The sequence below is a fragment of the Coregonus clupeaformis genome, chromosome 31 (assembly GCF_020615455.1).
Source record: "Coregonus clupeaformis isolate EN_2021a chromosome 31, ASM2061545v1, whole genome shotgun sequence".
In the NCBI taxonomy this organism is placed as follows: domain Eukaryota; kingdom Metazoa; phylum Chordata; class Actinopteri; order Salmoniformes; family Salmonidae; genus Coregonus; species Coregonus clupeaformis.
This window is the reverse complement of record NC_059222.1, coordinates 22552105-22659362: the sequence shown is the minus strand read 5'-3', so window position 1 is coordinate 22659362 and position 107258 is coordinate 22552105. Positions and strand designations below refer to the sequence as shown.

Sequence of the window (107258 nt, the reverse complement as noted above, 5' to 3'; positions counted from 1 at the left end):
ACAATCTTTGTAGGTGCGGCTTCACATGTATATCAATGCAAGTTATAGTTGAGTTATATGGCTCATTCATTCCACATTCAATCACAGATTTAACAACAGAGACCACTGCCATATGGACACATTTTGTGTGTAGGTGTCAAGGCGTCAGTGTAATGTGGTAGGACGAAGTCAGGCGCAGGACACAGAGCTGATCGAAAAACGTACTTTACTCGTAGGTATCTCAATGAACATATCTCCACGCAGGGAGGAACAAACCCGCTCACATACGACAACAAAACATGGACAAACACGCACAGTGTGAGCCAGAGGGTTAAATAGAGAAGACATAATTACATGATGGGAAACAGGTGAGACCAATACAGACAAAACAAGTAGAACATAGATCGGTAGCAGCTAGTACTCTGGTGACGACGAACGCCGAAGCCTGCCTGAGCAAGGAAGAGGGGCAGCCTCGGCTGAATTCGTGACAGTACCCCCCCCCCTTAACGCGCCGACCCAGCCGTGCGCCGACCCCGGCCTCGGGGACAGCCAGGAGGACGCGGAGCAGGGCAAGTCGGATGACTACGGTGGAAATCCCTCAACATGGAGGGATCGAGGATGTCCCTCCTAGGGACCCAGCACCGTTCCTCCGGACCGTACCCCTCCCACTCCACGAGATACTGCAGGCCCCCCACCCGACGCCTCGAATCCAAGATGGAACGGACCGAGTACGCCGGTGCCCCCTCGATGTCCAGTGGGGGCGGAGGAACCTCCCGTACCTCAGACTCCTGGAGTGGACCAGCTACTACCGGCCTGAGGAGAGACACATGGAACGAGGGGTTAATACGGTAATTAGGAGGAAGCTGTAACCTATAACAAACCTTGTTCAATCTCCTCAGGACTTGAAATGGCCCCACAAACCGCCGACCCAGCTTCCAGCAGAGCAGGCGAAGGGGCAGGTTTCGGGTCGAGAGCCAGACCCGGTCCCCCGGTGCATACACCGGGGCCTCACTGCGGTGGCGGTCGGCGCTCGCCTTTTGTTGCCTGATGGCCCGCTGCAGGCGTACATGGGCAGCGTTCCAGGTCTCTTCCGAGCACCGAAACCACTCATCCTCCGCAGGAGCCTCGATCTGGCTCTGATGCCAAGGTGCCAGGACCGGCTGATAACCTAACAGACACTGAAAGGGAGAAAGGTTAGTGGATGAGTGGCGGAGTGAGTTTTGGGCCATCTCTGCCCAGGGGATAAAACCCGACCACTCCCCCGGCCGGTCCTAGCAATAGGACCGCAGAAACCTACCCACATCCTGGTTAACTCTCTCCACCTGCCCATTACTCTCGGGGTGAAAACCTGAGGTCAAGCTGATCGAGACCCCCAGACGTTCCATGAACGCCCTCCAGACCCTTGAGGTGAACTGGGGACCCCAATCCGATACAATATCCTCAGGCACCCCGTAGTGCCGGAAGACGTGTGTAAATAGGGCCTCAGCAGTTTGTAGGGCCGTAGGGAGACCTGGCATAGGAATTAGACGGCAGGACTTAGAAAACCGATCCACAACGACCAGGATCGTGGTGTTCCCTTGTGAGGGGGGAAGGTCCGTAACAAAATCCACCGATAGGTGGGACCACGGCCGTTGTGGAACGGGTAGGGGTTGTAATTTCCCTCTGGGCAGGTGTCTAGGTGACTTACACTGGGCGCACACTGAGCAGGAGGAAACATAAACCCTCACGTCCTTGGCTAAAGTGGGCCACCAGTACTTCCCACTACGACAGTGCACTGTCTGACCAATGCCAGGATGACCAGAGGAGGTTGACGTGTGAGCCCAATAGATTGCGAACCTCGAGTGGCACGTACATACGACCCTCTGGACATTGGGGGGGAGTGGGCTCGGTACGTAACGCCCGCTCGATGTCCGCGTCAACCTCCCACACCAGACACGACGCCGGAAGTATGGGAGTGGGCTCAATGGACCTCTCCTCTGTGTCATACAGTCGGGACAGGGCGTCTGCCTTAGCGTTCTGGGAACCTTGTCTGTAAGTAAGAGTAAACACAAAACGAGTGAAGAACATGGCCCACCTTGCCTGGTGAGGGTTCAATCTCCTCGCCGCCCGGATGTACTCCAGATTGCGATGGTCAGTCAAAATGAGAAAAGGGTGTTTAGCCCCCTCAAGCCAATGCCTCCACACTTTCAGAGCTTTAACCACAGCTCCCGGTCCCCCACATCATAGTTGCGCTCTGCCGGATTGAGCTTCTTAGAAAAGAAAGCACAGGGGCAGAGTTTTGGTGGCGTGCCCGAGCGCTGAGACAGTACAGCTCCAATCCCAGCCTCGGACGCGTCCACCTCTACCTGGAATGCTAAGGAGGGATCCGGATTAGCCAGCACTGGAGCCGAGGTAAACAGGTCCTTCAGATGACAAAAAGCCCTGTCCACCTCAGCTGACCACTGCAGTCGCACCGGTCCCCCCTTCAGCAAGGCGGTAATGGGAGCCGCTATCTGACCAAAGCCCCGGATAAACCTCCGGTAGTAGTTGGCAAAACCCAAGAATCGCTGCACCTCCTTCACCGTGGTTGGAGCCGGCCAATTACGCATGGCCGAAATGCGGTCAATCTCCATCTCCACACTTGACGCGGACAGGCGGTGCCCTAGGAAGGAGATGGACTCTTGGAAGAACAGACATTTCTCTGCCTTCACATACAGGTCATGCTCCAACAGTCGACCAAGCATCTGATGCACCAGAGAAACAGGCGCGGCCCATGTAGCGGAGTATATGAGGATGTCATCAATATACACCACAACACCCTGTCCGTGCAGGTCCCTGAAAATCTCATCAACAAAGGATTGGAAGACTGATGGAGCATTCATCAACCCGTATGGCATGACGAGGTACTCATAGTGCCCAGAGGTGGTACTGAATGCTGTCTTCCACTCACCCCCCTCCCGGATACGCACCAGGTTGTACGCGCTCCTGAGATCCAATTTAGTGAAGAAGCGCGCCCCGTGCAATGACTCCGTCATACTAGCAATCAGAGCTAGTGGATAGCTGTACTTCACAGTGATCTGATTAAGACCACGGTAGTCAATGCATGGGTGTAAGCCACCATCCTTCTTCTTCACAAAAAATAAACTCGAGGAGACTCGGGAAGGCCGAATGTATCCCTGCCGCAGAGATTCGGTGACATATGTTTCCATAGCCGCCGTCTCCTCCTATGACAGAGGATTGACGTGACTCCGGGGAAGTGCAGCACCTACCTGGAGGTTTATCGCACAATCCCCCTGTCGATGGGGTGGTAATTGAGTCGTCTTCTTTTTACAGAAGGCGAGAGCCAAATCGGCATATTCAGGCGGAATGTGCATGGTGGAAACCTGGTTTGGACTTTCCACCGTAGTTGCCCCTATGGAAACACCTACACACCTCCCCGAGCACTGACTTGACCATCCCTTGAGAGCCCTCTGTTGCCATGAAATAGTGGGATCATGAGAGGTTAACCGGGGAAGCCCCAACACCACTGGAAACGCAGGAGAATCAATCAGATAGAGACTAATTTTTTCCTCATGACCCTCCTGCGTCTTCATCCAGAGTGGAGCTGTGACCTCCCTAATCAGACCTGACCCTAAAGGGCGACTATCTAGGGCATGTATAGGGAAGGGCACATCAACTGGCACAATTGAATCCCTAAACTACGGGAAAACTGACAATCAATAAAGTTCCCAGCTGCGCCTGAATCTACTAGCGCCTTATGCTGGGAATGAGGAGAAAACTCTGGAAATACAACATCTATACACATATGCGCAACAGGGAGCTCTGGGTGAGTCGGGTGCCTACTCACCTGAAACGGTCCACCAGTGCTCTGCCTACTGCCTCAACTTCTTAAAGACCCTCCCCAGCACCGACCAGCAGTGTGTCCTCTGCTGCCACAGTTGGTGCAGGGGACGGCCCCTCTACCGGTCTCCCTAAGAGCAGCACCCCCAAGCTCCATAGGGGTAGGGTCGGAGGTCCTGGGGGATGGAATGGACGGTCCCTGATCCGGACGTCCGCGGGTGGCCAACAGGTTATCCAGCCTGATTGACATATCCACCAGTTGGTCCAGGTTAAGGTTGGTGTCCCTGTAGGCCAGTTCCCGACGAACGTCCTCCCTTAGGCTGCATCGGTAGTGGTCGATAAGGGCCCTCTCATTCCGTCCTGCGCTGGCAGCCAGAGTCCTAAAGTCCAGTGCAAAATCCTGTGCGCTCCTATTCCCCTGTCTGAGGTGGAATAGACGCTCACCCGCCGCTCTCCCCTCCGGTGGATGATCGAATACCGCCCAAAAGTGGCGGGTAAACTCCTCATAACGTACAGATGCTGCGTCTATTCCTCCCCACTCGGCGTTGGCCCACTCGAGTGCTTTTCCGGACAGACAGGAGATGAGGGCGGACACGCTCTCGTATCCCGAGGGAGCCGGGTGGATAGTTGCTAGGTATAGCTCTACCTGGAGCAGGACCGGCAGCTGTACCGTCGTCTGCCCTCGGGAGCGAGAGACGAATCCCACTGGACCCAGGTGGTGAAAAGGTGGACAGCGGTGTAGGTGGTGGTGTAGTTGGAGGAGGTATAGGAAGACCTCCTCTATCCCATCGCTCCATAGTATTCACCACGTGTTCCATTGCGGTGCCGAGAGCCTGGATCATGGTCGCTCGTTGTTGGACGCGTTCCTCCATCGATCCGGCTGGCATGGCTGTACCTGCTGACTCCATATTTGGTGCGTGTTTCTGTCAAGGCGTCAGTGTAATGCGGTAGGACGAAGTCAGGCGCAGGACACAGAGCTGATCGAAAAACGTACTTTACTCATGGGTATCTCAATGAACATACCTCCACGCAGGGAGGAACAAACCCGCTCACATACGACAACCAAAACATGGACAAACACACACAACACACAGTGTGAGCCAGAGGGTTAAATAGGGAAGACATAATTACATGATGTGAAACAGGTGAGACCAATACAGACAAAATAAGTGGAACATAGAAACATGGATCGGTAGCAGCTAGTACTCCGGTGACGACGAACGCCGAAGCCTGCCCGAGCAAGGAGGAGGGGCAGCCTCGGCTGAATTCGTGACAGTAGGTCTAAATGAAACATTTTGTTTGAATCCCTTTGGTTTCCACACTTGTTAATTGTGACAATGCTCTGTCTGTCGATATATAAAATCATACTTTCATAGGTTTTGTTACTCACGAGACCTCCACTTAATATATAATTTATAAACCAATTTCCACAAAGACAAAAAAAGTGTGCTTGAGTATAGGATGATGGACTTTTTTGAGTGATCATGATAGATGGTGCCACCAGATGGCAAGAGAGCACATTTAAAGCAGTCACAACATCCATTGTGTAATACAGTTTTTTTGAAAATGGATTAAAAGATGAATGAAGATTGGATTGATACATTCCCCACACTCAGGATGTGGACCAAATGTTGTTTAAGAGTCTTCTTTTTATCACAGTTATCAACTTCAATCTGGCCTGCAGACATTGCTCATGATGTGCCATTTAATCTATTTTTGGACAGCATCCATGCTCTTTGTATTTTGTGGCACATAAAATAGGCCATTGTAATACCCTATACTTATTTCCATTATAGTATTTTCTGTGAATTGAATGGTCTTTCAACTATCAATCCACCAGTATTTCATTGAATACATCTTATTTTCAAGAAAATCTGTTCATCAACTATCAGCGTGATAGCAAATAAACTCAAACTGTGACAAATGTCTGTAAGTGTTCCATTATTAAAGTGACCAGTAGATAGACATAGAATCACTGGTCACATTAATAATGGAAAACTGGTCACTTCAATAATGTTTACATACTGTTTTACTCATTTCATACGTATATACTGTATTCTACTGTATTCTAGTCAATACTTAGACATTGTTCGTCCTAATATTTATATATTTCTTAATTCCATTATTTTACTTTGAGAATTCAATTTTACATTTACATTTTAGTCATTTAGCAGACGCTCTTATCCAGAGCGACTTACAGTTAGTGAGTGCATACATTTTCTTTCATACTTGTGAGTATTGTTGTGAATTGTTAGATACTACTGCATTGTTTGAGCTAGGAACACAAGCATTTCGCTACACCCACATTAACATCTGCTAAATATGTGTATGTGACAAATACCATTTGATTTGATTTGATTTTTAAGCTAGTCCTTTCAAAGAAATCCCCTATTTCTACAACAGCACTTTACACAAGCGTATCCCATCTAGACAAAATTATTGCTTTGACTGATTAATGCAATGCATATATAGTACCAGTCAAAAGTTTGGACACACCTACTCATTCAAGGGTTTTTCTTATTTTTTAAAACTATTTTCTACATTGTAGAATAATAGTGAAGACATCAAAACTATGAAATAACACATATGGAATCATGTAGTAACCCAAAAAGTGTTAAACAAATCAAAATATATTTTATATTTGAGATTATTCAAATAGCCACCCTTTGCCTTGATGACAGCTTTGCACACTATTGGCATTCTCTCAATCAGCTTCACCTGGAATGCTTTTCCAACAGCCTTGAAGAAGTTCCCACATATGCTTAGCACTTGTTGGCTGCTTTTCCTTCACTCTGTCGTCCGACTCATCCCAAACCATCTCAATTGGGTTGACGTCGGGGGATTGTGGAGGCCAGGTCATCTGAAGCAGCACTCCATCACTCTCCTTCTTGGGTCATTGTCCTGTTGGAAAACAAATGATAGTCCCACTAAGACCAGATGGGATGGCATATCGCTGCAGAATGCTGTGGTAGCCATGCTGGTTAAGTGTGCCTTGAATTCTAAATAAATCACAGACACCAGCTGGTGTCACCAGCAAAGCACCCCCACACCATAACACCTCCTCCTCCATGCTTTACGGTGGGAACTACACATGCGGAGATCATCCGTTCACCCACACCGCGTCTCACAAAGACACGGTAGTTGGAACCAAAAATCTCAAATTTGGACTCCAGACCAAAGGCCAAATTTCCACCAGTCTAATGTCCATTGCTGATGTTTCTTGGCCCAAGCAGGTCTCTTCTTATTATTGGTGTCCTTTAGTAGTGGTTTCTTTGCAGCAATTCGACCATGAAGGCCTGATTCACACAGTCCCCTCTGAACAGTTAATGTTGATATTTATCTGTGACTTGAACTCTGTGAAGCATTTATTTGAGCTGCAATATCTGAGGCTGGTAACTCTAATGAACTTATCCTCTGCAGCAGAGGTAACTCAGGGTCTTCCATTCCTGTGGTGGTCCCCATGAGAGCCAGTTTCATCATAGCGCTTGATGGTTTTTGCAACTACACTTGAAGAAACTTTCAAAGTTCTTGAAATGTTCCATATTGACTGACCTTCATGTCTTAAAGTTATGATGGACTGTCGTTTCTCTTTTGTTATTTGAGCTGTTCTTGCCATAATATGGACTTGGTCTTTTACCAAATAGGGCTATCTTCTATATACCCCCCCTACCTTGTCACAACACAACTGATTGGCTCAAATGCATTAAGAAGGAAATAAATTCCACAAATTAACTTTTAAGAAGGCACACCTGTTAATTGAAATGCATTCCAGGTGACTACCTCACGAAGCTGGTTGAGAGAATGCCAAGAGTGTGCAAAGCTGTCATCAAGGCAAAGGGTGGCTAGAAGAATCTCAAATATAAAATATATTTTGATATTTTTAACACTTTTTTGGTCACTACATGATTCCACATGTGTTATTTCATAGTTTTGATGTCTTCACTATTATTCTACAATGTAGAAAATATAAAAAATATAGAAAAACTCTTGAATGAGTAGGTGTGTCCAAACTTTTGACTGGTACTGTAGGTATTCAGACCTTTTGCTATGAGACTCGAAATGGAGTTTCGGTGCATCCATTGATCATCCTTGAGATGTTTCTACAACCTGATTGGAGTCCACCTGTGGTAAATTCAATTGATTGGACATGATTTGGAAAGGCACATACATGTCTATATAAGGTCCCACAGTTGACAGTGCATGTCAGAGCAAAAACCAAGCCATGAAGTCGAAGGAATTGTCCATAGAGCTCCGAGACAGGATTGTGTCGAGGCACAGATCTGGGGAAGGGTACCAAAATATTTCTGCAGCATTGAAAGTCTCCAAGAACACAGTGGCCTCCATCATTCTTAAATAGAATAAGTTTGGAACCACCAAGACTCTTCCTAGAGCTGGCCGCCCGGAGTGAACCCGATGGTCACTCTGACAGAGCTCCAGAGTTCCTCTGAGGAGATGGGAGAACCTTCCAGAAGGACAACCATCTCTGCAGCACCCCACCAATCAGGCCTTTATGGTAGAGTGGCCAGACGGAAGCCACTCCTCAGTAAAAGGCACATGACAGCCCGCTTGGCGTTTGCCAAAAGGCACCTAAATGACTCTCAGACCATGAGAAACAAGATTCTTTGGTCTGATGAAACCAAGATGGACCAAGTGTCACATCTGGAGGAAACATGGCACAATCCCTACGGTGAAGCATGGTGGTGGCAGCATCATGCTGTGGGGATGTTTTTCAGCGGCAGGGACTGGGAGACTAGTCAGGATCGAGGGAAAGATGAACGGAGCAAAATACAGAGAGATCCTTGATGAAAACCTGCTCCAGAGCGCTCAGGACCTCAGACCGGGGCGAAGGTTAACCTTCCAACAGGACAACGACCCTAAACACACAGTCAAGACAACGCAGGAGTGGCTTCGCGACAAGTCTCTGAACATTCTTGAGTGGCCCAGCCAGAGGCCGGACTTGAACCCTATCGAACATCTCTGGAGAGACCTGAAAATAGCTGTGCAGCGATGCTCCCCATCCAACCTGACAGAGCTTGAGTGGATCTGCAGAGAAGATTGGGAGAAACTCCCCAAATACAGGTGTGCCAAGCTTGTGGGATAGCAGGAATAACCACAGAGGGGCTAAACTCCCTCCCAAACAACCCCATCTCTCTCGCCATGCCATTGCCTATCCACCCAAAGCTAGTATTCAGATTTCATTCATGTTCCCAGCACTCTAGGAGCACCTTTTTTGTAGGATGTGTAACCTTATGTCCTTGTAGATTGACCCAACATGTCATGGCTTGCTGTTGTCCTGCGTGCTCTACAACATATTCTTAGGGCTTGGGCCTGGATTACATCTAGCTTTTTTAAAGATATTTGAGCTGCTGGTCCATATGCTATACTTCCATAATCCAGTGATGACCTTAACAGTGCTATACAGTGAGGAAAAAAAGTATTTGATCACCTGCTGATTTTGTACGTTTGCCCACTGACAAAGAAATGATCAGTCTATAATTTTAATGGTAGGTTTATTTGAACAGTGAGAGACAGAATAACAACAAAAAAATCCAGAAAAACTAATGTCAAAAATGTTATAAATTGATTTGCATTTTAATGCTATCAACACTATCGGCCTATAGCTTGAAGGACTAGTATGGTCTTTCCCTGGTTTCCGTATCGGCACCACTACAGCCTGCTTCCAACTTCCAGGCAGTATCCCTTCCTGCCACATCTTATTGTAAAGGCCCAATACTTTCCCCATTGCAGTGTCACTGAGATGAGCCATCACGATGTAACACATCTCATCCTTCCCAGGAGATGTTACCCCAGCTTTAGCTGATGCGCTCTTCATCTCAGCCAAAGTAAAAGGGCCATTCAATGTATTCCCCACCATCTCTCTCTGATCCAGGACCACTGGATGTTCTCCTCTGACCCTTTCTCTCCCACGCTGCCCCTCTCCTGTCAGATTATTTGAGCTGTGCACCTTCACAAATGCCTGGGCTAACATCTCTGCCTTGTCCATATCTCTCACTGCAACAATCTCCCCATTTTTCAGCACAGGGAGATCACAATCTCTTCTGACCCCACTCATCCTCTTAATCATCCCCCATATCTCTCCCACAGGGGTGGTCCTGCCTATGTTTCCACAGAACCGGTGCCAATACTCCCTCTTAGCTGTCCTAATGATCCTCCTTACTACTGCTTGTGCTTGATTATACTGAATCAGGTGCTGGCAATTATGGGACCTTTTCAACAGTCTGAATGCCCTGTTCTTACACTTCACTGCTTCTCTACACTCTTCAGTCCACCAGGGAACTGCGTTACTCTTTCTCCCCCCTGTACCCATAGGAATCACCTGCCTTGCTCCTTCTCCCCCCTGTACCCATAGGAATCACCTGCCTTGCTCCTTCTCCCCCCTGTACCCATAGGAATCACCTGCCTTGCTCCTTCTACCCCCTGTACCCATAGGAATCACCTGCCTTGCTCCTTCTCCCCCCTGTACCCATAGGAATCACCTGCCTTGCTCCTTCTACCCCCTGTACCCATAGGAATCACCTGCCTTGCGGCCTCTATTATTGCTCCTCTTACTCCACCATTCACTGTTTCTATATCTGAACTGAGATCAACCTGAGACAGCTTCTGTTTAGTCAACTCCTGAAACTGACCCCGCTACACTTTCCCAAATATCCATCTCCTCAATCCATTTCCTGCTGATTCTTCCACCCTCAACCCTACAGTACACATGACAGGATAGTGATCACTACCCCCTGTAGATTCCTCCAAAACCTACCAACTACATCTGCCTGACATTGAACTTGAGATCTAAGTAAGGTCCAGAGCAGATTAGTTTCCAGTTACTGGGTCAATCCTGCTTCCCCAGCCGTCATTAAGACTCACAAGCCCTTTCTCGTCCTTTAGTTACTCCAACACTAGCTCATTTACATCAGTCCGTAACCCTCCCCAGAGCGTACTATGAGCATTAAAATCCCCACACCACATTACATTTACATTCCCAAGGGCCATCAACTCTAGTCTCTTACACGGGTTGTAAAAGTTCACTGTTACCATATTCCCCCCTCCCAACCACACCTCTACCACTACATACTCCTCTTCAACTCCCTCTCCCACACACCTATACGGGATCCCCCACTTTATAAAGGTAGCACACCCTCCCCCTCCCCCTGCCACCCTATCTCTACAGACTGCAACATTACCTTGTAATACAAAATCTACAGCAGGTTTAAGCCATGTCTCCTGGAGACATATCACTTCAGGTTTGGCTGGTAACTCCTCAAGAAACTGTTTGAACTCTTGCCCACTAGCAATCAAACTTCTGCCATTCCATCGAAGGATTAACACCATTATGACAATTATCCAATACATGATTCCTGGCTGGACAAATTCTCAATTTTATTGAGGTCATCCTGTACATTTTCCCACTTCAGTCCTGTAATCCCAAGATACCTCACTGCCTGCTCCACTATGATTTGTATCTTCTTAACCTTCGATTGTAATTTTTCTGTGCAATTGATTGCTGCTGTCACAAATGTAACAACCTTCCTCATGTCTACTACCATTATTGTGTTCTCCCCCATTCTGCTCCCTACATCATGCCCAACCTGCATCCCAATCTGCCCTGGAATACCTGCTCTTCTAGCTGCCAGTCAGTATCTGGTGTGATCCCCATTTGTCTCATGCAGCGCAACACATCTCCTTCGCATAGAGTTGATCAGGCTATTGATTGTAGCCTGTGGAATGTTGTTCCACTCCTCTTCAATGACTGTGCGAAGTTGCTGGATATTGGCGGAAACTGGAACACCCTGTCGTACATGCCTATCCAGAGTATCCCAAACATGCTAAATGGGTGACATGTCTGGTGAGTATACAGGCCATGGAAGAACTGGGACATTTTCAGCTTCCAGGAATTGTGAACAGATCCTTGCGACTTGGGGAAGTGCATTATCATGCTGAAACATAAGGTGATGGTGGCGGATGAATGGCACGACAATGGGCCTCAGGATCTCGTCATGGTATCTCTGTGCATTAAAATTGCTATCAATAAAATGCAAATGTGTTTGTTGTCTGTAGCTTATGCCTGTCCATACTGTAACCCCACCGCCACCATGGGGCACTCTGTTCACAACATTGACATCAGCAAACCGCTCACCCACACGACGCCATACACGTGGTCTGTGGTTGTGAGGCTGGTTGGATGTACTGCCAAATTCTCTAAAACAATGTTGGAGGCGGCTTATGGTAGAGAAATGAACATTCAATTATCTGGCAACAGCTCTGGTGGACATTCCTGCAGTCAGCATGCCAATTGCACACTCCCTCAAAACATGAGACATCTGTGGCATTGTGTTGTGTGACAAAACTACACATTTTAGAGTGGCCTTTTATTGTCCTAGCACAAGGTGCACCTGTTTAAGGATCATGCTGTTTAATCAGCTTCTTGATGTGCCACAACTGTCAGGTAGATGGATTATCTTGGCAAAGGAGAAATGCTCACTAACAGGGATGTAAACAATTTTGTGCACAACATTTGAGAGAAAAAAGCTTTTTGTGCATATGGAACATTTCTGGGATCTTTTATTTCAGCTCATGAAACATGGGACCAACACTTTACATGTTGTGTTTATATTTTTGTTCAGTGTAATTACAGAATACAGTTCACTGATACACTTCTTCACAATAATTATTAAAGCCTGAGTCACCTTAGAATCTTAGTACATGAAAACCGCACACAATAAGTGTACTGGACAATTTATTGGTGCCTCTGCATTAGCAATACACATGACAATATGTTCAGAATTGTATGTATTGATCAGACATTTATTTGATCATTTACAATAAGCCAGCATAGGCGAAATATTGATCAACATGAACACTCATGAGAAATAAAGGTTATAAAAAATAATGGGAAGACATAATTTGTCATAAAACATTTATTTGAGCCATAAGCCTAATATAGGCACCCAGCCGCAGGACCCATTGATTCGTACAATTTGTAACACTCATCTCCAGTCCGAATGCTTTAAAAAAACAATACACGGTAACAACATTTGATATTATAACACGTAAAAGTGAATTACTTAGGCTTTAGGAAATGCAAGCAACTGAAGAGATTGATGGGGAGGGGAGTGGGAGAGGAGGGGGACCCATGTACCCCACTTCAATCAAGTAGGCTTCAGTCACCCACTTGGCTTCAGTCATCTCCAAGATTGAAGCAGGAGACAAATCCAGCTGTGGCCTCCTCCTTGTCAGGCCTCTCACACTGGGCAGACAGGGTTCCTGGGATGGACAGCTCACACAGCTTCCCCACAGCTCCCGAGTGGCGCAGCGGTCTAAGGCACTGCATCTCAGTGCTTGAGGCGTCACTACAGACCCCCTGGTTCGATTCCAGGCTGTATCACAACCGGCTGTGATTGGGAGTCCCACAGGGCGGCGCACAATTGGGCCAGCGTCATCTGGGTTTGGCCGGTGTAGGCCGTCATTGTAAATAAGAATTTGTTCTTAACTGACTTGCCTAGTTAAATAAAGGTAAAATAAATAAATACATATGGTGCTGTATCAAGGGTGATCTCGTTGAAGAGGACATACAAAATTGAATGAACCCTTATTTCTTTTGAGTTTTATTCACTTTGTGACGTGAGATTATTCAAGATTCATCTTAAAGAAATGGCATTCAAAATAAGGATATTAATGTCAAATCACATTTGTGAAGGCAAATTATTACCACTTCTCAGAGTGTTGTTTTGTTTCAGTATATTATTCCAATGACACGGCATTAATCATGGGAAAACATGGCTTTGCCCAATAAGAATAAGGTCTGTTTCCATTCCATTCCACTTTGAAACAGATCCAGTTTTGAGGTAGGAGAGGGGTTGTAATAGTGAATTAATTTACCAACTGGAAAGCTGCACACCTCTCAAATGTACTGTGAGACAGTAACTTAACAGTACTATTGAAAGGAGTTGGGGATTCTGACGACAAGTCCCCATCAAATCACATGGTTGTTACATTTACTTGCTTGTATTGGGCTGTCTTTGTGTGTGTGTGTGTGTGTGTGTGTGTGTGTGTGTGTGTGTGTGTGTGTGTGTGTGTGTGTGTGTGTGTGTGTGTGTGTGTGTGTAGAGAGAGAGAGAGAGAGAGAGAGAGAGAGAGAGAGAGAGCACCTGAGTGTCAACATAAGGAGGACTGAGAAATTGAGTGAATGTGAAAAGAGAACAGGAAGAGAAAGAGAGAGAAAGAAAGTATACAAAATTAATACAGAACCTCTGAACAGCACTAAGATATGGCTGGACATTTGCACATCTGAAATCCACTCCCTGTCCAGGACACGGACCAATTCTCCATCAACAAGGTAAGCATTACATTAATGCACACAAGATACCTTTATTTCCCTTAGGAAAGTCCTTAAGAATAGTTTATAATTGGAATGTCAATGTGGTACTTGTGTTTTTTTTTGTAGGATGTGTTTTAGCCTTTAAGATTGTTACGTATTTTACGGTTGATTATTATGTGCCTTTTAATATATGTAATACATTTCAAAATTCCTGATGCATTTTCTTACATTTAACATTTCCATGACATCAAGTTGATAGTGTCTAAAATGTAACTTAAACAATTGTGTGAAACAAAAGTAACATTTTGATAATTGCACATGGAAATCAACTGGGTAGAAGCCGTGTGCAGAGGAGGCCAGCCCTTTAACCATAAAAGAAGAAAAAAATATTCAAACTGCTCAGAGCATCCTTTCCAACGTTACGGGTCAGCAGTGAACCTGACAGTTAGGCTGAAACCCAGGACTGTTGCAACACTCCAGCTCTGTGATCAGGGACGCTCAGGCATACAGCACAGTAGGTGCTCTTTCTGAAGCTCAAACATTGTATAATTCAAAGGCTTTGTACTCAGTTAGTGATTTCTTAGTGTTGAGTGCGAGCATGGTGTTCCTTCCCTGTGATCTTTGAGACTCTGCAGGGCTAGTCAGCCACACAAAACAGAACACATAGGAACTTATTCAACATAACCTACTGAGGACCTCAAATGAGTCATATGAGTTATCTTTGTAAAAGTAAAATCAAAGATGGCAGAGAGACTAGAGTAATGGTCAACGTTATCAATCTAACCTAATTTAATTATTTCAGGTAACACTTTACATTAAGGTACAATTTATTAAATGTTTATATACATTGACAATAAAGGGTTAATAATCTAATCTAATATTGACTATTTACAAACCCTTTAGATGACAGAAAAGACATACAAAGACAGAAAAGAGATAGACAATACAGAAAATGGCCTCTTTAAAAAAAAGATCACTAAAAAGATCAATCTAAATCACTTTGTCATAGTTAGTCAGGGAGGTGGCAGGGAACAGGAGTCCAACACTTTGAGCCAGGAGGGTAACTGCATACTTTTGGGAACAAAAAGCCATAAAAGCTCATCTAGGAGAGCAACCGTATCTGCTTCTTGGGTGTCGGTGCACAACCAGGTCACAATTAGGAAATGCCATTAACTTAAAGAGTAAAGCATAATGTAAGATAGTGGCTCGGTTACAGGGATTGCATCAAAGACATTACACAAATACCTCAGAGATATACCTTTCAACAGTGCCAAAGTGAAGTTACTATCTGCCCACCCAGATTGTTATTTCTTGCTTACATAGGCATGTGCCACGCACCAACGTCTGATTAACAAAGGTCATGTATATTTGCATGGGTGTGCTAACAAAACCACAGCAAGCTGTCACAACGGCTAACCTTCGTACCATGGGGTTGGGCAAACTGAGGGCAATACAAATTCAGCTGTTACATGTTGCATTTAATCTAGAATTTGTGGACTGCAGCCAAATAAGAACAGATAAGAGCATTTTAAGCAAATGTTATACACGGGGAGTTCCCACAGAACCAATCCAGCTATATATTGCTTTATTTTTCGACTATGATAGACATGTGACTGTAATAAGCACCTTTCTGTGGCATTCACTTGCTTGCTTGCCCAGCAACTTGGCAAAATACTATTCATGTTAGATAACGTGATACATCTATTAACCCCATCATTTATCACACTGTAGTATACCCAAAGTATTATACAAGTATCTCTGGCTTACCTGTACTCTTACATTATGCATTACTAGCATTTCAACAGGAAAGTATGTTGGCTAAAAGGTTGCCAGGTGACTGAGCTGGGGCACACCTCATACTGACAGTGGAGAACAAAGCATCACAATACCTCGGCTTAATATGTGTGCTCTTGTAATTGCTACTTGTGTGCATTTACAGTGAGGGAAAAAAGTATTTGATCCCCTGCTGATTTTGTACGTTTGCCCACTGACAAAGACATGATCAGTCTATAATTTTAATGGAAGGTTTATTTGAACAGTGAGAGACAAAAAAACAACAACAGAAATCCAGAAAAGCGTATGTCAAAAATTGTAAAATTGATTTGCATTTTAATGAGGGAAATAAGTATTTGACCCCTCTGCAAAACATGACTTAGTACTTGGTGGCAAAACCCTTGTTGGCAATCACAGAGGTCAGATGTTTCTTGTAGTTGGCCACCAGGTTTGCACACATCTCAGGAGGGATTTTGTTCCACTCCTCTTTGCAGATCTTCTCCAAGTCATTAAGGTTTCGAGGCTGACGTTTGGCAACTCAAACCTTTAGCTCCCTCCACAGATTTTCTATGGGATTAAGGTCTGGAGACTGGCTAGGCCACTCCAGAACCTTAATGTGCTTCTTCTTGAGCCACTCCTTTGTTGCCTTGGCCGATTGTTTTGGGTCATTGTCATGCTGGAATACCCATCCACGACCCATTTTCAATGCCCTGGCTGAGGGAAGGAGGTTCTCACCCAAGATTTGACGGTACATGGCCCAGTCCATCGTCCCTTTGATGCGGTGAAGTTGTCCTGTCCCCTTAGCAGAAAAACACCCCCAAAGCATAATGTTTAACCTCCATGTTTGACGGTGGGGATGGTGTTCCTGGGGTCATAGGCAGCATTCCTCCTCCTCCAAACACGGCGAGTTGAGTTGATGCCAAAGAGCTCGATTTTGGTCTCATCTGACCACAACACTTTCACCCAGTTCTCCTCTGAATCATTCAGATGTTCATTGGCAAACTTCAGACGGCCCTGTATATGTGCTTTCTTGAGCAGGGGAACCTTGCGGGCGCTGCAGGATTTCAGTCCTTCACAGTGTAGTGTGTTACCAATTGTTTTCTTGGTGACTATGGTCCCAGCTGCCTTGAGATCATTGACAAGATCCTCCCGTGTAGTTCTGGGCTGATTCCGCACCGTTCTCATGATCATTGCAACTCCACGAGGTGAGATCTTGCATGGAGCCCCAGGCCGAGGGAGTTTGACAGTTATTTTGTGTTTCTTCCATTTGCGAATAATCGCACCAACTCTTGTCACCTTCTCACCAAGCTGCTTGGCGATGGTCTTGTAGCCCATTCCAGCCTTGTGTAGGTCTACAATCTTGTCCCTGACATCCTCGGAGAGCTCTTTGGTCTTGGCCATGGTGGAGAGTTTGGAATCTGATTGATTGATTGCTTCTGTGGACAGGTGTCTTTTATACAGGTAACAAACTGAGATTAGGAGCACTCCCTTTAAGAGTGTGCTCCTAATCTCAGCTCGTTACCTGTATAAAAGACACCTGGGAGCCAGAAATCTTTCTGATTGAGAGGGGGTCAAATACTTATTTCCCTCATTAAATTTATAACATTTTTGATATGCGTTATTCTGGATTTTGTTGTTGTTATTCTGTCTCTCACTGTTCAAATAAACCTACCATTAAAATTATAGACTGATCATTTCTTTGTCGGTGGGCAAACGTACAAAATCAGCAGGGGATCAAATACTTTTTTCCCTCACTGTATGTGTCCATTGGTTTGCGTCACGCAAATAGAAAATTAAAAAGCATGCTGTTTTTATTGTGGTGGTATTGGCAATGGTCCAATTTTGCTAATCTTTTATTATAACAAGTTACACTTGCATGGTATCTAGGGTGAATACAGGAAACAGGTAGAGTTGAAGTCAGAAGTTTAGATACACTTAGGCTGGAGTCATTAAAACTTGTTTTTCAACCACTCCACAAATTTCTTTTTAACAAACTATAGTTTTGGCAAGTCGGTTAGGACATCTACTCTGTGCATGACACAAGTATTCTTTCCAACAATTGTTTACAGACAGATTATTTCACTTATAATTCACTGTATCACAATTCCAGTGGGTCAGAAGTTTACATACACTAAATTGACTGTGCCTTTAAACAGCTTGGAAAATTCCAGAACATGATGTCATGGCTTTAGAAGCTTCTGATAGGCTAATTGAAATAATTTGAGTCAATTGGAGGTGTACCTGTGGATGTATTTCAAGGCCTACCTTCAAACTCAGTGCCTCTTTGCTTGACATCATGGGAAAATAAAAAGAAATCGGCCAAGACCTCAGAAAAAAGAACAAGATCCCCCCAGGGCAGAGAAATAACATACACAACGCATGTGCACGCGCACACACACAGGCAAGTGTATATCAATACCTATGAACAACAAACAGCCAAACCATTCACGAAAACGCAGCCATCTTATTCGCACAAAACAAATATACACTCCCAAGGTGGACACTATACTCAAGTACACCGATGATACTGTAACCAGCTAAATTCTCACTCACACCCATAATCACAATAATGTTCAAGGTTAATTGATGCACAAACATATTAGAATGTGTGGTATCTTTGTGTGGATAGCAAAGTACCTTCAACAGTTCATTCCTGTGAGCATTGCACTTTTCAAGATTTTCAAGAATATGGCAACAAATATGTTGCCTGTGTCTGAACAAGGGATCATGAGTGAATATATCTGGAGTGAATATATGTGAAACACTACCAGTCAAAGGTTTGGACACACCTACTCATTTGAGGGATTTTCTATATTTTTGATATTTTTTACATTGTAGAATAATAGTGAAGACATCAAAACTATGAAATAACACATATGGAATCATGTAGTAACCAAAAAAGTGTTAAACAAATAAAAATATATTTTTCAAATAACCACCCATTGCCTTGATGACATCTTTGCACACTCTTGGCATTCTCTCAACCAGCTTCATTAGGTAGTCACCTGGAATGCATTTCAATTAACAGGTGTGCCTTTGTAGTGTCGAGTCAATGTTGCTAATTATTGCTGTTAAACAGAGGAGTCCGCTTATACTGAACTTTGATCGTAAGTTTTATTCATGTCACAAGATTTCAGCATAAGTTTACAGATGTCATGAATCACCCGGAGAGCAGTGTTTCCCAAATTGCAATGGCCGCTCCAACGTTCTTTGTCTCTAGCCTATACTTATAAGATATACAAAAATATGGGTGGCTCCCTCTACTGTCCAATCCCCTGTCTTCTATGGGGCGTCACCCTAAAACAATTCCCTCTGACACCAAATAAACATCCTCTCAGGTTCCACTTGAAAACATTAGCAAACTCATAATTCTTCATATACTACACCTTCTTAAAAGTTAATTTGTGGAATTTCTTTCCTTCTTAATGCGTTTGAGCCAATCATTTGTGTTGTGACAAGGTAGTGGGTGGGGGGGTGGGGGGGGTATACATCATTACTTTAAGACTAGAAGGTCAGTCAATACGGAACATTTCAAGAACTTTGAACATTTCTTCAAGTGCAGTCGCAAAAACCATCAAGCGCTATGATAAAACTGGCTGTCATGAGGACTGCCACAGGAATGGAAGACCCAGAGTTACCTCTGCTGCAGAGGATAAGTTCATTAGAGATACCAGCCTCAAAAATTGCAGCCCAAATAAATGCTTCACAGAGTTCAACAGACACATCTCAACATCAACTGTTCAGAGGAGACTGTGTGAATCAGGCCTACATGGCCAAATTGCTGCAAATAAACATGGAGGAGGTGTGATGGTGCATTGCTGGTGACACTGTCTGTGATTTATTTAGAATTCAAGGCACACTTAACCATCATGGCTACCTCAGCATTGCAGCAATATGCCATCCCGTCTGGTTTGGGCTTAGTGGGACTATAATTTGTTTTTCAACAGGACAATGACCCAACACACCTCCACGCTGTGTAAGGGCTATTTTACCAAGGAGAGTGATGGAGTGCTGCATCAGATGACCTGGCCTCCACAATCCCCCAACCTCAACCCAGTTGAGATGGTTTGGGATGAGTTGGACCGCAGAGTGAAGGAAAACAGAAAGCAAGTGCTCCGCATATACGGGAACTCCTTAAAGTATGTTGGAAAAGCATTCCAGGTGAAGCTGGTTGAGAGAATGCCAAGAGTGTGCAAAGCTGTCATCAAGGCAAAGGGTGGCTATTTGACAAATCTCAAATATAAAATATATTTTGATTTGTTTAACCATTTTTTTGTTAATACATGATTCCATATGTGATATTTCATAGTTTTGATGTCTTCACTATTATTCTACAATGTACAAAATAGTCAAAATAAAGAAATACCCTGTAATGAGTACTAGGTGAGTCCAAACTTTTGACTGTTATAGATGTTTGCTATACATATTGTTTTGTATATTTAATGACATGAAGAAGTCTAGTTATTACATAAGACGTGGTGACATAAGAATGTGTAAACTGGGCCCTCTATCAGTGACTTATCGTCCTGTTTGTCACCTAATCTGAGTGTGACAGTTGGCAAGGCTGGGGAAAAAGGAGTCAGACATAGGAGATGTGAGGAGGGATAAAGGGCATTGAAGCAATCACAGAAAAGGGCATGTCTACTCATAAGAACAAGTCAAAGAGTATAATGTGATCCAGTGATTATTTTCAATTTATACAGTTCTGTGTTTCATCTAACATGCTAGAAAAGGTCTATATAAAATAAAGTTGATAAAACAAAAGTCTGTCAAGGTGTGGCAATATGCTTAATGGTAGGTAAGATGTGACATCTTCTGCCAGAAAAAGCACTGAGTATTCAGTTACAAATTACACTTATCTTTTTTATCCATTCAGTCCATTACAATTCAGATATGCCATCACAAATGCACATTTCTCAAAATCACATAAACGACCAAGCTCATTCTCAGACAACTTTATACACAGAATTACCTTGGCACAACTGAACTCACATCAGCTATTTTAATCTTAATATACCTATATTTAAAAGGCAGTTGGATCCACAGACATGGATTTAAGACTGACAATCAATCATTAATAAATTCAACACAGGGACTTCAGCCTAATAGGCTATCGTTTTTACATTATGACAGAGAAACTGCTGTGGATTTTGGCCTTTAGAAGACATATTAGCAGCTAGACAGAACATGTGGGCTATCCCTGCTCCAATAGAATGGAACTCATTTACACAAGTTAAATAACAGACAGACAGTACTGGAGATTGTTTCTAGAGGTTGTTGAGGTCTGCGGAAACACATTGTTGATTTTCTGTCATTCATTAACATACAGTGGGGAAAAAAAGTATTTAGTCAGCCACCAATTGTGCAAGTTCTCCCACTTAAAAAGATGAGAGAGGCCTGTAATTTTCATCATAGGTACACGTCAACTATGACAGACAAAATGAGATTTTTTTTCCCAGAAAATCACATTGTAGGATTTTTTATGAATTTATTTGCAAATTATGGTGGAAAATAAGTATTTGGTCAATAACAAAAGTTTCTCAATACTTTGTTATATACCCTTTGTTGGCAATGACACAGGTCAAACGTTTTCTGTAAGTCTTCACAAGGTTTTCACACACTGTTGCTGGTATTTTGGCCCATTCCTCCATGCAGATCTCCTCTAGAGCAGTGATGTTTTGGGGCTGTCGCTGGGCAACACTGACTTTCAACTCCCTCCAAAGATTTTCTATGGGGTTGAGATCTGGAGACTGGCTAGGCCACTCCAGGACCTTGAAATGCTTCTTACGAAGCCACTCCTTCGTTGCCCGGGCGGTGTGTTTGGGATCATTGTCATGCTGAAAGACCCAGCCACGTTTCATCTTCAATGCCCTTGCTGATGGAAGGAGGTTTTCACTCAAAATCTCACGATACATGGCCCCATTCATTCTTTCCTTTACACGGATCAGTCGTCCTGGTCCCTTTGCAGAAAAACAGCCCCAAAGCATGATGTTTCCACCCCCATGCTTCACAGTAGGTATGGTGTTCTTTGGATGCAACTCAGCATTCTTTGTCCTCCAAACACGACGAGTTGACCATATGACATTCTCCCAATCCTCTTCTGGATCATCCAAATGCACTCTAGCAAACTTCAGACGGGCCTGGACATGTACTGGCTTAAGCAGGGGGACACGTCTTGCACTGCAGGATTTGAGTCCCTGACGGCGTAGTCTGTTACTGATGGTAGGCTTTGTTACTTTGGTCCCAGCTCTCTGCAGGTCATTCACTAGGTCCCCCGTGTGGTTCTGGGATTTTTGCTCACCGTTCTTGTGATCATTTTGACCCCACGGGGTGAGATCTTGCGTGGAGCCCCAGATCGAGGGAGATTATCAGTGGTCTTGTATGTCTTCCATTTCCTAATAATTGCTGCCACAGTTGATTTCTTCAAACCAAGCTGCTTACCTATTGCAGATTCAGTCTTCCCAACCTGGTGCAGGTCTACAATTTTGTTTCTGGTGTCCTTTGACAGCTCTTTGGTCTTGGCCATAGTGGAGTTTGGAGTGTGACTGTTTGAGGTTGTGGACAGGTGTCTTTTATACTGATAACAAGTTCAAACAGGTGCCATTAATACAGGTAACGAGTGGAGGACAGAGGAGCCTCTTAAAAAGAAGTTACAGGTCTGTGAGAGCCAGAAATCTTGCTTGTTTGTAGGTGACCAAATACTTATTTTCCACCATAATTTGCAAATAAATTCATTAAAAATCCTACAATGTGATTTTCTGGATTTTCTTTTCTCAATTTGTCTGTCATAGTTGACGTGTACCTATGATGAAAATTACAGGCCTCTCTCATCTTTTTAAGTGGGAGAACTTGCACAATTGGTGGCTGACTAAATACTTTTTTCCCCCACTGTACCTTGACTACTCTACTAGACAGACTTTGCACTTCATGAGTCAGAAAATGTAAAGCATGCCATATAGCATATTCAGATTAGTATAACCTTGCATCACAGGTTATGTGCCAGACTGTATAGTTCATAGTTGCATCACATTAATTATTTTCCATTGTTGCCCTGGAGACAATAGGCAATCAGGCTTCCTAACCAACCAGAAACTCTCCTTTATTTGGTATAAAACAAGACCAATGGAACAGAACAGCAAATTATGGCTTAATAAGACACATCATATAGCACCTAGTTATTCAACATCAAAATGTATTCCATTCAACATCAACATGAGAGGTTCCTAATGTATTGAAATGATGGTGGTTTGATTGATGATGTTGACATCATGAGTGAGTTGTACGCTAGGCCCAATCTCCAGCCTGCTCTTTACTCAATTTCCCCTATCCGTCATTGTCAAGGGGATAGCCTCTGGTACACCCAGCCCGCCTCAGCATGATGTTGATACTCTTCTAGAACACTCGCTCCATTTTTCGGCCGTGTGAAGACGATGCGGTCATGTAGCCTGTTGGTCTGACCCTGCCAGAACTCTATCATGTAAGGCTTGACGATATAGCCTCCCCTGTTGGAAGATAGAGGGAAGACGGGCAAAAACAAGAACAGGCTTGCATGATAAGACAACTTACTGCATAGGTTTGGCATGGCAAAGTCATGCAGAGTTCTTGGTGATTTGATAGTGATACTAACCAATAGTCAGGCATTGGGACATCGGTGTCCTTGTACTTTTCCTCCAGCTCTGCATTTTTCTGTCTCAGGTACTGCAGAATGAAACAAAACCTTCAGATGGGCGATTCCACGCCAGGACAGCCCGACAGATTCTGGCAATTCTCACAGAGAAACTTCATTGGGAGGAAGGATGTTTGACATTTGTATCACAGACAAAAAAAAGTATCCTCTTCAAACACATAAAATCTCAAGAGTGGGCTCTCTGGTACCTTTGAAGATATGACACATTTTATACATAGACATTTATATTATAGGTCATTACTAATCACAGCCCTCCTTTAGGATTGCACATTCAGAAAATCACTAGTTTCTTGCTGTGCGGGTGATGCTTAGAAAATAATAACTTAAAAATTAGCAAGACAGCCCACTCTGGAAATTGTATGTACTTGTAGAGTATATTGTTCAAAACAATATATCTTAAAATGAACAAAATCAAAAAGGGTGCTTTTGAAAAAAATAATTTCGCACATGACTGTAAGTCGCTTTGGATAAAAGCGTCTGCTAAATGGCATATTATTATTATTATTATGTTGAATAAATTAATGTGATTTTTTTTTCCTCCAGAATCTAGAGATACTCCATTATGTTAGAGCACACTATAAGGAGTATAATGACACCAAGATGTTGTCTGTATCATGTACAGTTCACAGCTCATAGGGTCTAGTCCCGTGTAGCTCAGTTGGTAGAGCATGGAGCTTGCAACGCCAGTGTTGTGGGTTCGATTCCCACGGGGGACCAGTATGAAAATGTATGCACTCACTAACTGTAAGTCGCTCTGGATAAGAGCATCTGCTAAATAACTAAAATGTAAATGTCTTACAGGAGGCATGTATAGGTCTAAAAAGCGGCTAAAATAGCCAATTTCATCATGATTAAAAAAAAGAATTTTTGTCATACATGTCAAGCATCCTTCCTCCCAATGACGTTTCTATGTGAAAATTGGCAGAACAATCTGCGAAAGCCCCAAAACATTTTTGGGTATCCTGGCCTGGAATCGCCCAGATTTAACATATTTCATTAATTTCCCTCATTTTGGCAATGTCCAATGGTGGATCGCAATAATACAGTGGAGTAGTATGGGCTGGTCCTCACATTTCTGTCAGGGACGGCAGTGCTTTGTCTGCTCACAATGGCCCCGATCTGGCTACTCTTGGGCCGGGAGTGGAAGTAGTCACAGGAGCTCTGGTAAGGGATTCTCTCCACATTGCCCTCAATACGGATCTGCACACACACATTCTCAAGGGTAGTGCCAACTACTGTACAGAAAATTCAGTGTCATCCTGCATTAGTTAACTCATTCAAAAACCACATCACAACAGCTTCACACATGTACAGTGGCTTGCGAAAGTATTCACCCCCCTTGGCATTTTTCCTATTTTGTTGCCTTACAACCTGGAATTAAAATGGATTTTTTGGGGGTTTGTATCATTTGATTACACAACATGCCTACCACTTTGAAGATGCAAAATATTTTTGGGGGTGAAACAAACAAGAAATAAGACAAAAAAACAGAAAACTTGAGCGTGCATAACTATTCACCCCTCCAAAGTCAATACTTTTTAGAGCCACCTTTTGCAGCAATTACAGCTGCAAGTCCCCTGTAGCTCAGTTGGTAGAGCATGGCGCTTGCAACACCAGGGTTGTGGGTTCGATTCCCACAGGGGGCCAGTATGAAAAATGTATGCACTCACTAACTGTAATTCGATCTGTATAAGAGCGTCTGCTAAATGATTAAAATGTAAGTCTCTTGGGGTATGTCTCTATAAGCGTGGCACATCTAGCCACTGGGATTTTTGCCCATTCTTCAAGGCAAAACTGCTCCAGCTCCTTCAAGTTGGATGGGTTCCGCTGGTGTATAGCAATCTTTAAGTCATACCAGTTTCTCAATTGGATTGAGGTCTGGGCTTTGACTAGGCCATTCCAAGACATTTAAATGTTTCCCCTTAAACCACTCGAGTGTTGCTTTAGCAGTATGCATAGGGTCATTGTCCTGCTGGAAGGTGAACCTCCGTCCCAGTCTCAAATCTCTGGAAGACTGAAACAGGTTTCCCTCAAGAATTTCCCTGTATTTAGCGCCATCCATCATTCCTTCAATTCTGACCAGTTTCCCAGTTCCTGCCAATGAAAAACATCCCCACAGCATGATGCTGCCACCACCATGCTTCACTGTGGGGATGGTGTCCTCAGGGTGATGAGAGGTGTTGGGTTTGTGCCAGCCATAGCGTTTTCCTTGATGTCCAGAAAAGCTCAATTTTAATCTCATCTGACCAGAGTACCTTCTTCCATATGTTTGGGGAGTCTCCCACATGCCTTTTGGCGAACACCAAACATGTTTGCTTATTTTTTTTCTTGAAGCAATGGCTTTTTTCTGGCCACTCTTCCGTAAAGCCCAGCTCTGTGGAGTGTACGGCTTAAAGTGGTCCTATGGACAGATACTCCAATCTCCGCTGTGGAGCTTTGCAGCTCCTTTAGGGTTATCTTCGGTGTCTTTGTTGCCTCTCTGATTAATGCCCTCCTTGCCTGGTCCGTGGGTTTTGGTGGGCGGCCCTTCTCTTGGCAGGTTTGTTGTGGTGCCATATTCTTTCCATTTTTTAATAATGGATTTAATGGTGCTCTGTGGGATGTTCAAAGTTTCTGATATTTTTTTATAACCCAACCCTGACACTTAGATTGCACACAGGTGGACATTATTTAACTAATTATGTTACTTCTGAGGGTAATTGGTTGCACCAGATCTTATTTAGGGGATTCACAGCACCACTTTTCCATTATTTATTTAGTCGAATTTTTTGAAACAAGTAATTTTTTTCATTACACTTTACCAATTTGGACTATTTTGTGTATGTCCATTACATGAAATCCAAATAAAAATCCATTTAAATTACAGGTTGTTATGCAACAAAGGAATAGGAAAAACGCCAAGGGGGATGAATAGTTTTGCAAGGCACTGTATACCTAACCTATTCACCATTTAAAATCAAAGATATGTGAAGATATTAAAACAATGGGTTGACAAGTAGGCTACATTTTAAGAGGTAAAATGAAGCACATACCTGCCTGTTGATGGGCTCCCAGTAAAAGCACAGACATGCGTAAGGGTTGCTCTCCTACCGGAAGGGAAATGAAAGAATCTGATGTAAAGTCTGCAAACAGAAGTAGTAGGGCTGGGCGATATGGCCAAAATATCATATCACAGTATTTAAAAAAAAGTTTTGATGGTATTTGACGGTATTTAATTTTTTTGAATAATAAAATATCTAAATTACCTTTACGAGAAGTGTGTGACCCAACGGTGGCAACACATGCATTCTACGTGATTTTAATGGGTCTTTCTCTATTCTGATTGTTTTATATACTGATCAATTTAACTTCAACCTAAAATAATTTCCTGCATTTCCATCAATTTCTGCATTTCCTGCACTCATTTTAGATAATTTCCACACTGCCAGCTAACTAGCGATTAGCATTAGCAGCTAACAGGATTTAGCTCAAACTTGCTAAGAAAAGACAAAGTAGCTGTTTGCAGATGTAACACAAACTAATAGTGTAATTATAGAATGCTTGTGGATTTATATTAAGAAGCCAAGTGGAAACAATATTGTTGTCTCGTGGTCAAGCAACAACAAATGTGCTCCTTGAGTGACAGGGGACGGGGCTAGATCTGTGTGGAAAGCGGCATAGAGAGAGAGAGCGGAGAGGGATGACTCAAGTAGCGGAGTAAACTATAAAAATGGACGTTACACACGGCATATCACATTTAACAAACCAAACATTCAAATACCGTTATAGAAGGTAAAGTAAAAACCTAAACCGGTCCGTGCATCAATACAGGTATATTGTAAAATACGGTGTACCGCCCAGCCCTAAGAATAGTATGGCATAGTCTAGTAGTGCATACATTTGAGAGGACAGGAAGATGCCTGCCTCGTGACAGTAGCTGACACTAACCAGCTCTCCACCTTTCCGGCTCTCGTAGTTGGTAAAGAAGCGGAAGCCTTCATCGCTGTAGCCTTTTAACAAGACCATACGAGCAGATGGACGTCCTTCTCTTAATGGAGAAATAGACAGATTGGTAGAAAATGGGTTACAATTTTGGCTTAAGAAGCAAGCATTGTGTTTGAGGGAGTACGTACTCACTTAGTGGATGTGGCGATGCACATTGCATTGGGCTCTCCAATTTCAGGACACTTTGCGGCTTGATCAAACCAATCTCCAAACTGCTTGATAGGGTCCAGAGACACGAGCTGATTCTCTTCAAAGCACTACGGCATGTTAGCATAATGAGACTTTTACATCAAAATGCACATTACGTTGAAGATATAAGCAGACATTGGCATTTAAGGAAATACATTTTGACCCATGTCTATTATGCCATCTTCAATACATTTCTGATATCACTCCAATTACTGGGGTGTATGCAGTGAGGTGAACCTTCATAACGTTGCAGATGATAATGATGTTATGACTAGAGGTGACACAATTCTCTATTCTGCATTACCATTTGTTCTACAACATGCTCTGTAATGTCACAATCACCTGATTGGGACCCTGATACATTACATGACCAAAAGTATATGGACACCTGAACATCTCATTCCAAAATCATGGGCATTAATATGGAGTTGGTCCCCCCTTTGCTGCTATAACAGCCTCCAGTCTTCTGGGAAGGCTTTCCACTAGATGTTGGAACATTGCTGAGGGGACTTGCTTCCATTCATCCACAAGAGCATTAGTGAGGTCGGGCACTGATGTTGGGCGATTACGCTTGCAGTCGGCATTCCAATTCATCCCAAATGAGCTCGATGGGGTTGAGGTCAGGGCTCTGTGCAGGCCAGTCAAATTCTTCCACACCGATCTCGACAAACCATTTCTGTATGGACCTTGCTTTGTGCACAGGGGCATTGTCATGCTGAAACAGGAAAGGGCCTTCCCCAAATTGTTGCCACAAAGTTGGAAGCACAGAATCCTCTAGAACATGGATCATCAACTAGATTCAGCCGCGGGCCGTTTTTTTCTTGAGTGGACGGTTGGGGGTGCCGGAACATAATTACAAATAATTTGTAGATGGCAAATTGACCTCAAGAAGCCCAAACAGATACAGTATAATGTTTGACAAAAACATAATAATTTCAAACCTTGCTTACATTTATATATATGATCACGTTTCTCTCTATTATGAGTGGGAATACTTGGGAACAGATTTCTTAAATTAAAATCACTTGGAGCTGATTTCCTGGTGTTTTTAGTCTATTATGTCCAACAATAAAACATTTATTTATTTATTTTCTCAGAAAACTTGGGGGGACAAATAAAACCACCCACGGGCCAAATTCGGACAGTGGCTGCCAGTTGGGGAACCCTGGTCTAGAATATCATTATATGCGGTATTGTTAAGATTTCCCTTCACTGGAACTAAAGGGCCTAGCCCGAACCTTGAAAAACAGCCCCAGACCATTATTCCTCCTCCACCAAACTTTACAGTTGGCACTATGCATTGGGGCAGGTAGCGTTCTCCTGGCATTCGCCAAACCCAGATTCCTCCGTCAGACTGCCAGATGGTGAAGTGTGATTCATCATTCCAGAGAACGCGTTTCCACTGCTCCAGAGTCCAATGGCGCCAAACTTTACACCACTCCAGCCAACGCTTGGCATTGCGCATGGTGATCTTAGGCTTCTGTGCGGCTGTTCGGCCATGGAAACCTATTTCATGAAGCTCCCGAGGAACAGTTCTTGTGCTGACGTTGCTTCTAGAAGCAGTTTGGAACTCGATAGTGAGTGTTGCAACCGAGGACAGACGATTTTTACGCGCTTCAACACTCTGCGGTCCCGTTCTGTGAGCTGGTGTGGCCTACCACTTCGCAGCTGAGACATTTCCACTTCACAATATCACCACTTACAGTTGACCGAGGCAGCTCTAGCAGGGCACAAATTTGACAAACTGACTTGTGTGAAAGGTGGCATCCTATGATGGTGCCACGTTGAAAGTCACTGAGCTCTTCAGTAAGCCAATTATACTGCCATTGTTTGTCTATGGAGATTGCATGGCTGTGTGCTCGATTGTATACACCTGTCAGCAACGGGTGTGGATGAAATCCCGGAATCCACTAATTTGAAGGGGTGTCCACATACCTTTGTATATATAGTGTATATTATAGGGGACGTTATGCTCCCTTCGCCATTGCTGGAGCTGTTGGGAGAAGCCCCTTCATTACATCACAAGACTTTGCACGTAAACGAAGTCAGCTTGGTAAGCAGATTTTACATTTGAGTAAAGTACATTCAATTGACATATCATACTTGCAATGCGATGAAAATGCTGGGGTCATCAAGGTCATTTACACTAAAAAACAGTGCTAAATAATACACCACTGAAACAATGTGAGCAAACTGTAGGCATTGTCGTGCCGCTGGAATATGCAAGTATCTGCAATTGCCATTGACATCTTTATGGTCATTCAACCCAAATTAGAAAGGTAAGTGAGGTAGCTTGTGCCATAACAAGAAGGTAAGAAATAAAAACTCTTGTTTATTCTCACCTCTTCGTCTCCTTTGTATTTTTTCCGCATGCCACTGAGATCCATGGCTGTAGAATCACTCGTAGATTTCGTGCAAAGGGACTGAGAAAATAAGGCTCGAAGGCAAGCTGTCAAAGAGGCATGGGAATGAAGGTATTTACCTATTTTACTGATATTATTTAATGTACTGCAACTGAGTATGCGCCTCATGCTTGTACAACGATCACGCAAAGCCTGACTGACGTAAACACGTTCGCTGTCTCACGTAAAAAGATTACGCAAACATTAGCTGACTTTTGTGACCAAAGACAGTACTGTATGAAGATAGGCAGAAACTGCTTCTCCAGTAGAAATCAATAACCTACTAAGCTCATGCGCAGAAACACGTCATCGGGTTTAACGGTTGTCTCTATTCGAACTGCGCATATGCAGGCCGTCAAATCAAAGGCATTTTTTTGACGAAAATGAAAACGTGTCAGTTTGTAAGTTTCACGAGGTTGGAGTAATAACATGTCAACTAGTTAAGACATTTGCTCGAATATAGGTTGTGCATTTAGATTTCGAGAAAATGATATGATTAAATGAATACATATACATGTCGAGTCAAGCCATGTTGTTGTTGGTGCAGGAGTCCCATGTCCTCGGTTGTACACAGTGTAGGGACACCTTATTTCGATTATGAATGAGGCAAGCACAGTCACTTCATAGCTAGCCGTCATTAGTTAGTTACACCAGCTAGCTACATAACAAGCTAGTTACATTGTAGCAAGTACCTGGCTAGCAAGTGCGTGGCTACATTGTAACAAGCAGAGCATTGCAACAACAGCCTTTAAAAAATACACCTGGAGAAAAAACAAATTGCAACTTCATGCTTTACTCTTGGGTGGAAGGTTATTACAGAGAGCTTGATGTGCATGATGCTCTGTACACTACCACCATATACATCCTTTCTTTGATGTCAAGACCATCACTGTACAAAAATAATCACATTAACAGAAAGATGGATTGTATTGTATCACTCACACCATATACTGTATTATTGGAATGTATGCACATGCACATGCACACACAAGTGAACACTTTTATTCCATGCAATGCAGTTATCAGGTTTTATTGCCTGCATAGAAACATGTCAGTCTGTCTAACCTCTATTATTTGTAATAAATCCTCCTTTATAAACCCACAATAAACCCCTTGTTAATGTAACATGTGTGTCTACAGAATGGCTGCCCCTGATGCAGAGTGTCCGGCATAGCTCTAAGGCAGTCACACGTCACAGGAAGTACATGCACATCCTCAAACAGAAGCTGATGACTGTCACTGAATACATTCCACCCAAACCTACGGCTCCCCCAGGGGCTCTGACCCCCCACGTCAAACCAGTTCAGGAGGTCAGTGAAGTCCAGCGCATGTGTTTATAACTCAAAAACAAGCACAAGCAATCCACCAACATCTATATTTGTGTAGTGCTGAAAGGAGAGCTCCTCCATCCGGTCAGTTAGGAATAGTAGTGATGTGAGCTAGTATCGAGATGTGGGCTGATTTATGAGTCCTGCTTTATTCACAGGAATGTGGCCTGGTGTTGCTCTTGAAGAAGGAATTGCAGACCATGTTCCAGGACTGTAAGATGATCGCTGTGATCCAATACAACGCCACCAATTCAGAGGACATGCTGCTTCTCAAGCACAGGCTCTACTAGCTTGCCATCAAAATCAAGTTCATCCCCAACCAGGTAATATTGTGCCTTTGAGGCAAATTGTATAGCCGTTTGCATTTGGAACGATTGTAATACGATGTTTTTGATCTTGTTTAACCATAGGTGATGAGGTCCTACCTGTCAGACAGCCCTTACATTAACATTGGGCCTCTATTCATTGGCCAGGCTGTTATATTTGTTAGTAAAGAGCCAAAGGTGAAAGAGATGCTTCTGAGTTTGAGGACCAGCCCCCAGATGGTATTATTGGGTAAGTACAATCTGATGGTCCTACTCTCAGTATAGCAAAACTGTATTACATGACTTCAGTGAAGATACTATAATACAAGCAATTGTATAATATCTTACTTTTCCTCCCACTGTTTTAGGGGCCTGTATTGAGAAGACACTGCTGAGTCGGCAGAGGGTGTTGAACGATGCCAAGCTGTCGTCAGTGACTCTGGTCCTGGGAGAGCTGGTGAGCGGCCTCACCATGCTGACCTCTTAGACAGCCTCCATGCTGCAGTGCGACCCTGCCCACCTCTCATTGCTGCTCCAGCAGTATCTCAAACAGCAGGGGACCCCAGGGGAGAGCACACCCAAGGCAGAGGAGACTGCTTTGGTCCAGGAGATTCACCCCTATGGGGGAGGGGAATGATGTTGGCAGCACTATGGCTTCTGGTAGTAAAGAAGGGGTTTCATGTCTGCAGATTTGAGGTCTGCCTCTGTGACCTGGAGGTCATATAATGTACAGTACTACATGAACTGCTACAACACCTTTTCAGAGCAACTCTTAGTTTCTGTTCCTTTTGTGCATTATTTTGATTACTGCTCATGTTTTGTTCTATTTAAGGGCCTTTATGGCCATATTAAAAATAAATGATGTCAATGTTTAAAATATTGTATTAGCAAATGGCAAGTTTTTTGTTATTGATTTGAAATTATTTAATTGGTCCAAAAAACTCAAAGTAAATTCACCAACCTACTTGGTTAAAGAGGTTAAGAGGTAATCCTCTGGGGTGAGCCTGTTTGAATATATCAAAATCAGAGTAGACATTTGCAAAAGTCATTACCAAGAGTCATGCATGTTGCAATAGTAATAAGAATCAGTCTAGCCAAAATAAACACAAGTGGTCTCGGAGATCCTGATAAATGCTAATCTGGGGATTACAGAATGTTAATCTGGGTCAGTTAGTCTATTACCGGTTACCGCTGCTATTCTGGGTTTCTGGGAGAGAACCTACCATATTCATCTCAATTCAATATCAGTCTGTCACAGGGCAAGCCCTACTAACCCACAGGGTTGTGTATGAATAGAATGAGTGTGCCATATCACATGAAATATCCTGTTCAAATAGCCCTCTTGAATTTTTGTCTTATTTAACTATAGAAAATAGCTTTTCACATAATGTCAAAACATTGGATCATGTGTATTCTATGCTGCAGAACAACATTGAAGAGACTTGATTTAAATGTCTTGTAAACATGCAGTTATCCAATGGAGAGAGAGGGACAGACAAGCCTAGGTGCACCATCAGTTGTCGGGTCTAAATGTCTAGCAACACCCCATAAGCACATGTAATTCCTTAGGCTAATGCGGATAATGCCCTGGGCACATTGTGCAGTGGCACAGCTCTCCATGGATTTGGGGGATGCACATTTTACTCATTGCGTGAGGACAGGGAAGCCGTCGTTGGCAGTTTCACTTATTTCTTGTTTTTCCGCATATTTGTTGAGAAAGCCATTGTTCAACGATATGGTAAGGCTCTGTGATTTGACAAACAAATGGGAAATCACAAAGTTTGTTGGACATTTGAAGAAAAAATAATTACCACGATGAGAGTTGTCACACATGAACTTCAGGTAAGCACACAGACTGAATATTTGCATTTATTGAATGTGTAGTTGACGAGATGACTTTTCAGGAAAGTTATTGGAATTGCAATTTCAACATGTTCACTTTAGCCAACTAAACAAACAACAACATAACCAAAACAAGCTACAGTATTTATTGGGTTTACCGGTTTCAAAATGTTGCGATTAGACATAAATATTGCAATAATATCAGATAATTATAGATTAGGCTATTATAGAATGCATTTGTTTTAACACTTTATTAAGCACATCATTAATCAGACTAGGATCTTATGGCTATGAATGAGATGTTTATTCAATAGATGATGGTTGAAAATAAATCCCACATTTTAAACTTGTGCCATGCTTAAAATGGCTTTGTTTAGTTCAGAACATGAGTCAAGTTGTGTGGGACAGTAATTCATAATGGGCTTTAGATAAGAGCCTCCTTGCCCCTATTTAACCCTTGTGATGGGGCCCCAGGTTATGCCTTTTTGCATTGTGCTTTCTTGAGAATAACAGGCAGTTTGTATTATTTAAGCACATAGCAAGTTTACTCACTTGTTTGATCACCAACTTCAACCTGTCTGTGGTACACTGACGCTATTGTCAGACAGTGGCAAAGCAGACTCGACAGACCAGACCGAGGTTTGGCAAGTCAATGTAAGAAGTGAAACATTTGTTTAATTCAATTTTCTCTAATTCAAAAGGTAAAACCTGCGTTCGGAAAGTATTCAGACCCTTTGTGTCACGGTTTACTAAGCCATAACCCAGAAGCAGACCAGGACAAGGTAAGTGGTGTCAAAGGTGAGTGTTTATTTAACTGATCCACGAGTGCTGCTGAATAATCCAGGGAACAGAGCGGGCGGCGTGGATGAGTTGTTGAGGGTGCAGTAGTTGGTCCAATGATGGCTCGGCAGCCGCCGACCATCAGGCAGAGGTTGGGTGATGGTTCCGGACGAGTGACTGCAGGGAGAACAAAACGGAGGTAAGCATACAACAAGCAAACAAGGTGCAAAACAACAAAACTAATGCTCTAAGCTCTAAGACTGATCCGCTGATAAACATACTGTTCATGGCTAACGATCCGGCAGGGAATGGATGTTAGGCCAGAGCCTAAGAAGGGTGATGATCAGGACCAGGTGTGCAGATTGCTGATGGGATGCAGGTGCGGAAATCAAGAGAGCTCCCGCCTAGCAACGCGTTGCCCGGCAACCAGGCAGGGAGCGTTCCAGAACCCTCGGGAAACTGGAGATCACGAGCAGAAAAACTAGTACACAGACAGGACCCGACTCAGACTGCCGGGATCGTTACAGTACCCCCCTCCGACGAACGCCACCGGGCGGACTCCCCGGAGCGCCAGGATGGAGGCGGTAGAAGTCACGAATGAGGTCAGCATCTAGGATCTGTCGCCGCGGAATCCAACTCCTCTCTTCAGGACCATACCCCTCCCAGTCCACGAGATACTGGAAACCCCGGCCCCGCCGTCTGGAATCCATGATGCGTCGCACCGTGTAGGCAGGACCACCTCCGATCATCCGAGGAGGAGGAGGAGGAGGCGGAGGAGGCAACAGAGGACTGAGGAAAACAGGCTTGAGGCAGGAGACATGAAAGGTGGGATGGACTCTGAGCGTCCTCGGTAGTTTGAGTCGAACTGCCACCGGATTGATCACCTTCTCCACCACAAACGGACCAATGAACTTCGGTAACAACTTCCTAGACTCAGTCCGTAAAGGAAGATCCCGTGTGGCCAACCAGACCCTATCTCCGATGGTATAGGTGGGAGCGGGGATCCGGCGACGATTCGCCTGGAGCTGATTCCGGTCCGAAACTCTAAGGAGTGCCTTTCTGGCCCGATGCCAGGTCCGGTGGCAACGACGAATATGGGCCTGAACAGAAGGCACTGAGAGCTCCTTCTCCTGAGAAGGGAACAAGGGAGGTTGGTAGCCATACAGGCACTGGAAGGGAGACATCCCAGTGGCAGACGTAGGGAGAGTATTGTGGGCATACTCAACCCAAGGCAACTGAGAGACCCAGGAGGTGGGGTTGGAAGAGACCAGGCAGCGTAGCGTGGATTCCATCTTCTGGTTGGCTCTCTCCGCCTGACCATTAGATTGGGGGTGAAAACCAGATGTGAGACTGACTGTAGCTCCAATGGCCAAACAGAAGGACTTCCAGACAGCAGAGGTAAACTGAGGGCCACGGTCGGAAACGATATCACTGGGCAAACCGTGGACCCTGAAAACCTCCCTAACCAGGATCTCGGACGTCTCCGAGGCAGAGGGAAGCTTGGCAATTGGCACAAAGTGGGCGAACTTGCTGAATCTGTCCACGATAGTCAGAACGACCGTGTTTCCCTCAGACGCGGGCAACCCAGTGACAAAGTCCAGGGCCAGATGCGACCATGGTCGCCGGGGAATAGGAAGGGGGTGAAGTAGTCCAGAGCTGGGCCGATTGGTACTCTTATTCTGCGCACACACTGGACAGGCAGCAACATAACCCCGAGTATCCTCGGCCATGGCAGGCCACCAAAAAGCGTCTGCGAAGAAACGCCATCGTCCGAGCCACGCCAGGGTGACAAGTCATCTTGCTGGCGTGGGACCATTTGAGGACAGCAGGACGAACCGACTCAGGCACAAACAACCGACCGGGTGGACCGTTACGGGACCGGGCTGCGTCCGAAGGGCCGCCATCACCTCCTCCTCAATCTTCCACCTAACAGCTCCCACGACGCAGTTCCGGGGGAGAATTGTCTCGGTCTTGGACCCACTCTCCTCCGTCTTGGAGAACATCCGGGACAAGGCGTCCGCCTTGCCGTTCTTAGATCCAGGTCGGAACGTCAGGGGAAAAATTGAATCGTCCGAAAAACAACGCCCACCTGGCCTGACGGGAGTTGAGACGTCTAGCCGATTGCACGTAAGCAAGATTCTTGTGGTCAGTCCAGACAATAAACGGTTGCTCCGCCCCCCTCCAACCAGTGGCGCCACTCCTCCAAGGCAAGTTTCACCGCGAGAAGCTCCCGGTTACCCACATCGTAATTCCTCTCCGCAGGCGAAAGGCGACGAGAGTAGTAGGCGCAGGGATGGAGTTTACTGTCCGTGGAGCATCGCTGCGACAGGATGGCGCCAACTCCCACATCAGACGCGTCCACTTCAACGACGAACTGACGGGCCGTGTCCGGTTGAGAGAGAATCGGTGCGTTGGTGAATCGCCTCTTCAAATCCAGAAACGCTCGATCCGCCTCCGGATTCCACTTGAAGGTCCTGATACTGGAAGTCAAGGCAGTTAACGGAGCGGCCACACGGCTGTAATCCCGGATGAATCTGCGGTAGAAATTCGCAAACCCCAAAAATCTCTGGAGCTGCAATCTCGTACCGGGCTGGGCCCATTCCAGAACCGCTCTAACCTTCTCCTGGTCCATCCTAATCTCTCCCCTGGAGATGATGTACCCGAGAAAGGATGTCGTGTGGGCGTGAAACTCGCACTTCTCGGCCTTCACGAACAGGCGATTCTCCAACAATCGCTGCAGAACCTGCCGGACATGCTGGACGTGGTCGGAAGGTTCCTTCGAGAAGATCAGAATGTCATCCAGGTAAACAAACACAAAGAGACCGATCATATCTCTCAGGACGTCGTTCACCATACTCTGGAATACCGCTGGAGCATTGGTCAGTCCAAACGGCATCACCTGATACCGAAGTGACCCATCGGTGTATTGAAACCCGTCAACCACTCGTCCCCCTCTCTGATCCGGACCATGTGATACGCATTGCGTAGGTCTAGCTTGGTGAACACCGTAGCACCCTGTAAGGAGTCGAAGGCAGAACTCATCAAGGGCAGGGGATACTTGTTCTTGACCGTGATGTCATTCAACCCCCGATAATCAATACACGGTCGAAGAGAGCCATCCTTCTTACCCACAAAGAAGAATCCTGCCCCCAGGGGGTGATGACGAGGGACGAACGAGACCAGCAGCTAGGGACTCCTTGATGTAGGTCTCCAAAGCCTCACGTTCAGGTCGGGAGATACTGTATAACCTTCCCTTGGGGTAGACAGCTCCAGGGAACAGGTTGATGGCACAATCATATGGTCGGTGGGGAGGGAGTGACAGAGCCTTCTGCTTACTGAACACTTCCCCCAAATCGTGATATGTCTCGGGAACCAGGGACAAATCTGGGGGTTTAGCCTCAATCACCTGACTGGGAACCGAATGGGGACAGGCAGTCTTGAGACAGTTAGCATGACAATCAAGGCTCCAACTCGTTACCTTGCCCGTCACCCAATCGAACGTGGGATTGTGTTCCTTCAGCCAGGGGTATCCAAGGACCAGAGGAACATGGGAAGACGGCAGAATGAAGAATGAAATCATCTCAGAATGATTCCCCGACAACAGCATCTTAACCGGTTCAGTCCTCATCGTGATACGTGCCAGACTACTGCCGTCCAGAGTGGTAGCTTCAATGGCTTCCGGCAATTGCTCCTTGGAAAGCCCCAGCTGTTCCACCAACTCGGCATCAAGAAAGCTTCCATCGGCACCTGAATCGATAAAAGCGTTAATCGCTAAGCTCTGATTCCTGTTCATAAGGGTAGCCGGGAAACGGGGTCTGACAGAGGTATTGAGAGGTCGAAACTGGCTCGCTAAAAGTCCTCCCAACTTTAGCGAGCCGCGCAGTTTGACGACCGCCGGGAACCAGTGGCGAGGTAATGTCCCGAACCACCACAGTAGAGGCAACAGTTAGTCCTACGTCTGTGTTGGCGCTCCTCCTTGGTTAACCCGTGCCGCCCCCACTTGCATGGGTTCAGAATCGGGAGACAGGACCTCTCCACTAATCCTGTGTGGTGGACGATGATCGACGTATTCTGGTCCAATCCCGACCCGACTGGAACCTGAGAAGCTGATCGGTTGGGACGGGACCCATTGCTTCTCCCTCCTTCGCTCTCGGACTCGATTATCCACCCGAATAGACAAGGCTACCAAGCTGTCCAGGTCACTAGGCTCCGGATAGGAGATCAACTCATCCTTGAGCTGCTCCGACAGACCCTGGTAAAAGGCCGCTTGCAGAGACTCCTCATTCCACCCACTCTCCACAGCCAACGTCTTGAACTCGATCACGAAGTCGGCCACGCTGCGAGTTCCTTGGCGAAGCGAAAACAGGCGCCTAGCTGCGTCCCTCCCTCGGACGGAATGGTCGAAGAGCTTCCTCATCTCGGCCGTGAACCCCTGGTATGAAGCCATGCAGGGATCCTGTCGTTCCCAAACGGCTGAAGCCCACTCCAGCGCTCGACCACGCAGCAACTCAATCACAAAGGCTATCCTAGCTTTGTCTGTGGCATAAGAGTAGGGCTGTAGATCGAACACTAATCCACACTGCATAAGGAAGGAACGGCATCTTCCCAGCTCCCCCTCATATTTATCCGGCGTCGGAACCTTGGGCTCACGGAAGGACACAGCTCCAGAAGCGGCAGGCGAGATGGGTGAAACCGGTAGTGGATCCTCCACCGGAAACTTGCGCTGGTTCTGGACCTCCGTCAGACCGGTAGAAAGGTTCCGAACTGACAACGCGATCTCCTGTAGTACCGTGCTATGATGGCCCAACATCTTCTCCTGATGGGTAATGGCATGGCGAACAGAGTCCAGGTCCGCTGGGTTCATTACTGGCCGGATCGTTCTGTCACGGTTTACTAAGCCAGAACCCAGAAGCAGACCAGGACAAGGTAAGTGGTGTCAAAGGTGAGTGTTTATTTAACTGATCCACGAGTGCTGCTGAATAATCCAGGGAACAGAGCGGGCGGCGTGGATGAGTTGTTGAGGGTGCAGTAGTTGGTCCAATGATGGCTCGGCAGCCGCCGACCATCAGGCAGAGGTTGGGTGATGGTTCCGGACGAGTGACTGCAGGGAGAACAAAACGGAGGTAAGCATACAACAAGCAAACAAGGTGCAAAACAACAAAACTAATGCTCTAAGCTCTAAGACTGATCCGCTGATAAACATACTGTTCATGGCTAACGATCCGGCAGGGAATGGATGTTAGGCCAGAGCCTAAGAAGGGTGATGATCAGGACCAGGTGTGCAGATTGCTGATGGGATGCAGGTGCGGAAATCAAGAGAGCTCCCGCCTAGCAACGTTGCCCGGCAACCAGGCAGGGAGCGTTCCAGAACCCTCGGGAAACTGGAGATCACGAGCAGAAAAACTAGTACACAGACAGGACCCGACTCAGACTGCCGGGATCGTTACACTTTGACTTGTTCCAAATTTTGTTACGTTACAGCCTTATTCCAAAATGGATTAAATCGTTTTTTCCCTCATCAATCGATACACAATACCCCATAATGACAATGCAAAAGCAGGTTTTTAGACATTTTAGCCAATAAAAAAAATATATAGAAAACGGAAATATCACATTTACGGAAGTATTCAGACCCTTTACTCAGTACTTTGTTGAAGCACCTTTAGCAGCAATTACAGCCTTGGGTATTCTTGGATATGATGCTACAAGCTTGGTGCACATGTATTTGGGGAGTTTCTCCCATTCTTCTCTGCAGATCCTCTCAAGCTCTGTTAGGTTGGATGGGGAGCGTCGCTGCACAGCTATTTTCAGGTCTCTCCAAAGATGTTCGATCTGGTTCAAGTCCGGGCTCTGGCTGGGCCACTCAAGGACATTCAGAGACTTGTCCCGAAGCCACTCTTGCGTTGTCTTGGCTGTGTGCTTAGGGTCGTTGTCCTGTTGGAAGGTGAACCTTCACCCCAGTCTGAGGTCCTGAGAATTCCGGAGCAGGTTTTCATCAAGGATCTCTCTGGACTTGGCTCCGTTCATCTTTCCCTCGATCCTGACTAGTCTCCCAGTCCCTGCCGCTGAAAAACATCCCCACACCATGATGCTGCGACCACCATGCTTCACCATAGGGATGGTGCCAGGTAAACTTCAAGCTGGCTGTCATGTGTATTTTACTGAGGAGTCGCTTCCGTCTGGCCACTCTACCATAAAGGCCTGATTGGTGGAGTGCTGCAGAGATGGTTGTCCTTCTGGAAGGTTCTCATATCTCCACAGAGGAACTCTGGAGCTCTGTTTATGTGACCATCGGGTTCTTGGTCACCTCCCTGACCAAGGCCCTTCTCCCCTGATTGCTCAGTTTGGCCGGACCTTCAATGGTACCCTTCCCCAGATCTGTGCCTCGACACAATCCTGTCTCAGAGCTCTATGGACAGTTCCCTCATAGCTTGGTTTTTGCTCTGACATGCACTGTCAACTGTGGGACCTTATATAGACAGGTGTGTGCCTTTCCAAATCATGTCCAATCAATTGAATTTACCACAGGTGGACTCCAATCAAGTTGTAGAAACATCTCAAGGGTGATCAATGGAAACACGATGCACCTGAGCTCAATTTTGAGTCTCATAGCAAAGTGACTGTATACTTATGTAAATAAGGTATTTCTGTTTTTTATTTGTAATACATTTGCAAAAAATTCTAAAGACCTGTTTTCGCTTTGACATTATGGGGTATTGTGTGTAGATTGATGAGGGGAAAAAATAATTTAATCCAATTTAGAATAAGGCTGTAACGTAACAAAATGTGGAAAAAGTCAAGGGGTCTGAATACTTTCCGAATGCACTGTTTATCTTTGGTAAAAGAAATATCACAAACCTAGCGCACTGGGCCTTTACTAGTCCTGTATTAGCGACTGATATAGCCATCTGTAGCTAGGGCTTTTTTTGCAGTTGAGATTACATTAATAGTAGGCCTACATGGTGCAAGGTTCTAACAGCAGACCTATTTGCTTGCTGCCAGCTCTTAGCAAACTGTTGGAAAAAATTGTGTTTGATCAAATACAATGCTATGTCTTTGCAAACAAATTAACAACAGACTTTCAGCATGCTTATAGAGAAGGGCACTCAACATGTACTGCACAGCTATTTTCAGGTTTCTCCAGAATGTTTATTTATTTAATCAATTTTAGAACAAGGCTGTAACGTAACAAAATGTGCAAAAAGTTAATGGGTCTGAATACTTTCTGAATTCACTGTATACCACGGCTGTCGCCAATCAGCATTCAGGGCTGAACCAGTTTATAATTAAGCAATAAGGCCCGAGGGTGTGTGGTATATGACCAATATACCACGGCTAAGGGCTGTTCTTATTGCTATTATAAACTGTTTACCAACGGAATTAGAGCAGTAAAAATAACTGTTTTGTCATACACATGGTATATGGTCTGATATCAGCATTCTGGGTTCGAGCCCTGAATGCTGATTGGCTGACAGCCGTAGTATATTAGACCGTATACCACGGGTATGACAAAATATTTATTTTTACTACTCTAATTACATTGGTAATCAGTTTATAATATCAATAAGGCACCTCGGGGGTTTGTGGTATATGGCCAATATACCATGGCTAAGGTCTGTATCCAGGCTCTCCGCGTTGCGTCGTACTTAACCATAAGAACAGCCCTTAGCCATGGTATATTGGCCATCTTCCACAACCCCTCGGGCCTTATTGCTTAAATAACGCACATAGTATATCAGCATGGTAGAATTCAATGGCTATAGTTCATTCTTACATGTTCTATGTTTGAGCTGCTTTTGAAAGTAAAAGTTGAATTGAAAACATTATTGGCATTGTTGAATTCGATTTTCATAATAGCAAGCTAGGACTGATGGTTTGGTTAGCTAACTTGCAAGTCTGTTTGTTTGGTTACCAAGGCAACTACTGTAGCTATCTAGTAAACTTCCTAGCTACTTCAGTGGATGTTGAACACATTTCTAGGGGAAAATGTGTTAAATTATAGCCATGGTATAAAAGGGATAACCAACTCGGGGCTCTATGCGTTCTCTGGAAAATAATGCAACTCCATGGAAGGTTAGTTCCACTCCTCTAGTGCGTCGTGGAACACACCTTCCATGGAGTTGCATTATTTTCCATAGAACGTATAGCCTTTGGTTGATTTTCCGGCCTTACATATCATTACATGATAAATCAACCAGAACTTGAAACCCTAAACCTATGTATTGCCTATTTTTAGCTGAATCCTGGGTTGAATTGAAACAATAGCTGTTGATGAATTTGCAAATGTTATATAGACCTAAATAGCATAATTGATGATATATGAATGATAAAGAATGGTCACATTTTATTTGCTCTGTTAAACCTACCCTTTGGAATGACTTCGATAGCAACAGTAAATCTGTTTCGTTTTTAAGTGGAGATCGCTCAACAATCATTCTCACGATAGCACATTGGTAATAGTCAGTGACAAATAGCATGTCTGGGCTTGGTTAAAACCCTGGATGAGAGACCAAAGAGTAGCTGTAGATAAATCAATTGTTTTTTTTCTGTTCTGATAGTCGATATAACTTTGAAGATCTGACGTTGTTTTAAAGGTACAATGTATTTTCCACGTAGGTTCCAGGTCACAATACATTGACAAATGACGTTGAAACAATGTTGATTCCAACCAGTTTGTGCCCAGTGGGAAGTTTGTTCGAACTGTTTTATATACAAGCGGCAGCAGAGTCACCAAAGATATTTATAACCAACCCAAGATAGTTCATCTGTGTCGTTTTCAATGGGAGTAAATTAAGCATAGTGGGCAGAACACTCCATACTCTCCCACTACCGGCCACTGGGCTTCCTCTCCTCATCATATTTGGTGGGGAGTGGAAATTCCAACCTGTTGCTTCAGATTTATACATCTGGTGAAACAACTGGCTCCTTGTTCTATCTGTGAAGTCACAGAGTGACAGCACTGAGAAGCAGCTGAAATGAGATAGACTAGTGGATCCCGCATGTGCAGAAATCTCCGTACTTTTGGCAACAGCAAGTCGGGTTCCTGAAAATCCGGAACCGCAGCCACTCCGTTATGGGTCGTAGCCTATAGTATTTGTATTTTTAGGGATGTCACTTCTTGCCACTGTGGGGCAGTAATGCTTAAGGTGATGGGTCAGGTCATAGGTTAGGTTAGGTTAGTTATAAAGGATGACGAAGATGCACAAAGTAAATCGTAATAGTGGGTACATTTCCGTAACAACAAAGAGCATTAAAAGGCTTAAAAGATACGTTAGATTTTTTACAACCAAATCTCTATTTTTGATGTAAATGCCATGTTATAGAAGGGTCCAGACACCTTTTTTGTGATTTCACTTGTTTTTGAGAAACTTACCCCAAACAGTGAATCATCCTTTTAGAGACGGCAAGGCTCTCAGTATAGTGATGCAGCTGTTTAGATGTTGTACACATGAAATTGTCATTCCGAACTTTATTCGCAATGTTATATTTCATTTTGTGTGACTCAAGCAGTTTTCCCCTACACAGCTGTGCAGGCCGGTGTGTCCATATAGTATACATACATTATTCATGATTTTAACTTTATTTTAGTTCGTTTTTGGAGTCAAAGATAATAGTTTCAGTATAGTTTTAGTTTTTCAAACGGGTTTGTTAATTACTTTATTTCAGTTTACTAAATTGTTTTTTCATGATTCGTTTTCGGTTTCATTTTTCGTTTACTATAATAAGGTTACTATGGGTGTGAAATGTATCAGGAGATGTGTATATTTAGCATTTGTACAATTATTTTGATGTTATATGAAAGTAGAGGGCATATGTTTCTAGAACCGTATCACAATTGTGAATCGATTCACGCTTAGATCGAGTAGGCCTATTTGGCTGTTTTGACTGACAAATCCTTCATCCTTCATTGACTCCCTGTCAAAATAAAGGTGAAATAAATTGATTCAGTTAGTTGGAAGTGGTCCCTTGAACGTATAGATGGCTGGTGTGATCAAATGTAAACCATTCACATCACCTAGCATTCAGCATCTCCACATAGTATTCATAATTCAATGGATAAATTGCCCGCTTAAAAATACCATGCAAGGCAATACACAGAGCATGAGCATGCACGGTAATTGCAGACACCAAAGTATTCTGTATTTTTCTGCGTTGAGTAAGCAAGCTTGAAGCTTGGCTAGTAGCAAATCCCATTATCCTGTTTCTGCCACATGCTTTCCTGACTGAGATCAGAGAGGCACCCCTCCCTACCTCTGTCCTCAACCATCACATGCAACACCAAGCCAAGCCTGCATGGATGCACATGGACACACAGCCTCACTTGTCTTGGAACCTAGAATGTACTAAAGTAACCCTAATACACATGATCTATTGTGTTTTTGATGGCTGACTTTTGCATAGGCCTAGCACTCCCATACATAGGCCTCAAACTTTGTTTTGTTGTCACTGCCAGAGCTTCAGTGTTCCCTGCCTTGTGATCTCATTACTGCATGTACAGGGGGGGGTGTTGCTAAAAAAGACTTGGTTAAGCCAATTAGAAGGAAGGTTACTAATCCTGTTCTCAGCTTCCCAGCCTGTTGGGAGGAAGTGAGCACAACCCTTACCAGCCTACAGGCAATGGCCTCTGATATCATGGCTCTTCCTTTACTGTACATTGAAATGGAAATAGTTATTACACTAAATGGGAAATCTGACATGGATCTTAAATAGCTCAGTAGCACAAATACCTGTTGTGCAAAGCTGAGCGGGATCTCAGGTTCTGTCACAAGCCCCCATGGAAACCATTGCCAAGAGCTAGATGTGCTTTTAGCATTTTTATAAATAACACCTGCCCACAAGTTATGAATACAGGCCTCATATCTTCATGCAATGACCTCAGACAAGAGATTTGTGAATCAAACATTGTCAAGAGTCTCTTCAGCCCCTTTTTCACATAATTGCAGCAAACAATTGTCCAGTTAACGATTCAGAATATGCAACTGGTTCAAAAGAAGCTACAAAACCTTTCACATTCAACAGCAGAGGAAACATGTTTGCAAGGAGAAGCCATCTATATGTGTGCAAAATTATAACATGAGGAAATGTAGCCAGTAAATTCCATCAATGTACATGCATACAGACAAACAGTTATAGGAGTGGCATGCATATACTGTCCCTGCACCTGAGTACAGCTATGTAGCCTACATGATCATGCCAGTGCTGACTGTCCATTTCCACACCCATTTGGTCTACCCCAGAAGTTGATGTGAGGCTGGCTACTATTGCAGAATTATAGCACTGCCTAGATTTCTCTTTAGTGAGAGAGTATTTGTTTCCTGACAGAATTCAGTCTTTCTGACGTGAACAAGGTAGATCCAGTATGTGTTCAAGTGAAGCATCTCTCTGGGAACGAGATTAGAGGGAGTCCCCTCAAGTCCTCTGAAGTTTAGTTTGTTTCACGGATTTGAGGCAAATAACCTGTGTCAGTGTTCGGTGTGTTGGACACCTCTGGGGGAGGGGTGTATAGGGTTGAGTTTTCTTTTTCTTTTTCCGGACAAGAATGCTGCTCTGTTGAGATGCCATTGAGATCGTCTTGAATAACAACTATTTCAAAACCTTCCAAGTACAGTGTCTGTGTTGTCCTCATAAGTAAAACATTTTTTCTGTAAAGGTTGTTTGATTATTGCTCACATTTCATGTGTTTACTTTCTTTCTCAGACCCATAACCTGAGATGACAGGGAGTTTGTAGCAGGACAGTCTCACTGAAAAATCTACCAATAACACAAGGGAGGGAAGCCTGAGATTATCATTTAAAAATGGAATCATTTCAAAATCCTTACGGGTCCACGCTCAACCGCAGCCAATCGCTGATGAGTGGCCTGGAGAAGACCCCTCCCACGTGCAACAAGCCCACCCACTCTCGGAGCAGTAGCACTGCCTCCTCCCGTCACTCCCGGGTGAGTATGTTTCTTCCACCAAGAGAGAGTCACAATGACAAAGAATCAACATCAACACATTCAATAAACAATCAACACATTCACAGTCACTGAACAAATTAAATTCTATATGTAGGCCCATTCTGCACTTGTTTAAATATCAGATATCCAAACAAAACATCAAACTGGATGTTAACATCTCACAAATAACAAGACTGTCTCTAGATGGTTGTTGATGTGTCTGTTATGGTGTTGTCTCACCGTCAGAACATTAAAGATTGGGAGGTGATGGATGACCTTCAGGTGGACATGACGTCAGGTGACAACCCCCAGGACCTGACCACCCCAGGCATCTGTGAAGGATACCTCCTCAAGAGGAGAAAATGGCCCCTGAAAGGCTGGCACAAGGTCAGGAAACTGTCCATTCATCCAATCCATCACTGTGTTGTTTGGTCACTATTTTGGAAATTAGTTAATTTTTGCCTTAAGTCATGTGTTTTTTATTCTACTTTCAGAGGTACTTTGTGTTGGAAACAGGGATCTTGCGATATTCCAAAACCCAACAAGATGTAGGTGCACATTCCCTTTACTATGTATTTTAGTTAAATTATGAAAACCTCACCATTAATAATGGAAAGCACTTATTTTTTATTTTAAAGATCACAAGGGGAAAGCTCCATGGTTCATTAGATGTCAGCCTTGCGGTCATGTCAATCAACAAGAAATCCAATCGTATCGATTTGGATGCAGGAGACATTCTATATCACATGAAGGTATGCCCCGTCCCTTTCACTTTATTTTAGCTTGTTGACTACGCTACATACATTATGATTAAATAACTTAATAAACTAAATTGAGTATTGTTCAGGGTTGAATTGAAGAACAGTTGAGTTGGATTATCTTTCTGGGATTACTTTTCGAAGCCTGTAGTAATTCAAATGAACTTGGTGCCACTCTTCCTGTTCTTTCGTCTCCTAGGCCAAGAGTCATGACCTGTTCTACATCTGGGTGACCAAGCTGAGTGCCCACCGCATGTTCAAGAAGAGCGAGGCTGCTCAAGTGCACAATGGCTTCCTCCAGGCCTTGTCCCAGGGCACCAGTGTGGCTGGACTAGCACAGAGGAACGGCATGCAGGACGTGGTAAATTCTCTTTGTAGAGGTCCAGTCTCTATTGGTAATGATGGTGGTTCATAGTCTTGTATTGACTCTCTCTCTTCTCTGTCTGTCTGTGTCTGTTTCTCTGTCCGTCTGTCCGTCTGTGTCTCTTTCTCTCTCTCTCTCTCTCTCTCTCTCTCTCTCTCTCTCTCTCTCTCTCTCTCTCTCTCTCTCTCTCTCTCTCTCTCTCTCTCTCTCTCTCTCTCTCTCGTCCGTATACCAGTCTTCCTACCAACACTACCAAAGCACTACAGGCTCTTACATTGGTGAGATAGCTGCACCAACACAGTCAGAGTTTCCCTCGGTCAATCCTGGGGTAAATGGGAAGGTGTCAGCCTGGTTACAACAGACTCATGACCCAGACAGCTGTGCTCAAGGTACTGCACTCTTATCTTGTATACAAAGTACACCCAATATGTTATAGTTTGTTAGAGCTGCCAAACTTAGAAATATATGATTTTTTTGTACTCATGCAAACAGTATCTCTAGCTCCTAATTCTCATGAATGGTACTTCATGGACGACCATGGTTAGGAAATTTACAAGTGTTTTTCTCTAGGTCTTAACTCCCCAGTAGAACTGTTCTGGGACCTGCCCTAACAGTCTCTGAATTGTTTTTGCAGAGCTGAACCGTTGTCAGTTGGACCTGTCTGAGCTGAACCGGCTGGTCCAGAGGCTGCAGTCACTGGAGGGGGGGCAGCTGGCCTTCCCCAACGGAGAGCTGCAGCGCATCATCAGCATGCAGGTGAGATGGAGCAACACTACGGCCCAGTTCCAAACCAACCCTTCCTAGGATAGGTTTAGCAATGTGGTAATGGTTCCACCCCAGCCATCTCATAGGCTAGGATCAAATATCAACACTTATCCAGTTGTTTCATGACTACACATTTTCCCAGGGGCTAGGGGTGACTTTGGAACTGGGCATACCAGTGAGTTGCAGGACAAGGGTGTGAGACATGCTTGAATTTAGTAATGTAATGAGACAACTGGCTCATCCCACTGGGCAAAAACTGGTTGAATCAACGTTATTTCCACGCCAGTTCAAACAAAACTTTCAATGTGATGACGTTGAATCAATGTAGAAAACGTAAGGGAATTTCATATTTCTTTCCCACCCAACTTTACTAAATCCAATGACAGGGTGACATTTTGGGTTGATTTCACATTTAATTCACATCTGTGCCCAGTGTGATGTCGGTTCAGTGATTTAAGAGTCTTTTTTTAATTCCACCAAGAATCTCTCACTTGAGAAACCCAAGAAGTCCAGGTCTGGCAAGATATGGGGTCACTCACGCACAATGTCAAGAGTGGAGGCCCTCGGAATGGTAAGACAGGTTTGTAACATATAAATCATTTGGTTTTAGCTGTGGTTCTTAGATCAAATGTGGAGGTGATTTAGGAAAACTTTAGACTGACCTTTTAGTTTTGACTTATGGATATTGTTCCAGTGAATTTTCCAATGGATTTGGTACTAATGTTCAGATATTTTTAAATCCCCAAAATCCTGAAAATCCTAAAGGTGATTGTGTACCACTAAACAACCTGTTATGAATACAATGTGTTGGGTTTGTGTATTAGCCAACCCAATCCCCTGATAACTTTTAGGCTTCTTTTTAATCCAAAGCCTTTTCGTGGGATTACTAAATCGGTGAGTCAAGACTAGGACACTAGGCAGACTGCCAAAGCATGGAACTACTAGTCCTAATTTAGCTCTTCCATGTTGTCCAGACAGTCATATATAGACAAAGGGGTACATTTGTTTACAATGGAAAGTAACATCAAATCAGATGTAACTTCAGGGACAGAGTAAAGCAACCATTTACAGTAAAAACTGAAGTTGTAGCAGTGATAAAAGTTTGAGAAATAAGACATATTTGTTTTGGTTAAAACCTTGTAGGACATACATGCTCCTAGAACTTGACGCTAGCTTTTAGCATTCCATAGTAGCTACATTGCATGGCTTGTACATAGCTTTCCTTAATTGTCCTTCTACATTAAAACATATTTGACATCTCACTAATGTTGGGAATCAGTGACTAACAAATACTGTAGAAAATGGTTGTTCTGTTTGTTCTACTTTTTCATTCTCCATCATTCCTCCATTTTGTAGCTGTCCTCTAGTCACCTGAACAGCTCTTCCCACCTGGGTGCGTCTGTACCCTCCCTCCCAGACTATGTACCCTCCATCCCAGACTACGTCTGCTCCCAGCTGTCCCCTCCCACCAATACCTCCCCTGAAGGCAAGAAGATCCAGCAGGACATCTGTATCATGTCCCAAAGAGGTCAGAGCCAAACACACACACACACACTTTGCCTTCCGGTGTTGTTGTAACTACTGATGCTAAATGTGAATTTCTTGATTTTCTTGTCCCTGTCAGTGCACATGTCCCTCAAGTCTGTGCATGAGGCCTTGGCCCAGGAGCGTCAGAGACTGCAGGACACTTACCACCAATCAACCACACTGGCTGAGGTGAGAGTATACACCTTCATGGAGACAGGCTTGGTTTACAATAGACCTATGAGTGCTTTTCCTCACTGATTCTGTCTGTTTTGCGGTCTTTCTCATGGTGTGTATTGTTCGTCACTCTTCCCCTCTCTTTAGACTGCATCTGGGAACCAGTCCCACCGCACGCCCTCAGTGACAGACTCTGCAGCAGAGTATTTTGATGCGAGTGACGACGTCCTGAATGGGAGCTCCTCTGAGTCTGACGAGTCTGGTCTGAGCGACAGGACCTCCAGCAACTCTGAACCTGAGGAGGGCCATGGTGAGCGTGAACACAATTGGCCCAGTGTCGTCCGAGTTAGGGGAGGGTTTGGCCGGGGGGGCATGACTTGGGTCATCGCGCTCTAGCGACTCCTTGTGGTGGGCCGGGCGCCTACAGGCTGACTTGGTCGTCAGTTGAACAGTGTTTCCTCTGACACATGGGTGCAGCTGGCTTCAGGGTTAAGCGAGCGGGTGTTAAGAAGCGCGGCTTGGCGGGTCATGTTTCGGAGGACGCGTGACTCGACCTTTGCCTCTCCTGAGCCCGTTGGGGAGTTGCAGCGATGAGACAAGATCGTAATCACAAAATTGGGGAGAAAAAGGGGGTAATAATTAAAAAACATCTTGTTTTTCAATGTATTGAAACCTTTAAATCTCTTCCCCCCAGCTTCGGCCACTCGTGAGTACCGTGCCAGCATCTCTAAGGCTCCCAACAGCGTTGTGCCTAAGAACACCGGCCGCCGTACCACGCTGCCTGCCCACTGCCCAGAGAACGCCCACGTGGGCCTGATGCAGATCCTCTACAACAATATAGGCAAGGACCTGTCCCGTGTCTCCATGCCTGCTGCTCTCAACGAGCCCATCAACCTGATACAAAGACTGTGCGAGGAGCTGGAGTACTCCGAGCTGCTGGACACTGCCAACAACACACAGGACCCCTACCAGAGGATGGTAAGGATTTTTAAAGATACATGAATGTATATGTCTTCAATATTTGGTAAAGCAAAGGATGTACTGCTTTTAGATAGACCTTAAAGACGCTGAATGGGAAAGTGCTCAAAGTAGCAGCATTTGGTCACATCAATAAACTATGATAAAGATTTTCCATTCTGTCAAAGGTATATGCTAGAATACAGTATACATTGAGCCTCAGGATTTAAACAGAACCATGACATCTACTGTATGTTAGTGATTTACAGTAGGTTCGATTAGAAGACTGAAGGTGTTTCTCTGTTCTTGTGCAGGTCTACATTGGTGCCTTTGCTATCTCTGGTTATGCTACAGCTCACTACCGCAACCGCTACAAGCCCTTTAATCCACTCCTGGGGGAGACCTATGAATGTCTGAGAGAGGACAAGGGCTTCCGCTACATCAGTGAGCAGGTAGGAGGACTGAACCTTCTCTGACATCCCTCAGCAGAACTGAAGAGTGACCAGGTCAGACTAGTTCTATCAGATTCAGATTAAACCATTCTTGTCTTTCATCAGGTTTGCCACCATCCCCCCATCTCTGCATGTCACGCAGACTCAGATAACTTCTCCTTGTGGCAGGGTGAGCTTTTCTGATTATAAATTAGCAAAACCTTGATTCTAGTCAGCTAGCGATAAGCAAGTGTCTTAACATTTGTTTTGAACCATTTTTGTAACTATACTATCTGACATTTTTATCAATAATGTTTCTCATTGAACACAACATATTTATGTCACCTGAACAGACCAGCGGTGGAAGAATAAGTTCTGGGGAAAGTCACTGGAGATCATGCCAACAGGGATCGTGAACGTCACTCTCCCAAGGTAAGTGCTGGTCCTGGTGGCCATTTCTTTACTATCTGCTCTCTCAAGCTGTTAGAAATGAAAATGTAAAACGCTCTACCTTCAATCATTCTTTCAGGTTTGGGGACCACTATGAGTGGAACAAAGTGGTGACTTGTGTCCATAATGTCCTGAGCCAGCAGCGCTACCTGGAGCACTATGGGGAGGTTATCATCCGTAACCTCAACAGCAACGCATGCACTTGTAAGATCACCTTCGTCAAGTCCCGCTATTGGGGGTCAGACACCAACAAGAATGAGGTGCAGGGCATTGTGCTGGACCAGACTGGGAGTGTTATCCACCGGTTTGGGGGGTTGTGGCATGAGGGCATCTTCTGTGACACTTTTCCCACTCCGCAGTGTATCTGGAAGCCAAGTGAGTATCCCACCCACACAAGGAAAACACTCAATGAGAGTTTAAAACAGAATTCTTGTATCAGTAGCCTTCAAACCCTAAGGGCTCTATTTCTCCTGTAAAGAACATTGGACTCATTATGTGCGATGCCCATTGAATAACACATGTTAGTATGTAGGAAGCCTATTTAGAAAGACCAAATGTACAGTTTTGTCACACAACACAATGCCACAGATGTCTCAAGTTTTGAGGGTGTGTGTAAATGTTATGCTGACTGCAGGAATGTCCACCAGAGCTGTTATAAGCCGCCTCCAACATCGTTTTAGAGAATTTGGCAGTACGTCCAACCAGCCTCACAACCACAGACCACGTGTAACCATGCCAGCCCAGGACCTCCACATCCGGCTTCTTCACCTGCGGGATGGTCTGAGACGAGCCACCCAGACAGCTGATGAAACTGTGGGTTTGCACAACTGAAGAAACTGTCTCAGGGAAGCTCATCTGCGTGCTCGCCGTCCTCACCAGGGTCTTGACCTGACTGCATTTTGGCGTCGTAACCGACCTCAGTGGGAAAACGCTCACCTTCGATGGCCACTGGCATGCTGGAGAAGTGTGCTCTTCACGAATGAATCCCGGGTTTCAACTGTACCGGGAAGATGACAGACAGCGTGTGTGGCATCATGTGGGCGAGCGGTGGGGTTATGGTATGGGCAGGCATAACCTACGGACAACGAACACAATTGCATTTTATCAATGGCAATTTGAATGCACAGAGATACCGTGACGTGATCCTGAGGCCCATTGTCATGCCATTCATCCACCGCCATCACCTCATGTTTCAGCATGATAATGCACAGCCCCATATATCACAAGGATCTGTACATAATTCCTGGAAGCTAAAAATGTCCCAGTTCTTCCATGGCCTGCATACTCACCAGACATGTCAACCATTGAGCATGTTTGGGATGCTCTTGATCGCGTGTACGACAACGTGTTCCAATTCCCGCCAATATCCAGCAACTTCACACAGCCATTGAAGAGGAGTAGCACAACATTCCACAATCAACAGCCTGATCAACTCTATGTGAAGGAGATGTATCGCGCTACATTAGGCAAATGGTGGTCATACCAGATACTGACTGGTTTTCTGATCCCACCTTTTTTTTAAGGTATCTGTGACCAACAGATGGATATCTGTATTCCCTGTCATGTGAAATCCATAGATTAGGGCCTAATGAATTCATTTCAATTGACTGATTTCCTTATATGAACTGTAACTCAGTAAAATCTTTGAAATTGTTGCATGATGCATTTATATTTTTGTTCAGTGTACATCTAGCTACATGATGTTGAACTTCCATCCTCTCAGGCCAGGGGCACAATGTATGAATTTATGGTTAGATCAGAATCTACGTTATAATCATTGGCCAGTACGGAGAATTAAGTAAAACCACAAGTCCAAATCCCTATGTCCATCCATGGCTAATTTAAGACATTTCAGAATTTAGCTAGCTAGCTAGCCACCGAAGGACAACGAGATGCAACAATTGAAGTTTTTTTCTGTTAATGACGTTTGGCTTTTGATGTGATTGGTCTTAAGCCAAATCCAAACTGGCTTCCCTTGACACTTTTTTTGGGTGCGCCAGGACCATTCACAGCTGAGCTCACTCAGTTTAGCTCAACACTGATTGGCTATTATTATTATTTATTTTTATATCAAAGTAGGCCAAATGCTTGCTGGCTTCCCTTGCATTCATTGCTATGGGCGGCAACAATGTCATACTCTTTTTGACCAGACATCATCAGATAGATACGCTACACATACTGAGACAGAGGGGCGCTGTTTCATTCGCTCTGATGCTATCTCCGGTGAGAGACATTCAGCCTCTTGCATATTGAAGGAAATGAATGAAACACAGAGAGAAGAAAGATACATTATTTTGTGTGTTTTTTTCTTGGTAAATGTTTTGGGCAAGCCTGGCTCCCCTTGGCATCCATGAATACACACCACTAGTTAAGGTGGAGCCCTAAAGGTTTTTTAGGACAGTTTCTCATGGTTAGTGGTATGCTAACTAAAGACATTATGGTTTGAGGCTGTGGTTACATTACCTCATTACTGTAGCTCATCGCAGTGGCTTCTTTCACCGTGCAGATCCCCAGCCCAACGACCACTACCTGTACTACGGCTTTTCCAACTTCGCACTGGAGCTGAATGAGCTTACCCCAGGCTTGAAGCCTCTTCTGCCCCCCACAGACTCACGCCTTCGCCCTGACCAGAGGTGAGTGGTGCCTCAATGGGCCGTGGAGGGCTTGATTAGGACCGGAAAACCACCATTGTACAAATCACGTTTTTATATTGATAGGATGTTCAATTTTTGAACCAGGAAAAGCTCAGGGCCTTACTCGTACATATGATGTGATGGGTTTGATGAATTGGAGCGTTTTTTATGAGGTTTTTCTCTTCCTCAGGATGCTGGAGGATGGGAGGGTGGATGATTGTGATACGTTTAAAGAAGAAGTGGAGGACAAGCAGAGGGAGCGGAGGAAACAACTGGCTAAGAAAGGACAGGAGCACAAGCCACGCTTCTTCAAGTAAGTGCCTGCCCTTTTTAGTATTCAGTGATACTGAAGCAATACAAATCAGTGTGTCGTCTTATATCTAGGATAATACTTTAACAAAAAATACAGTTTGTAGCCCTAACTTCAAGGTATGCTTTCAGTAATTTACATTTTCTGTTAATTTTCCATATTCAGGAAAGCAATGGATTCCTCTGGGAGGGAAGTGTGGCTGACCAACGGAACCTATTGGAAATTCAGAGAGAACCCGGGGTTTGCTAACACAAACAACCTGGAACTATGGTGAATAAACGCAAAGACTGGGGCCATTTGGTGGCCCGAGAGAATCGAATGACAAGAATGGCCCAAGTCTGTATTGAAACCCAGAGGATACGTGGTGGGAATTGATGAAGGCATGGATGAACTGTCCTGAGAAGCCCACCTTCTATCATCACCATCTGATTATACACTCCTAGGACACAGAAAACTTCCAGGAAAGTCTGGAAACTACTTGGATCCAATGAACAGTCAACAGTGAACAGTCAAGTTGAAAATAGTTCCCAGAATTCCCTGAATGTGTGGCACAGGACTGCCCAACCCTGTTCCTGGAGAGCTACCGTCATGTAGGTTTTTGCTCCAACCCTAATCTAGCACACCTGATTCTAATAATTAGCAGGTTGATAAGCTGAATCAGGTTAGTAACAGCTGGGGTTGGAGTGAAAACCTACAGGAGGGTTGCTCTCCAGGAACAGGGTTGGGCAACCCTTGTGTAGCATCACCTGTTCCATCACGTGAGAAGGATAAAGACAGACCTTTGTCATTTTTCTAATTAATTTCTACCAGTACTTGTATTTAGTCCATTGCAATGTAGTTATGATCATTCTCCATTGTTTGTGTACATTTATGTTCTTCTATCAAGATGCATTTGCTTTCCAGAGCAGTGTTTCCAAACTCCAGTCCTCGAATACCCCAACAATACACATTTCTGTTGTAGCCCTGGACAAGCACACCTGACTCAATTTGTCAACTAATCATCAAGCCCTCAATGAGTTGAATCAGGTGAGTTAGTCTGGGGCAACAACAAAAATGTGTGCTGTTGGGGGTACTGGAGGACTCAAGTTGAGAAACACTGTCTAGGGGTGGAAGTGTGAGGTTAATTTGCTCAGCTCAAGAAAACATTTACTGTGGACTAATCTTCAGAGATTGTATATTTTGAAAAATTTGTATTTTATACTGTCTGGGCTAAATCCTAACTCGATCTTTGTGCTTCATCGCTCAACATTTTCACACAAATCTCCCAAAGAAATCTATGCATGATTCTTAGTTACGTGAGTGGATCTTAAGTTAAGGTTCGGCCCTTTATGAATTATTGTTGAATCATATTTATTTAAGTGGCACTAGTGTATTAAATACCCCTCTTTTACATTTTAGTAAGTCAAACAATTTGACATGGGAATATAACCTATAACCTGTCTCTCTATGTCATCTAGCTTGCACATAAATTACTTTTTATAATGTACGTGTTGTATTTTTGATTTGTGATTTTAGTTAACACTAATAATGCTATTACTTGTGATGATTAAATACATTGCTCATGAAAGGGGTTACCAAGGCAAAACTGTGGAAACTGAATGTACTATATTCATCAGCATAATTAATCTGCTTTAAGGTACCTTTTATAATGATGAATTATGAGTATAATCAAACTAGACTTAATATCAACATGTGTAATTTACAGTACAATAGATATATGGGTATTATTCTATTAATAACCTTGAGGTCAATAGTTTTTATTTACATTAAATGTCAAACCAAACAGTTGTGAATTAAGATGATTAAACTTTAATTCATGAATAAAAAACAACAGTACAATACACACGTAAGCCACCTTAAATAAATAACATTTTTTCCCTCTGTTTTCTGCCATTCAAGTCTTTATTACATTAGAATAAATCAAATACAATATTTCAAATGCTTCATTTAGTACAGTTGCATTTCTCTACTCCATTCCTGAATCATCTGAGTCTGTACCCCTTTCCAGCCTCCTCGGACCGATTTAGTTAATGATTTATACACCTTTTATAAAACATAAGGATAATTCATTTCACAGAATGGAAGGCAAGGTGCCCTACTCCAAGACAAACAGTGCACATTAAACACAAATGAACATGCTTCACTATCCAATGTTGGATGGAGAATTTGACCTTTCAAGTCTACCCCTTCTTCTCTGTCTTTTAAAGTCATCATGACTTCTGTACACTATAGCATCCCAGGGGACTACATTTCCCATCACACGTTTATTCTAATATAGGGGACATGAATGTTAAAGGATGGCAAAGAATCATGGGTTATGGAGTGTTTATGGAAGATTTATATTGTCAGGAGTTGGGTTTGTTTTGCTCATTGTAAGGAGTGAGATATCCACTAGGTGGCAGTCCTGAGGAGTCCATACCACACACACAGACAGACTTCTCTATTTCCCCCAACAGTGACACTCACTAGCAGTCATGTTAGTGCAGGTTCAGTGCCAGTGTAACATACAAAATCATGTAATGCAAGATACAGAGTAAAATGTCAGCACATTTTCATAGCATTTGATCAAACCAACGTTTTTCAATTGCTCTTGCCATATTGAAGACCTTATAAATAAAAAATCTATTCACATATCAATTAATTGCACTTAAATTACGCAAATAACTCTCCACCTCTTAACAAATAACTGTAATTATGAAGTTAAGATATATTAAGAAACCTTGTCCCTTTTTCGTTCATTTAAACTGCTTAAGGGTAAAACAAAAATGTTCAGGAAGCAATATAATATTTTTGTACAGTGTCCAGCATAAGATTCTACATAAGAAAACATCTAGCTTGACTTTTCAAGTTCCAGTTTATTCCCTTTCCCAATGTCATGTAACAGACATTTACTGTGCTTCAGCATTATTGCATTATGATGGTGTCACAGCAGTCAAGATTATGCTAAGTTCCGTTTAGGGAAGGATGTCTTTCTGTTTACAAACAGATTTAATATAGAGAGTTCTGCAATTCCACAGACCTGATTGTCTTTTCCATCCTATTGCTCTAGTTTTTGTCAGATTATCACTGATTTCTTCCACCTTCAATTGGGAAAAGGCAGTTTAGCCTGAAACAAATGGCAGAATTTCCTTTTGAAAGTTGGCACCTATACAAGTCATGAATGAAAAATATAAAAACACTTTGATGAGGTCAACAAAATTAACATCTAGTATACTGTATATGTATGTTTTTTTTAATACAATTCTATCTTATCATATTTTCATGGTTGGCCTGTCACTCAGCAAGTGCTAATTATACCATGTCTGTCCTCTGACTGTACTCTGTGCATCATATACTGTAATCATATACTTTAGCAATAGAAGTGTGATAAATAATGAGGTCTTGCCTTGATTACATTCCTGTCTCATTTCTGATAGCCTTGCAATTGGAGCACACAAACCCAGCAATACGTGGTTTAAGACCACCAGTATCCCAGGGTCCTCTGAGTGAGTGGCTGCCTGTCACCCAATAGTTGTCTGTGGTCATTAGCACCTTGTGAAGGCCAGGGCTCTGACCAGCTCAGACTGGAGGCTCTCTCTCTCTCTTTCTCTCTATAGATCTCTGTCACTTTGCCAGGAAGCTACTCCTTTGTCACGACATGATGAACCTAACGTCTGGAGGTGGACATGGTCTGTCAGGTCACCCTAACCAAGCCTGGGAGAGACAATACATAGGCTACATGTACCCTGTCTGTTTGGCTCTCTCTTAGCCCTAGGATACATATTTGCCTGGTATCGGGGTGGGTTGAAATGGAGAAGCACTATGTTGGGCAACAGAGGTCATCAAATCCAAGAAATAAATACAAATATTACCCTATATTACCATTACCCTGTGTAGACCATATAATGGGCTTTTGTCATTATGATTGTGTGTGTGTGTTTGTGTGTGTCATTACCAACCCTCTGTTGGTAAAGATTTCCAGTGTGTGTTGTCTGAGTGGACCCCGTTTTAATGCAGTTATTGATTGTGGTCTTTATTTGTGTGGTGACGGGGGCACTTTCAGATTGATTTCATCACACAGAGGGCGACCTCTGTTACAGTGAAACCGTCAAAAACTTTTACCCTGTAATACCGAACGCAGTTCCCTGAAATGGTCTGGGATGGAAGCCTGAGAGGAAATTCACCCAACGATTTAGGTGCCCTTTCTGCGTTTACAAATTCTAATGAATCGCTATTGTAGTTGCCTCAGCGTGTCTGTGAGATATGTTGAATTCCATTGTGTTGTGTGTCTTTGGAGTTTGGACTCCTATTGGATGCTAAAGCTGTGTTGTTCTAAATGACAGACCTGATGTAGGCTACATTAGACCAGAGGAAGACTGGCCCATCAAGCCAGAGGCTGATTAGCGTTGACACTTCAGACCAAGATCGCTAAGCTACCCTCACATCTAACAACTGACACTGGCCTCTGCTCTCACCTGCATGCTCGCCCTCAGCTTGCAGTTTTTCACTGTTGTCACAAGGGGGAGATGCAATCTCCTCAGACAGTAGAGGATAAGCCAGAAATTATTCTATTATGTTATTAACATGCAACCAGTCTTGTCTGCATCTTTGTAGCTCAGTTGGTAGAGCATGGCGCTTCGTTTCCCACGGGGGGCCAGTATGAAAATGTATGCACTCACTAACTGTAAGTGGCTCTGGATAAAAGCGTCTGCTCTGGATAAAAGCGTCTGCTAAATGACTCAAATGTAAATTGGGGCACGTGATTGTGATCATATACTAACAGAGTTGGAGAATAGAGAAATGTCTGTGTGTGAGAGAGAGAGAGAGTGTGTCAGCGATTGTGTGTGTGTATGACGGGGGAAGACCGGACAGGCCCTGCAGGGGTCTGTCAGCAGGTGTGCAGACGTCTTATTTTTTAATCCCCAAACGTTAGAAAGACTTAAGTCACAGGTCTGCGTGTCGGTGTGTCTACGTGTCTCTAGGGCAGTGTCAGTGGACCCAGTCAAATCGCCTTGGCTCTTTGGCCCTCACACACTTTGACAGTCACCTTCAACGTGTTAGTGTCTGTCCTCAAAGGGTCCTTGTTCTCAAACGTAACCAACACACAAAGAGAGGGCCTTACGAGTAGAGTAGCCTCCCTTTTGTAGAGAGGTCCAGTCTATTTGTAAAGTATATATATACACTACCAGTCAAAGGTTTGGACACACCTACTCATTCCAGGATTTTTCTTTATTTTTACTATTTTCTATATTGTAGAATAATTGTGAAGACATCAGAACTATGGAACAACACATATGGAATCATGTAGTAACCCAAAAAGTGTTAAACAAATCAAAATGTTTTTATATTTGAGGTTCTTCAAATAGCCACCCTTTGCCTTGATGACAGCTTTGCACACTCTTGGCATTCTCTCAACCAGCTTCATGAGGTAGTCACCTGGAATGCATTTCAATTAACAGGTGTGTCTTCTTAAAAGTTAATTTGTGGAATTTATTTCCTTCTTAATGCGTTTGAGCCAATCAGTTGTGCTGTGACAAGGTAGTGGGGGTATACAGAAGATAGCCCTATTTGGTAAAAGACCAAGTCCATATTATGGCAAGAACAGCTCAAATAAGCAAAGAGAAATTACAGTCCATCATAACTTTAAGACATGAAGGTCAGTCAATATGGAACATTTCAAGAACTTTGAAAGTTTCTTCATGTGCAGTCGCAAAAAACCATCAAGCGCTATGATGAAACTGGCTCTCATGAGGACCACCACAGGAAAGGAAGACCCAGAGTTACCTCTGCTGCAGAGGATAAGTTCATTAGAGATACCAGCCTCAGAAATTGCAGCCCAAATAAATGCTTCACAGAGTTCAAGTAACAGACACATCTCAACATCAACTGTTCAGAGGGGACTGTGTGAAACAGGCCTTCATGGTCGAATTGCTGCAAAGAAACCACTACTAAAGGACACCAATAATAAGAAGAGACCTGCTTGAGCCAAGAAACACGAGCAATGGACATTAGACGGGTGGAAATATGTCCTTTGGTCTGGAGTCCAAATTTGAGATTTTTGGTTCCAACCGCCGAGTCTTTGTGAGACGCGGTGTGGATGAACGGATGATCTCCACATCAAATCAAATTTTATTTGTCACATACACGTGTTTAGCAGATGTTATTGCGGGTGTAGCAAAATGCTTGTGCTTCTAGCTCCGACAGTGCAGCAATATCTAACAAGTAATATCTAACAATTTCACAACCTTTACCCAATACACACAAATCTAGTAAGGAATGTAATTTAAGAATATATATATACAAGCAATGACATGTGTATTTCCCACCGTAAAGAATGGAGGAGGAGGTGTTATGGTGTGGGGGTGCTTTGCTGGTGACACTGTCTGTGATGTATTTAGAATTCAAGGCACACTTAACCAGCATGGCTACCACTGCATTCTACAGTGATACGCCATCCCATCTGGTTTGGGCTTAGTGGGACTATCATTTGATTTTCAACAGGACAATGACCCAACACACCTCCAGGCTGTGTAAGGGCTATTTTACCAAGAAGGCGAGTGATGGAGTGCTTCATCAGATGACCTGGCCTCCACAATCCCCTGACCTCAACCCAATTGAGATGTTTTGGAATGAGTTGGACAGCAGAGTGAAGGAAAAGCAGCCAACAAGTGCTCAGCATATGTGGGAACTCCTTCAAGACTGTTGGAAAAGCATTCCAGGTGAAGCTGGTTGAGAGAATGCCAAGAGTGTGCAAAGCTGTCATCAAGGCAAAGGGTGGCTATTTGAAGAACCTCAAATATAAAATACATTTTGATTTGTTTAACACTTTTTTGGGTTACTACATGATTCCATATGTGTTATTCCATAGTTTTGATGTCGTCACAATTATTCTACAATATAGAAAATAGTAAAAATAAAGAAAAACCCTGGAATGAGAAGGTGTGTCCAAACTTTTGACTGGTACTGTATATAGAGTGCTATGAAAAAGTATTTGCCCCCTTTCTAATTTTCTCTACTTTTGCATATTTGTGATACTGAATGTCATCAGATCTTCAACCAAAACCTAATATTAGATAAAGGGAACATAAGTGAACAAATAACACAACAATTACATATTTATTTCATAAACAAAGTTATGCAACACCCAATTCCCCTGTTTGAAAAAGTAATTGCCACCTTACACTCAATAACTGGTTGTGCCACCTTTAGCTGCAATGACTCCAACCAAATGCTTCCTGTAGTTGTTGATCAGTCTCTCACGTCGCTGTGGAGGAATTTTGGCCCACTCTTCCATGCAGAACTGCTTTAACTCAGTGCCATGTGGGTTTTCAAGCATGAACTGCTCGTTTCAAGTCCTGCCACAACATCTCAATTAGGATTAGGTCTGGACTTTGACTAGGCCATTCCAAAACTTCCAATTTGTTGCTTTTTAGCAATTTTCATGTAGACTTGATTGTGTGTTTTGGATCATTGTCTTGCTGCATGACCCAGCTGCGCATCAGCTTCAGCTCACAGACCACCACCATGCTTGACCTTTGGTATGATGTTCTTACTGTGGCATGCAGTGTTTGGTTTTCGCCAGGCATAATGGGACCCATCTCGTCCAAAAAGTTGACTCAAGTTTGCCAAAAAGCACCTGGATGATCATCAAGACTCTTGGAAGAACGTTCTATGGACAGATGATTCAAAAGTATACCTTTTTGGACGACATGGTTCCAGTAATGCCTGGCGAAAACCAAACTCTGCATTCCACAGTAAGAACATCATACCAAAGGTCAAGCATGGTGGTGGTGGTGTGATGGTTTGGGGATGCTTTGCTGCCTCAGGACGTGAACGACTTGCCTTAATAGAAGGAACCATGAATTCTGCTCTGTATCAGAGAATTCTACAGGAGAATGTCAGACCATCCGTCTGTGAGCTGAAGCTGAAGCGCAACTGGGTCATGCAGCAAGACAATGATCCAAAACACACAATCAAGTCTACATGAAAATTGCTAAAAAGCAACAAATTGGAAGTTTTGGAATGGCCTAGTCAAAGTCCAGACCTAATCCCAATATAGATGTTGTGGCAGGACATGAAACGAGCAGTTCATGATTGAAAACCCACACGGCACTGAGTTAAAGCAGTTCTGCATGGAAGAGTGGGCCAAAATTCCTCCACAGTGACGTGAGAGACTGATCAACAACTACAGGAAGCATTTGGTTGGAGTCATTGCAGCTAAAGGTGGCACAACCAGTTATTGAGTGTAAGGGGGCAATTACTTTTTCACACAGGGGAATTGGGTGTTGCATAACTTTGTTTATAAAATAAATGAAATAAATATGTAATTGTTGTGTTATTTGTTCACGTATGCTCCCTTTATCTAATATTAGCTTTTGGTTGAAGATCTGATAACATTCAGTATCACAAATATGCAAAAGTAGAGAAAATTAGAAAGGGGGCAAATACTTTTTCATAGCACTGTATGTGTGAAAACAGCTGAGGTACAAGATATCTGTCTTGTCTTCACCCTTTTGTTATGTTGGACTTCCGTAGCCAATTGAGCTTCAGTCCAGCGCCTTTACATGACTTCATTGGACAGGCAGAGACACACGGCCATGTGGGAGATACCAAAGCACAAAGAGGATGGGGTAGGATACTAGGAGAGCGTATTTACGTGGTGGGTGTAAAAACCGTAGTAGCCGGCATCACTACAGCTGTCCTTTTCACAGACCTCTGCACTGCGGGTGGATGGCGAGTTCTCCGTGCTAGAGGCGTAGGGCGACACTCGCCGCTTCTTGCTCTCCGCCCCGCTCTCGAACAGGCCGGAGTCGGCCGAGTCCACCGATTTGACTGAGGGGGGTTCCAGCCACAGGTCCTCTCCCCCCGCCTCTTTGGGCTTGTCCTGTAGCGGGGGTGGGGGGCGGAGCGGCTCCAGCAGGGATGGGGGGTGGAGCCTGTGGTGACCTGAAGAGGAAGAGGAGGAGTTGGTAGAGGACATGGGCCTGAACCAGCCTAGACTGGGGCCGGCTTTACCAGGGTGGGGGTGGTTGAGGTACTGAGGGGAGGGCCGGCCGGCGCTCCAGGCCGCCGAGGAGGCTCCCGAGACGGATACGCTGGCAGAGGCGAAGGGGCTGTCCTCGTAGTAGCCCAGTGCGTGTTGGGCCGACGTCTGCAGGGGGAAGGGCTTGTAGAAGCTGTTGCTGGAGAAGTCGCCCTCGTACGTGTTGAAGTCCAGCCGGTTGGAGGTGACACTCTGCTGGGGGGAGAGGTACCAGCGGCTGTGGGGGCTGGCTGAGGGGTCTTTGGACTGCTGGCCCATGGCTGCCATGTGCTCCCGGCTGTAGAATCGGCTCTGAGGCAGGGGGTTCATGTACTGGTCCCTCAGGTACCCCTGGGTGTAGCAGGACCCCACCAAGAGCTGCTGGCCCTCGGTGGGGGAAGGGGTGAGGCGGTCTGTGTCAGGCGGTGCATACAGCCTAGGCAGAGGAACAGGGGAGGAGGCATATAACAAGAAGAGGTGTTACTTCCTGGCAAAGCCAAAAATATCTCTCAGCAGGGTTCTCACGCCTCCTCATATCAACACATCTTTGTGAGATAGAAATACATAAACCTACTAGCGTTAGCAATTTTACATTAAATATTAGTTGGAGATATCTAGTGTTGATACGGTAGGACTGAGTGTGTGTGAGCACTGTGCCTCAGCGCCTGCTTGTATAGACATAGAACAGGTTTAAAAGTTCAAACGTTCTCATTCAAGACCAGAGCCCCCTCTGGAGAGCAGGGTTTTGCTTTCTCTTTATTAATTCAGTTATTTTCTAGCATACTCACGTGTCATAACTGTCCCGGAAACCTTTAGCAAAGGGGTTATGGTCTATTTTCAGCTGAGTGATCTGTGTAAGAAATAGCAGGAGACAGGATGGGAGAGGGGGCAAGGATAGGACAGACAGATCGTTGGAGAGAGAGAGAGTGAGAGCGCAGACGCATAGGAAAAAGAGAGAGAGAGAGGGAGGGAGAGAGCGAGAGATCACTGACTGCATGAAATAATTAATGAGGGTTACACACAGTTTATTTTCTTATCGTCAGAAAGACTTCTTCTTTGGCACCCTAGTGTGAGTATACTTCTATTCCTAATGAAGTTATAATTGTCTATGATAATGCTATGGAAAAGGGCATGCCCAATGAGCTGTTGAGGTCAGGTGAGGTGACTCACGTCTGCATTTTGATAGGCTGTGACAGCGATGAATTGGTTCTCCGGGAAGACGAAGGTCTGGGCCTTGGTGGTGAGGAAGGGGTCCTCAGAATCATCGTCCTTCACCTCTACGATGTGCAGCCGTGGCTGGTACTTATGGAGCGACTGCAGCACGATCATCTAGGAGGGAACAGCACTGGAGAGTTAGTTATAGAAGGGCATTACGATCATCGTGGCCTCAGGAAGTAGTTTGGGGGTGGGGGAGCTGCGATATTCTTTGCCGACGGGGGAGGTGCTGAGAATTTTGGGTCAAAGTGGGGAGCGGGCTGGCTCCCCACTTTGTGTTGCCCACGCTACAAACGGCTATTTCGGTCCGCTAATAGAGGACTAGTAAAGGCCCAGTGCAGTACATTTGTGAGAATATATATATATATACAGAGTACCAGCCAAAAGTTTGGACACACCTACTGATTCAAGGGTTTTTCTTTATTTTTACTATTTTCTACATTGTAGAATAATAGTGAAGACATCAAAACTATGAAATAATACATATGGAATCATGTAGTAACCAAAAAAAGTCTTAAACAAATCAAAATATATTTTATATAGCCATTTATATTTGCCTTGATGACAGCTTTGCACACTCTTGGCATTCTCTCAACCAGCTTCACCTGGAATGCTTTTCCAACAGTCTTGAAGGAGTTCCCACATATGCTGAGCACTTGTTGGCTGCTTTTCCTTCACTCTGCGGTCCGACTCATCCCAAACCATCTCAATTTGTCGGGTGATAGTGGAGGCCAGGTCATCTGATGCAGCACTCCATCACTCTCCTTCTCGGTAAAATAGCCCTTACACAGCCTGGAGGTGTGTTTTGGGTCATTGTCCTGTTGAAAATTAAATGATAGTCCCACTAAGCCCAAACCAGATGGGATGGCGTATCACTGTAGAATGCAGTGGTAGCCATGCTGGTTAAGTGTGCCTTGAATTCTAAATAAATCACAGACAGTGTCACCAGCAAAGCACCCCCACACCATAACACCTCCTCCTTCATGCTTTACAGTGGGAAATACACATCCGGAGATCATCCGTTCACCCACACCGCATCTCACAAAGACACGGCGGTTGGAACCAAAAATCTCAAATTTGGACTCCAGACCAAAGGACAAATTTCCACTGGTCTAATGTCCATTGCTCGTGTTTCTTGGCCCATGCAAGTCTCTTCTTATTATTGGTGTCCTTTAGTAGTGGTTTCTTTGCAGCAATTCGACCATGAAGGCCTGATTCACACAGTCTCCTCTGAACAGTTGATGTTGAGATGTGTCTGTTACTTGAACTCTGTGAAGCATTTATTTGGGCTGCAATTTCTGAGGCTGGTAACTCTAATGAACTTATCCTCTGCAGCAGAGGTACCTCTGGGTCTTCCATTCCTGTGGCGGTCCTCATGACAGCCAGTTTCATCAAAGCACTTGAAGGTTTTTGCGACTGCACTTCAAGAAACGTTCAATGTTCTTGACATTTTCCGTATTGACTGACCTTCATGTCTTAAAGTAATGATGGACTGTAATTTCTCTTTGCTTATTTGAGCTGTTCTTGCCATAATACGGACTTGGTCTTTTACCAAATAGGGAAATCTTCTGTATACCCCCCTACCTTGTCACAACACAACTGCTTGGCTCAAACGCATTAAGAAGGAAATAAATAAAGAAAAACCCTTGAATGAGTAGGTGTTCTAAAACTTTTTACCGGTAGTGTATATATATATTTTTGGGGGGGGTGGGGGGGGCTGTAGCACCCTCAGCACCCCTACTATGACGACCATGAAATACGATCAAAAGCACCATCAATGGAAAATCTCATTTGGTTAAAATCTTGGTAAATATTCTAACTACTGAACAAACGTACAAACAGCAAAAAAGCAACAACATAAAACATGAGGATTTGATGACATATTTAAATGAGTTTCTGAGCATACTGTATCTGTTACCTGTGCAACATTGTTGGAGCTGCCCTTGTTGTTGGTGAGCTTGAGCTTGCCAAATGACACCTCCTGCCTCATCCAGTGAGCCCCTGTGTTGGGAGAGTCTGGGTGCATATACATCCTGTTCCCTATGGGAAAGAGTTAGTAACAACGTTAATGAAGCCTTCATGAGCCCTTTATAAGTCTACATAAGCCTACATAAATGCTTCACAAATCATTTACAAGCAAATGCCATACTACACAATCACAGCTCCAGTTAACATCAGCACAACGCCCTACTAACCCGCTACTACATAATCATAGCTACCATGGCAATGTTACCACAACTACCACTACACTGTAATAAGTCAGGTGCCTCACAGCCACAATACCTGCTATGACACAGGTGGACCTATTTCAATGACTGCAGCGCTGTATGGGAGTTCAAATTGATGCTCTAACTCTCAAGGCTACTCTGGAGATGTTCTGTATGGACCTTATTGGGATTCATTCATTCTACCACTGTATGTCATTGATTGGAGCTGTATGGATGACAGAGAGTGTGGTGTGGCAATATTATAAACTGGGTGGATCGAGTTCTGAATGCTGATTGGCTGAAAGCCGTGGTATATCAGGCCGTATACCACGAGTGTGACAAAACATTACTCTTTACTGTTCTAATTAAGTTGGTAACCCGTTTATCATTGCAATAAGGCACCTCGGGAGTTTGTGGTATATGGCCAATATACCACGGCTAAGGGCTGTGTTCAGGCACTTCACGTTGCGTCGTGCATAAGAACAGCCCTTAGCCATGGTATATTGGCCATATTCCACACCCCCTCTGGCCTTATTGCTTAATTATAATACAATCATACCTGGCATGTTGCCCTCTGCTTTGCCACACTGGACCCACTTGCCTCCCTGGTACCTCCAGTGGTGCTGGTCAGCCAGGACCACGTCCACATACACATTGTAGTGGGCCGACGGGTCCAGAACGCTGATGTTGAAACTCAGGAAGGGGAACATCCTCCTAGAGTAGAAGAGAGGAGAAATACGTCATTGCCAGATGAGAAAAGAGGGAGATCTATTTGGTTAAAATACAATAAAAGAGATGTACTGTAGTACATTCTTATAGGGCATGATTTAATTTAAAGGAAAATACCACTCAAAATATATTTTTCGGTATTTGTTTTATTAGTCCACTGTTGATACAGTCAAAAAGGTTTTGGGACAGTTGACTAATGAAACAAATACCAAAATATAGTTTGAGTGGAATTTTCCTTTAAGTAACACAAACATGATACTGTATTGCTCTTTGCTCTTTGTAATAACCTTATAATGTGTGGTGTTATCGTTGTACTACTTTTAATCCAATGTGGGTATATACAGTGCAAACAATTGGAATACAAATAGATTAACATTTCTTGACAGCTTTACAACACTACCATCAAAATGACTCAATCTACTTCTAGCTACAAATTGTACTACAATCGGAAGCAATCCCAAGGCATCTTTGTCAGAAACAACAGCGAGCAAGATAGAGAGGGGATTTTTTAAAGCTCTGTGCGTGTTTCTTCTCTGTGCGGTTAGAGGGCTGAGAGGCAAAGTGGGGGGATAGGAGAGGGTGCAGGGTGGTGTAGTGGAGGTGAATATTTAATATGGCTGTTAATAAAAGATGGGCCAGAAGCAGCGTCTGATTGCTGGAGCTTTACTTGGTGAACTGATTTTGATCACCAGGGCAGTCACTGAGGAGGTAACGGGGAGGTCAGCCTGCCCCAAGGCAATACAGTGGGGGAATACAGGGTATAGTTCGTCCAAAAACAGGAAAAACACACTCACACATACATATTGTACAGTACACACACACACACCAATACATAAATGTACGGGGGCAGCATGGCACAACACAACCACAGGATTACTTTCTATTGGAGTGGATTTCCCTGTTTCTAACCATGTGTACATTTAAAAAAAAACTTGCCCTTCAATGCCCTGGCATATATACTATAGATATCAGTTTACACTAGGCTGTATCTGCCTTCATTATGATACTGCAGGTTCTGCTGTTTGAGATAAACACAGGGTAATTGGTGTTGCTAAATCTTTGCGTACAAACTGTACTCTGCTGAGACAAAACAGAGTTAACTTCTCCTCTTCAATGACAGACATTAGGGAACCCAAAGGATCTGTGCCAGAACACTATATTATACATTAAAATGTATTCAGAAAACAAACCACCTTAGGTTGTGACATTGTTATAAAATCTGTTTTTTGTTTGTGCTTGTTCTGCATGCTTTTATGTGACAAGATGGAAGAAGCTGTCATTTCTGTACTAGGCAATGTGTTAACTAATGATTTCATTGACAAAACCCACATGAGACCTTACACACATCATACACTTGGTAAGACAAAATCCAATTGGGTGATGATATTTTTTCCTTCTACAGTAAACCTCCACACTGTTGGATAGCAGTATCGCTACTTGAATCATGGACAGCCCAGTGCAACAATCAATCACAATTCTCAGTGAAACCCAAGTATTGTGGCAGCTCCTTAGCCTCTAGGACATAACAGGTGATAGGTTTCTCCTTCCATGTCTGTGTTTAATATAAGTGAAAACAGAAACTGGCAGCAGGCTGTTTGAGTCATGAGTGGAACCCCACTACCCCATGAGAGAAAATAGAAAACAAGAACCCTGAAAGCTGACCTTTTCCTTCACTGATATTGTCAGACTTATTTAAACGGAGGCCTTTTATAGGAAATCAGAACTTGTCGAGGGGAAACCAAAGGGCGAGCCACAGAGATGTGGGGGAGGTTCAGGGGTTTTCATTATTGAGAATGCAGGATGATATCTGGAAACGTCTCTGGCTGAGGCTGAAAGGCAGAGAGCCTGACTGAGATAGGGCAGCCACAGACTGGTCTAGCCATGCCATGATTCCATGTGTAGTGACTCCTACACTACTGTCTAGGACTGTAGCCAAAACCTGTCTGGTAGGACAAGGACTGTGGTGGCACAGGTAGTACACGTTCTAACTAAATCATCGTATTTACGTCAAATGTAGTCATTGTTGTACTGGAAGTACTTGCCAGACTGCCAATCATTCAACATGTGGGTGGAAAACAAAGCTCAATGACAAACATTGGCTTGTCGTTGAAATGGGATAGAGAGAAAGAGAGATAAAAAGGGGGGTTGTCCTGGGGATGTGAAGCAGAAGCTGGAGAGTGACTGCATATTCACAGGGGGAGAATACTTTTCTGCTTGAGTGCACCCACTGATTCAGCAGGACAGGAGTTCAGGACCAGTTTATGTCACCACACACGTACACTTGATCATCGGTGATGAGAACATGCCAGTCTACAGCTGCTGCTGGACACAAGGAGAGTATCACACTATTTATAGGCACCTATTCTCCATCCACTGGATCAAGGTACAGTATAGAGAACCTTTGTGTAGATAGAAAACAAAACAGCAGCTCAGGAATATCTAGTCAGATGTTATTTGATAAGATATGATTGATAATATACTGTTTGCATTGGATGAATCAGTAAAGCAGTAGACTTTAGATATTGGCTGCACAGTAATTAAAATACACAGAATATATTCCAACAACATATTATTGCTGAAAGCATGAACTTCAAATCAAAGGTTTCTATGAGTGGATACCACCATACAGTTGAAGTCGGAAGTTTACATACACTTAGGTTGGAGTCATTAAAACTAGTTTTCAACCACTCCACAAATTTCTTGTTAACAAATTATAGTTTTGGCAAGTCGGTTAGGACATCTACTTTGTGCATGACACAAGTAATTTTTCCAACAATTGTTTACAGACAGATTATTTCACTTATAATTCACTATCACAATTCCAGTGGGTCAGAAGTTTACATACACTAAGTTGACTGTGCCTTTAAACAGCTTGGAAAATTCCAGAAAATGATGTCATGGCTTTAGAAGCTTCTGATAGGCTAATTTACATCATTTGAGTCAATTGGAGGTGTACTTGTGGATGTATTTCAAGGCCTACCTTCAAACTCAGTGCCTCTTTGCTTGACATCATGGGAAAATCAAAAGAAATCAGCCTTGGGAGCAATTTCCAAACGCCTGAAGCTACCACGTTCATCTGTACAAACAATGGTACGCAAGTATAAACACCATGGGACCACGTAGCCATCATACCGCTCAGGAAGGAGACGCATTCCGTCTCCTAGAGATGAACGTGCTTTGGTGCGAAAAGTGCAAATCAATCCCAGAACAACAGCAAAGGACCTTGTGAAGATGCTTGAGGAAACAGGTACAAAAGTATCTACAGTGAGGTAAAAAAGTATTTGATCCCCTGCTGATTTTGTAAGTTTGCCCACTGACAAAGAAATTATCAGTCTATAATTTTTATGGTAGGTTTATTTGAACAGTGGGAGACAGAATAACAACAAGAATATCCAGAAAAACGCAAGTCAAAAATGTTATAAATTGATTTGCATTTTAAGGAGGGAAATAAGTATTTGACCCCCTCTCAATCAGAAAGATTTCTGGCTCCCAGGTGTCTTTTATACAGGTAACGAGCTGAGATTAGGAGCACACTCTTAAAGGGAGTGCTCCTAATCTCAGCTTGTTACCTGTATAAAAGACACCTGTCCACAGAAGCAATCAATCAATCAGATTCCAAACTCTCCACCATGGCCAAGACCAAAGAGCTCTCCAAGGATGTCAGGGACAAGATTGTAGACCTACATAAGGCTGGAATGGGCTACAAGACCATCGGCAAGCAGCTTGGTGAGAAGGTGACAACAGTTGGTGCGATTATTCGCAAATGGAAGAAACACAAAAGTACTGTCAATCTCCATCGGCCTGGGGATCCATGAAAGATCTCACCTCGTGGAGTTGCAATGATCATGAGAACGGTGAGGAATCAGCCCAGAACTACACGGGAGGATCTTGTCAATGATCTCAAGGCAGCTGGGACCATAGTCACCAAAAAAACAATTGGTAACACACTACACCGTGAAGGACTGAAATCCTGTAGCGCCCACAAGGTCCCCCTGCTCAAGAAAGCACATATACAGGCCCGTCTGAAGTTTGCCAATGAACATCTGAATGATTCAGAGGAGAACTGGGTGAAAGTGTTGTGGTCAGATGAGACCAAAATCGAGCTCTTTGGCATCAACTCAACTCGCCGTGTTTGGAGGAGGAAGAATGCTGCCTATGACCCCAAGAACACCATCCCCACCGTCAAACATGGAGGTGGAAACATTATGCTTTGGGGGTGTTTTTCTGCTAAGGGGACAGGACAACTTCACCGCATCAAAGGGACGATGGACGGGGCCATGCCGGTCAAATCTTGGTGAGAACCTCCTTCCCTCAGCCAGGGCATTGAAAATGGGTCATGGATGGGTATTCCAGCATGACAATGACCCAAAACACACGGCCAAGGCAACAAAGGAGTGGCTCAAGAAGAAGCACATTAAGGTCCTGGAGTGGCCTAGCCAGTCTCCAGACCTTAATCCCATAGAAAATCTGTGGAGGGAGCTGAAGGTTCGAGTTGCCAAACGTGAGGCTCGAAACCTTAATGACTTGGAGAAGATCTGCAAAGAGGAGTGGGACAAAATCCCTCCTGAGATGTGTGCAAACCTGGTGGCCAACTACAAGAAACGTCTGACCTCTGTGATTGCCAACAAGGGTTTTGCCACCAAGTACTAAGTCATGTTTTGCAGAGGGGTCAAATACTTATTTCCCTCATTAAAATACAAATCAATTTATAACATTTTTGACATGCGTTTTTCTGGATCTATTTGTTGTTATTCTGTCTCTCACTGTTCAAATAAACCTACCATTAAAAATATAGACTGATCATGTCTTTGTCAGTGGGCAAACGTACAAAATCAGCAGGGGATCAAATACTTTTTTCCCTCACTGTATATCCACAGTAAAACGAGTCCTATATTGACATAACCTGAAAGGCCGCTCAGCAAGGAAGAAGCCACTGCTCCAAAACCGCCATAAAAAAGCCAGACTACGGTTTGCAACTGCACATGGGGACAAAGATCGTACTTTTTGGAGAAATGTCCTCTGGTCCTCTGGCCATAATGACCATTGTTATGTTTGGAGGAAAAAGGGGGTGCTTGCAAGCCGAAGAACACCATCCCAACCGTGAAGCACGGGGGTGGCATCATCATGCTGTGGGGGTGCATTGCTGCAGGAGGGACTGGTGCATTTCACAAAATAGATGGCATCATGAGGAAGGAAAATGATGTGGATATATTGAAGCAACATCTCAAGACATCAGTCAGGAATTTAAAGCTTGGTCGCAAATGGGTCTTCCAAATGGACAATGACCCAAAGCATACTTCCAAAGTTGTGGCAAAATGGCTTAAGGACAACAAAGTCAAGGTATTGGAGTGGCCATCACAAAGCCCTGACCTCAATCCTATAGAAAATGTGTGGGCAGAATTGAAAAAGCGTGTGCGAGCAAGGAGGCCTACAAACCTGACTCAGTTACACCAGCTCTGTCAGGAGGAATGGGCCAAAATTCACCCAACTTATTGTGGGAAGCTTGTGGAAGGCTACCCGAAACGTTTGACCCAAGTTAAACAATTTAAAGGCAATGCTACCAAATACTAATTGAGTGTATGTAAACTTCTGACCCACTTGGGAATGTGATGAAAGAAATAAAAGCTGAAATAAGTCATTCTCTCAATTATTATTCTGACAACTCACAACCTTAAAATAAAGTGGTGATCCTAACTGACCTAAGACAGGGAATTTTTACTAGGATTAAATGTCAGGAATTGTGAAAAACTGAGTTTAAATGTATTTGGCTAAGGTGTATGTAAACTTCCGACTTCAACTGTACATGCAGGGCTCTACGGCTACGCAGTCTTTTTTTTTTTTTACAAGGAGCACGTGTGCGCCTAAGTTTAAAAAATGGAGGCGCGCACAAAGAAATTTAGGAGCACAAGGAAAAATATTTGAGATATAAAAAATGTCTTAAATTATTTTAAACCGTGTGAGTAAAATGGTCGCACTGTAGAGCCCTGACATGCTCCCTACTCTCTATATCCGTCAAGAGGTGATGACAATCTAAACATCAGAGCGTATAGGAAGTACTTGGGTTAGTTCCTTCTGAAGAGTTGGTTTTAGAGGTTTCTGCAAGACACTGCATTGTCTATCTATGCACACACGAACATCTGTACAGGATGTGACAAGTTGTTTAAAAAGCCTAACACACCAAAACCTAGACATAGTCCTACTTCTGCTTCACTGGAGAGAGAGAGAGGTGGAGCATATATGCATTACCCAGACAGAGACTAGGTTGCACTTGATGTTGACAGTCACTGATTGCTATACCTCTACAAACGCTTATGTGCATTTTCATTTAATGCCAGTTTTCAGAAACACCTCGACAGCTGCAGTAAATAAAACTAAAAGCCTAAAACGTCCAACACTTTCTGCTACAGTGTCAACGGCCAGCATAGTATTATTCCATGAACTGGAACGGTAAAAAATATAATACAAATATTGGATTTATATAGTACATTTATAGGACCAAAGACACTTAAAACTAATCAACAAAAACTCTACTTTATCCCTCACTGTCATACTCTACTTCAGGCATGTTCATTATTAGTTTATTTATAAATGGGTTATAAACAGTTAAAACAATGGTTTAATTACATTGTGATTGATTGATCCTAGTTACAATGTTTTATGTTGACATGTTTTTTGGAACATATTAAGTGAGAAATATATACTTGATTTGTTTCTCACAACATTACCAAGATTAATTGAACCAGAGAGACAGATGTATTTTCTCTCTGAGCAGGTTACCATGATTCCTGTGAGTCTCTTCCTCTGAAAGGGGCTGTCTACACTGTAAAAACGTACTCAATCATATCTCCTTCCAAGAACACATCCTGCTATAGATCAATAATAGTTAGAAACATAATCAAATTAGAGAGTATTCAAGATTTGAATACTACCACAATCCAAAAGGCACACAACATAATGCTTATGTCTTCTTTTACAAGAGATGTTTCTGAAACCTAACAATGGCTGAATGCAACTGTTGCTAAAAATGCATGTCTTGGTTAAATTCTAATCATGTAGAACCAGCACCTAACATCATCTCCTCAGTTATGTTTCTATCAGCAATCTTAGTACACGGTAGACCACTATCACAATCAATAGAAACCTCTCATCAACAGATAAGGTCTCATTGAGGTTACCATTGCCACGAGTCAAAACAGAGTCAGTGGTGGTGGAGATGGCTGTGCCAAGCCAATGTGAAATGAATTGGTCTTGTCTTACAGGAAAACTTGAAAAGAGCAGGAGAACCCTTTCCCCTGCTGCATGCCTAGGGATTGCTGCACATTTCAAAAGGCCAGACTTGTTCTTCTGAGGGAATGGGATCCTCACTCGCTATACTCTTAACTGTACCAGAGAAGAGGTGTGAGTGAAGAAAGAGGAAAAAACACATTGCCTTCCTGGACTTCAAAGGGGCCTAGCACCACTGCTCTGTGTATGGCCATCTGAAGCCTTGCTGGTGCCTGCTCTGCCCTTTACCCCCCACCCCTCTCTCTCTCTCACTCTTTCTTGCGTGCACTTGCGCTCACGCTCTATGTCTCTCTCTCTCTATGTCTCTCTCTCTCTCTGTCTCTCTATCTCTCCATGTCTCTCTCTCTATGTCTCTCTCTCTCTCTCTCTCTCTTTCTATGAGTCTCTATGTCTCTCTCTCTCACCCTTTCACTTGGCTCCATTTAAGTTCCATTGGAAGTGAGTAGCATTCCAGAACCCAATGGCTCCAATACTTTTCTTTCCCTATCAGTGGAGAATTCCATAATGAGAGTAGCTATTTTGTGGTAAAACATTTTTTTTATTTTTATAAACCTGTTTACACACACAGTATTTCAATTCAATGTGCATCTAATCATTACTATCATGATTGTGTAGGCGTATGTTGCCTGTGCCTCTGTGTTTGTGCGTGTGTGAAGGGGGGGTGGGGGGGGCAGGGCATTATGGGTATTTTAAGATATGCATTAATTACTTTAATTATATGAGCCGAGATGACCATGACCAGACTGTCATTTTCCACAGGGTTATCTGCCAGGAGAGGTTATATCAAAAACGGACAAACACAGAGGCAAGCACCAACATAGGCCTACACAATCATGATAGTAATGATTAGATGAGTAGAGAGATGAATGCGATTGAAAGAACCTGAACCAACTGTCACTGATTTAAACCATGACAGAGAAGTGGGGGGTGCTCTTTTAATTTGGAATAAGCTTTTATTTGAATATTTACCATTGTAGCAGTACAAAATTGCATTTTAAACAAATAGGAAAATTGTTAAATTAGAGACCGTCGCTTATGCCAGCGTGGTGATACACTCTGCATGCACTTCAGGGGGTCAAGCTGAAGTGTCATAATGTATTCCAGCAACAATATTTCCATGATATTGTGGCTAGTATTTATGCTCGTCATCATCGGACATTGGACTCAAACCGAAGCATGAGAACTTGGATTGCTTTGCCTATTATTTTCATGATAAGTTGCACAAGTTATATCAATTATGATATAAAAAAAATTAAAATATGCTGGAGTTAGTTTATTTTAAATTTATCTTAAATATCATGCAGATTTCATTATGGGCAAATAGCAAAACCATTCTTGCCAGCGAGTTTAACATGTAAATGTTTATGTTTTGTGCATGAATATCTCATAAATAGGCCTACATATTTTGGAGCACTTTGTTAGTCTGTAGCGGGTCAATATCCTCATGTCCTGTCTGGATTAATTCTTATAGGCCCAATTCATTTTCGTGTGACAGACTCGGCTTTGGCAGTTTGGCACACATTGATAAGGCCAACATTATGTAGCCTACACATACATTGTTTAGGAATGACTTTGAGGAAAACAAGAGCAATGCACTAAGGAACAACTTTCCCTGAACTTCTCACCAATGATTAGCCCACAGGTGCTCATGCCTTGTCACCTGTCAAAACCTTTCAGCGCTCACTGACCTAGGCCTACATATGGAACCAACACATTGTGCTCATTTCCCACTGGGCAAAAACTGGTTGAATTAATGTTGTTTCCACGTCCTTTCAACCCCAAAAAATACATGTGATGATGTTGAATAAACATGGAAAACTGATTGGATTTGCAAAAAGTCATCAGTGATTTCTTTTATTTTTTACCAACTTTTAACTTCAATCCAATGTCATGGCGACATTTTTTTTGTTGATTTCACGTTGAATTCACGTTAGTTGAAAACACAACCAAAAAATACATTTTGAACTTACGTCTGTGCCCAGTGTCTTGTCATTTGGTGTCTAAATAAGATGTTATAGGCTTATAATAAACAGGCAATGTAGTCCCCTGTAGCTCAGTTGGTAGAGCATGGCGCTTGCAACGCCAGGGTTGTGGGTTCGTTTCCCACGGGGGGCCAGTATGAAAATGTATGCACTCACTAACTGTAAGTCGCTCTGGATAAGAGTGTCTGCTAAATGACTAAAATGTAAACATCTAAATACGTTTCCCTATGAGGGAATTGGCAATTTTACTCACCGTCCCTGTTTCGTTATGATCATTTCCGTTTGGTATTTGTGGAATTTAGCCCACAGAGGATAGTTGTTGAGGAGAGCCTGCGTCTTCCCGCACACCTGTAGCCCAGGTAATGGGTAGAGTGGCGTGCGATGGTACCCGTGTTGAAAGGGCGCGGAATAACTCTCCAGAGAGGCAGGGTAAACGTCTTTGCTTGCTGTCGAAAAACCTTCGCCTCCCGTCGGTAAATAAGTCTGTCCCATCCCGTTTCTAGTCGGCGACCTGACACTGCTGAAGTGGCAGCTATTGAGGGGAGTTGGTGAGTAAAACATCCCGGGTTGTGCTCCGAATCCGGCCACAGTTTGGTCTGAGTGGTACGGCAGTGCCAACCCGTCTTGTCCATTTTGAATTGAGTCTGGGTAATATAACCTGGTGTCCTGAATTCCCATTTTCAACTCCCCTAAATCCTTGCTGCGTTGAAGGTGATTGTTGATATCGGTGTCTTTTCCGAAAGTTTGCGTATCAGTCCCATTCAACATACTGAGGTAAAGATTGGCACCTATGCCGCCCATGTGCAGCCCCAGTCTCAGTGTATGTGCAATGTTTCACGTCCGAGTGGAATGAAAGCGCGTTTAACGATTTTGAGATAAATGCACAAAATTCAACATTTCGTCCACCTACCGTTTTTTTTCACCCAATAGCTAAATAACATTTTCTGAACTTCCTAGAACAATGTCTTTTTTTATTTTTATGGAAAACGCACCCTCAATTTCAATATACCAACAAATAGGCAATATTTTTTGTAAAAGACACGGGGTAATGATTTTATCTTTGACCTTCGAAAATAATAATATAGTCTTTTTTTTTAATTCTTTTTTTACAAGAGTCCCTACCAGTGTCTCAAACGCATACCCTGCTTCCTAACCTATGATATATACATTTTGCGATTGGTAATTGGTTGGAGGTGGGTCTGATGCCGAAGCTGGACGTGATAGGCTTGAATTTCACAAAGACCCTCCCCATTTCCAGAGGACTTGCTCGTGCGCTCATATATTCTAACGAAGCAGACAACACGATAAACAATTGTTAAACTATCTGAAATGGTTGAGAGTGCAACATTTTCTCACTTTAGGCTACTTAAGGTCATGAACACATTTTAGGAAATATAAATAATACGATGCGTCAGTCCATTGTTTACTGGAATTGCAAGTGATCAAAATAAACAATATATTTTATTGTAGTGGCAGATGCAGGTAGGCAATGATAATACTATAATGAAAATGATAATATGAATAATAACAACATCAACAATATAGTAGTAGCCTACTATAATGCTACTGTACTAGGCCTAATAGCCTAATGATAAAGTAGCCCATTTTGAATACAGCACACAGAGAAATTAAACAGATAATTAACATATATAGGCATATTGTTAATCATATGTAAATTATTCCTATAGCTTGATAAGATAGTCATACCCTAACTTTTGTGAGCCTATTCTTCGATAACCTATTCTTCTCTGATTTTAGCCCACAATCTTTTGCCATTTTGTTTTAAAAACGAACAAACAAATACACAAACAAAAACAAGTTAATGGTTAGTCATTCGTTTATTCATAACCTTTAGATTTGACCAAATGCACATTTCTGGTCTTCATGTTGTCATAATTCAAATGTTGTAATATCAACCATTTACAACGCATTGGTTAACTGACACAGCTTTCACTGGCGCGCGCAACACGTTCTGGATCACACTGACACCAGACTGTGATCAATATATTCTCAACTCTGTCTCGGACTTTAAACCAACGTAGCTTACATGCAACATTTGAATTAAACGCTATTTATTTTCAATGTTTTAGTCATCATCAGAGGGAGGGTTGATAAAAGAATCCGCACACCCACAAGGTTTTGATTTCATTTAGAAAAATAGCCTAATCGGGTAACAAAACGTGTCCTATTCAACTTAACAAAAGTTTCAGAGTTTTGTCATGTTTAATAAAATGACAATTCTAAAATGTTTTTGTTTTGTAAAATAATGCATATCACCTATATTTACTATATTTACTCAATCATGTTTTAGAAAATTTAACAAATAGGGCTTGTAGAGGAATAGATTTGCAGTAATCTAATACCAGTCATTGTCACCTTGATGCATTTTAATTAGCCTGCACATGATCAGTTATTGATTGCTTGAAAAGGAATGAGTAAAATTTGAATCCATAATATTCCAGAGGTTCTTCTAACTCTGACTTTAAAATGTTTAACAGTTTCGTTTTTGGACTTAAATTGGTCAAATCTTAATATTTGCTGTCAAATGAACCACATAAACACATTGATTTCACAAGGAATCAAGTAAATATAATAATTTAGTTGGTTCCACAAAAATGTGAGTTATTTATAATAATTCAGTGAAAATAATGTGATCTCTCCGCTACAATACATGTATTAGCTCAGTAGCAGAGTGAAGAATACTAGAGAATAGTGTACAATATGAAATAGAAACTGAGGTAACTGAAATATTGCCTATGACTGACTCCAGCAACAGACTCAGGATTTAAGAACTGTCCCTGTGTGTTCCAAGAACACAGACATGACTTCTGTTAAATCTGCTCAGAGAGAAGATCTTTATGTTAAACACAGATAAAACAGATAACTCACGGTGTATTGACACACACACACACACACACACACACACACACACACACACACTAATACACAGAAATCCCCCAAGTGCAGGTATGACACAGTCCTCCCCCTCCACACTGTCATTGCTCTAATCTCAACTTCCTGTATCTCTCCTAGCAAGGTGAGCTCACAAGGGCACGCCGCTGAAGTCATCGGTGTTGACACGAATGGCGAGAGGGCCACAGTCTGAGCGACACAGCGGCCAGGCCAGCCAGGCGTACCCATGAGCCTCCGGGGCAGAGCCACCATTTCTCCCGCATTGCTCTCATGCCATCCTACTGCAGGTTAGTGGCCCCAGGACATTAACTTGGTGTGCACAATCAGCTTTCATTTTATCCTCTAACAATTACAAACAGGCCACGTGCTAGTTCTCAACATATCCATCCAAACAGACCAACAGAATAATAAGGCACTAACCTCAAATTGTATGTGTGGACAAATTATTTCAGATATTTTTTTCTTCTTCTATTTCCTACAAATGGACTTACTATAAAAATGCAGTTAAAAGCTGTCTTTGACCTGGCAATCGAAGAAGCTAGAATGGACCTTTAGCCTTTTAAAGAAGTCTGTGAGCTGACAGATTTAACATTAGAAGTGCTATACTTCTGAATGAGTTGTGCTCCAGTGTGGAATCAGTTAGTTAACCAAGGTCTTTATCAAGATTGTCATCTAGCGCCTTGGCTAAACAGTGACACATTTTTTGTGAAAAGTGTTACATATCTCACATCGGACATTAGCGAGTGGCCTCTGAAGATATCTACCCAGAGGGTTACATGATCGTAAAAGTTACTGATAGATTAGTCCACACCTCAAATGATCAATGAACACTACGCTTGGTTGTTACCCATAACATTTATAGTAGTGTAAGCCTACAGTGTTACTTAAGACTGAATTAGAACTAGTTTACAAGACACAACAATTACATTTACAAACTGTTGACAATAGTACGGTCCTTATGCCTTCAGGCGGATACCATTAATTCGGTCTGTAGCATGTCCCAATTGGCTCAGTGCGGAGAGGAAGGGAACAAGTGCCCCCAACCCCCCACTGAACCTGATTGGGCAGTATGGTGCCTAGACAGAGGACTACAACACGGTACGCTATGTCAAACTGTACTCCATCATTCACGCTTCTCAGTTGACAACAGGTGTTTCCAATCTAGTTTATGTGCATTAAACAGAAACTTGCTTAGACCGCTGCTTTCCAAAATTCTGTCAAACTCTATAATATAATTGTTATCCACGTGTTCGGTGTCAGCTTTTTCCACTGAGTGCATAACCTCTAGTCATAAATACTAGTGCCTTGACATTTAACCAATGTGGGTGGGCCTCCCAAGTTTTACCCACATGGATCTCAAATCAATGAATCAACTGTAGCCTGTATGAATCATAATGTTGACTTGTGGCGTACCACACTTAAAGTTGGTTTCATAGCTCCTGCACAACTCTTGAATGGAGTAAATTACACCTGGCACACCATCACTACGAAGCATGACAAATTATAATCTTTGTTCAACATGAAATGGATAATAATTACAGGGTTATGTCAATTGGCATAAGTCTTACGAATGTTGTTATAATCTGTCATTACCTTACGACAGGTGTCACATATTCGTATGACTATGTTATAACCAATACATTGGCACGTGTTTCATGGCAGCTGTGAGAATGTGATGAAGTCTCGGTTTTGTGTTTGGGCGTGTTGATTCTGCTGAGGCAGTGTGGTGCAGGTGTGAAAGCAGAAGCGGGAAGCTCCTCGTAATCGCTCTGCAAATGGTTCTGATTAGAAGGACTTAGCGGCAGCACATGCTTCTCAGCCGGATCCTGGAGAACCAGCTTCCATTCTGGGTGCGCTGTGGCAACGGGGCCCTAATTAGCTCAACATATGTTTATTTAAATCTCCATTGGGAGTGTGAAATGAGGCACCGCCTACAGAGGCTGTGAAAACAGAGGGTGCCAAATGAAGTGGTGAAGGTAGTAGAAGGAAAGGGAGAAAGAACGAGAGACTGTGAGAAGAAGTGAGAGAGGAGAAAATAGCACTTAGTACTTGGCGCCATTCACACCCGATATCACATGAACTCTTGGAGAAGTGAAAATGTATTCCACTGCAACCCTAGAAACAAAGAAGTTGCCACTTCCTTAGTTTATAATTAGATTGTAATCAATGCTGGGTTGGTTTCTCCCTCAGTAATAGAGCTCCAGCCATGGGCGGCAATGCCGGCCCTGCAGTTGCAAACAGACAACTGTGACAGAAGATCCAGATGATTCTTGGACATGAAATAAGAGACGGTTTCCATGCATTCTTGGCACAGTATTTGAAATAAAAGTTGTCTTTATGGCACGACTTAACAAGTATTTACAAGCATACTTTATGGATTGGCCTTGAAAAAACAATTTTGGAAAGACCTAATTCAAGAATTCACACATGGCTAGTAGGCCTAGGAAATAAGTTCAATTAAAGAAAGCTGGAGGCCATGTTTGCTTCACCAGTGATTTCACAGAGAAAAGTGGCCATTGACATGGTCTCTGAAAGCATTGTTATGGAGCGGCCCTGTGACATTTGCCACCAGAGAGAGCTTGCGTAAGATGAGGGCAGTGTTGTGATGGCTAGTGGGAGAGTGCTCATTCTCTGGTCAGCCCATGAACCCTGACTCACCCCCTATAAACGCCCTGAGTGTTTTTAAGCCACAGACATCTGCCTGCACCTTCTCAAGCACGCAGAGCTGCCCTCACACACCCAGACTCCAGACGTGACCTTTCAGCCTGGAAATGTTAACAGTGGAGCAAACTGTTCAGAGATCAGTCACAAAGACCTCTGTGGTCGCGGTGAACGCTCAGCAGACCCAGCTGTAGGACCAGTCAACCTAAATCAGACCTAAGATAAAATACACAGTCTGTGATTAGATGGCTTAATCCAATTTATAGTTGCTAAAGCGTCAAGGCATGATTAGCATCTCATCATACATTTTTGTTCAAATGAGGTTCCAATGTTCGGAAAGAGTGCATCGAAAAAGAAGTGGGGGCCACATTAAATCAGGTGGTGGGCCAAAAATGGCTCCCGGGGTGCATGTTTAAGACCCCTGATGTAGACAGACAGTACGTGATGCCTCTTTCTCAGACAGTGCATCTCACTCAATGTCCTGGAGGTTGCTCAAGTGTCAGTATTTTCTCCTCTCTCGAGGACTTGATTGCAAGCCTGACTGGTACACCATGATATATAGAGCCTCATTACTCCCTACAAATGCCATACACCTGCAGGACCTTTACGCAGGATCAGAGACTTTATGCTGTAAGATGAGCAAGCCTAGTTTCTAAATGCCAAGGAATTGTATCCCATCTTGAGGGGCTTGAGTGTTTTACACCGGGAAGTGCTCTTATATGGAACTGTGCATGATGCATCCCAGGCCCTAAACTCCATCCATGGAAGGTCCTGAACATGGACATGGCACACAGCCATCTTTATGCTCCTCAGACAGCACTGTGCATGTGGTTTGATGGGACGGGGCAGCTGTGCACTCCATCGCATTCCTCTGGCTTGCTCCGGGGGCACAGAGCGAGCCCCATTCCAAAACACTACCAGTAAGTCTCAGTCTTCCCTTACAGGGACCATGCGTCTCACATCCCCTGCACCCCCCAAATGCACAGACAGATGGACCCCCCACTACAGCCCAGTCCACTCAGCAGGGCCCACTGACTGCATTAAGAAATCATCGCCCCTGTCGTCCACGCTGACCCCTAAGTACAGGCCTGGGGTCAGCCGGGCCATGGTGAACACTCACAATACCATGTCACTGATCTAAGGTAAACCAGAGAACACTAAATCTGGAATGATAGCAAACCAAGTATAGATGCTTAAGTTGCCCCCAAAATATATAATGTACGATGGAAATCATGAAGGAAGTGTAGCTGTGGAAGCGTAGCGGTTGGCCGCTAGCTCTGAAAATATTATCTTGTCATGTCAAGCCACAGCTTTGTTAGTGTGCTGAGACCCAGTTTATCTACACGTTTGAGCAGAAGTCAAACAAAGCTAGATGAAGAGGATATGGCGGTCTAAATCTGACAGGCCAAGAAGCAGAGAGATGGTAGAAGAGATACGCGTTGTTAAATTAAGACATGAGAGTGTCCAAAGGAGTGATGTGGAAGCAGAAGGGCCGTACTATACTTGATGGAGGAGACACACTGAAAAGAAGATTGTTAATTGAGTCATTCACTGGTAGAGGTTTAAATGTTTCAGATATGTGTCCAGAACACAGTACTGCCCCTACCCTATTGCCTGCATAATGGCTTTTAGCACACCCACTGTATTTGGAGGAGGAAGAGCTGAATGAACCACACAACTCCTGTGCTCCCTTACGCTAAGTTCAGGCAGTGTATCTCTCCCAGAGTCCTCCAGCAGCCTCCAGTGTTGGGTTGGCTCTGCCCTCTCCGCTCCCTTCCATTCACCCAGGGCAACAAGAGTCTGCAAAGAAAAGCAGGGCGCATTAGTCACTTAGCTTGATTCTGCATGTTTCAGTAAGTTCACACCGAGTTCAAGACAGCTTCGATTAAAGAGCAAAGAGTAAACAATAGGGTTAACAGATTTCTGAAGCCCTGAAACAAGCAGAGTCGACTAGATAAGCCACTAATTCACAGCATCCTCATCACTGGAGTGGTGGTGCGGACGAAGCTGACTTAATGAAATTACATTCATACATACAGAGTAAAACAGTATGTTTACCTAAGGCAGGCAGATGCTAGTGCCAAGCTAGAAGTTTGACTTTATTTTTAATGCTATGGGATGTACACTACAGCTGCCATTTTGAATAGATCTAATGCCTAATTATCATGTCATAAATCCCAGTGGACAAGGTGTTAGATGCTGTCAGTTCAGATGAAAAATGTGGAGGGCTCCATTTCCCCCCTCCCCTTCCAGACAAAGGCTGTCTGTCTGTTCACACAATAATTCATCCTTTCTCCTTCAGCCATCATGTTCAACAAGGAAATGTATGCAGTCTACCAAAGTAATTTGAATGAAATCTCAGAACATAACATGTGACATGATTAGGCATAAAATACTAATCTGAGGCTAAGATGGTTCAAATGTTTAAAAATAAAAATGTTGTTCTCATTGAGCAAAACTTGGATCGAAAACTATGATCAACATCAACATCAGCCATTTCAACCTGCATATACAACACTGATTCCAGACTGTCCTCCCTCCCCCTCCCCCCCTCCCTTCTCCCTCTATCCTTATCCATCCATTCATGGTGACACACATGGCACAGGGTCTTGACCCTGCCACCCTCTCTCTTCCCTTCAATCCAGTTCAGACGGCCCTGCCACAAGCCTGCCAGTGCCTGGTATATTTAGTCCCGGGCCATGAAGGATCACTGTTGGAAAGCAGCCTTGGAGAGCCATGCTCTGAGGGGCCCAGGAAGGATCACTGTGGGAAAACAGCCTGGGAGAGACATGCTCTGAGGGGCAGGAAGGATCACTGTGGGAAAACAGCCTGGGAGAGCCATGTTCTGAGGGGCCCAGGAAGGATCACTATGGGAAAACAGCCAGGGAGAGCCATGCTCTGAGGGGCAGGAAAGATCACTGTGGGAAAACAGCCTGGGAGAGCCATGCTCTGAGGGGCAGGAAAGATCACTGTGGGAAAACAGCCTGGGAGAGCCATGCTCTGAGGGGCCCAGGATGGGTTACTGTGGGAAAACAGCCTGGGAGAGCCATGCTCTGAGGGGCCCAGGATGGGTTACTGTGGGAAAACAGCCTGGGAGAGCCATGCTCTGAGGGGCCCAGGAAGGATCACTGTAGGAAAACAGCCTGGGAGAGCCATGCTCTGAGGGGCCCAGGATGGGTTACTGTGGGAAAACAGCCTGGGAGAGCCATGCTCTGAGGGGCCCAGGAAGGGGGGACCTGATACTAGATCCTGTAATGATACTGCATCTTAATACGCTCCTGCTTTGCTATTTTCCTCTCTTGTGGTGCTGGTGGGTAGAGAGGGTGGGAGTCCCGGGTGGGTCACACAGGGCTGACCCTGCTGGCAGCAGACCCAGTGGCCCTGGCTGGCAGACTGGGGAGTCATGGGTGACTGAGGGCACGAGAGGAGAGGATCTCAGGGTATTCTTAAAAGCCCTATAGGAAATGAGGGTGTGCAGTGTCATTTCCATAAAGGGTTTGGATTGTGTATCCATTCTTTAAAACAAAAACAACGAAACAAACCCTAACAAAAAAAAGACATTTTGTCTAATGTCATACATGAGATTTATTTTTCAAAAAGCTTTTTGGTGTCCAATAATGGTTAAAACATCGTTCTCTGAAAATTGTCCAAAGCAGTTATTCTAGGCATTTATTTTGACTGTCATATTTGGCTCATTGAAAACAATCCCATAAATCGTACAATTAGCTACTTTTGAAGGAAATTAGTTCTGAACATACTGTAAAAAATAAGCTGCCCACTTCTCCGTAACCTGCTACTAGCCTGTGCTGGGGGGCCTGATTTTACAATCACTGAAATAATGTTATGATTGATTGTATGATTGACAGTTGCAGACAGGCGTAATGAATGACTTGAGCTGGGGAACGGGTGCACAAATACAATGATGGACATGATGGCTCTGGCTGTGAAGCCATGGAAAGTGCAGCAGGGTTAGGACACAAGGGCCCAGGACACAGTGTGTGTCTGTGTGTGTCTGCCTCAGGTCTGGCGGGCCCTGCTCATTCCACTTGCTCCTGGGTTGCGGCTGGGGCAGGCGTTGGGGTATTTGTGTGGTCTGTGAGTGGCAGGAAACAGAGGGGGGCTGTGCTTGGGGGTGGTCAAACACAACCGGTGCATAGGGGGAGGGAGGGGATATTGGGACGATGATCTGGATGTGGTGGTGGCTTTAAGCGGCGTTCCAACTGACAACAGCTTGCCAACCAGTGGTCTTGCCCAGCCCACCTCGCAATCCATCTGTCTTTATCAGTCTGCCGCTATCTGTATCAATCATTTGCAGCATTTATTTTTAGTGGGATGTGGCCCCTCGCCCTTGCCGCCCTTGTCGCCCCCCTCGTCCCCTGCCCACCCCGCTGCCCTCCTCATGCCCCCCACAGGCCCCTTGCTTAGAGGCCCTCACTAATGAGTGTCAATCTGGGGGCTGTGGCACTTTGACTGCAGAGCAGACACCTTCTCTGACAAACGCAGGGCTGCAGTCAACACGCATCATGTGCAACAAGAACAAACTGACATCACGCTGCCTCGGACGCTTCCCTTCCAGTCCCAAGAATCCTCAGTTTGCTGGTGGAAAACCCTTGTTCATTTGTTTTGATAACTCCTATATGAACGAAGAGTTGAGAATCTGTGTTAAGCGGATCTTCCTATAGATGCCATCTGGCGAAAAGCAACAGATCCATCTTGGACAGTATCTCTCGTGCCATAGTGTCTTTAGTAGCAAGGTGAGCTGCCATTGTACATTACGTACTGTATCAATCCGCTCAATGGAGTTGGAGGTCATGCCCCGGTTACCAGGTCCCCCCCCCCCCCATCATATTACTCTGTTTAAATACAACTCAACACTTCTATGAACTGATGGCTGCACATTGTTTAATCAGCAATGCATGAACTTTGCCAACTGTTTCTGTTTATCAAGTCACAATAACAACTTTGGAGAGAGAGTGTGTGTGTGTGTGTGCGCACTTCTGTCTACTGTCTACGTGGGTATGTCATGTATCTGTGTCTGTGAGTGCCACTGTACCCCCTCAGTGTTAGATAGGGATACATCTGAGCCAAGGATGTTGACTTGTGTATCCTTGCTCCCGAGGTTCCTGGGACGGGATGGTTTTCTAGTAACCAAGGCGGACGTCACAGGGCTATTCTGGCCGCCCGGTGTGACAGCCGGACAGCAACAGTATGCTGGGTGCAGGAATGTAGTCTCGTTCGGAGGCCGAGCCGAGCGCTGATCCTGTCGGAGGAAGCGGAGAGTGGTGCTCTCCCGTTTCATGGGCTATGGAAAGGGAGGAGGGGCAGTTGTGGGAATTGGGCCCACTCCATATCCCCCAGGATAGATGAGAGACAGGATGAGGGGTGGGCACAGGTATTTGGATTTGGTGCCGGTCAAGCCAGGACTCTGGCATGCAGCATTCCCGGAGATCAACACCACGGTGTTTCCTTTCAACCCCCCCCCTCACCCCACACCCACCCTCACCACCACCAACAATCCACTCCAAACCCCACCACACCATCAGGGTCAATGCCAGCAGCTCTGCCTCTCTCCTCCCCAGCCTTGATTTACCTCCGTCTTTAACTTCATCCTGATTTCCAGATGGGGATTATCAATACCCGAGACACTCTTACAATCAGGCTTATTTGGACTTTTATTACGTTTATAGTAATACAGCTGTTCTTTACAGGAAGAAAATCTATCACCTTGTTGATGTGAGTGTAAGCGGAGACTCTTTACTAGGATAAAGGCATCTCAGAGCACTTAGGTTTTGGTATGGTGATATCAAAGGTATATTAAAACACAAGATAAGAATAGCACATCCCCCCCCCCTTCTAAGGACCAACGTGCACTGACCCCCAGAGACCACCGGATACCAGACTCTGTCTTACAGCAAATATATTGAGGATTGGATTTACACATTATGGATCATGGACGCCCATTGATCTACTGTGACATTTGCCTTGACATTTTCAACTTCAGGGAGCAGTCACTGTCCTCAGAAAAAAGAGAAGAGAATCAAGGGGAATGCTCATCAATCTATCAAATAGAGTTTGCCGAGAAGCCCTGTTCATAAATAGGAGTTGACAATTCATCGTCATTGGCAAGTCATCCATTGACATGCAATCTTTATGCCTCTCGTGCAGAATGGGCAAGATATTGACCTTTAAGAATCCAGCTTTTAGAATCGGTGTAAGTTTTTCTCCATTTGACACAAACATGCATCAAGTAGCCTAAATGTCAGAGACACAGGACAAAAAGCAGTGGATAGTTTCATATATAACATATTATCCATGTTTTTTTACAATTTGAGTTACTTTCAGACTGTGAACACAGGACAGTGCAATGCACAAGATGAACATGCTGGGTGTTAGGGAGTAAGTATCACATTTACAGTACACTGACTGTATAGACCTTTATTCTATTTGTGCCTGGTCATTAAGGGCATTCCAAAAACTTCTGCCTTTTTCTTTGCAACTCTGCCTAGAAGGTCAGCATCCCGGAGTCGCCTCTTCACTGTTGACGTTGAGACTGGTGTTTTGCGGGTACTATTTAATGAAGTCTCAAGAAGGCCAGTTTTATTGCTTCTTTAATCAGCACAACAGTTTTCAGCTGTGCTAACATAATTGCAAAAGGGTTTTCTAATGATCAATTAGCCTTTTAAAAAGATCAACTTGGATTACACAACATGCCATTGGAACACAGGACTGTGACATGATTTTAATGATTTTTTTGTTGTTGTTTGTTTTGAAAACAATGACATTTCTAAGTGACCCCAAACTTTCGAACGGTAGTGTATTTGTGTGAGTTTTGTATGAGTGTGCGTTTGTAGAGTCCCCGTCTGTGTGGTATGATTGTATGTTTGTGTATGTGTACATTATGTGGGTTTATGAGACTTTGTATGTATGCGTATGCATGTGTGCATTTTCATGATTCTGTGTGTGTGTGTGAGTGTGTGTGTGTTTGTTTGCACTCTGTGTTAATGCTTGTGTGGCTGTGCTTGTCTGTCGGCTCAGGTTATCCTGACGCTGAGTAGCCACACCTTGCGGCTGCACAGACCTCCGGGGTAGGCTCCCTCTCATCAGCAGCATTAGGCCCCAGTGCATGATGGGTGCTGACCCCTGGCCGTGCTTGGCCATGGCGGTGGCGGCCGGTGTGGGTGACAACGTACAACAGGGCCCAGGATCACTTCCTGCCAGGAGCACAAACACCCTGGAACGCCCTGGCACCAGTCACTCTGCTGTCGAGCCACGCGGGCCAGGGCAAAGACAACACGTCAACTCATTTGCGCCTGGCCTCAGACAAAGGGCCCTCCCATTATAAACCGCCCTGTCTCTCCGAGTCAGAGGCCATAGAGGAGATGGTTGACTGAGAGATCGGAGAAACAAGTTGAAGGAAGCAAAACTTTTTCCGCTTTGTTGAATACTCTGAATACTTACATACAAACACAAAACGGTTTTATTTATTGTTTGTGTATAGAGGAGTATGGATCCCCACTGAGTGCAGTTGTGCCTTTCAGCCCCAAAAACAGGGGACGAGGGGAGGTGAGGGCAGTTCCAATAGGAGAATGACCCCTGTATATAAAAACAACAATGAAGAGCTGCTGCTTTTGGAACCTTGAAAATATGAAGTGACAAAGGCAGCCCTTTGTGTGGGAATTGACGTGGCGCAAGGCAGACACCGTGCACCCTCTAGGGGTTAACCTTCCAGTCAGGATCAAATGCTAAAACTAGGTCAGGGGGAAGAGAGGGAGAAAGGGAGGGATGGAGAGAGGGAACAGGGTGCACGACGAGGGGGGACTCGGTGAAGGGGGGGGATGTGGAGCTGTGACAAACCAACAGCATCCATGCAAAGAGTGAGATGGAAGGAGAGAAAGAAGGAGAGGGAGAGACAGGTAGAGGAGAGTAGCTTGAGAGTAGACATGGGTGATACAGACTGTCAGATGGACTGAACACTGAAACGCCTTATGCCTCTTCTCATGCCCTCTAGCATTTCCACCCAGATCCTCATCCTAAATCAAGAGGAAGTAGTAGACAACCATGGAACCATGCTGTTGCCCTTACATGGACATCCCTGTCCTGTCTGGCTCCATTGTGCCTAGCCAGGCACCAGCGGTTGCCACAGCCGGTATCCCCCACACATGTAACAAAGGGCAACTTGGCCTGACAACTACACAATAAGGGTTCTGGTAGTTGTGATTCTCATTGCTCTCATAATACTTCACAAATCCACTGTGCACCTGCCATCAGATTCAATGCGTTGGTGAACTTTGAGAAGGGACAAGGGGACGTAAGGTCTCCAGCACCAGTCTGCTCCCGCCTCTAGATTAGAGCAGGGGCAGCTTTGACCACCATCAACCTCCACCACCTCCCTCTGTCCTTTGTTTGTCGCTGTAGCTGACCCTTCCCTTCCATTTAATTAATTAAAATTAGCATCCGTCCCCGTAGCATTGACTTGTTACGTCAGATAGAATCAACTTTTGTATCAGCGGGCCCTGGGGTTGCCGGCCCTAATGAGGCCCAAGATCCTAATTAGACGGTGTGGAGGGATAAGGGATGGGGAATGGGTGGGGGTCTGGGGGGGGCAGAGAGGGCCCTGCTGTACCGAGCGGGCCCCTGAGGGGACTGGGGATATTTATGTTTATACATCCTTCCTCCACCCTGCACCTACACATAGAGGGAGACGAGAAAAGAGCGGCCACTGGTCTCAGACGGTGCCTGCTCCTCCTCTCTCTCTCTTTCTCCCATCACAACCACTCACAGGCCAGGGAGCTGGGCGATCCGCCATCTGGTCAAGGATCAGACAAGCCTACACTGCAATGGACACAGCGTGGCATTTAGCACCAGTTAACTCGGTACACAAAAAAAACGACAATTGGGACTAACAGAGAATGTATTGCAAAATAATGAAAACGTGTATTTAAATGTGGTTATTTTATACATACGGTGTGTTTTAAATGTGTTCAAATCAAATCAAATCACATTTTATTTGTCACATACATATGTAAACATTATTAAAGTGACTAGTGTTCAATTTCTTCTAGTGGCCAGTGATTTCAATAGGCAGCAGCAGCCGCTAATGTGCTAGTGATGGCTATTTAACAGTCTGATGGCCTTGAGATAGAAGCTGTTTTTCATTCTCTCGGTCCCAGCTTTGATGCACCTGTACTGACCTCGCCTTCTGGATGATAGCGGGGTGAACAGTCAGTGGCTCGGATGGTTGATGTCCTTGATGATCTTTTTGGCCTTCCTGTGACATCGGGTGCTGTAGGTGTCTTGGAGGGCGGGTAGTTTGCCCCCGGTAATGCGCTCGGCAGATCGCACCACCCTCTGGAGAGCCCTGCGGTTGCGGGCGGTGCAGTTGCCGTACCAGGTGGTGATACAGCCCGACAGGAAGCTCTCAATTGTGCATATGTAAAAGTTTGTGAGGGTTTTAGGTGCCAAGCCAAATTTCTTCAGCCTCCTGAGGTTGAACAGGCTCTGTTGCGCCTTCTTCACCACACTGTCTGCGTGGGTGGACCATTTCAGTTTGTCAGTAATGTGTACGCCAAGGAACTTGAAGCTTTCCACCTTCTTCACTGCGGTCCCGTCGATGTGGATAGGGGGGTGCACCCTCTGCTGTTTCCTGAAGTCCACGATCATCTCCTTTGTTTTGTTGACGTTGAGTGAGAGGTTATTTTCCTGGCATCACACTCACAGAGCCCTCACAGGCTGTCTCGTCATTGTTGCTAATCAAGCCTACTACTGTTGTGTCATCTGCAAACTTGATGATTGAGTTGGAGGCGTGCTTGGCCACGCAGTCATGGGTGAACAGGGAGTACAGGAGGGGGCTGAGCACACACCCTTGTGGGGCCCCAGTGTTGAGGATCAGCGAAGTGGAGATGTTGTTTCCTACCTTCACCACCTGGGGCGGTCCAGGACCCAGTTGCACAGGGCGGGGTTCAGACCCAGGGCCTCGAGCTTAATGATGAGCTTGGAGGGTACTATGGTGTTGAATGCTGAGCTATAGTCAATGAACAGCATTCTTAAATATGGGATAGGGCAGATTTCCAGATGGGATAGGGCAGTGTGCAGTGTGATGGCGATTGCATCGTCTGTGGATCTATTGCGGCGGTAAGCAAATTGAAGTGGGTCTAGTGTGACAGGTAAGGTAGAGGTGATATGATCCTTGACTAGTCTCTCAAAGCACTTCATGATGACAGAGGTGAGTGCTACAGGGCGATAGTCATTTAGTTCAGTTACCTTTGCTTTCTTGGGTACAGGAACAATGGTGGCCATCTTGAAGCATGTGGGAACAGCAGACTGGGAAAGGGAGAGATTGAATATGTCCGTAAACACACCAGCCAGCTGGTCTGCGCATGCTCTGAGGACGCGGCTAGGGATGCCGTCTGGGCCGGCAGCCTTGCGGGGGTTAACATGCTTAAATGTCTTACTCACGTCGGCCACGGAGAAGGAGAGGCCACAGTCCTTAGTAGAGGGCCTCATCGGTGGCACTGTGTTATCCTCAAAGCGGATGACGTAGGTGTTTAGCTTGTCTGGAAGTGAGATGTCGGCGACGAGGCTGGTTTTCCTTTTGTAGTCCGTGATTGTCTGTAGACCCTGCCACATACGTCTCATGTCTGAGCCGTTGAATTGCGACTCCACTTTGTCTCTATACTGATGTTTTGCCAGTTTAATTGCCTTGCAGAGTGAGTAGCTACACTGTTTGTATTCTGCCATATTCCCAGCCACCTTGCCATGGTTAAATGCGGTGGTTCGCGCTTTCAGTTCTGCGCAATGCTGCCATCTATCCACGGTTTCTGGTTAGGGTAGGTTTTAATAGTCACAGTGGGCACAACATCACCTATTCAGTGAGAGGAAAAAATATTTGATCCGTACAAAGTACAAAATCAGCAGGGGATCAAATACTTTTTTCCCTCACTGTACACTTCCTGATAAACTCAGTCACCGTTTCAGTGTATTCGTCAAAATTATTTTTTACAAGCTACCCGGAACATATCCCAGTCCACGCGATCAAAACAATCTTGAAGCGTGGATTCCGATTGGTCAGACCAGCGTTGAATAGTCTTTAGCAGGCGTATTTCCTGTTTGAGTTTCTGCCTATAGGAAGGGAGGAGCAAAATGGAGTCGTGGTCAGATTTGCCGAAAGGAGGGCGGGGGAGGGCCTTATAACCATCCCGGAAGTTCGAATAGCAATGGTCGAGGATTTTAGCAGTGCGAGTACAACAGTTGATATGTTGATAGAACTTCGGCAGCCTAGTCCTCAGATTTGCTTTGTTAAAATCCTTGGCTACAATAAATGCAGCCTCAGGATATGTGGTTTCCAGTTTGCATAAAGTCCAGTGAAGTTTTTTGAGGGCCGTCGTGGTATCGGCATGAGGGGGGATATACACGGCCGTGACTATAACCAAAGGAAATTATCTTGGGAGATAATAAGGTCTGCATTTGATTGTGAGGTATTCTAAGTCGGGTGAACAAAAGGACTTGAGTTCCTGTATGTTACTACAATTACACCATGAGTCGTTAATCATGGTGAGATATTTATTCCTGTCTGTGCGATGAACTGAGAACCCATCTGGCTGGACCGATTTCGACAGAATATCCCCAGAGAGCCATGTTTCCGTGAAACAAAGTATGTTACAGGCCTTGATGTCTCTCTGGAAAGAAATCCTTGCCCGGAGCTCGTCGACCTTGTTAACCAGAGACTGAACATTAGCGAGTAGTATACTTGGAAGCGGTGGGTGGTGTGCGCGCTTCCTAAGTCAAACCAGCAGGCCGCTCCGAGTGCCTCTCCTCCACCGGCGATGTTTTGGGTCAGCCGCTGGAATCAGTTCAATTGCCCTGGGGAGAGCAAACAAATAATCTGCTTCGGGAAAGCCGTATTCCTGGTCAAAATGCTGGTGAGTTACCGCCGCTCTGATATCCAATAGTTTTTCCTGGCTGTATGTAATGATACAAAACACTTTCTGAGCTAATAATGTAAAAAATAATACATAAAAAACATAATACCGTTTCCTAAGAAATGTATACGTTTCCAAAGAGCTAGTCGTGAGGCCGCCATCTTCGTCGGCGCCAGGATGACATCTAGACATACATGGGTTTCCAGTTCTCTTTCAAATACTAATTTCGATGTATCACATATGGGAAGTCGCCTAGCTGATTCACTACAGGAAGTAACCAATCACACAGCATCTAGACAGACAAGGCGCCACTCGCCCACCCACTGGTCATTTCTCACTCTCTTCCTTGCGAAGAGACAATACGCTCCTGAAGCTTTCCTCAGCGCGACTTGATGCCTGTATTCCTGCTTAAGTGTTCTAAGGCGAACCGACAGGTTAATGCTGGCGAACATAGGATCTCAGCTCTAGTCTCTTTGTATTGAACAACTGACTGAAAGGAATGTGTAGAAATAGCTATTTTGCTTTTTCTACTCACTACGTCTCCACGGCTAGCTACTGAGACTTTAAGAGTGTGCTCCTAATCTCAGCTCGTTACCTGTATAAAAGACACCTGTCCACAGAAGCACTCAATCAATCAGATTCCAAACTCTCCACCATCGCCAAGACCAAAGAGCTCTCCAAGGATGTCAGGGACAAGATTGTAGACCTACACAAGGCTGGAATGGCTTACAAGACCATCGCCAAGCAGCTTAGTGAAAAGGTGAGAACAGTTGGTGCGATTATTCGCAAATGGAAGAAACACAAAATAACTGTAAATCTCCCTCGGCCTGGGGATCCATGCAAGGTCTCACCTCGTGGAGTTGCAATGATCATGAGAACGGTGAGGAATCAGCCCAGAACTACACGGGAGGATCTTGTCAATGATCTCAAGGCAGCTGGGACCATAGTCACCAAGAAAACAATTGGTAACACACTACGCCGTGAAGGACTGAAATCCTGCAGTGCCCGCAAGGTCCCCCTGCTCAAGAAAGCACATATACAGGCCCGTCTGAAGCACAATTGGCCCAGCGTCGTCCAGGGTAGGGGAGGGAATGGCCGGCAGGGATGTAGCTCAGTTGATAGAGCATGGCGTTTGCAACGCCAGGGTTGTGGGTTCGATTCCCATGGGGGGCCAGTATAAAAAAAATATATAAAAAAATATATATATAAAATGAAAAAAAAAAAAATTATTCACTAACTGTAAGTCGCTCTGGATAAGAGCGTCTGCTAAATGACAAAAAATAAATAAAAATAAATAACAAAAAAAATGATTCAGAGGAGAACTGGGTGAAAGTGTTGTGGTCAGATGAGACCAAAATCGAGCTCTTTGGCATCAACTCAACTCGCCGTGTTTGGAGGAGGAGGAATGCTGCCTATGACCCCAAGAACACCATCCCCACCGTCAAACATGGAGGTGGAAACATTATGCTTTGGAGGTGTTTTTCTGCTAAGGCGACAGGACAACTTCACCGCATCAAAGGGACGATGGACGGGGCCATGTACCATCAAATCTTGGGTGAGAACCTCCTTCCCTCAGCCAGGGCATTGAAAATGGGTCATGGATGGGTATTCCAGCATGACAATGACCCAAAACACACGGCCAAAGCAACAAAGGAGTGGGTCAAGAAGAAGCACATTAAGGTCCTGGAGTGTCCTAGCCAGTCTCCAGACCTTAAAGCTGAAGGTTCGAGATGCCAAACGTCAGCCTCGAAACCTTAATGACTTGGAGAAGATCTGCAAAGAGGAGTGGGACAAAATCCCTCCTGAGATGTGTGCAAACCTGGTGGCCAACTACAAGAAACGTCTGACCTCTGTGATTGCCAACAAGGGTTTTGCCACCAAGTACTAAGTCTTGTTTTGCAGAGGGGTCAAATACTTATTTCCCTAATTAAAATGCAAATCAATGTATAACATTTTTGACATGCGTTTTTCTGGATTTTTTTGTTGTTATTCTGTCTCCATTAAAATTATAGACTGATCATGTCTTTGTCAGTGGGCAAACGTACAAAATCAGCAGGGGATCAAATACTTTTTTCCCTCACTGTATCTCTATAAGCTTGGCACATCTAGCCACTGGAATTTTTGTCGGTTCTTCAAGGCAAAACTGCTCCAGCTCCTTCAAGTTGGATGGGTTCCGCTGGTGTACAGCAATCTTTAAGTCATACCACAGATTCTCAATTGGATTGAGGTCTGGGCTTTGACTAGGCCATTCCAAGACATTTAAATGTTTCCCCTTAAACCACTCAAGTGTTGCTTTAGCAGTATGCTTAGGGTCATTGTCCTGCTGGAAGGTGAACCTCCGTCCCAGTCTCAAATCTCTGGAAGACTGAAACAGGTTTCCCTCAAGAATTTCCCTGTATTTAGCGCCATCCATCATTCCTTCAATTCTGACAAGATTCCCAGTCCCTGCCGATAAAAAACATCCCCACAGCATGGTGGTGGCAGCAGGGTGTTCTTGGGGTGATGAGAGGTGTTGGGTTTGCGCCAGACATAGCGTTTTCCTTGATGGCCAAAAAGCATATTTTTTTTATTTCACCTTTATTTAACCAGGTAGGCCAGTTGAGAACAAGTTCTCATTTACAACTGCGACCTGGCCAAGATAAAGCAAAGCAGTGCGATAAAAACAACAACACAGAGTTACACATGGGATAAACAAAACATACAGTCAATAATACAATAGAAAATCTATATACAGTGTGTGCAAATGTAGTAAGTTATGGAGGTAAGGCAATAAATAGGCCATAGTGCAAAATAATTACAATTTAGTATTAACACTGGAGTGATAGATGTGCAGAAGATGATGTGCAAATAGAGATACTGGGGTGCAAATGAGCAAAATAAATAACAATATGGGGATGAGGTAGTTGGGTGGGCTAATTACAGATGGGCTGTGTACAGGTGGAGTGATCGGTAAGCTGCTCTGACAACTGATGCTTAAAGTTAGTGAGGGAGATAAGAGTCTCCAGCTTCAGAGATTTTTGCAGTTCATTCCAGTCATTAGCAGCAGAGAACTGGAAGGAATGGCGGCCAAAGGAGGTGTTGGCTTTGGGGATGACCAGTGAGATATACCTGCTGGAGCGCATACTACGGGTGGGTGTTGCTATGGTGACCAATGAGCTAAGATAAGGCGGGGATTTGCCTAGTAGAGATTTATAGACAACCAGCCGTAGCAAAATGCTTATTGAAATTCTCGATTATCGTAGATTTATCGGTGGTGACAGGTTTCCTAGCCTCAGTGCAGTGGGCAGCTGGGAGGAGGTGCTCTTATTCTCCATGGAATTTACAGTGTCCCAAAACCTTTTGGAGTTGGTGCTACAGGATGCAAATTTCTGTTTGAAAAATCTAGCCTTTGCTTTCCTAACTGATTGTGTATATTGGTTCCTGACTTCCCTGAAAAGTTGCATATCGCGGGGTCTGTTCGATGCTAATGCAGTACACCACAGGATGTTTTTGTGCTGGTCAAGGGCAGTCAAGTCTGGGGTGAACCAGGGGCTATATCTGTTCTTAGTTCTGAATTTTTTGAATGGGGCATGCTTATTTAAGATGGAAAGGAAAGCACTTTTAAAGAACAACCAGGTATCCTCTACTGACGGAATGAGGTCAATATCCCATCCAGGATACCCGGGCCAGGTCAATTAGAAAGGCCTGCTCGCTGAAGTGTTTTAGGGAGCGTTTGATAGTGATGAGGGGTGGTCGACCAGAGTACCTTCTTCCATATGTTTGGGGAGTCTCCCACTTTTGGCGAACACCAAACGTGTTTGCTTATTTCTTTCTTTAAGCAATGGCTTTTTTCTGGCCACTCTTCCATAAAGCCCAGCTCTGTGGAGTGTACGGCTTAAAGTGGTCCTATGGACAGATACTCCAATCTCCGCTGTGGAGCTTTGAAGCTCCTTCAGGGTTATCTTTGCTGTCTTTGTTGCCTCTCTGATTAATGCCCTCCTTGCCTGGTCCGTGAGTTTTGGTGGGCGGCCCTCTCTTGGCAGGTTTGTTGTGGTGCCATATTCTTTCCATTTTATTTATAATGGATTTAATGGTGCTCTGTGGGATGTACAAAGTTTCGGATATTTCTTTATAACCCAACCCTGATCTGTACTTCTCCACAACTTTGTCCCTGATCTGTTTGGAGAGCTCCTTGGTCTTCATGGTGCCGCTTGCTTGGTGGTGCCGCTTGCTTAGTGGTGTTGCAGACTCTGGGGCCTTTCAGAACAGGTGTGTATATATACTGAGATCATGTGACAGATCATGTGACACTTAGATTGCACACAGGTGGACTTTATTTAACTAATGATGTGATTCTGAAGGTAATTGGTTGCACCAGATCTTATTTAGGGGATTCATAGCAAAGGGGGTGAATACATATGCACGTACCACTTTTCCGTTATTTATTTTTTCTAATTTTTTGAAAAACATTATTTTTTCATTTCACTTTGGACTATTTTGTGTATGTCCATTAAATGAAATCCAAATAAAAATCCATTTAAATTATAGGTTGTAATGCAACAAAATAGGAAAAATGCCAAGGGGGATGAATACTTTTGCAAGGCACTGTATGTGGAATGGTGCTACTTGACTTCCAGAAGGCTTTTGATACAGTTAATCATAGCATCCTACTTGCCAAGCTAGAGGCTCTGGAGTTGGGCAGTATCACTCTGGAATGGGTTAAGTCCTACTTGTTTTGGAGGGAACAAATAGTTGAGGTAAATGGTTTGCCCTCCGAGGCTAAACCCATAAGCTGTGGCATGCCACTAGGGAGCATGCTAGGGCCTCAGTTATTCCTGCTGTATTTTAATGATATGAAGGTTGCTTGCTCATGTCACATGTGTCTTTATGCAGATGACTCTGCGCTCCTGGTGTCTCACAAAAACCATACCACACTGAAGAGTATACTGAGTGCAGAGCTCACTAACATCAATGTATTGCTCATAGACAACAAGCTTTCTCTGCAACTCGGCAAAATTCTGTTTGGATCCAAAATGAATCTAAGCAAGTCCTCAGACATCAGGGTACAGCTAACAGGAGAGGTACTCACAGACAAAACGTTAATTACTTAGTATGTACACTAGATGGCAACCTGCGAGGTGGGAATATGGCCACTAAGGTACTAGGTAAGGTCACTACCAGGACCAAGTTCTTGGCTAGGAAGTCTAAGCTGTTGGACAAAGATTCAAAGAAAATGCTAGCTAATGCGCTCATCAAATGTCATTTTGATGCTAGCACCTCCTGGTTCGAAGGCGTAACTAAGCTACTAAAAAGCAAGCTTCAGATTAGTTGATTTCACATTGAATTAACATTAGTTGACAACTCAACCCAATTTAAATCAAAACTAGATTTTGAAATGACATCTGTGCCCAGTGGGAAGGGTCACACAGACCAGGCTTAGTCTGGTACATAGGATCATCCATGGGGCAGCTCCTAGGTATTTGTCTGACTGCTTTCCCCATGTTAGAGATTCACACAACCATAACACTAGAGCTAGGATAGCTAACGTGTGTGTGTATAGATTCAGAAGCCTGACAGGGAAAGGTACTTTTTTATATTCAGGAGCCTCTGTTAAAACTATTCCCACTCTGGGCCTCCCGAGTGGCGCAGCAGTCTAAGGCACTGCATTGCAGTGCTTGTAGGCTTCACTACAGACCTGGGTTCGATCCCAGGCTGTGTCGTGACCGGGAGTCCCATAGGGCAGTGCACAATTTGCCCTGCGTCGTCTGGGTTTGGCCGGTGGGGCTTTACTTGGCTCATCGCACTCTAGCGACTCCTTTGGGGGGGCTGGGTGCCTGCATGCTGACTTCGGTCGTCAGTTGAAAAGTGTTTCCTCCGACACATTGGTGTGGCTGGCGGGCGGGTGTTAAGAAGCGCGGTTTGGCGGGTCATGTTTTGGATGACGCATGACTTGACCTTCGTCTCTCCCGAGCCCGTTGTAGCGATGAGACAAGATCGCAAGATCGCAATTGGATATTAACATTTTAGTAATTTAGCAGACACTCTTATCCAGAGCGATTTACAGTTAGTGCATACATTCTTTTCATACTGGTCCCCCTTGGGAATCTAACCCACAACCCTGGCGTTGCAAGCGCCATGCTCTACCAACTGAGCTACACGGGACTACGAAATTGGGGAGAAAAGGAAGGTGAAATCCTGGTTAATGGATAGTGTGCCTCTGTGAACAATCCCTCCTAGCCCATTGATGATGGCCAATTAGCGTTCCTTTTTGTATAGTATGTATATGTTGTGTTTTATATCACTAAATAACCAAATTCACCTGCCATTTTAGCTTCCATTTTTTTATGCTGCCACATATGCAAACTTGCCAAATGCTATCATGAAAGAGGACCACAATGGAAATAAGTCATAGACTTTTTTGTGTTTATCCTCGATGATTCTTAATCAAGTGCATCATTTTGTATGTGTACCTTATTTTAAATGATCAAATAAACTAAAATACCTCAGTTAGCACACCGCTAGCAAAGATTTTTATAACTAACCCAAAATAGACCACAGCCTGTCGTTTCCAATGGGAGCAAATTAATCATAGTGGGCCTATTGGCGCATTCTAGCATGTGTTTACATATTTACGTTAGGGAACGCCTACTCTGTGAAGTGCGCATGTGCAATAACTCAATTCGCCCTTGCACTCCTTCTAAACAACGCAATTTTTTAAAACTTTGTCAGAGGGTAAACTCTACAAAACTTTGTCCACTCTGTTCGTAAGAGATTTTCATTTTGGAAACAGAAAACTGTATTGAGATCAAATGTTTTCAAAGTATTGACTTTGGGGGGGTGAATAGTTATGTACGCTCAAGTTTTTTGTTTGTTTCATGATAAAAAATATTTTGCATCTTCAAAGTGGTAGGCGTGTTGTGTAAATCAAATGATACAAACCCCCAAAGAATCAATTTTAATTCCAGGTTGTAAGGCAACAAAATAGGAAAAATGCCAAGGGGGATGAATACATTCGCAAGCCAGTGTAATATCTGTCTCATTGTTCTATCTGTGCCGCTAGCTTAGCTCTCTTGTATAGTTCACATAACATTCAGTTGTTTTTGTGCTTAACCGTCCCCACCTACTAGACAAAAAAAACAGGTCAGCTACTACGTAAAGGCTAGCCTTGCCACCACTTACCCCGCAGACCTGGCTACCATGGCAACCCGGTCTCCCCTCTGAGGGCAGTTCGCTAAAGCCAGTGCTAACTGAGTGACCAGTGATGCAACAGACTGCAAACCCACAGTCCAAGTCTCAGGACAGAAGCAGACAGTGGGGGAGTCGGTCCTTTGCTGCGGCCACATCGAGGTGCCACCCGGTGATTCCCTTGGAGGGAAGAAGGGGCGACACACCTAGGGGTCCATCCCCAGTGGCAGAGAGGGGCAGCTAACAGTTCACGCTGTATCCTGGCCTGTCCCTTCTCGGGTGGAACACATTAAGGCAGATCTGTGGTCCTTAAACCCTACCCCTGGTGCAGCGGCTCATTTCAGGGAAGACGTAGGGAGCCCACTCAACCCCCAAGTGCACCCCATTCTGGACCTACGGGTCCTCAACAGCCATCTGAGAAAGCTCAGTGCTGTCTTGTTCTATTCGTTGAGGCTACTGGTTCACTTCAGTCGACCTGCAGGACTCTTATTTTCACATAAGTATTTTGCCAACACACAGGAGGTTTCTCAGGTTTACCTTTCAGGGCACAGACTGCAAAAACATTGCTGTCCCCTTCGGGCTAGCATTAGCTCCCCGGACGTTCAGCAAGTGTGTGGAGCCAGCTCTAGTGCCCCTGAGAATCGGGGGGCTAAGAGTCTCCGCCTTCATAAACGATTACCTACTTTGCTCCCTGACACAGGAGCAAGTGGTACGATACACGGATTCCCTTGTAACCCAACTCAAAGAGCTGTTTGTTGCCGACACAGAGAATAGAATACCTAGGATTCAAGCTGGATTCTCTCTCTTATTGAGCTACACTATCGGATGACTGCATCATGTCATTCCGACAGTGCCTCTCCCTGATCCATAGGGGGTGCTCGGTCATGCTCAATGCGTGTCTCCGAATCCTGGGGTTAATGACATCCACCAGCTCTGTAGTACCACTGGGTCTACTGAGAATGAGAGACCTCCAGCGTTGGGTATCTACTGTAACAAGTAGCACATTTTGGACAAGGGATGTGAGTGACCTAAGGCAGATCATCCTTACCAATGCTCTGTATCCCATGGTTCTATGCTTTTTGCAGGACCTTTTGGATAGAGGGAAGGTTTTTCTACTGTTAAGGTCTATTTAGCCACTATCTTGGCTTGTCATATAGGCTTTGACAACAATGCAGCAGTAGCACCCACTGTTATGTCGTTTTATGAAGGGTGTGCGTGACTTACTATACGTCCAGTCTCCGAGCCTTTAGCTCATCTTGGGACCTGTCTATTGTGTTGAGGCTATTTCACAGCAGCCTTTTGAGCCGCTAGAAAGCGCAGAGATGAAATATCTCTCTTTAAAACCGCTTTACTGATTGCCCTTATGGTGCAAAGTGAGTGAGTGAGCTGCACAGACTTTCAGTCCACCATTCATGCTTACAGTTTGCCCCGGGGTTATCAAAGGTACTTTGTTACCTAACCACGCCTTTATGCCTAAGGTCAATGATAAATGTAATTGTCTTGCTTTAGAGTTTGTGGCTTTCCACCGACCGCCCTTCACTTCTACGGAAATAGAGTCTCCACCATTGGATAGAATGAGAGCTTTATGGAAGGGAGGGCCCGTCTCTCGTCAACGACTATCCCATAGGATAGTAGAGGCTATGATATTGGCTTATAATAGCAAGGGTTGAAGTCACCGGAGGGCCTGAGGGCTCATTCCACCAGAGATTTGGCTACCTCTTGGGCGCGTTCAAAGGCATCTCCTTACAAAGAGATTTGTGATGCTACATGTTGGGCTACCCCTCATACTATGAGGTTTCTACCGACTGAAAGTCACTGCACCTTCATTGGCGCATAGTGTGTGTGTATACTGCAGCGTTGGAGCCTCTAAGGGATGGTACTGTTGGAAGACTACCCTGGCTTCGGAGAGCATGTCTGCGATACGGGAGTTGGCCATATCCCATATGTGATACATCGAAACTAGTATTTGAAAGAGAACTCAAGGTTACATGTATCATGGCTCTTCCCTCCACGCAGAGCGCAAGGAAGAGAGACATGCTTGGTATGGAAACTACTCGGCAGCAGATCGCAAGATGCTACAGAGGGTAGTGCTTACGATCCAGTACATCACTGGGGCTGAGCTCCCTGACATCCAGATCCTCTATACTAGGTGGTGTCAGAGGAAGGCCCTAAAAATTGTCAAAGACTCCAGCCACCCAAGTCACAGTCTGTTCTCTCTGCTACCGCACGGCAAGCGGTACCGGAGCGCCAAGTCTGGGACCAAAAGGCTCCTGAACAGCTTCTACCCCAAACCCAAGACTGCTTTTTACCCCCTACCTACATGTACATGGTACTTCAATCAATCACCTAACCAAACTAACATGTAAATATTACCTCAATCAATCACCCCAACTACAGTACCTCGTATCCCAGTACACTGACTCGGTACCGGTACTCCTTGTATATAGCCTGTATATAGCCTCGTTAATGTTATTTTATTGTAATATTTTATTGTGTTACTATTTTATTTTGATCTATTTGTTAATTGTTGGGAAAGGGCTCGTAAGTAAACATTTCATGGTAAAGTCTACACTTTTTGTATTCGGCGCATGTGACAACCAGGGTTACGAAAGTAACCTTGAGTTTCCTCATCCCTTCTCCATTCATTTCGCAAATTGCTTCCAATTTTAGTCTTGCGGGCGTTTGTCACTGCTGGTGCTCTCCTCCAACCAACATGCCACACACAACCATGCCAGTTTCATAACGGAGCTGTTTGTACCTTCTAATAGGCCCTGTGACATCCACTGAAGACTGTAATGTGTTGGTGTCATATCATCTTTGGCTTACCATGGCGAGGGCGCTGGAGATCATCCAGTGACAATAATTCCCCTTTGCCGGAGCAGGCACAGAGAGACAGAGACAGTCTGGGCACAGGCGCTGGGGAGGCGGGTGGCTGGTGGTGACACGGGTGGTGCCAACGTTAGCAGACAGGACGTTGGCACAGGGGGCAATGGGATGGCAGCAGCGCCCAGGATAGACGCGTGTCACTAACGTGCGGGGTGACGCGGGAGGACACCCAAGTGGAGGGAGACGCTAAGCCTTTGTGAAGGTGGAGGAGACGGAGGGATAGAGGGAAGGAGGGATAGAGGGGGGCCTTGGCTTCAGTCTGATACCAGTAGACATGCCCAGCTTCTCTCTCCTGCTGGTGGCCTGGTGAATCAGTCAGCCAAGCATGAGCCAGGCAGCCCATGATGGCAGCAGAGCTGTGAAGCTGTACCAGATAAATGACCCTGCTCAGCCAAATGCCCACATGCCGGTACATGTACCCAGCGCAACCAGCCACCAGCACACCGCACTGGCGCCTGACCTTCTCAACAATCCACTTCTCTCTCTCTGTCTCTCTCTCTCTCTCTCTCTCTCTCTCTCTCTGTCTCTGTCTCTCTCTCTCTCTCTCTCTCTCTCTGTCTCTCTCTCTCTCTCTCTGTCTCGCTCTCTCTCTCACTCTCACTATTTAACTCTCTCTCTCTCTCTCTCTCTCTCTCTCTCTCTCTCTCTCTCTCTCTCTCTCTCTCTCTCTCTCTCTCTCTCTCTCTCTCTCTCTCTCTCTCTCTCTCTCTCTCTCTCTCTCTCTCTCTCTCTCTCTCTCTCTCTCTCTCTCTCTCTGTCTCTCATTGTCTCACTCTCTCTCTCTCTCTCTCTCTCTCTGTCTCTCTCTGTCTCTCTCTGTCTCTCTCTGTCTCTCTCTGTCTCTCTCTCTCTCACTCTCACTCTCTCTCTCTCTCTCTCTCTCTCTCTCTCTCTCTCTCTCTCTCTCTCTCTCTGTCTCTCTCTGTCTCACTCTCTCTCTCTCTCTCTCTCTCTCTCTCTCTGTCTCTCTCTGTCTCTCTCTGTCTCTCTCTGTCTCTCTCTGTCTCTCTCTGTCTTGCTCTCTCTCTCACTCTCACTATTTAACCCTCTCTCCCAGTCTGTCTTTTCTTACACAACCAAGCCGTCAATAACAGAATAACATGGATGCCTTTGTACAGAGTAATACATGAATCACTATATTTTGTTGTTTAATTTTACTCATGTCACATTATCCAATATGTCTACTTAGGCACAATGGATGCTGTTGACAGAAACTGGCATAATGGTGTGCATGGTGCAGTGTAGTGAGGATAGAGTGTGTGTATGCGGGGTGAGGGGTGAGAGGGTGCTGGGCAGGGAGCCAGAGTCATGTCAGAAAGGGGGGCAGGCATCACCCAGGGTGTGAGAAACAGGACTGGGACCACATGGCTGATATTAGCTGTGTCAAAACGACATGCACTCCCCAAATTAGATCCTTCGGTCACACAGAAGTCGCTACATGCAGCAGCATTTTAGCAATGCCGAGAAAATGAATACCAATGTAAATTAACTACACACTACACACAGGAAAATGTTGAAATGTTTTGCATTGTTATGAAGAGAGACAGAGAAGAGAACGAAAGAAACAACTGGAAAATGACGTGAGAGAAAATGAAAGCGAGAAAAGTGAGAAATCAGCCAAAGCAAGTGCTACTATAGCTGGCAGTGCTTGTGAGGATGGCATTTGTGTCTCTACATGTCTGCAAGGATAGCTCCAACAGCCAGCCAGCCCCTCTCTGTTTGCCAGCCAGTGTTCTCAATATAAAGTGCTCTAATTGCTCAGAAAATTACAACTAACGATGATTACACTTGACATCGACTGACATTACGGTGACACTGTGACGCCTCATGTGCCCCCTCCCATCCTCCGCTTCCCCCATATCCGTCCCCTCCCCTCCCCCCGTTCCTGTGTTGTGCCATCCCCCGTTGACCGAAGCCATGCCCCTCGTGACCGCCGGGTGCCCTCTGCTAGTTGAAGCTGTCGAGAGCAGAGATGTCCCAAAGTTCAATCTTGTCATGCTCTGGCATCGCTTTCTGCCACCCCCCATCCATCAGCCAAGCTGCTTTTGAACCATGATGTGTGTGTGTGCCCCCCCTCCACTGTTCTCTTTCCCCCGCTGTGAGTCGAGCAATAGATTTTAGTTTACGTACATATTGTAGTTTTTTTTTTTTTGTATGTGTGTGTGTGTGAGTTTGTATATGTGTATATGTGTTTGTCTTTGTGCATGAGAGTTGTTTATATCATTGTGTGTATATTCATTCTTGAGTGTGTAGACGCCTGTATGTGTGTTTGTATGCGGTGCATGTGTGTGTGTGTGTGTGTGTATGTATGTGTGGGTGTATCTACCGCTGCGGGCTGGGATGTGTCACCCCATTGTCTCGTCAATGTTAACAGAGCACGGCCAGCCAGGCGTGGAGCTGTGACAGATCAGCAGACAACCCCCTTTCCCTCCCCCTCTTCCTCCCCCCTGCTCCCAGCGCCCAGCTCTAATATCCCTGCCTGCCCGGGCATCACCCCTGGCACACGTAAATCTTAATTTAATTTCAGGTCAGAACCTGCCAGGCTGTGTCTCTGGCAGTGGGCTAGGAAGCAGC

General features: G+C 44.4%; 3 protein-coding genes and 1 pseudogene across 6 annotated transcripts; 2 read left to right on the top strand and 2 right to left on the bottom strand.

Annotated features, from left to right (window-relative positions):
- Positions 1-22979: 22979 nt before the first annotated feature.
- LOC121547279 (pyridoxine-5'-phosphate oxidase) lies at positions 22980-30372 on the bottom strand. Its single transcript, XM_041858457.2, has 7 exons — positions 30104-30372; positions 27705-27829; positions 27516-27615; positions 26621-26674; positions 24660-24788; positions 23529-23599; positions 22980-23403 (listed from the first exon to the last, which is right to left on the bottom strand). Exons 1-7 carry the CDS (start codon positions 30290-30292, stop codon positions 23238-23240), a joined length of 834 nt encoding a protein of 277 aa, XP_041714391.1. The 5' UTR covers positions 30293-30372; the 3' UTR covers positions 22980-23237.
- LOC121547280 lies at positions 30153-32675 on the top strand (annotated as a pseudogene).
- A 704-nt stretch (positions 32676-33379) lies between these two features.
- Positions 33380-55352, top strand: LOC121547282 (oxysterol-binding protein-related protein 7-like). Of its 4 annotated transcripts, none has more exons than XM_041858459.2 (21): positions 33380-33638; positions 46116-46355; positions 46602-46742; positions 46850-46903; positions 46994-47107; positions 47313-47474; positions 47713-47866; positions 48112-48233; positions 48724-48813; positions 49113-49136; positions 49599-49770; positions 49867-49958; positions 50091-50253; positions 50638-50921; positions 51215-51352; positions 51458-51521; positions 51685-51763; positions 51861-52156; positions 54288-54414; positions 54605-54727; positions 54890-55352. In XM_041858459.2, the coding sequence occupies exons 2-21, from the start codon at positions 46215-46217 to the stop codon at positions 54996-54998; spliced, it is 2649 nt and encodes an 882-aa protein (XP_041714393.1). In that variant the 5' UTR covers positions 33380-33638; positions 46116-46214; the 3' UTR covers positions 54999-55352. The 4 variants fall into 4 exon arrangements, with proteins under 4 accessions (XP_041714393.1, XP_041714392.1, XP_041714395.1 ...); XM_041858458.2 differs by having other exon boundaries at positions 48724-48822; XM_041858461.2 differs by lacking the exon at positions 49113-49136.
- Positions 55353-63120: 7768 nt separating this feature from the next.
- LOC121547957 (T-box brain protein 1-like) lies at positions 63121-78021 on the bottom strand. The gene is made up of 6 exons (XM_041859358.2): positions 77396-78021; positions 67707-67861; positions 66859-66980; positions 64896-65054; positions 64514-64575; positions 63121-64161 (listed from the first exon to the last, which is right to left on the bottom strand). The coding sequence occupies exons 1-6, from the start codon at positions 77941-77943 to the stop codon at positions 63342-63344; spliced, it is 1866 nt and encodes a 621-aa protein (XP_041715292.2). The 5' UTR covers positions 77944-78021; the 3' UTR covers positions 63121-63341.
- Between the last annotated feature and the right edge of the window lie 29237 nt (positions 78022-107258).

Coding starts and splice junctions, on each gene's coding strand:
- LOC121547279 (XM_041858457.2), bottom strand. CDS start 30,292: ATGAGGCGCATACTCAGTTGCAGTACATTAAATAATATCAGTAAAATA. Junction 27,616..27,704: donor TGCATCGCCACATCCACTAA/GTGAGTACGTAC, acceptor TTCTCCATTAAG/AGAAGGACGTCCATCTGCTC. Junction 23,404..23,528: donor GTCCCAATGCCTGACTATTG/GTTAGTATCACT, acceptor ATCTTCCAACAG/GGGAGGCTATATCGTCAAGC.
- LOC121547282 (XM_041858458.2), top strand. CDS start 46,215: ATGGAATCATTTCAAAATCCTTACGGGTCCACGCTCAACCGCAGCCAA. Junction 47,867..48,111: donor CCCAGACAGCTGTGCTCAAG/GTACTGCACTCT, acceptor TTGTTTTTGCAG/AGCTGAACCGTTGTCAGTTG. Junction 52,157..54,287: donor GCAGTGTATCTGGAAGCCAA/GTGAGTATCCCA, acceptor TTCACCGTGCAG/ATCCCCAGCCCAACGACCAC.
- LOC121547957 (XM_041859358.2), bottom strand. CDS start 77,943: ATGGGCGGCATAGGTGCCAATCTTTACCTCAGTATGTTGAATGGGACT. Junction 66,981..67,706: donor AGCAGAGGGCAACATGCCAG/GTATGATTGTAT, acceptor TCTTTCCCATAG/GGAACAGGATGTATATGCAC. Junction 65,055..66,858: donor GCTCCAACAATGTTGCACAG/GTAACAGATACA, acceptor GTTCCCTCCTAG/ATGATCGTGCTGCAGTCGCT.